At 50.8% G+C, this 141,395-nt stretch overlaps 5 protein-coding genes across 5 annotated transcripts; 1 reads left to right on the top strand and 4 right to left on the bottom strand.

Moving 5' to 3' along the window:
- Positions 1–47,318: 47,318 nt before the first annotated feature.
- On the bottom strand, positions 47,319–49,821 carry LOC131562083 (thrombopoietin receptor-like). The gene is given in 10 exon segments (XM_058811660.1): positions 47,319–47,521; positions 47,603–47,694; positions 47,813–47,900; positions 48,067–48,226; positions 48,369–48,511; positions 48,615–48,787; positions 49,045–49,174; positions 49,337–49,430; positions 49,433–49,498; positions 49,744–49,821. Coding segments are annotated over 10 exon segments (1,227 nt in total).
- Positions 49,822–59,295: 9,474 nt separating this feature from the next.
- LOC131562082 (uncharacterized) lies at positions 59,296–81,467 on the bottom strand. Its single transcript, XM_058811659.1, is given in 3 exon segments — positions 59,296–62,136; positions 62,139–62,575; positions 81,464–81,467. Coding segments are annotated over 3 exon segments (3,282 nt in total).
- Positions 81,468–82,737: 1,270 nt separating this feature from the next.
- Positions 82,738–93,740, bottom strand: LOC131562081 (uncharacterized). Its single transcript, XM_058811658.1, is given in 4 exon segments — positions 82,738–85,599; positions 85,601–86,016; positions 88,036–88,110; positions 93,737–93,740. Coding segments are annotated over 4 exon segments (3,357 nt in total).
- Positions 93,741–94,125: 385 nt separating this feature from the next.
- LOC131562080 (serine/threonine-protein kinase pim-1-like) lies at positions 94,126–97,821 on the top strand. The gene is made up of 6 exons (XM_058811657.1): positions 94,126–94,187; positions 95,967–96,201; positions 96,315–96,365; positions 96,570–96,936; positions 97,296–97,472; positions 97,715–97,821. Exons 1-6 carry the CDS (start codon positions 94,126–94,128, stop codon positions 97,819–97,821), a joined length of 999 nt encoding a protein of 332 aa, XP_058667640.1.
- Positions 97,822–117,428: 19,607 nt separating this feature from the next.
- On the bottom strand, positions 117,429–139,252 carry LOC131562079 (hydrocephalus-inducing protein-like). Its single transcript, XM_058811656.1, has 13 exons — positions 139,223–139,252; positions 137,297–137,431; positions 135,858–136,057; positions 133,093–133,217; positions 131,625–131,829; positions 130,254–130,443; positions 126,393–126,616; positions 124,435–124,502; positions 122,043–122,275; positions 120,036–120,136; positions 118,726–118,789; positions 118,042–118,104; positions 117,429–117,488 (listed from the first exon to the last, which is right to left on the bottom strand). The coding sequence occupies exons 1-13, from the start codon at positions 139,250–139,252 to the stop codon at positions 117,429–117,431; spliced, it is 1,698 nt and encodes a 565-aa protein (XP_058667639.1).
- Between the last annotated feature and the right edge of the window lie 2,143 nt (positions 139,253–141,395).

The following is a 141,395-nucleotide window of genomic DNA, read 5'->3' as shown; positions in this document are numbered from 1 at the left end:
AGGGGCTGTGTGACATCCCAGCAGGGCTGTGTCAGGTCACTGGGTTGGTCACTCTGCCCCAGCTCCCCCTCACAGTTTCTCCTAACAAGTCCAATGCTGTCCATGCCCAGCGTGGTCCCTGTCCCCCAGGATCCCCCCGGCCCACCTGGAGCCACAGCCTCCACCAAAGGATGTTCCACAGGATCCACCCCAGAGCCTGACAGGAGAAAAGGGGCCAGGGCTGTGTGACCAGGACATCAAGGACGGGGATTATCCAGGTCACTGTGGCCAGGTTTGGGTTCCCCAGGGCAGAAAAGATTTCTGGCAGCTGGAGCAGGGTCTGGGAAGGGCCTCCAAGGTGGGGCTGGAGCCCTTGGGCTGTGAGCAGAGGCTGAGTTGGGCTTGTCCAGCCTGGAGCAGGGAAGGCTGAGGGGCTCCTCATGCCAGCCTGGCAGTGCCAGCGAGGAGGGGATGGAGAACACAGAGCCAGGCTCTTCACCGGGGAGCCTGGTGGGAGACAAAAGCCAATGAGTGGGAGGGGAAAGAGGGGAGATCAGGCAGGGCATGAGGAGATGAAATGAGTCAGGTTGGTTTCAGCATTTCCTTAACACCAAGAGCAGCCTGACCTCCCCTCTCTATCCACCACTGACAGCTTTGCAAATCAGGAATTGTTTGAGCTGTTTTGCCCCCACTCCAGGATGGACATCCTGATACAAGAACTTAATTCTGTTTGTATCTATCACAGAACCATGTTTGTCTAAAATTAATTTTAGTATGGAAATCACCTGTGGATCATGCACTCATCAGACGCTGGTGGGACATTGCACATGGCTCAGGGAAGAGCATGATTGTTATTAAATTGTGTCCTGTTCAATTGTGGTCTGTTGGCCATGAAGAGAAACTTTCTGTGCCTCTGAGTCTCACCAGTTCCTGACCCCCAAACGACACAAACCTGATGAGGTGTGCTTCCCACTCCAGTGGTGGCACTTGGACCTCCCTCCATCCCCAGAGCAGAGCTCTCTTGTCCCAGAAAGTCCCTGGTAATGCAGGGACGAAGGAAACAGGACAGGCTGGGGGATCAGGGGCAGGGCACAGCCAGGGATTTGGGGTGGTTGTGAGCCCAGGGCAGGACCCAGCCCTTGGCCTTGGTGATCCTCATCCAGCTGTCCTGGGCCCATGGATGGCTCCAGCCTGGCCAGATCCCTCCCCAGGAGAGCTTCCCACCCTCCAGCACAGCCACACTCCCACCCAGCTTGGGCTCACCTGGGAACTGACTGAGGGTGCCCTTGATGGCCTTGTTCAGATCAGCAATAAAGAGATTGAACTGACCTGGCCAAAATCCTGAGCCCTGGGGACACCCCTGGATGTGACTCCATTCCTCAGCTGCTCTGAGTGCCAGGGGTTGGATGAGGGAAATGGTGGGGATGTGTTTCAGGAATGCCAAGGGCCAAGGCCTGAGCCCCAGCCCCTGGCCAGGCAGATCCTGTCCCTCCCTCCTTGCTCAGGGCTCTTCCCGGGATGGGCACTGGCATGTGGGCATGTGCAATGCCAAGGGCAGGAGCATGGGGCGGCCCCTGCCAGGCTGCTGAGCAGGGACGAGGAGGCAATGAGGCCCCAGGCCTGCAAGGGTCACTTGTCCCCTCGTGGCCTCAGGCCCAGGCCCAGCAGCCATGGCCAAAGTGCTGCCCATGTTGGCTCTGGCAGGGCTGTCTTGCAGCTGCTGCCCATCCCTGTGCCCTGTGCAGCCCAGGCTGTCCCACGGTGTCCCTGCCCTGCGCCTCTGTCCCTGCAGGCTGTCGGCATCCCCTGGCTGCCCCACCCGGCTGGGCCCTTCCTTTGCTGACAGCTCTGCCTCCTGCCTGCCCCTGCCTGCCCACACAGAGCCTGGGGCTGCTCCAGGCTCCTGCTGGGGGCCGTGCTGCACCACAGCCCTGCCCTGGGAGGGAAATTCCTTTCTCCTGGTACCAGTCTGGGCCTCCCCAGCTGCCCTTAGCATTAATACTTCCTCTCTCTGGCTGTTTTCCATTATATCAAAAGGATCCACCATCCCTGAAGCTGCTCTTTAAACACTCTCATGGCTCTGCTCCACTGTCCTCAGTCTCCAACCCACTGAGCACAGAGCTCCATTGTCCCTATACTGTGCTCATGTGCCCAAGGCCTCCAAACCCCTCCTTGGGACACCTCTGAGCCCTCTCCAAGGTTGTTGAAGTGAGGGGGAGAACGACCATCCTATAATGCATCGAACTCCAGCTTTATTGATCGATCCGTCACTTTAAATAACAGTGTTAATTAACTTCATGCATATTCCAAAATACAGCTTTATGATAGGCTAACAGAGAAAACTCTAACCACTCCTTTTGTTTTACAATACCGTTGATTGTTTACATCAAACAAAATCAGTGTTCTCACTGTGATACGAACGGTTCCCAAAACTTCCATAACTGTTCCCAGGGTGCCATCTTTTCCCAGAGAGGATGTTACCTTTGTTATGGGAAGACTGCCTGAGAACTTTATTGCTTATACAAGGATGCCTGAGAGAGACTAATTGTTTATAGAAGTCAGGCTGGAAACTGCTTTGAAACTGCTTCACAGCTACCTGTTACTTTTCTCTCAGCTGCATGGCTTCGTGGCCTTTTTCTTTAAGCCATACTTGAACTAAACTCCCGACATTTCCCCCGTCTTTTTCTTTAAAAGAAAGGAGGTTAGTTTGCCACATTTTCTCTATCATCCTACTAACCATTTTTTGGATACAGCTACAGAAACAAGGTAATATAAGTAAAAGCAATAAGAGTACTCCTAATATCCCTATAGCATATGTTATAAGGTTTCTTAGCCAGGGTCCCAATCCAAAACTTTTAAGCCACCCATCAATACCTAATCCTTCTTCTTCCTTAAGCTTATTAAGTCCTAGCCGTAGCTCTTTTATCTTAGCATGAATAGATACAGAATGATCAGATAAATTCATGCAACACATTCCTTCAAACTCTTCACACCCATGGCCTTGAGCTAATAATAAGAAATCTATAGCAGTTCTATTTTGTAGAACAGCGTGATTAACACTTTGTACATCTGAAGTTAACATATCTAATATCTGTGAAGTTTTATTTAGTTCACCCTTAGCCCAACACCCTATTTGTTTTGCTAGAGTCAATGCTTTGCTTGCAGCACCCCAGGGTAGGAAAGCTGAAACCATCACTTGTTTAAATTTACTCCAGAACCACGGATCTCCTATTTGACTACAGTCCAAGTCATGTAAGCTACGCTTTTGCCTGCTTACCTGATGACTTAATTGCATCAGCACAGATATGTTAGGGTGAAATAGTGATAACTTGCCTAAATAACAAGGTCCACCCTGAGGTTGAGCAGGTATACCATTCCAGGCTCTATCTCCGCAAATTAGAAATATTCCTGTAGGTAACTTCTTAGGTGTCATGATGCTAGAGCCTTTACAATGGCTGTAGAGTTGTTTAGACACTATGTTTGGCTTTAGGGCTGAATCCAAAGTTGCCCATGTTTGTTTATATGGATTCATCTTTTGAGGATTAAAATAATCAAAGTTAAACCATCCACCATCAGAAGTGCTGGTCATGCTAGCATTTGCACTTCCAAAAAGCTCTAACTCCTCAGGTGGAGAATGCAAAGGAATATTAAGTGATTGAATTAACAGACATTGTCGGTAGCCATCACTCTGACTGGCAGTATACCCTTTCTGTGCAGGCAATTTAATATTTACCATACTGTGCATACATAAGGCACGGTTATTAATAAAACTGCAGAATTCTTGAGGAGACCATACTGGGAGTCCTACCAAACAGGTTCGAAAGGGGTTGGTAACTCCTCCAATGCTGAGACAAAGCGAAGTCTGATTAATCTGCCTAGCAAGTGTTAGCCATACATTATTTCTAGGTTGACTAAAATGTGTTAACTTAAATTCTTCAGCTACCACTACACTAAATAATATAATAAAAGGAAACCTCATTTTTCTGGTTTTACTTTGACCTTCTTCTTCTTGTCAGTTTTTAACCTTTAACCCTTTTCAAAATACACTGTACCTCCCACCGATAATAAGCCAAGATTTTCTGCTCATGCGACTCATAAAGATCTAAAGCTGAGGCAGTGTTGAGTCCTGTTGCATTTCGTAGAGCCCACTCCCAATTATATTCCCAGTTATGTCTATGATTACAGGTATCACACCATAAACGAAAAAATGACAACTGATCCACCCAAAAGGTCTCATCACAACCTCCACAACACAGTACAACCCAAGCAGCACAATGTGGGCTGTGACATTCAAGGCAGTTCTCTTTTGCCGATCCTTTTATATGGAAAGATGATAATGATTCAATAATGTCAATCAGTTCCCCGGTCGTCCGGCAACAGTGTTTTATCCCAAAGGGTTAAAACCACCCTCAGCTGAGCCACAATGTCCGGCCTTATCAGGCATTGCACGGTAAGTGGTAATTGGACTAAGAAAAGAAAGCTGTTAGCTGTTTTCATTCATGTGAACCTGGAGAGGAGGTGAATGACAAGTCTGAAAACGATCCTTTCTGTCCTTGAGATTTTCACATCCACCTCTTCCCTGGGTTTCTCAAAAATGTTCAAAATCGGTTTTATAGTCTGTAATCCTTTAGTCATTTGGCTGAAATGGCATCAGCTGGGCGATTCTCAGTCCTTTGTTGATTTGGAGTGGTGAGAAAGTAGTATGCACTTGAAGCACTTAAAATACTTAACTTAGCAGACTTATTTTCAAATTAATAGAACTTAACTGGCTTCAAAATTCTATGGGCTAACTGTGCTACACTCTTTGCAACATAAGAATAGGCAATTCTAATAACTAAATAGTATTTTCAGCTAGCAAGGTTTCTCTGATGTTCACAACAACACTTTGAACACAAGTCATAAAACAAACACCTATCGTAAAAGCATAAATCTATCTAACATCACTTAAACTTAATAGCACTTATACTTAAAATACTTAAACTTAATAGAACTTAACATTACTTAAACTTATCTTTACTTAAACTTAATAGAATTTTAAATCAACAGAACTTACATGTAAAATCTCTTAATTCTAACAAAACTATAACAAAATCTAACTGGTTTTAGACTTATTTGTAAATAATGTAAGATCAAACTTAACAGAATCTAACTTATCTTAAACCTAATATGATTTAACCTTAACAGACCTCGAAACTTAACAGCAAATAAACTTAACAAACTTAACCTTAATAGTATTTAGCATTTAATTTAACTTAAACTACTTAATAACAGATAAAACTTACTATAGACATAAAATATAGCATTTACTATAACTTACTTACAGGCCTGATTCTAAAATAATAAGCTAAAATAACTTTGTTCACGTGTTTGCTATAGCATTTCTATATCAAAAAGCACACTCACAACATCTCACTCATACAATCAGTCTAACATATCTTAACATTTTTAAACTTTTCAAAATATAATTCTAGAGTCTGATGTTCCACTGACTGAGCCATCCGGGCTTCTGATGTTAAAGTCTCTGCCAATACAGGTGATTTCAAGACAGCATACCAATGCCGAGCCAAACCGGCCGAAATTTGACCCATGCATACAGTACGCTGATTCCTGTTTCACAGTCTCTGCCAGGAAAAACAAAAGTTCCTTTAACTTTCCTTGTTTACCATCACTGGTTTCTTAATTTCAACAGGGATCTTTTCCTTTTGTTGACAAAAGTTACATCCATTAGGCTGTTAGGTCTTAAACTGAAGCTTTTGCCGGCTGTGGGGGGAGGGAGAAACGCTCCCGCTGCAAAAAGCGCTCCAGTCCCGCGGTGCGTGTGTCGGAGCGGGCGAAACCCCCCCCCCCTGCGCTGGATTCTTTGTTTACTCGCCGGCAGGCTGACTCCGCTGCAGGCACCGCTGCACCCGTGGCTCCCCCCGCGGCGGCTTCGCTCTCTCCCCGCGGCGGCTTGGTGTGGTGTCGGGTTGGAGACAGAAGAAGGTGCCGATGCTGCAGCGATGACTTCTGTTGGTGCCTGGTCGTCCGAGCGGCATTTTTGGGCCCATATTATTTGATTTGCAAATGCAGCTGACGCTTGGTGAGGCGCAAGAGCAGCTAATACCTGACTCTGAGAGGACTTTGCCTGTTCTTGCAAGCCTATTCCTGACGTTGATTTCTGTTTGATCGCATCTACCACAAAAGCCTGCTGTCCCGTAGATATGAGGGCCATCTTCTCTAATGCCTCTTCTATAGTCCAATTAGTACCTAGGGTGTTAAGTACTCTCCTATTAGTAGAATTACAATTTCGGAGAGCACACTCCCTGAGCAATACTCCCCTAAGATATTTTGGCACCTCAGCTCTTTCAATTTCTGCAGCAACCTTGTCAATAAAAGAGCTAAATGATTCCTCTCTGCCTTGCTTGATTCCTATATATATAGGTCTCTCTTCTGGTTCCTTTACCCTTTCCATCGCGAGTCTGACTAACCTTATTGCCTCCCGGCACTTCTCTTGACCTATTAAGGCTTGTGCCTCAGGACGAAAGAAAGGTCCCAGACCCATAAGCTCACTAACAGTGACGCCATGGAGAGGGTCACCCTGCTGCCTTTGTACTGCCACGCACTCGCTAACGAGCGCTTGCCAATGAGCATTAAACAGCAATTGCTGATGTTGGGTAAAGATTAATTTAACTATGCCACGACAATCATTAATAAGAAGAATACTGGTGTCAAAAATATAGTCGAGCATTTGCTTGGCTAGTTCGCTTTTAAAGCCAAACTGACTAACAGTAGCTCGCAACTGAGATAACATCTTCCAATCTAAAGCACTAATTGTCGCTTGCATACCTCCGCCAGCCTGGGGGGTGAAAATAACCGGACAAGCCAGTTCGCTCGCTAAGCTTATCAACTCCTGGTCTCCCTTGTCCATTGCATCTTTGGCAAGAGCTGCCCACGCATCCCGTCTTTCCCGTGCAATCATCACCGCTCGATCGTTTTCCAACCCAGGGCTCTGATTACTTTTCGGGAACGGGACACACGTTTGTGGCCCTGGCTGCTGCGATGCAAGCAATACGGGAGACTCAGAAGTGCTATGCGTAGCCTGCGGCGAAGCGGGCAATAAAGCACCCTGCGGAGCACCCTGCGGAGCTTGGCTCGTCAGGGGGGGCTGGCTCGTTAAAGGAGGCGGTAGAAGCGGCGCAGAGGGTAGTAAAGCGCCCTGTGGAGCCTGGCTCGGCGCCTGGCTTGCCGAGGGAGGAGGCGAGGTCGGTAATGAAACCGTCCTCATTGCAGGGCCAGGAGGAGTCCCCGACTCTTTATCAAACTCCCTCTCTTGATCGTATTCTTTATTACGATCGTGAGCGGCAGTAGCCTGATAGGCAGCCCTCTTTTCCGCCTGAAACTGCAACAGTTCGTTATTAATAACCCGCCATAATTTACCCATTTTCCTAGCAGTTTTATCATCGTCTAACGTAGCCTGCCATAATATATCACCAAATTTACGCCACTCCGACAACTCGTGAACCGTGTGGGGATTCACAAAGACTCCCCTTTCCAGACCATAAGCCAAAAGACCTTGCAATTCTTTCTGTAAGTCTATACCCTTAATTTGCCTTTTTTGCAAAAATGTAATAAAAAGTTCATATGCGGCTTGTCTTTCCATACCTCTTTTTAAGTGCGCACTTTCACCTAGCAGCGTATTCCAAGACTTCTATGCCGCACGTATCAGCTGGCCCATCTAATTATGGTCGCCAGGGCACGGCGCGTATCGGCGGTTTTCTTTTTTCCTCCGCTTTAATTTCGCGCTTATTGCCGCTCCCGCTGCTTCGGAGCCTGAACCATTCCTCACTTATCCTTTGGTGTTCGCAATCCCCGTGATGGCCGCGATCGTCGTGGTGTCCGCTATCACGTCCGGGTGTCACCAATTTGTTGAAGTGAGGGGGAGAACGACCATCCTATAATGCATCGAACTCCAGCTTTATTGATCGATCCGTCACTTTAAATAACAGTGTTAATTAACTTCATGCATATTCCAAAATACAGCTTTATGATAGGCTAACAGAGAAAACTCTAACCACTCCTTTTGTTTTACAATACCGTTGATTGTTTACATCAAACAAAATCAGTGTTCTCACTGTGATACGAACGGTTCCCAAAACTTCCATAACTGTTCCCAGGGTGCCATCTTTTCCCAGAGAGGATGTTACCTTTGTTATGGGAAGACTGCCTGAGAACTTTATTGCTTATACAAGGATGCCTGAGAGAGACTAATTGTTTATAGAAGTCAGGCTGGAAACTGCTTTGAAACTGCTTCACAGCTACCTGTTACTTTTCTCTCAGCTGCATGGCTTCGTGGCCTTTTTCTTTAAGCCATACTTGAACTAAACTCCCGACACAAGGTGTTTCCAAATCAAAACATTCAGCTCATAGTCTAAGAAAATCACAAGAGACAGCCGGACCTGTCTGTCCTGGTTACTTTTGTCTGGGAGCAATCCTTGGATATACAGAATTTGGGAGGCCAAATTCTAATTTTGGCCATGGTCCCTGGACAAGAAGGCTGTTTCTTTTCCATAGGAATGAAGGAACAGAGCCCCTCTGTTTCAGGGGCAGATGAGAGATGACCACCAGAGGCCAAGGCCAGCCAGGGCTGGCAGGTTTTGTTTTGCAAGATACCCTTGCCTAGAGGAAATAGTTTAGGCAGAGTACCAATTTTGGCAATGGGCATCTGAAAAGTGAGATAGTTCTTTTCCATAGCAAGGAAAGCATGGAGCCTCAGTGCTCCAGGAGCTGATGAGAGGCAGCCCTTGACTTCCCAAGATCAGCCAGAGCTGTCAGGTGGCCCCTGGGAGGCCAAGCCAGCCAGAGCTGTTCCATGTTCCCTGGGTTCCATGGGGCCCCACAGTGTCCCAACAGTCCCTTGCTTCCAGGTGGCCCTTGGGGACGTGGTTTTGCAGTGATGATGGTGCTGCCAGGGTGCCGGTGGCACTGGGTGAGCGTCAGGGTCTCTTCCCACCTCGATGACTCTGGGATTTCCTGCTGAGCGCTCTGGCACCAATCGTGTCCCACGCGTGCTGTTTGGGGCTGGCCCCAGCAGTGACTGTGGGTGCTGGGGAGATGCTCCAGGCTGGCTGGGGCAGCTGAGGCTGCAGGGCCATGTCCAGGCCGAGGCCGCCCGTGCGGCTCCCTGGGGCCCCGCGCAGGGAGCAGCCACCATCGGCCGGCCCGGGCTGGGCAGGGCCATGGGCGCTGCTCCTGCAGCTGCCGCGCCAGGCAGGGCCAGCAGAGCAGCGCCCGCAGTGCCCGCAGCGCCCGCCTGAGGCGGCCGGGCCGTTTGCTCGGGGCAGCCGCTGCTGCCTGCGGGCCTGCGCTCCCAGCTGGCCAGCTAAAGCGCCGCCAGGGCTCTGCGGGGCAGGCCCTGGGCTCTGTGGCCCTGCCTCAGGCCCCTGCTGGCCCACGGAGCCACAGCCCCCCTGCACAGGGAGGGAAGCGAGGCACGCAGGGACTCTGCTGACTGCCCCTCAACCCAGACCTCCTGAGGGAAGGGTAGTGGCAGCCCATCTGCCGCAAGATCTGCCAGCCTTTGGACCCTGCCTTCCCCTTCAGACAGCTCGTGGATGCTGACTTCATTCAGTCACTGTCCTCCTCCTCCCACAGCAAGGGAGTGGGCGCGAAGCTGAAGATGCTGTTACCTTCACAGCAGTCCTGTGGCAGGTCTGTGCTGCTGCTGTCTTCCTCCATGGAATCATCTCAGAATTCTCTGAGCTCTGGTTCACTGCAGTCTTCCCAGCTGGAGAGGTCTTGGGAGCTGCTGAACTCTCCTTGGGACAGCTCTGGCTCTGCCTCACCTTGGCACTCTTGGCACAGCTCAGTCTGGGTGTAGGATTCCTAGTCTTCATCATTGCCAGCTGAGGTGCCCTCCTCACTCTCCTTCTCTGCCAGCACTGAGCCCTGCTCTGCCTCTTCCAGCTGCTCCCTGGGAGGTTGGGCTCCCAGTGGGCTGGGTGAGAGGCTGTCCAGGCAGCTGGGGCTGTCTGGAGCAGGCACTGGGCTCTGTGTCCCTGCTGATGGCACCTCCTCCCTGGGGGCAGGAGAATGTGCCTGCTTCTCCCGGCTGTTCACACTTCCTTCCCCTCGCTGGCTCAGCTTTGGCTCAGTCACCTCCTCTTCCATTGGGGGCAGCTCCTGGACTGTTGCCCTTTGCTGCCCCTGGTAGGGCTGTTGCTGTGCCCCATCTCCCCACAGCACCCTCACAGCCGCCTTCCACTGCTGCAACTCATGGGCACTCCTTGCTCTGCGTGGGGACACTTCCTTGGCTGCCATTGCTGGCATTGACTGGGAGAATTCACAGCTTGTCACCTCTTCCCTCAGGCCAAGCTCTCGGGCCCCAACATCTCCCCACTTGTTATCTCTGTCAAGTTTCTTCTCTTCCTCCTCCTCCTCAGTGTCTGACCGTGGCCAGGCTGAGGCATCCACTGCCCCCACCAAGTGCCTGCTGAGAGCCTGGTCTTGCCCCCAGCTGGGCAGGGGGCTGGGTGACTGGAAGGAGTTGAGCTTTGTCTTGCTCTCTTCCATCTTGGAGCTCCTGTAGCACGGACAGATCCCAGGAGCTGCTTCCTTCTACAAGAGTAGCTCTCATGGGACTGGGCACCCCAGGGCTCTGCGCCCCTTATATACACCCTCAGTCATGGTGGGGCTCTCTGATGTCACAATGGTCTCTGGGCACCACCATGTCCTGCATCATCAAGGGCCCTGTGTCACAAAGGGCCACACCCAGCAGCCCTTCAGCAGCTGAGCCCACTGGAAGCTGCATGGAGAAGCCCCTGGCCTTGAGCATTTGCAGCCCTTGCTGTGCCCAGGCCGTTCCCACAGTCCCACCGTGCACCCACTATGTCATGGTCCTACTTGACAGGCTGACCTGCACCCTCAGAGCCCTGCCTTGGCAGAGTGGGCTGCTGTGGACACGAGCCATTGGCCAGACGGACGCAGCCAGGCACTTGTGGGCAGTGGCTCCATGTGCAGCATCAGACTGGGCATGGGGGACTGTTGAGAGTTTTTTGCAGATTGAGGAGTTCTTGCTAGACAATGGCCATATTCAGCCGATGCACAATCCAGCCTGCTTGTACTAATGAACAATGGTCACGTTCACAAACAATGAATAATGGACATATTCAGAAATGGGCTTGGTATATTCTTGAAAGCGATAAAAGAAGAAGAGTTGTTAAGACTCAGGAGGTTTGTCAGCGAGCTTGGGAAAGTAAGAAAAAAGTGAGCCATGGGTGGGCCAGACAACCACAGCAAGACATGTGAAAAATTAGGTGATCCAATCAGCATTCTAATTTAGACGTGTGAACAGCTAGGATTAACCAATCATGTATTAGCTAGAGACATGTGGACAGTAGAGATTTTTTAAAAATATAGTCTTTTTAGGGATAATAAATTTGGCTTCACTGGATCATGTTGGTCATGGTGTGATATCCCTGAACCTCCGTGCCCCGCACACAGGCACTCCAGCTGGAGCTCATCTTCCTTCTCCCGAGCCTGTTTCCATGTGTCCCTTGGTGCACACAGCCCCAGGCCCCCTATAAACAAGAGCTGCCCGCTGTCTCTTCACGTGCCTGAGCTCCTGCTTTCTCTCATGGAAGCAAAACCAGGCTGTTCACAGGCAGGGAGCGGAGCCCTGTTCCCACAGGAGGCTCTCGTGAGCCCCTTCCCCACTGTGCAGGCAGCCCTTCTCCTACCTGCCCAGAATGCTCTAGGCACAGCAGAGCACAAGCTGGCTGACTCTGGGCTCAGCACAGCCCAAACAGAGGGGCAGGAAGACACAGCTGCGGCTGTTTGGCAGCCATGCCTCAGAGAGATGGGAAGGGTCCCCTGCCTCTGGTCTCGCTTGGTTGGGTTTCTGACTGGCTCTGAGGCAGGGGCTGTGGTTCCTTGCTTGTGGGAAGACCAGAGCTGCCAGAAGCACGCCCAGCGTGCAGGCACTGCCTGACGGCGCTCAGGCCGCTGGGATGGTGGCGCCCCTGAGTCCCAGCCACTGCGCTGCTGCTGCTGCTCCATTTGCTTTCAGGCACACCCAAAGCTCACTGCTAGGCCACGGTGGTCTCTGGTTCTGCCTTCTTCCTGTCCCTGTGTACGGATGGAGCATTGCTGTGCTTTCAGGAAGCTCTTTGTGAAACCTTCTGCCAATGCAAGCTCCTTTGCCCTCAGTGGATGCTTGCCATGGAATCCCGCACAGCTGGGTTCACAGCAAACTCAAGCTGGCTCTTCTAAAAGCCAGGCTCCTTATCGCCTTCAGCATGCTCAGCACAACCTTTAACTCCATGCTGCTGTGCAGCTGGAGCAGCAGGACAGGGACCTTTGCAGCCTGAGCTGCCCTTGTTCCTCTCTGTCCATGCCCAGAATGCAGCGCAGAGGAGAACGGCAGCAGGGCCGTGCATGTCTCTGGGCTCAGGTTTTGTGTTGCTTCAGCTGCACGGAGATGCGGGTAAAGTGAAAAACCCAAACAGTTTATTAAGGGAAAGCGAAGCAAAGGGGTGAGCTGGGAAGCAGAAAAGGGGATGGGCAGGGCCTGAGGGCTGCAGGGAGGGAATTGCCAACAGGGAGAGAGATGGCAGGAGCTCCTGGAGCTTCCCACAGGCTCAGCTGTGAGCAGCCAGAGCTGTGCCTGGAGCTCCAGCTGGTCCATCCTGCTCTGCAGGGGGGTCGCATCTTCAATGGGCACTGGAAATCACTGATGAACGCTGGTACATCTGATCCATCTTCTTTCAAAGATCATCTGAAGCAGTTTGCTCATGCACGATGGACTCTCATCTTCCTTCAGGGCTTGAAGAGCTGGAAGAGAGAAGAACAGTGCCAAGGTCAGAGGCCAGATTGAGGAAATCCAAGGAAAGCCTCCTGCCAGGGCCATGCCAGCCGGCTGCAGTGGCCCGGGCTCAGCTCCCGCAACAGATGGGGCAGCAGCCAGGCAGGGGGCAGGGAGAGGCGCCAGGCTCGGGGCTCACCCATGAACCTGGCGGCAGCCTCTCGCAGGGTCCTCTGTGGGCTCTCGTCCTGCAGCAGCTGCGGGGAGCACCGACACAGAAGGCTCGGCGTGGGCTCTGCCCCTCGGCCGGGCACTCCCTGAGCCCAGCACCTCCCGAGTCGGCCCGCACGGCCCAGGGCAGGGAGCAGCGTGGAGGGCGCAGGCTGGCGGGCCTGGCTGCGGCGCTGGGCAGGGCCACAGCCGCCAGGCCCCCGCACCGAGCACTGGGAGCAGGGCTCGGGCTCCCGGGCTGTCCTTACCAGGCTCTCAGCGAACTTAATCCGCCGCACCTTCGTCAACAACTCCTCGAGGTCCCTCCTCCTCAGGAAGCGTGCCGCACAAAGCAGGGCTTGGAAAGAGGCCTGGAGAGCGGCAGAGAGCTGCAGGTGACACCAGAGCCCAGGGCACGGGACCTGTGTCCCTGCACCACAGCCAGGGGAGCCCAGAGCCCGCCAGACGCCAGGGCAGGAGGCGGCTGAGCCCCCTGCCAGGGATGCGGCACCGTCACACAAAACCTCACCTCGGCCACCTGCAGGTTCTCATCGTGCCAGCGCAAGAACAGAGGGAGCAGGCTCTGGTTCACGATTGTTGTGAGAAGCTCTTCCCCCTCTTCCACTACCAGCTCCATCACCTTGCAAAAGAGCTGAATGGAGAGCAGCTGCACATGGCTGTTGTCCTGGAAGGAAAGGAAAAGTCCTAAGCAACAACTGCTTTGGGCCCATTGGGGCAAAGGCTCAGAACTGCACAGAGCACAAAGTTTCCAGGCAATGTCCAGTGCCTTTGGCTGGGGGCACAGAGCCTTACATTCTCAAAGTGTGGCAGGAGGGACTCAGCCAGCTTCAGGGCGGTGACGCTGAGTAGCAGGAGGTCTTTGTCCCGGAACATATGTGTGAGCACACAGAGGCTCATCCGGACCACCTCTGCATCTGGATCTGCCAGCTGCTGCACCAGGTGTTGATACAGGCCGCGTATTCCTCCTCCCTGTGTGCAAGACCAGGCTGTGCTGTGAAGCCGTGAATGGCTGCAGCACCAACAGCTGCTTGGGGCACTGGGGCACTGGGGCAGCTGAAGCAGGAGGCAGGAGAGCTGGGAGCAGCTGCCTCTGCTGCCAAAGCCCAGCCAAGCCCAGAGGTCTGCGTTGCCCAGCCCCACACTGCCAGCGTGGCTTCAGCCACTGCCCCGTTCTCACCAGCGAGGGCTCCTTGCTGAGCACCACGAGGCCTCTGAGTGCCAGGCGCAGCCTGTGCCTGCACTGGCTCGGCAGGAGCCTGGATACCACCAGCAGGGCACTGGGACCGTGTTTGCTCAGGTCCAGGCACTCCAGGAGCTGAAAGGCACAGGAGGGCAGTGACAGGGACCCGGCTGGCAGGAGCCTGGAGCTGCACAGGGCCGGGCCAAGGCAGCAGCACAGACGTGGGCAGCGTCCCAGGCGGCTGCAGCTACAAGAGGCCCAAGAGCTGGGAGGCAGCTCAGCCAGGCAGCGCTGGCCATCAGGCTCACCTCCACAAAGAAGGCCAGGGCAGGCAGATGCCAGCAGGGCTGCTTCCCCATGAGCAGGCTGAGCAGGTGCGAGGCCATGAAGGGACACAAGGGGCTCAAGCCACGGCGCATCTCCCTGCCAGGGGAAAAAGGCACCAAGGCCCTGAGCCCTCCCAGGGTGGGCAAACCTCTCCCAGCAATGACTCACATAGGTCTGATCTTTCCCCAGCACTCTGCAAGGGCACATGGACCCCTTGGGAGGTGGCTGCTGCTGGGCATCCTCCTCTCCCAGCCTTTTCCAGTCTGCTCGACCCTCCCTCGCTGACAAGGCCTTCTCACTTACAGCCCTGGGGACTGTGTGGGGCAATCTGGACACGGGGCACAAATGCTGGCGGTGGTGGCAGGAGTAAGGGATCTCACCTGGCCAGCAGAGCCGCTGCATAGTGCTGGGTGTCGGCACAGAGCAGCTTCTCCCAGACACGCTTGTGCTCCAGAGCCACCAGCTTATTGTCAAAGCCCAGGTGGGAGAGCAGAGCCTTCATGGTCTGCGCTGCAAACCTGTGTGCCAAGCCAAGGCCAGGTCACTCTGGGAGTGCTGGTCCTGGCCATGAGGGTGTGGGAAGGACAGGGCGACTGGCACCTGTGGGGGTGGCAGGGAAGGCCGTGCTCCTCCTGGCACGCTCTCCAGAATCTCCAGGTTTCAACATCCCCTGGCATCTGTTCTGTGGTGGTGACAATTTGCAAGAACAGAGCCACAAACAGTTGGGGACAATGAAACAGAATGGCACAGTGCCACTCGCACATGGGGGCAATCCTCCACAGCACCAGAGTTGCCTGCAAGAGACAAAGCAGCCTGAGGCAGCGCTCAGTGCCAGGGTGTCCATGAGGCAGGGCCCAAGGGGAGACGCAGGGGGAGCACGCGGCCTGCTCTCTCTGAGCCTGCCTCTACGCCAGCTTTCAGCCCAGGCAGGGAGCTGCAGGCGGGGGAGAGCAGGGAGAGCTGCTGGAGAAGCGACTAGGAGGACGAGCAAAGGCCAGCTCCAGAAACTCACAGCCAGGGCAAAGACAGCCTTGTCCCCGCAGGAGAAGCTGCCGTAGGGTGGCTGCTCCTCCATGGCAGAGAGCAGTGCTGGAAGCACCTCCTGGGCAGCCACTCCAGACGTGCCCATGGCTCTCCACATCAGCGCGGCGGCTCTGTGGGAGCAGAGCTGTGCGTCAGCACCGTGCCCCATGCAGCTGCATGGGGCCGGGGGACAGAGCCCCGGTGCCCTGAGGGGCAGGGAGGGAGCACGTCAGAGGCTCAGGAAACAGAGGGACCCGAGGCTCCCACAGCTCTCCGCCTGTCTGGCAGAGCCCGCTGGACAGGCTGTACAGGGTGAGGGACCCTACAGGCCAGTGAGCATCAAGCCCTCAAGGCAGTTGTGCTCCGTACCTGTCACACTTTGGGGCACAGCGCAGGAGGCTCATCACCACTTGAGCAGGGTGTTCCTCCATCAGGCTCAGAATCTCCATTTGCAGCCCGGTGTCCACGGTGACACAGGACGCCAGTCTGTGGAGAATATCCCTGACCATGGCTAGCACCTGGAGGAGGCAGCATTGGGGAAGACTTGGAGTGCTGTCCAAGGGAGTAACTTGCCCAGCTTCCCCCAAGAAGTGCTTGCCTTCCCACCCCACTGTGATGGCCTCAAAGGCTAAGGGGGCCCAGCGAACGTAGATTGAGGGGCTACGTGATCCTGGGAGGCCTTCAGCCCTGGCCCCAGGCTGCTTACCTGCTGTGGAGAAGCAGCACCCTTCTGGAAAACCTCCAGAGTGGGTGCAGGAGTCCTGGTCAGGGTGGGCATGGCCTGAGTGTATAGCCTGCCCTGAGCCTGGGTGTGGGTAGTGGCCGTGCCCTCAGTCAGGGCCATGTCAGCCTCCGCCCTGCCCTGGGCTGTGTCCTGCTCAGAGGCTGCTGCGAGCTCCGAGGACGCTGAACTGGCAGCAGGCTCTGCCCGCAGGTGGCCGGGCCTGGAGTCGGGCTGGGCTGTGCCCTTGGTGCCAGTGCCGCCGGTCTTTGTGCGGCCAAGGCGCAGGAGCCTCCACAGTGTATGCAGCAGAAGTAAGGGCTGGAAGAGAGGGACGTTCCATGGCCTGCTCCAAGCGCAGGGCTCGGCCAAGCAGTGCCAGCAGGCCCGGCCCAGGGGGGACGGCTGCAGTTACCTGCGCTGCTCGGTGGAAATGGCCACGAGTGGGCTCCTGCTCATGAGTCTGGTCCTTGGCTGCATCTGGCAAAGAGCGAGCGCAGCCAGAGCTGAGGGGCTGCGGGAGAGGCCGGAGAGCACAGCCCAGCCCTGCGCTCCCCAGGCAGGGACAGGCCCCCGGGAGCCCAGGGGGATGGAGCACGGCCATTGGGGGTCAGCCCCGGCCCCTGTGCCATCCTGTCCATAGGGACGTCCGCAGGGATGGGATGGGATGGGATGGGATGGGATGGGATGGGATGGGATGGGATGGGATGGGACGGGATGGGACGGGACGGGACGGGATGGGATGGGATGGGATGGGATGGGATGGGATGGGATGGGACGGGACGGGACGGGACGGGATGGGATGGGATGGGATGGGATGGGGCCAGACCGGCTGCAGGCACCTGCCCTGCGGCCCAGCTCCACCACTCACCGTCCTGCAGTGGCTGCAACTGCTGTGGCTCTGCAGGATGCTGCGCTGGGGCAGCTGCAGGGCCATTTTTTTTCTTCCCTCGAAGCCCCTTGAACAGGCTGGGCAGTCTGCCTGCCATCTCGCTGTCTGAACTCGAGGGCACCTTCGAGACAGATGCCTTGGCAAAGGCCCAAGTGAGCGAGCGCTGCAGTCGTGCCTTGCAGGCACCTGCAACAGGGAAGCCTCAGGAAGGCTACGGGATAGCAAGTCCTGCACTCTGTTCTCGAAGGGCTCCTGCCACAAGGACAGGAGACTCCTCGTGAACGACAGTGGTCACCAAGTCCCCGGGCCTGGCCACGAGGGCACTGGCCGCAGGGATGGAAGATGCCTCGGAAAAGCTCCGAGACACCGAATCCCGAGGTCTGGCCGTGAGGCCAGCCACAGGAGGAATGCCTTGGAAAAGCTCCGGGTCAGCAACCAACAAGCCGGCTGTGCGGGGACACCTCACAGCACCGCTCTGTCACCTCCTGTCCTGTTGCATGCCCAAAGCACAGTGGCATTGCCTCGTCACCACCAGCACCCATGTCACCACGTGTCACAAAGGGTCCTGTTCCATTCCATTCCATGGTAACCGTGCTGTGCCGTGTCAGCAAGGGCCCTTGCACACGCTGCCAAGTGCTCTGGGGCTACCCCCACCCCACCCATAGTGCCTCTGATTGGAAGAAATCCATTGCCCCAAGTGTCTAAGACAGCCCAGGACACCCCAAGCCCAGCCAAGTGCTCGGGGAAGGACTCTCCACGGTACCAGCCCAGGACAGACAAGCTCGGTGCTGGCTCTGGAGCAGAGCAGCCTCCAGCAAGCACGAGGCAAACGCATCTTGCCAAGAGTTAAAACACACCAGAGAGGGGAGGTGGCATGAATGTGTGCATCAAGGCCTTTGAATTCACAGCTCCCCAAGAGAGCTTTGGGGCACTCGGCTGGACAAACAGGATCTGTCTCAGACCTGTGCTCAAAGGTGGGCAACAAACCCTGCCGCAGGTGCCTGGCTTGGTCTCTACAGGCCCAGGCAGATGCCAAAGCTTGTCTTCACATCCTTGGCCTGCCCCTCTGCCAAGTCCAAGGGGCCTCAAGGACTGAAGGAAACACAGGGAGTCAAATGGAGACACCTGCATCTGTCTCACTGGGGGCTCCTGGAGAAGCAGTTTCCTTAGGAATCAAGCCCCTCTCTTCCAAGGGCACTTCCCCAAATGTGTACATTTCCTGGGCAACACCAACACACTCTTAAGTGTGGAGTGCGGAAGTTTATGGACATCACACCATGACCAATATGATCCAGTGAAGTTAAATTTATTATTCTTTAAATGACTCTATTTATAATAAATCTCTATTGTCCTTGCGTCTCTAGCTAATACATGATTGCTTAATCCAAGCTGTTCACGTGTCTAAAATAGAATGCTGATTGGATCACTTAATTTTTCACGTGTCTTACTGTGGTTGTCTGGCCCACCCATGGCTCACTTTCCCAAGCTTGCTGACAAACTTGCTGAGTCCTGATGACTCTTCTTCTTGTACCTTTTTCAAGGATATACCGAGCCCATTTCTGAATATGTCCATAATTCATTCTTTGTGAATGTGTTCATTGTCCATTATTACAAGCAGGCTGGCTTCAGTGCATTGGCTGAATATGGCCATTGTCTTACCAAAACTCCTCAACCTGTAAAATATCTTCAACAGTTCCCTGCTTTTGTTTTTGCACAAGCCAGACTGATTTAATAGTACGGTCAATTACTTTTTGCAGACAGCATAGTAAGCAAGGCACTATAAGCAGAATTGAAAAAAGAATACAAAGACAATAATACCTAGAATTATTTATTAATTACATAGCCAAGAATACATAATACAGGCAGTAATACATAATGGCAAAGCATACTAAGTCCTTGAGCCAGCCTGTTATTCCCCAGGATTTTAGCCACTCATCAAAAGAATTCTAAACAACTGTCAGCTTTTTCATATTCTCCTTAAGCAATGACAGTTTCTTGTCAATAGATTCAGAGTGGTCAAAAAGATTCATGCAACACATCCCTTCAAAATCTTCATACCCATCTCCTTGTGCTAGCAACAAAAAATCTATAGCAGCCCTATCCTGTAACACAGTGTGGTGTATGCTGCCTACATCAGTGGTGAGTTCCTTCAGTATTGCAGATGTAATGTTAATTTGTTTTCCTGTCCAACAAGCCAATCATTTGAATTATGTAAGGGCCTTTGATGAAGCTAATGTTGGTGTAAAAAGTGATGCCAATTTAACCGAAGGGCAATTCCACAATTCTACATTATCCTTGCAGTCTGAGCCTAATAGATGCACACTACGTTTTGGACGTTGGAATTTGTGCCTGATGTCAAGCATCTGATGAATGCTAGGGGCAAACAGTGTCAATTTCCCAAAATAGCACAGTCCCCCTAATGCTTTCTGAGGAATTGGAGGCCGAGCTTTATCTCCACAAAAGAGAAACAAAAGTAGAAAAAAGTTATTGCAGAAGGTAGTGTAGAAGGGACTTTTCTCTCCAATGATGTAGAAGCTTTTTCTGTAGTAACTAATGCTGCAAGTAGAGTTTGAGAACCTTTCAACTAGAAGATTTTAGAAAAGTTGAGAGCTGCAATTTCACAATTTGGTTGAAAATCCCAACTTGCACAGTCACTTCTGCAGTATATTTTTTCCATCTAACACATTTATTCCAGCTGATGTGCATACCCTAATAAGACTTAGAATGCCACCCCATCAGCAGGCGATGTTTCAAAAAATCTGCGAGGAAAAGTGTGATCAAGAAGCAGCAAGACCTAGAGTGCAGGGTGATCCTCTGTATGGTTTAACAGCACAACAGTTACTTGGCAAAGGGCCCTGGGCTGCTGCCACTGCCCAGGCTAGGAGCATTGATCAAGTCTTACAGATGAGCCAACCAGCATATAATGCTATCCTTGCACTTCCAGATAAGTTACACACCATGTCTTTTGCACAGATTCGTCAAAGAAAGAATGAAGACTTTGATAAATTTGTAGACAAATTGCATGAAGCTATCGATAATCATTCTGATTTAAATTCAGACACAAAGATACAATTGTATGTACTTTGGGATCATTACTCCATTCCAAATGGCTTTCCCTTCAGTCACAAGAGCCTTCCATCTCTTCCAAAAATTGCCTGCTGAAACTCTTCTGCTCCCTTGCAAAGCAGTTCACTACTCCAGCATAACCCTGTAAGCACGAACAGATGACTCTTCAACTAATTATAGTAGAAAAGAAGGGTATTTATTGCAGCCCTGGACACATGTGAACTAGTTTCCAAAGACATGTGCAAGGAGTTGCAGACTCCTGCTCTATTTCTACAGAAAAGGTTTCACATTAGGTTTCTAAGGGCCCATAATACATAATTATTACCTGCCGGCTTTGCATTTTTATCAACTGAATATCTATTACAGCTGCTCAATTGTATTCCCTTAACTGGGTGGGTGGGATTTTGATATGAGGGAGTGGTTGTATGGGAGGAATAAAGCCGTCTTCCTCATGGTGAACTCTTCTCCCGTGGCCAGCTGGCAAGACCTTTGGACCTGCTGCTCATGGTCCAAGCCTCTCCTAACTGTTCAATTATTCTTATTTCTATTGTCTCTGCTTCTTCACAATTGCTTCCTCTATCCCTGTCACTCCTAACTTTATGCTCCTAATATATTTGGTACTCTTTAACTAAGGGGCGTGATTTCTGCTAGCTGTATTACTAACTTAGCTTCTTACCTCATTTGAAAATCTTAACTAAAACATGCAGTCTTCTACTATCCCAATTCTATTCCCAGCTGGCCTCTCGACTCATGCTCACTTTTCAATTATCCTAATTCCATTATCAGCTAACCCCTTGACTCACCTCAGGCACATCCCCGACTGCCTCTCTCCCAGCAGCTCAGAGCTGTATTGCACAGTGCTTGCTGTGCACCACAGAGCACAAAGGAGGCCGGCCTGGTGGGCCTGAATTTCTGCCAAACACGCTGCATCTCACACCTTTGCTCTGGCTCAGTGCAGAACTGCAGGGTTGCAGGCGCTTCCTCCCAGAGCTGCGTGAGGCGCTGGCTCCTGCAGATGGGCCCTGCCAAGCTGTCCCTGCCTCACGCTGGCCTCGCTTCCCTGGCACAAGTGCCGGGCCTGAAGGAGCTGCCCTGTGCTCCAGCCTGCCGAGCAGCCCGGCTCCCTGCCCCGGTGCCCAGAGTGCTGCACACACTGCTGGCCTTTGCCAGGAGTTGCAGGGCAGCCGGCAGAAGAGGAGGAATCCTCAGCCAGCCCAGCGGCCCGCGGCTGCCCTTGGCCTTTCTCTGCTCCTGGGCACACTCCAGACGGCCATGGCCTCCAGGCCGGGCTGTGCCCAGCACGGCTGCGCTTCCCCTCGGCAGCAGCCAGCTGCCACCTGGGCCCTGAGAGCGGAGGATTCGCCCGCTCCCAGCAAGAGGCACCCAGGGCCCGGCTGCTGCCCCTTGCAGCTCCAAGGGCCTCCTTCCAGCCTGCCTCTGCCGGGGCTCAGGCTGCTCCGGCCTCTGCCGGGGCTCTGCTGGGGCTCCAGCCCGGGCAAGGCCGGGCCCGCTCTCACCTCACAGGCGCTGACAGCTCTGCACCACAGGAGACCTTCCCCAGCACCCTCTCTGATCTTTCTGCTGTCTCACTTGAGCAAGGCTCTCCTCCAGCCAAAGAGATTTTTGCATTTAGGGATACAAATCCAAGTGGCAGGAACCCCATTGCTCTCCAGTCACAGCTGAAGGCCTGCATCTGCACAAGATGTTTGGGCTGCCTCATTCTTCCTTTGGTGTTGCCTTCAAATGCCATTGCCCTGTCTGCCTCAACTAGAAATACCACAGCTGTGCCATAACCAGCCAGTGGGTCATATTCCAAAGGCAGTGTGCTCTGGAGAGGATGAATGAAGAAGAGCCCTCCTCGCTTATGAAACCATACAAAAAAAGCCATATGTGTGACTTAGCACCAATAAAAAACAATTGGTAATTCAGAAGGAAATGTTGAATTTTCTGAAGGGGTCAGAAGGAGGAGAATCTTCCAAGTGAGCTGATGTTTCAGAAACTTTATTAATTACAACTCTAATCTATAATTCTATGCTACAAATCTCTTTAGCAACCCTACTCTACAATCCTACTCTAAATTGGTAACAGAGATAACATCTTGACATGATTGCTATGTTCTCGTCTCCTAGGGTTAGGGTTAGGGTTAGGCTTAGGCTTAGGCTTAGGCTTAGGTTTAGGGTTAGGTTTAGGCTTAGACTTAGGTTCAGGTTTGGGTTTAGGTTTAGGCTTTGGCTTAGGCTTAGGGTTGGGGTTAGGGAAAGGGTAAGGGAAAGGGAAAGGGATAGAGATAGGGATAGGGTTAGGGTTTGGGTTAGCATTTAAGGTTAGGGTTAGGTTTTAGGTTTAGAGTTTAGGGTTAGGGTTATTCATCTTCTTCACTGAGTTGATGACTTGTGCCAGGATGAATGGTGGCTTGGCTGAAGTTACAAATGGATGCTGTCAACCGGAAAAAAAAAAATACAACAAAGAACAGTGAACCATTACTTTCCAAGCTCATTGCGTCAGGGACTCAATCAGGATACATCAAGTTGCTGGAAAGACCCAGCAAGAGGAGCAATGGGACCATCTGCTCCCCAGTCATCCCCAATGTGCAAGACCTTGCCATCACAGGCAAACCTGGCCCAGAATCCCACTCATCTGTTTATTGTGATGTCTTCATCATGCTGGGATTTTTGCCCTGCCAGTGCTCTAGAAATGGCGCTTTCTGTCCCTGGGTTTTCCTCCTTTCAGGAAACTCCAATGACTCACATAGGTCCCTGCCTTTGAAAGACAGGCACTGTGCTGATTCCCACAGGGACAGAAAGCAGTGTCTGCCTTTCCATGCCCTGCCCCTCGTGTGCTGGATGGCACCTTCCTTCCCAGCAGGGCCAGCCCAGTGGCACTGGGCCCTGCAGTTCCCTCTCTGCCACACAACCTGGCAGTAACCCTGGCACAGTTCCCGTCTGCTTGAGCGTGCCAGGCAGCAGATGGGGCTGGGACAAGTCCCTCCCAGCTGTCCCTGTTTGCGTGGCAGAAACCTCTGAGGGTGGGCTGGGGGGCACCAACCAGGGCCCCTCAGAGGCTCACAGTGAGCCCCCCACAGCCCCTCCTGCCCACAGCCAAATCTCTGACCCCTAGGCTGGGACTGGCTTCCTTGGGTTCCTCCACCACCATTTCATGTCTCTGTACCCTGCATTGCTCTACTTCAATTCTTTTGCCATTAGATAAAACTGAACACTCCACCAAATCACAAAAGAGGGCAACAGACACAGTCAGAGGACAGAGCACCTCTCCTCACAGGAAATGCAGAGGGAGCTGGAGTTATTCAGTTTTGTGAAGGACAGGCCCCAGGGAGACTTTATTGCCACTTTCCAAGACTTCACAGTGGCTTTGAAGAAAGTGCGGGACATCTTTTTTAACAGGACCAGTTACAATGGGATATGCACAAATATTTTTAAACACTAAGGGCACCTAATCAGAGTAGGTCTAAGGAAGAACTTGTTTACTCGGAGCATGGTGCCACCCTGGCACAGCTTGCCCCAAGAGCCTGTAGGAGCCCCATCCCTGCAACCATTCCGGCTCCGGTGGCAAAGGGCTCTGAGCAACCTGATCTCTTTAAAGATGTCCCTGCTCATTGCAGGACACTTGCACCAGAGGACATTTACAGGGCCCTGCCAGCCCAGCTCAGTCTAGGATTCCTCACCATTTTCATTTGAAGAGCAGCAAGAGTGGAGGTGAGGAGGAAGGGGGCTCATCTGCTGCCTTGGGCTTGAGTGGAGGAGGAGCCCATCCCTCAGAGCCTGTTTCACCTGCAGCCCCTTCACATTTTACCTGCAGGAGCTCCTTGGCAGACCAGCGCTGCTCCTCGTCTGTCTGCAGGCAGCAGCTCAGGAAGTCACGCAGCAAAGCCGAGAGGAGCTTGGGCTGCCGCAGCTGTGGAGTCCCTACTGTGGCTATCAGGTATGTAGCCTGGAGAGAAAGGAGACACCAGGCTCCACCTCCTGCTTTCACATCTCCAAGGCTCTCCCACATCCCTTTGTTTAACCTCTGTTCTTCAGTGGCAGTTTCTGCCCTGGCACAGACCCAGAGATGACTTTCCTTTACCAACCAAAAACCCAAACCCCGATGCAGCCACAGCTTTTCCACCATCCTGCAGATCTTGCCTTGGCAGCTGATTTCATTGCCTGACCTAGTTAGTGGGAACTACATCAGCAAAAGGACATTTGCTTCTCTGAGGATTCATGCCAGCTTGAGATGGTTTTTGGAAGAGGGACTTTGCTATACTAGCTAATTTGAAGGGTTAGTACATGAAAGGCATCTCTGCGGTGCTTGTTGGTCCTTTAAGAGCACGTGCCCTAGAACAAAACTCATCAAGCTTTTTGTGCTGTTCTTGAAAACAATGGGAATTGGAAGAAAAGAAAGGAAATCCATCAGTTAATACCCAGGTAGGGAAACAAACATTTACAATCTCCTCTTCAACACAGACACATTAAGATGCCTGCACAAATGTATTGGGATGAAAATGCCTGCTTGGGCACACAGGAGCCACTTGCAGCTCTGTCTCTCAGCAGTCTGAAAATTTCAGCTTCCCATTTTTGCAGCAAAAGAAAAATTGTCTAGGTCAGAAGGAGGAGAGGTTCCATCCCTATGGACACCCTCCAGTCATTTGGCTGCTCAAGTCAATGCATTAATGGTAGGCCCATGCCAGAAAGTGCCAGGAAACAAACAGGAGGTTGTGGCAGGTTCTCCACATCACCAGGCTCTGGCTTGGTGACGTGCAGAATGTTGCTTGGGCTAGGAGAGAAACACGGTCACTGAGTGTTTCAGCAGCACTGCACAAGAAGCAGAAGAGACTCTGTGCATTACACCCTCATGCCCATGTTTCCCAGTGAGAAGAAACTGCACACAGGGTTAGGTTCCTCTCTAAAGACCACGGTTTTAGAAACTTTGTTGGGTTTGGGTATCCTTCCTTCATTTCTGGAAAGATAACAACACTTTTAAGATGCTTTTTTCCTGTTATTAAGGCCATCTACACAGACAAAAGAACTGGAACCACTAACCCAAAGGAAAGTGTTGAGTGAGAATGGAGTTTGTTTGGAGTTTGTTTGCATGTGGTAAGGCTTGAGTTCCCCCACTGATGCAACCAAAAGTCCAGCAGATGCTGATGTGTTGCAGGGACATTTGTAGGAGGGGACCTTGGTGGAAGTAGTTCCAGCAGAAGGCAATGGGATTTTGTCCAGTGGCACACAGGACATGGGACAGGTGAGAAAGACAGTGGGATTAGTGAGTATTTGCTCCTTACCGTGCCAGAACTTTCGCCCAAGTAAGGAGGTTCTTGTTCTATCATTTCAATTCCCACAATTCCAAAAGACCATATGTCCACTTTGGGGCCATATGGTTGACCTGTCACCACTTCAGGCGCCATCCACCAAGGAGTCCCGGTTACCGAGCACCGTCTGCTCTGCTCAGGGGTGAGCTGAGTAGCGAGGCCAAAATCAGCTGAGGAGAAAGCAAAATACTGGTTTTATCTGAATTCTGTGCAGTTAGGAAAGCAAGCAAAAGAATTCTCCACCAGAAGTTTGAAATTGCTCTGTTGAATCTCCTGGCATTGGCGACTTTAAAACTCCCCCCATGTTTTACACTGCCTCTAGCAGTGGCTTTTGTCCTTTGGAAACTTTAGACTTGTAACTCCCTCCCTCTGGAAGGGACACACACAGAGCAAGGCCACTCTTGACTGCTTGTGGCTCCTTCTACCTCTGTGCACGTTGCAACTGTGCCCTCAGCTCGCAGCAGGGGTCCCTGCACTGCCACCAGCACCATTTTTGGGGAGCTGGCAGTCACGCCAAGCAGCCCCACACCCACATCCCTGGAACGCTGCACCTGACCAAGAATATACTGACCCAGTTTGACAGAACCGTCGGTTCTGAGAAGGATGTTGTCACTCTTCACGTCTCGATGGATCACATCGTTTGCATGAAGAAAATCCAGTCCTTGCAGGCACTGAGCAAGAAAACAGAAACAGAAGGGCAAAAATGAGTGATGTAATTTCATCACACAAGAAAGGAAACAAAGAATCTAAAAGATTCCCTCTCCAGGGGAATGGGGAGTAATGGCAGAACAGTAATGGCCGCTGAGAGGAAGAGCTTGCTGCTCCAACACTTGCAGAGCAGGACCTTTCTTAGGAAAGGCACGTCAGCTTTTGAAAGAGCAACAGCACCTGCTGTTGTAGGCTGTCCCCTGCCAACCAGCCAGGATGACTCCTGCTGCAGCGCATGTGCTCAGAAGCAAAGAGCATTCTGGCTGCACTCCTATCCTTTTTAGCTGAGCACTGAGAGAAACGAGTCTCTCTCTTCTTTCTTTGCTGTTTGTTTCAAATCCTGCCACCAGCACCTTTGCTTTTACAGGCAAGGAATGCAGTGAAGACAGACTCCAGGCAAACATTTAGAGAGGCAAGGTGGAGAACAGCAAATACAAATACAAGAGACAGAGCGAGAATACAACAGCAGGAGATAAGAGTACTGGCACTGAGTACAGGGAGTGCAGGGGCACTGGCAGGCCTTTCACTTGAGATGCTTTTACTTGCCCATAGCATACCAGCAACACAGAAACAAAGCTCGGCACAGGAAACCTCCCCTGTTCTGAGCCCCTGTTTCCCAGACAATCCTGCCCAAGCCCTTGGAAACAGAGCTGGGATTGCTGACCTCCCGACTGATGGCTGCTATCTCATCTTCAGACAGGCAGGTCTGGCTGACGATGTCGCTCAGGACACCTCCATCCATGTACTCTATAACCAGCAAGAGTTCCTCGCCCAGAAGGTAGCTGAAAGAAGGAAACAAGGGGGTAGAGATGAACATGCATGGCTATGTTGATTTTTTGCTTCCAGGTTTCTTATTTCCAGATGCCTTTGTGACAAGGACAGAATCAAAGGAATAGACATTCCCTCTTGGCTGTGTATTGTTTGCAATCTGAGCAGTCTCAAAGAGAAAGACACATCTGTGAAAAAGGAGATGTCTTAGATGGGCAGCAAATGAAAAGTGCAGTTTAGAAACAGCCCAGATAAAAAACATGTCAGGCATGGTGTTTCTGCAAATAAGCACCTAGTCTTCCTGGCATGCATAGCAATGGCAAAGAGGGGCAACAATCCAAGGGAAATCCACTGTAGGATGGTTCATCTGCACTTAAGAAACTTTAAAAAATCAATCCCAAATAAATGTGGAGGCAGTGAACTTTGAGGCTATTGAGTTGGGAAGATACAGCTGATCCAGGTTTTGAATAATTTTGTGAGTAATTATCAAATTAGGTGTGCCAGGGAAGACTCATGCAGACAGATGCACTCTCTTCTCATCCATTGGAGATGAGTAGAGAAATATGAATAAATAAAAATTAACAGCTTTACTTGCTGCCACTGACCAAAGTGGGTTTTGAACCTCTCATGTTTGCTTTATGTAAACACACATCCATGGGATAAGACCATGACCTCTCACCTGTCTAAATAATTCACAACATTGGGACTCCTATACCTCTTCATGATCATTATTTCATTAAAGGTTAGCTCCTTCCTCCTCACTCCTTGAAGATTTATTTTTTTTATTGCCACCTAAAATAACATTGAAAATCAGTAACTTGAGAGGTTTGTGGCACGAGACCACAAGGCACGTGGAGCGAGTGATTTTGCAATGACACAGCTGAGCTGTGCCAAACTGCCTTGTGATTAGGCACTGCAGTAATCAGGAACTGACATTCCAACAGCCCATTTCTCTGCTCCCTTGGGAGCCAGTTACAGGGCATGTGGGGCCACTGACATTTGGCCTTGACCACTTGGTAACAGCGGTGTCTCAGTTATCACCCACAAACCGCTGACCACACTCTCTGCTGCTTTGTTTGGGACTCAGAAGAAGGAATCCATGCCTTAATACTCTGTGGATACATCTTGTGATATGGGCAGGGCTTAGGGCTTTCAAGGACGCCTTGCAGATCTCTCCCTACGTGCAGTTCCCAAGTGCAGCACTGCAGGTGGCTAAGGAACTACCAGTAACTTTCAGATGGATTTGCTGGCAGCCAGGAATGAGAATTCAGGACTCTGAAGCTGCAGCCCCAAAGAGCAGTGAGGTGCTCGCAGGCACCACCTTTGTTTTAGCAATGGAGAGCGAGTGAGCGCGTCCTTCTCTGAAAGGAACCGCTGCCCTCCGTGCCTTCCTTCTGGCAGCTGAGGAGGACAAAGTCCCAAATGTGTTCTGTGGGCTGGCACCAGTCTGTGCTTCTTGTGCCTTTTCAGCACAGCTCTGCCCAAAGCTCCAGCCACAGCTCACACCAGAGGGGAAAGCCCTCGAGTGCAGCAGAGCCTGCAGGGGCTGTTGACATTTACCTCTCCTCCTGTGGCAGTGTCGAGTGCTCTGAAAACATCTCCAAAAGTCCTAGAAACAAAACAGAAGCAGAGAAAGGAGAAGCTGTTTAGATCTTGCAGTGAAAGCCAGCCCACACAGGAGATCTCTGCTGGAAGTGTCAAAACCTGCAGGATGCAGGAGGGCTCTGCCAGAAGGCAGATGATGCATTTTCCTCTCAAGTGCATGGGCACTGGGCCTGTTCCTGAAGCACTGGGGTTCAATTTCTAAAGGGAGGTTAGTCTTTCCTCTTGAGTTTCACTGTCTAAACAGTGTGGTTCCTATCCTGACCACAGAGTGTTTCCCTCTTCAAACCAGGGGAAAGAATTGTTCCTGGGAACTGTTATCTCACAGCTTTGATAGGGCATAGGTTGCTCTTTCAGGCAAGCAAGTTTCTTCTCTTTTCATTAGTGTGCCAGTATGATTTTGAGACATATACAAAATGCTAAAGAAATTAACACAGAGCTGTCCCACACTTGAGAGACAAGGAGACCTTCCAGGTCCTGTTGCTTGATGCAGGCAAGACCTCGGTAGCAAGGCATCTCTGACAATGCCTTCTGAGCCCACTCACAAATTCTGAGCAGCATTGAGAGATGGGACAATCTATCCCCACCGTGTGATCATCTTTGCAGCTGGCCTGACTTCACGCTGGATAGACATTCCACCCCAAAAACACCTGGCCCACGGCTGTGCAGGAGTAACTGCTGTTGGACTCACCCGCTGCCAATAAAATTCAGATGCGTGTATTTCATCAGGGGATTTTCAGTGGTGTTCACCATTCTCCCTGAGGGAAACAAAATGCAAGATGCTGACTTTAAAGCAGAGATCCCAGCTTCCAGGAGATACAAAAGGCAGCCCCAGCGCCTGGAGCTCTGAGCCCTTTGTGGTCGGCTGGGTAACAACAACCACAACCAGGCAGACAGCCCTGCAGCACAGGTGGCCAGCACAGAGACTGATTTGTACAGTCCTTTGAAGAGTTCTCTTGACAGGAAACAAAGCACAGGGACATACAATCCCAGGAGAGGAGGACATCTTCCCCACCTTCCAGCAGTTTGCCAAAGGAATGCCGTCCCATTTGTAAACCAGAGCAGCTCCAGCTGTAACCGATCCTGACGGGGCTTTCAGCATCAGGACCCTGACCTGTTTGTGAGCAGGCTGAGCTCAAAGCTGCCCCTCTCCCAGCTAAGGAAGGCTCCAGCCTCTGCAGTCCCTCCAGCCCTCAGGGACAGGGCACTGACCACAACAAGGCTGGCAAAGCCCAAGCATGAGCACTGACAGGCACTGATGGGAAGAAGCCAGAGTGAGCCTGAGCCCCGGACAAGCTGTTGCCCCCATTCAGGACACAACAGGATGGGCTTTGAGATCAGCCACACCCAGGCACAGATCAGTGCCCTTTTTGTCCCAACTGGTGATGGCAGACACAGAATCCACTGGGCTCTGGTCTCAGCCCCACCAGGTCTCTTATCTGAGAGCACAGCACTGGCAGCTGTTACGGGCAAGAAGCAGATTCATTGGGTTGTGCTGCAGAATCACAAAGGGCTTGATGTGTTTTCCTAGAGACTGATCTGAGCAGGGCCTGGGCCAATGGGTAGGATTCTAACAGTCATGGGAAAGAGTGGGAATCAGGTATGGAAAAGTGCCATGGATCTGAGGGATATACCATGGCTGGGCTGGAGGCTCTCTCCTGAGAAATGCCTGCAGTACAGTTTTATCTGATCACGCCACTTGGATCTGTCTCCTGGACACATCTTGATAAGCATAAAACTAGAAGATTAAATAAAGTTTGTTATCAAAGTCTCTGTTTTTTCTTTGGGGGCACATGGAAAATACCTTGTGCTCTCTATTTGTCCTGTAACCTGATGTTCTTTCAAAGTAGTTCTTATTGACAAAAAGATAGCATTCTCTTCTTGACAAAAATATAGCATTCTCATGAAAATAAACTGCAGATGTAGTAGTGGTAACAGGAACAGTCATAAAAATGACATCAGTAAAACGTGGGGTAGAAGGGCTCCTTCAGGATGGAGAAAAACACAACAAAAAACCCCCACCAAAAATGAACAACAGAAAAGCAATCCCACCCCACCTCCCTCCCAAAAAAAATCCCCAACTAAAAAGACAAAACTCCAAAGTCAGTCCATTTCTGTGAAGTTTTTTTGCTGTGATGACTGGTTGGAAGTCAGGAGTCTAAGGAGAATTTAGGAAGCTAAAAATTCTGTTCAGTTTGGCCACTAGCACACAGGACTTGCCTAGATCATTTGCTAGGTCACAGCCTTCTGCTGATCCAAGAACAATCCCTGCTTCAGCCTTTAGCAGAGAGGGAAGCTCAGGCAAACCCAAGCCAGTCCCAGGTGCCCTCAGAGGCAGCAGGAACACCCAGAGCTCTCTCGCTGCCCCGGAGCACAGCACTGCCTCTGGGGAGTCCTAAATGGCCCTGTGACACCGAGCTCAGGAGGAGCATTTGGTACAGCTCTGCTGACACCTGCACACAACACACTGTCCCTCAGATAAGAAACACCCCAGACGTACCCAGCAGCTCCAGGTACTCCTCCTCAGTCTCCTGTTCCCGGGATGTGCCCGAGCCTGAGTTCCCAGGTTTCACAGAAGGGCTTCCTCGAGGTGATGCTGCTGCAGCAGCAGGTTCAGAGCCCATGATGTGCTGGACCTGGAGCATTTCTGGTGGGCACTGCTCCTGTGCCTCACTCCTAACTTGGGGTTCTTCATTGCCACACATTCCCTGCAAGTCTTCGCAGGCTGCCCGGTGAGATGTCAACACTTGCACCTCAAGTCAAACAGAACAAAGCAGTCAGACACTACAGCTTGTCCCTGTCGGCCAGGAGTCATCGACTGTGAGGAAAGGCAAAGAACAGATTGACAGGGGATACAACAGCTTGTTTCAATCCTCCATCTGGGTCACCAAGTTCCACTGTAAAAACACCTCAAGAAAAAAGGAGAGCAGGAACAGGCCAGCAGGAATCAATTTGGATGACTGCTGGCCAAAAGGCCAAAGGACAAGTTTCACTGTCCAGGGCAGCAGTTGAGATTCAGCACACCAGGAAATGTCCTTCAGAGTGACTGTGATACACACACTACAGCAGCATGGCACTCAGAGGCATGGCCCCACTCCCTGCTGCTCTGCACTGGAAAGGCAAGAAGGGCAGAAACCACCAGATTGGTGACTGCAGTGGCTGCATCCCTCTTTCACTCACTTGGTTTTGCAGAGACTGACGGAAGTGATTAAGTTTCTCTCTGATGATTTTCATTTCTTCCTCCAGCCGCTTATGCCTTGCCTTGATCATACTGTGAGCTGTCTGAAGCTCTGCATCCAGCTGTTCCTTCATGTTCTCTAACAAACAAAAGAGAGGATATTTCATGAGCGAAGTGGCTGCCACTCTTTCACTCACCTGGTTTTGTTGATCGCCCCTCTGCTGATGGAGATTCTCCTCTTGAATTCTTCCCATGTCTTCCTTGTTCTTTCTCTTCACTGCCATGATGTCACCCTGAGCTTCGGGCAGCTCTGCTTGTGGCTCTGCCTTGATGTTCTGTACACACAAAAGCAGAGCAAGGGACTGAGAGCTGCCATCAGGCTCAGCTTTTTTCCTCTTGCAGCCTCCAAATCACATTTATTCAGCCCCTTCTTTCTGCTTCCCTCCCCACATCCGCCTCCCCTGCAAACCTCCTGTCCCAGGGCTGATCTCTGCAGATTGCAAGGCTCTGTGCCTCCATTGCCTGTGGGACTCCTGGCCTCCTCAGTCCCAAGAGCTCTGGTTTATGCCCCTCTCTCTGCCCTTCCCTCTGTGCCCTGGCCAGTCAGGCTTACCTGGCCATTCTCCTGTGGCTCTTCCACCTGCTGCCTGAGCTGCTCTTCCTGCCCTCGGGCAGGGAACAGCTCTCCCTGAGTCTGGCATGGCAGCTCAGATGAGGCAGTGTGCTCCTGCTCTTTCTCTAGAAGCACCTGCACAGAAAGCAAGAGAAGATGGGTTTCAACTTCCCATACGCCCTTTGTGGGCCAAGACTCACAGACTGCTGGGCTCACACGTTCCCAAAGCACTGTGCTGCTGCTCTCCTGGGTCGTTCTCTGCCCGAGGGGAGGCACAGATTCCAAAGTGGCCCTGGCCCTACAATCAGGGGCCATCTGGGACTGAAGCTCCAGCAGCCTCTCAGGCAGCTGACAGGGAAGGGGTGGCATTTCTCAAGGGTCTGGTGAGGGCCTCCCTCTGCTTCTGCCGTGTCCTGTTTGTCTTTCAGTAGTGACTGACTCCCTGCCCTGTCCCACAGCTCCATCCTGGCTCTGCAGGGGCTTCCTGGGTGAGCTCACTCCTTGTGAGAGACACTTCTGGAGTTCACGTTCTCTTCAGGCCCGCACCAGCATTCCTCCTTCCTGACATCCACACTCTTGTTAGAAAACCGGGTCATTCAGGAGATAAGGATGCATGCAAAGATCTCTGATGGAAGTCAGAGAACCTCTATGGCCACCTCAGTATATGGAGGAGGACCAAGGTGTTTCTTCTCCCTCTTTTGTCAACGGAGAATTCTGACCAGCAGTAACAGAGTTTCTCATAAGGCCCCATTAACGAATGCACTTACACAGCCCTGGGGATGCCAGTGAAGGAAACCATGTGTCATGTATGGCATGGCATGTATGACCAGAGTCACCAGACCCCAGCTACAGCATGGGATAGTTCCACTCCCTTAAGACATGCAAAAATTTAAAGGACAAATGAAGGCTTCAGGTCAGAAAAGGCTGGAGTAGGAAAACATGACGGGAAAAAGCAACCATCTCTGGAGGGGGAAACATCTCTGCCTGCTCAGGATCAGTCAATGGAACTTGTCTCTACTTCTCTCCTGAAGGGATGCCTTTAGGTGAGCTTTGCATCTTCCACTGCTTTGGAGCAGAGCCAGGAAGATTAAAATAGATAGATAGACAGATCTCACTTTTATCATCTCTCTTTACTGTGCTCTAGTATTTACATTCTTTGAATGGAGAGAGATATAATTCTCTCTCCTAGGTTTTTTTTAAGGGAAGGTAGTGAGAAACTCATAGAAGGAGAGAAAACAATTATTATCTCTCCTTGCTGTTCTTGTTTTTTAGTACATGAAGAATGTGTTATAGTGATTGTTTACTGAAAGTGATTTGTTAATTGGATTTTAGTGATAGTTGTTTAGACTGATTAGATAATTAGATAAAAGGCTGTGTGGAGACAGTCACAAGTTTTTCTTTCGTATGTTTTTAGTATAATATCTCTTTAGTATAGTTTTAATATAATACCAGTGTAATATAACATAGCTTAATAAAGCATTTGTTTAAACTTGTAAATCATAGAGTGAAAGCACATTTTTCGCCACGTGGGGGTCACCCTGAATCAATCCTGTCCTTTCTGTCGCTACACACATCAGCACTCGGCAGCAGTGCCCCAACCAGCAGCCATCCTGAACTTGCTCTCCTGTTGCTTCAGTAACCCACACTCTTGGGGAATCTGGAGCATGTAGGTCCTTATGGAATGCAGTCAGACCCAGAGCATTGCACTGGGAACGGCTCTCTTTGTGCATCTGTGCTTGGGCAAGTTCTTCGCTTGGACTCGGCCACACTGATGGTGCTGAAGTGGCTGGAATCAGAAATGCAGCCCAGCCCCTCCCAGCTCCTCTAATCTCTGAGCACCAGCTGGAATGCAAGGGCATTGATTTCCTACTCAGTTCCCAAACACAACACACATTGATTCCCTGGGCAGCCAAAAGACACGGGATCCGTTAACCTGAAAGTTTCTGCCATGGCTGGAAAAGGCCAGGAGAGATTCAGGAAAAGCTCCCCGGAGAAGGAGAAATTGCACAAGGCTTCTCCTTCTAGCAAACAAACAAATAAACAAACAAAATGTGAAAGTGTTACCCACACCAGTGTCTAAAGCACTTGGATGCAGTGAAGGGATGTTTGGCAGGGAAACAGCCCTCGTGCTGAGCATTGGCTCTATGGATCCAAGGCAGGGATCTATGGAAGTCTGCCTGAAGGTCCCTCATGAGCCCCCATTGTCCAGGCTAAAGCTCCCTCAGCCCCTCCTCCCTGGCCTTGTGCTGCACCCCCTGCCCAGCTCCGCTGTCCCTCTGTGCCCACGCTGCAGCCCCTCCATGACTTTCTGCTTCCCAGGGCCCACAGCTGCACACAGCACTCCAGCTGCGGCCGCAGCGCTGCCCAGCACAGGGCCACGCTCCCTGCCCTGCTCCTGCTGCCCCACTGCTGCTGGCACAGCCACCGTGCCCTTGGCCTTCTTGGCCCCCTGGCCCCACGCTGCCTCATCTCCAGCTGCTCACGGCCGCCAGCCCTGCGTCCTTTGGGCCCATGCAGCTCCCCAGCCACAAAGGTGCCCATTGCACTTCAGATACTGCAGGCACCATTGCAAGATGGCCTTCCTGTTCTACCACCTCATGTTCCAAGTAGATATCATAAAGTTTGATAGGAATAGGATTCTAAGTCCCTCTGTTTAAATTAAAATGATCTAATTCAACTGTACAGGAAATTGCTCTTAATTAAATTTTCCCTATCTGCTGTCTGCAAGCATCGTTCTCTTTTCAAAACTAGGTTTTTAGTTCTTCAAACTCTGAGAAGGAAATTTAAAAATATCTATCGCTGCCTTTGTTACTTTTGTTTCAGGCATGAATATGGTTTTTCTTTCGGCCTTCCTAGCTGGCCCTCTTCAGTCTACTGCTACTGGCCAAGCTCACATCTTCCTCTACAATTCTTAAACACCAGGAACATGAAATGTTCCTTTCTCACTCACCTCAGGATCTTCAGTGCTGCTGAATACGCGCTTCAGGTGACCTGTAGTGGGAAGGGAAAATGAACCAGATGCTGTCAGAAAACTGCCTGGGCTGCTGAATCCCACAGAACAAGTCAACCCAAACAGAGAAGATTTCCCATTTCACAACATCCCTCCAGGAGACACATCTCATTCACACAGCCAGCAAGAGATCAGGACAATATTCTTGGTTGTGCCTACACTGCAGGCAGTTTAGCCAGGAAATGAATACAAATATGATCAAGCAAATGCAAAGTGTTTCTAACATTCAATGCTCCTGTTCTACCAAACACATAAGACAGCTTCTGAAATCTTCTCCTTCAGGTCTTTTTTTTTTTCACTCAGTGTCATGCACTAATTCTGATTAACTTGCAGGAAATAGTTGCCCAGAAAAGCTTCCCCAAAATCCCCCAGAGGTGCCGCAGTTCTATTGTGGTTAAAGCACAGCAGCACTTCCTTTCAAAGGGAACAACTATTTTAGCACTCAGTAAAAGGTCAAGTTAGTCAAATTCTTTCATGACAAAATTTAAAAAGAAAGAAGCTTTCTCTGAATTCTGGCAACAACTTTCGAAAGCCTTAAAGAAGATCTGCCAGTCTACATTTTCAAAGGTGTCTTGCTTCTCCCAGCAACCTGAGGAAATGACAGACTCTGCTGCCACAGACTCTCACGTGCAGGGAACGGAAGCCCTGCAGGTTCCCCTGCAAATGCTGCCCCTGTGGCTACAGACACCCCCTTTTAGCTGAACCTCTTGACAGGAGCTTTACCAAAGCAGAGGCATCCTAATGCTCTTTCTGTTTCAAAATCAGAAACTCAGCCCCCAACAAAGAGCAGGAAGACATACAAAAGCCAGGTTAGGATACACCCTAACATAAGCAGAAGGGAAGCCTCTACTTACGTGCGAAATTCGTGAAATAATAAATGGAATAAGTAATGCCATATGCAGCAAAAGCTGCAGTGGCCAGATGGTTAATTATTGGCATTTCTGCAATTTTTCTAAACGCTAAAAAAACAAGCCTCTTGTCAGTGGGCAGCTGCCTACTGACAGATGCTTGGACCAGGAAAGTTCTCCTGATCTGAGCAAGGCCTAGGGCTGCTCTGACACTCAGGCCTTCCGTGCACCAATGCAACCTTCTGATGCCACTATGACGATGGGGCAACCATTCCCTGACATCACAAAGGGACAGCTCTGTGTTGGTCTGTGAGTTTATGCAAAGCAATAACCAACCTTCCCTACAGAAAACACAAAAGAGCCTGGGAAATTCTCATCTGTCACAAAGCAGCAAAAATTCCCCTCATGGGCCAAACCCTGTTGTTCAGAGGATCCAAGAGGAACTCCAGGATTGCCCCAAGCACCTACAGCCTGTACCCCAACTGAGCACTCAGATGGGACCCAAGCAAAGGAAACCAGACCAAGATAATGGCCCACAGCATTGCACGTGTGAGAAATGACTCTCACTTTAAAAATTTAAAGGTTTAGTAAACCTTAACAAAGGACTGAATAAGGAAAAGTCGCATCATTGGGAGTCTCTGTGATTAGCAGCCATGTGCTCATCTACAAAAAGGATGCTCTGCCTTTTATACCCTCAGCCCCTCCAAAAGTTTTGTCAGTCAACTCTTTCTCTGCTGTCCATTGGTGGAGATTACTTTCCTGCATCCCGACTGGAGGTCAGGTGTTGTTACACGCTGCCTGCTGGTCACAAGCCAGCCCTCCCCAAATGCCCTGACTACCCAGGCTGTTACAAGGGGGACGGGAAAGAGGACTATGGGAGGATATATTACAATATAATCACTACTCATTTGAACATCCACATAACATCTGCTTCTTAATTGTCAGACCCAACCATTGCATTACTCATCCAGAACACACAAAACCAGGAGAGAAGCCACTGTTGGCATCACAGCTGAAATGCTTCCTAACAAATCTCCCCACATATTTGCACCTTTATTGGACATGCCCAGGGCTCCGGTGCGGGTACATCTCTGCCTCTCTTCCCCTTTGGCAGCAGTCGAACTGGCAGCATCTGCCCGCCAGCAGCAGCTGCTCCCAGCTGGGAACGCCGCTGGCGGTGCTGATTTCCAGAGGCTTCTGTGTGCCAGGGGAAGCCAAGGCAGGAGCGGGTTGAACGGCGCTGGCGCTGCTGCTGCTCTGTGCCAGAGAGCCCCGGCTGGGCAGGGCACGGTGCCCACTGCGCTGCGGGCTCCTACTCCTGCCACAGCTGGGCACACCTGGCAGCAAGGCATGACAACCTGTGGGCAAGCCAAGGAGTTTCTGGGGCTGCACTGCTCTGCACACACCCAGCACACCTGCAGCACAGAATTTTAACCCTCAAACTGGTAAACCAAAGGGAAACAGCTGGAAAAGATTTCATTTTGACCATTCTTACCTGCTCAACAGAAGTCTTCAAAATGAACATTACCAAGCAGGGCCCAATTCCTGCTGCCAGCTCAGGGTTAGAAGAGAGGCAATCCTTGATCTCAGCACTGGGTGTGTGGGGAATCACTTCCCTAACACGTGCACACCCAGCAATCTCACTTACTAGTTTGTATCCATGGATCTAAGACATATTCAATACTTTGCTGAAACTCACAGGCTAAATATTCCCCCAAATTATTTGATTTACTGATTGATACTTATTGACTTCTTGATACTTAAATCACTTCTCCGAATTTACTGACAAGAGAATAGGAGTGTCCTGTAGGTCCCTACTGGTCATTGCCCCAGGTTCAGGAGGAGACCCATGCAGAAAATAACCCAGGACAAAACTGGGCTTGCAAAGCAAATTCATTCTATTTGTTGCAGTAGCAAATAATACATACCAAGCCCTGGATTCCTAAAAATCTGCTGAGTGGGAGAAGGAGGTGGAGCGTGGTGCTTGGCAGCAGAGGCAGGTGGGCAGTGCACTTTCAGGACATCCCCTGGAGCAAAACCACGTGCACCTCATCCTTCTCACCCTTCCAGCTCAGAACCAGGCCTGGGATCTCCTGCTCAGGAGTGGAATTTCCCAGTTACAGCATCGGCTCACACATGGCTGGTGTGTGAGATGAGGCCATGAATCCAGGATTTAAAAGAACTGGAAGAGTTAAAATTTTAGCAAGATTTAGTTAGGGGGAAAGAGTATAGCAAGAAGAGTAGAAATAATAAGGGATAGTTAATTTTTATCAGATAAGGTAGTTAAGGCTAGGGTAATATATCACTTGCCTGTCTTTACTATGTTTAAAGAAGTGGGATGGGATGCGGATTTCTTTGTGACAAAGAAGAGGACCGTAGCCTGCACCTGGGCCCCGAAACCACAACTATAGCCAAGGGGTGTGAAAGCCTGCCAACAGATCATAAGGAAAGAGGTCAAATTGAGGAAGACGTCTTGGCCTTCATCAGAAGGAGACCATTCCCCACTTTAAAACCCACCAACCCATTTGAAGTGAAAGACTGCAGAAATGCGAAGGAACTTTGGACTCAATTATAATACATTTTAATTCAAAGGAGGGTAGGCAGTGTTATCTAATGAATATGTGTCAGGTTTTTTGGGATTTATATGAATGTGTAAGATATTTTAGATGAGTAGAGATGAGAGAGAGAGCCAGTGATTCTTCACACATGTCTTTAGGAGACAACTCCTCCTGTGCCTGGCTGTAATAAACACACCACCTCCTACCTTTAACTGTGGGGAGTTCTATTCCACACCTCATTTGCTGACCGCGGCAGGAACGCTTCCCTGCTCCAGCGAGAACATCCGGGCTCTGGACGTCTCTGGGCGCTGCCAGGACATTCCTTTCCTGGAGGCACCTCTGCTCTCGGCTGCTCCTCGTGGGGGACAGACAAGACTGCTGGCACTGTGGAGAAAGGAACGTTTAACTCTGTATAAAGTAACCCTAAGGCGTATGCAGGGGAAGGGCTGTTCACAAGTCACACAGAGATGTCCTGTGCACAACGTACGCCTGTGCAGTTTGGGCTTGGGTCTGGCTGATGGCAGAAAGGATTTGCTGTGTCAATAAGGACCTGCTAGCAATTCTGGGGGTGAATTGAGCAAATCCTGTTTTACTGCTGCTGTTTTTCCTGTGTGTTGTAATTGTGGTTGTGTTTTCAGTGTGTGAATGTTTGAGGAAGATGATGTGGGTGGATGCCAATGTGGTGTATGGTGTGTGTCGTGTTGAGAAGAGTGAGCTCTCTGTCCCCTCATAAAGAGATATTCCCTTCCCGGTGAGCCTGTGTGTGTGGACTTTCTAGTTGCAGGGATTGGTGCTCCCTGTGACACCTGGTGCTTGGGTATACAGGGGGGTTGAATGATTTTTCTCACACATTGTGGTCATTTGGGACTGCACGGTTGTGTGTGGGGAGATTTCAGGATTTTGTTTGCAACAAGTGCAGCAATTTATGCAGAAGACTACAGTGTGGTGATTTATTATGCTGAACTATGGCAGTTCCTTTCTACTGCCCCCCTCTCCGAGCATTTACAGTCTCCTGCCACGAGGAGGACACTCTCTTGCCTCCCCTGGACATCCTCTTTCCTTTCCTGGACACTCCCTTTCTCTCCTGGAGCTGTTCTCCATTAAAGCTGTGGGACTTTGGTCCCGGGAAGAGAGAGCGCCTCTCGTCTTTTGCTTTTGTCCTTGTCAGTGTCACTGGGCCCAGAGCTCGCCAAACTGATCCCCCACAAGATGAAAACTGACAAATGGTCCCATATACACAGCTCAAAAATTGGCCACATTTTTGATGGACTGGGGTGTTCGCCACATTTTGGAATTCCCTATTCCTACACAGGTCAGGCAATTGTTGAAAGGACGCACCACACTCTAAAACCATTCTACATCAAGAAAACGGGGAGTGGCCCAAGCAACACCCCAGATGAGGTTGAGCAAAGCTTTATATGTCTTTTTGTTTTTAATAGCTCATTTGCAGGAACTAATCCTCCAATTTTTAGGCACTTTTCAAACAGCACACAGGAAAAATTGAAAGAAAATCCGGCAGTTTTGATCAGAAACCTTGAGTTAGGACAAACTGAAGGACCATTTTCACTAATCACTTGAGGCAAAGGGTATGCTTGTATTTGCACAGGTGCTGGACCTAAGTGGGTCCTGGTGAAGGATGTGAAACTGTCTCACACACAAGAGCACACCGACAATTCCACCAGCAGGGAAATGAGCACGCAGACGTGAGCCGCACGAGAAGCTACAGTGCATGCCAGGCGTTCCCCGTTCAACCTGTGAAAGCTACAATTCTGGAGTCTGATGTTGATTTTTGGACTGGGAAAATGGTTTGTATCATAGAGCTCTTTCAGCAAAAGCGTGGTGTCCATTGTGTTCCAGAGAATTCTAAGATATCCAAATTTGTAAAAATTGAAGGTTAGAGGGACAGTTTAGTGTCCTGTAGTTGGCCAGTCCCTAAACAAGCACTAAAAGATTTGCTTGAGAACTGAAATAGATGGGGAAGCTTTTGCCAAAAAACAGCTGAACAGGAACATGGAGCTTGATCAAATGATATACTGGCACTTGTTGGTTTTGCTTGCTTGCTTTTGCATGCATACGTGCCTGTAGATCAACCAAAAATGAATGTTTGCCTTGCTTTAGCCAAGTCAGCCGGCTCAGACACCGTGTGTTTGACCCATTTCAGCCCAGACAAATCCTTTGCAACCCGTCTGGTCGGTGTGCCTGTGCCAGCCAAGGAGCTGCCAATACCCAATCGTGACAAATATTGGTGTGAGGCTGCCAACGAGACCAATCCCATAACCAGCTGACATCACTGGGCCCCTGATCTTCTTAAAGAACCTTCTGAACCTCAAGAATTGGGATTCTTGGTTCATTGGTGATGGAATCTTGTGCTGAGTTTCAGTACCAGGGAGATCCACAGTTGAATGTTACTCCCCATCATCCTGAGGACAGATACTCCAGTTTGTGGTGCAATTGTACTACCCCAGTGCCCCCTAAGGGTGAAACTGCTGACGGGTAGATGACCTAGATGAGTCCCCACATCATTTAGCAGCAGAATATTGGCTCATTTGTGGAGATAGAGCCTGGCAGGACATTCCCTCAAAAATTAAAGGTGGCCCATGTAGCATCAGACAACTCACTGTGATAGCACCTATCGTTAAAAAAGCCATCAAGAGAAAACACAGAGAAAAAAGATTTGCCCATCATTATCAAGAAAACTGGAATAGCAATTTCAGACCCTAGGGCCCTGCAAAATGAGGTACATTGAATTTATTTCTACATCAACTTGCCTTGGGTGAGGCATTGAAACCACTACACTGATTGGGGTGTTGGCTGAAGAAAGGAGACAGTGCTACTTCCATTGCAATTAGTGACATGAGGACTGATGTTAGTGCTGTCAGACATGCAACCTCACAGAACAGAGCAGCAACTGATTTCCTTAGCAGCCATTCCATGTGTTCAGTGTCACCCCCATGTTCAACACTGTCACTGTCAGCTTTGACAGCTTTTGGACTGTGTTTGAGAAGTCAATTTTTTCTGACTGTTGAAGGGCTTTGGGGCCCAGAGTTCTTGTTAGGAACAAGGGATGAAGCGTGTGAGCCATGCAGTTGTTGGACCAGGTGTTTTGTGTAAGTGGTGGGAAGGGTTTCTTCCTTTCTGTTTCTCTTTCAAGGGGAATATTAATGTTGCCCCTGAGTCCTCAGGAGGGGAGCCTGTGGACAGAGCTGCAGCAGAGGGAGCTTTGCCTGGCACCGAGAGCCGTGGGAACAATCCCCAGGAGCCCGAGGAGCCTGGTAAGGACAGAGCCCCCACTGGTTTAGAGAGGGGTGAGATGGCTGCTCTGAGCCTGCCTCTGGCAGGGAGGGAGATGAGAAGGCTTGAGTTCCTGTCTGCAGCCTTGGTGCTTCCTGGTGCCTTGAGTTCAAATCCTGCACTGGCACAGCCTGCCTGAGCCCTGCCCTCCACGCTTCTCCAGAGGCTCTGACACTGAGTCCTCTGAGGGAATCCACAAAATTAGAGAGTTTTGGGAAAGCTGCAAAAGGCAGGTCTCAGATACAGCAGAACTGTGATTAGAGCCAAGCAGCAGCCGTGAGATAGGTCAGCAGAAAAATTATTTAAACTGCAGAAGAGCAAGGACAAATAGAACAATGGTCTGTGTATTAACGCTGGTCTAGAATAAATCTCCAAGCTACAGAAAAGTTTATCTAGCAAGATATTGGGAATGTTGAAGCTTAATAATGGAGCTCAGTGCATTGTGTTTTAAGGCTTACTAGTAGGTATTGTCTTCGAAATACACAAGCACTGTTTTAACCAAAGGTACCCGTGCTTATAGTGATTGGATAGAACTACTGTCAATATGCTTTTACTTTGTGTAATTGGTCAAAAAACTTTTAAAGTAAGTTTTAACATTAAGTTCTTTGTCTGCTGCCTGGGATGTGAGCTGCTGGCATCTTCCCATTGTCATAACCATGTAATGAGACTGATGCTGGAAAACAAACAGCTCGAGGCGCGTTCCTCAGCAGCCCCGGCCCGCTCGTGATTTCTACATAGCCCCTGCCAGCGTCAAATGGCATGGCTTGATTTGCAGGGCAGAGTCTTAAACATCTGCAATATCCTATCAGAGTCCTAGTTTGGCTTCATTCAAAGAAAGAGGAGAGTGCACCTAACACTGACCACTTGTTAGGCAATATCTTCCACCTTGCCCTTGTACCCCTACAGAGAGGCTGTCTGCAAAATGCCCAGAACACCCTCCAAATCTGCAGCAAGGACAGGAAAAGCAGGCAGAGAATCTTTCTGTTTTCAAGGTCCCCCTTCCTAGGCGACTTGACCCTTTCTACCTGATTCTCACTTGAGATCTACCCATGATAGAGCACTGCAGGAAAACACTTTAAAGGGTCATTAACCAGAGCCTGCTTGGAAAGCAAGGGTAGAAACTCTTTCCCTCCCTGATGGGATGCGGGCCGGCAACTGCTGCTCTGAAGATGTGCAGCTGCTCCTCTCTGGAGAGGCCATGGAAGGGCTGTGATGGTCTATGGGAACCAGAGGAATGATGAGCTCAGGTTGGCATTTGAGCTTCATGGGAACAAGCAGAATGAAGAGCTCACAGTGGAGATGAAATTTGCCTGTGCCTGGCTCCTCCGAGGAAACCCCAAGAAGTCCAGATGAAGCAAACACCTTCTCCCAAGAAGCTAGGAAACCTCAGAGTCCTGAGCACCTGCATTTAGCCTGGAAAGGCCGGGAGGCAGCTCTAAATCCTCAGGTGAGGCAGCACTGAGGTCCTGGTATGAGAGCGCTGTGTAGCAGTGTTGTCCAGAGCCACTGCCAGGAAGTTCTGGGAGCTCCAGTCTATGAGATTCAGTTCTACAATTTGAAAGAGCAATGCAGGTCACACCATGATGGCTAGAGAGCCCTGCCCTTCACCCGTGCTGCTGCAGCAGGTGTGGGTGCACATGTGCACACACACACGTACAGGTGAGGGGCAGCCTTCTGAGTGTCACTATGCCCAGCTGCTGGGGCCAGGTACCCTGCTCCAAGGCATCTACACTGTGCCCTAGACCAGTGTCCCGCTAAGGCCACACAGGGACACTCCAGAAGGGGTCTGTGCTAGCCTGGGTACACCAAATAATACAGACAGCCCAGTTACACTGTCCTAGGAACAGCAATCCAGTGCAGAATGTTCTGGATGCCCAGCACTCAACCCTGCAGCCTACTTACAGTAGTCGTTGAACATCTCTGGTGCATCCATGACCCGTTCTGGCTTTGAGGGAATATTTCTGCTATTCTTCCTGCTGGATCCAGGTGCCATTTTCTGACTGTAGAGCACTTTCAGGTTATTCTGACAGCCTGTGTGCAGGGGAACAGGTTTGTTAACCTGAGTTAGTTTCCTCCCACCTGAGTACTGCTCACCCAACTAGGAATCCCTTGGAGTGAAAATAAAGTCCTAAGAGAAACACTCACAAGCCTGCAGTGCGCTAAAATCACGGGCAGTATGAACTGCTGAACAGGGGTGAGCTACAATTTCCTCATTCATGGAAACAAATTTGACAAACACTTGGGTTTTTAAATCCCATTATATTTAGTTGCAGTTTAAGCTAGAAAGTGCACAGAAGAGGGTTTGATGCTCTTACAGACTTCAGGAAGGTTTGGAACCTGCAGTATAGGTGAAATGTCACCGACATCTTTTCATAAAAATCCTTTCTTTAGGATTTTTCCCCCTTCTGAGAAGCTGTGGCCTCAGCAACCAAAGGTAAACAATGGTTATCTGCTGCTGGGGAATGCAACAGGTGGATGTGTGATTGGTCTCGGGTGGATGTTTGGATTTACTGACCACTCAAGGCAGAGCTAGGTCTCGCTCTCTGCTGAGACACAGCCCTTTGTTTATTCATTCTTTTTCTATTCTTAGCTTAGCTAGCTTCTGGGAACTTTCCTTCTATTTCTTTTAGTATAGTAATAATGTAATATATATCATAAAATAATAAATCAAACCTTCTGAACATGAGGTCAAGATTCTCGTCTCTCTCTCCACCCTGAAGACCCTTGCAAGCCCTGTAACAGGTGACCAACTGGCAGTCATAGCAACTCTCCTAAATAAATTCACTGTAACTGTTATGCCCTCCCTCCACCTCAGGAACCTTAAGAAAGGAGACTCCAGCCTGCACAGCTCTCAGAAACCAGTTGATTTCTCCTGTGACCACACACAGAGCCTCTGTGTTGCTGTTCCCCTGACCTGATCTCTCCTGCTGATTCAGCTCACACAGAGCCTGTACCATACCTTCTGGAGCATTCTGTGGTTTTCCTCTGAGGTGGAGGATTTTTGCCTCTTCTACATCAAAACCATTCCGATTCACTGCCCAGGCTTTCTGTTGCTCCTACAGAGACAAATCACCCTCAGTGCAATGCATTTAAACAAGTCCCACACTGCAATTTAAACAGACACCTAAGTCCCCTTCTCTTAGAATCTGAAGATGTTTGCCTGTGCTGCAAGGGTCAGTCACACAGAGGCAGGTCAAAGCAGTTTTTCCTCACACTTTCATACATCGTCCTGCTCACATTTTCACACAATGGCAAATTCAGTGTCATTGCCAGTGCGAAAAGCCACAGCCACAAAGCGACCAAATGCTTCACAAACAGATTTCAGAAGACAGTGTAAAACATTCCAGAAGTGCTCCCTGTGCAGACATTGTCCTAGAATAGCTACCACCAGCAGTTTCACTTTGCATAGGCTCACAGCTTTGTGTTTGTGTTGCCTGCTACATTTTAAAGCCTCATTAGTCAAAAGCTAAATTTTGCTACCAGAAGCAGCATAGGCTTAGAGTGCATGGCAGTCTCTACAGCTTCAGTCTCATCCTAGGCTCCTGAAGCCCAGAGCTGCAAGTAGTGATGGCTGGGACTTGTCAGTCCCGTGTGCCCACTTGATAGAACCTATTGTTCACTGCTCTGTAAAGGGGCAGGAAGGAGAAGCGGGTTGTTGAAGTAATTGTAACTTAGCAACATGCTCACCTTCTTGGTAGGGGAATCCTCAGCAGGGTCATTCTCTTTGCTTAGGAGGAAATTTGCCATCTCCATCTGCATAATGCTGCGTTTGGGAATGTAGCGATCCCCCCTGGCCTTTGTGGGGTAGCTTTGAATTTTGGATCCAGATTTACCTGCATTCACATATGAAAATATTGTCTTACAGCTATTTAACAGCCTGTATTAGAGCTTTCACGGGAGCAAACCCAACACTCTTCCACATCACACCCACCAGACAAGTAGGACTCTGAGGTCTCATGCCACACAGTCACAACTAACTTATATTTTCCTCCCTGCCACCAAGTTGGTTAGGGACAGTGTGGTGCAACTCCTTGGGTCTAGTGCAACAATTCCAGAGTCCAGAGATAAGGGGAAGATACAAAAAGGCTCACAGGATGTAAAGCTGTCAGCTGACAGTCCTGCCCACACTCGTCCTAGCATACAGCTGTGCCAGCAAGGCTCAGCTGGGCGAACAGCAGCTGGCCAGCCCCAGTGCTCAGAGCTCTGCCCCTCATGCTGGCAAGGAGGTGGGTGGCTGTCAGGAGCACAGCCCACCTCCTCCTGCCTGAGCAGCAGCCGGTAGGGCAGCGTGGCAGGGAGCCCAGAGCCCCGTGGCTACGGACAAGCAGCCTGGGCCAGGCTCCTACACTCAACCTCGGCCGCCGGTGGCCGGCGCTCACCGGCTGTCGTGGACGGCGTCTTGCTGGAGCTGTGGGAGCGACTGGCCGGCTTCACGGGCGACACGCCGACAGGGCTGGGCCCGGGGCCGCTCTCCTTGGCCTTGCGCTGCCATCGCGCAGGCGGCGCGTTCGGGATCAGCGTGTCCAGCTTCAGCAGCCCGTGCAGGTCCGCCTCCAACAGGAACTGCGCCGTGGTCCTGCGGGCGGGCGGGGTTAGCCGTGCCCACCGGCCGGGCTGAGCCTACTCCGACAGCCCCGCCGGCCTCCCCCCACCGGACCGTGCAAGCGCTCCGGCCGCTCCTCCCCGCCAAAGCACACCCCCACTCTCCCCAGCTGCTCCTCGGGACACTCCGTCAGCCGATACGCCCTCCCTCCGCTCCTCGGGGCTCCTTGATCAGCCGGCACCTCTTCCAGCCGCTCTTTGGGGCTCCCTCCGATAAGCGACATTCTCCCTTCCCCTGCCCGCCTCACCACAGCCTCCCCTCTCGGGACTGCGCCTCCAGGCCGCCTCTCCGGCCCTGTGGCACGCTCACCTCAGCAGCGGCGCCGCCGCCGCTCGGCCGCCCCGCAGCATTTCAAACGGCGGGCGGACGGGGCCGCGCTTGGCCGCTTCACACCCACCGGCCGCGCACTGTCCGGCGACGGCCGCGCGCCGCAACGCGATTGGCTGAGCCGCGGGACGGGGCGGAGCGCTCCGCTCGTGAAGTGAGGGGGCGGGACCGGGGACGGGACCGGGGACGGGACCGGACGGGACCGGGCGGGACCAGGGCGGGGCGTTCTTGCTAAGGTGAGGCGATCCGGGCCGGGGGCGCGGCGGCGCAGGAGGAACCAGGCGGGGGCTCGGGGGAAAACAGGAGTTTATGGCGGGGTGGGGGCGGTCGTGGCTGCCCGCGGCTCCCAGCCGCTCATGAGCAGGTAGGACTGGTTAGCGATGTCAGTGCTGGACAGGAGGCCCCCAGCGTGCTCTGGCGGCGGGCCCGCCTCACGCCGCGGGCCGGGCAGCACCTCCAGCAGGCAGGGCAGGACGGTCTCCTCCGGCGGCTGCTTGTTGAAGGCATGGCCTGGGGCGACATGGAGTGGACGGGGTAGGGGCTGCCCTTCGAGCTGCCCCCGGGAGCAGCTGAGTCACCCTGCCCACCCACTGGCCTGGCCGTGCTTGCTGCTTTCCTGGAGGAAGCTGCCCAGAGCACGGTGCAGCTCAGGAACGGGCGGCCAGAGTTTCTGCTTCATGTTGCTGGCTACGCAGGAAGGGGCATCGAATTGACCCTCAGACTTGAGGTGCCCTAATGCCCCATGCAAGGTGCCCAGGCTTGGTGCTGGACCCCCCCGCCTGCCCCTGGCACAGCCCTTACCTGTAGAGGGAGGGGAAGGTGCAGCGCAGCCCCAGGAGCGCTGCTGAGAAGAGCAGCGGCACCACCGTAACACTGGGGATGAGCCAGCCTGCATCGGAGGAGGAATGCCGGAACTGTAGCCTTTCCCAGAGCCACCATCTCTGAGCCCCTCGCAGCCCCCTGCCCCGTGCCCCCCTCCCCATTTCCAGCACTGTCCGCCTCTTGCCGTCAGCCGTGTGGCTCCTGCGGCCGCGGCCTCCAGCCCTGCCCCTTACCCGCATCGGCCACGGCATCAACCACAACGGGTTTGGGCCCGGCGCTCCAGCTGCCCCGGTACCACGGCCCGCTGGGCTGGGCCCGCACCTGCGCGGGGTAGCGGGAGCCTGGCCGCAGCTCCAGGACCTCTTTCCTCGCTGCTCGCGGAACCTGCAGGACCTGCGGGGCAGAGCCGAGCTGGAGGCAGGGCTGCTGTGGGCTGGCACCAAGGGGCGGGTCCCGCTTGGCCCGACCCCGCGCCTGCCGTGTGTCAGCAGCGGAGGGGGGCAGCGCTGCTCGGGGTACCCTGGGCAGGCCTTGCCTTCCAGTCATGGCTGTTCTCCATGGCATAGCGGACCTGGTAGTCCAGCTGCTCTGCAGGCAGCTCCAGGGGCGGCAGCCACTGCAGGCTCAGCCGGCCCTGCGACGCTGTTGCCTGCACAAGCTGTGGGGCATCTGTGAGCACTGCTGGTGTTGGGGATAGGCATTTGTCGCTCCTGTGAAATGGGACAGGGGACACTGTGTCCCCTGTGAGCCAAGCAGGGGCTGCGGTGGCACTGGGACTCACCAGCCTGGTGCAGCCAAAAGGGCTCCTTGAAGTAGCTGAGTGTGGGCAGCATGTGGGTCCTGGTGACATTCACCAGGACAGAGATGGCACTGCCAGCCTTGGGCTGGAAGGTGCAGGCATAGGTGCCCTGTGCCCCCCTGCTTACCTCCTCGCACTGTTGCCATGCATCTTCCCTGTGGGAGGAGTGGGGAGCCAGAGTGTCTCACCAAAGCATACCCACAGCCAGCAGTCCTCCTGCTCTTCCCCAGGAAAGCTACTGCTGCTTGTAGTTGGAGGTGCAATGTGGTGAGGGGGTATGAGATTGGTGGTGGAAGGGCAGGACAGAGCAGGGCATGGGCAAGGGGCCCAGTGTGGGATATTGGGACGCAGCAGGACCAGTGGTCTCTGGGATGTGCCTGCATGGGTGCCACCTGCCTGCCATGCCCCTTACCTTGTGCCAGCCCCGCTCGGAGGTGGCCGGTAGAGGAGCTGGTGGGAGCTGTGGGGCTCTGCAGGGTCCCAGCCCCGCTCGCAGCGCACGTGCCGCAGGTCAGGGGTTCTGCAGCACAGCCCGATGTCTCCTGGGCAGGGAGAGCCAGGACAGGGAGGGGGCTGCTTCCCCTTGGCCCCCCAAAACTTGGGAGTCACACCTTGCTACAACAGGACCCCCAGCCCTGCAGCCCCAGGCGTGGGTGCCTCCCTGCTGCTGCTGCCAGCACCCTGCAGAGGGGATGGCTGCTCACCGGAGGAGTGGGGGGTCTCTGCAGCCAGAGCCTGCGACCAGGGCCCCCAGACGCCGTCCATGGAGGTACCGTCGGGCTTGCTGCACAGCTGGTACAGATGTGGTACCTCACCCCTGGCTCCAGGCCCCGGAGCACCACCCAAGTGTTGGCCTGGACCAGCCTCTGCAGGAGAGGGGCCAAGCTGAGGAGCAACTGCAGGCTCCAAACGCCCCTGCCCATCCCTGACACCTCTATGTACCTGTCCCAGTGCTGCTCATTTCAGAGGGTGCTGCCTTGGTGGAGAGAAAAATCAATCTTCTGCCTTTCAGGGAGCTGAACGAGAAGGGACTCTTCACCATCCAACACCTGGCTGGGTCCCATTCAGAGGTCCTGCTTTGAAGCCTCCGTGAGGTTTGCTTGGCAGTTACCAGCGAGGTGAGAACGTTGTTCTGAATTGTCCCCCATACTTCATACACGGTGTGTAGAGTAGGTATGTGCTTGTTCATCTCTATGTGTGCTCAGGGTCTGCCTTCATTTCTGGTTTTAGACCTGAGATTTCTAATTTCTGTCAGCTGTCTGTAGGATCTGTGGGCACATGCAGCTGTATTTACTGGCAGGTCGGGTATCTGACACTCATCTTTGAGTGCAAAGGCAGAAATTGAGACACTGATGATGTTATTTCCCAGAGTCCCAGTTTCTGCCCAAGCTGTAATTCAACAATGCAAATTATTCTGTAGAACTGAGCCTGTGTTTTCTGTTTCCTGGCTGAGTGCTTCAACTGCTGGTGTTGCTTTTTGGAACAGGAGCACCTGACTCTTTTATCTTTATGACGTGTGCCTTGATGATTTGAAAGCAGCCCTTGCTTTAATTTTCTAGTAAAAGGGCCTAAAATGAAAGCTGTGGACATTTTAGAAGTGTTAAGTAGAACACTGAATGAAATTTTTAGTTTAGGCCCACAGTGAGCAGGTCTGAGGCCAGAAATTGGTGCCAGAGTAAGTGCCTTTCTGTGCTTGTGCTCTCCAGCTGTTCCTGTCCTTGTATGTTCCCCTGGACACAGTGGGAAGTGTTGTCATTTCCTGGGACTTCTCCTGAAGGCAACTGGTTTTCTTTTCAAGGTGATTCTTATGTTTCCCCTCATGGCTTCCCCAGGTGACCAACCTCCGTTCCAAGGTGTCCTGCTCTGCCATTGTCACTCTGGGAGAGCTCTCTGTGACCTTGAAGAAGGACATGGACTCTGAGGTGGATGAGGTTGCTCGGGTCCTTCTCCAGATGGTGTCCAGCTCCCCAGAATTTGTTCAGAAAGCAGCCAGTCAGACCCTGGGGATCATGGTGCAGAATGTGACTCCTGCACGAGCAATGACTGCTCTCATGGACATGGGAGTCAAGTAGGTTCTTCTTCTTTTAGTGATATTCTTCACCTTTGTGTGTGTGGGAGGGAGAAGGGATGAGACAGAGAATGGGAATGGTTGGAGGGAAGGATCCTGTATCCTGCATCTTCTATGAACTCAGTGACTTGATTCTCCAACCAACCTCACTTCTGTCCTCTCGTCACCTATTTCTGCCCTCCTGCAGCCCATCAGTTCTCAGAATCACAGAAGTGTAGAATATGGGGAGCTGGAAGGGGCCCATCAGGACCATGGAGTCCAGCTCCTGGCCTTGCCCAGAGCAGCCCAAGGGTCACACCAAGTTCCTGAGATTGCTGTCCAAATGCTCCTTCAGCCCTGTCAGGCTTGGTGCTGTGACCACTGCCCTGGGGAGCCTGTTCCAGTGCCCAACCACCCTCTGGGTGAAAAACCCTTTTTCCTGATACCCAAACTAAAGCTCCTCTGACTCAGCTTCCTGCTGCTCCCTGGAGTTCTCCCAGTCTGTCAGATTTTCCTAGATGTGGTGACTGATGGGGAAGGGAAAGTGCCTGCAAAGGCCAAGGATAGAGCCTTGTGCTTTTGTGGGCAGAGGGGCAATTGCAATTGCAGCTGTGAGCAGTGTTTGGTATTTCACAGTGCTAACCACAGAGGCCCTGGGAAAACCACGTCTCCTCGTGATGCCATTAACTTGGGAAATGAGGAGGGTCCTTGCTGGGGCGTGGAGCACATGGGGGACAATCTGCTGGGTGTGGCACAGCCTGCACAGCAGGTGCAGCTCCTGCCAAAGGAGTCTTGTATGACTGTCCTGGCTTAGAGCTCTACTTTCTATGCAAACTGATGTTTCATGTTAGCCTTGAGAAGATGAATCACTTTACAGGCACCTCCACAGGCTGACAGCCATGGGACAGTTGGAGCAAATGCTGCCTTAAATGTTGGTGCTGGGCCTGATAGTTCCCAAGAGACACTCTCTAGAGCAGGACAGCCTGGCTAAACTGCCTGCCCCCCTTTCCTCAGCTTTGCAATAGGGTAAAACATTCAGATGGATCCATTGCCAAGCCCCACAGCAGAAACAGGCTGCATTGCTGGATATTCTGCAACTTCACAGCCCACCACGTGTTTTCCCTGCATTTGTTGTTTTCCAAAGGTCTGCAGATTTGGGGATAAATGGGTGGAAAGAGCCTCAGTCCTGCTGTAGCTCTGTGTACTGGGTGTCCTCTGATGGGTCAGCATCAATTGTCCTAATTTCTAAATTATTCATATGTCATCTATTTCTTTAATCTTTCTCCGAGTAAATACTGTGAAAGAAACTGAGTATCAGACAGTGCAGGGAGACTGAATTCCTCCCTCTTCCGTGCAGGCAGGCCTAGTGTGCAATGCTACCTTTGTGTTTAGCTGAGGACAGAGCCTTGTGCAGGTGTCTGAAGGCGCAGGGAGAGCCCGGGCTCCTTCCCCCAGCAAGGGCAGGGAGCAGCTCTGGCCAAGGCCGGCGCTGCCGCTGCTCCTTGTCCCTGTGCCCAGGGTTTGCTCTCTCCTCCCCAGCAGCCGCCCCGCCCCGGTGCGCGAGTGTGCGGCCCAACTCCTCCTGTCCCTGGTGGAGAGAATTGGAGTCACCCAGCTCGCAGGCACCCCCAGGGCTGAGAGGCTGCCACACGTGGCAGGGAAGCTTGCTCAGGACTGCCACAAGGACACAAGTAATGATCTTCATTTCACCTCCCAAAACAGGAAAACCGCTTTGTGTCTGGCTGTGAAGGTGAAACCACACAAGAGTGGAAACTAAAGGGAATATGAAGTTACCTCACGGTGTGAATAAGGGTCACAGAACCATGGAATATGCTGAGTTGGAAGGGCCCATCAGGGTCATCGAGCCCATCTCCTGGCCATGTGCAGTGACCCCAAGAGTCACTCCATGTGCTTGAGAGCATTGTCCAAACTCTTCTTGAGCTCTGTCAGCCTTGGCACTGTGACCACTGCTCTGGGCTGCCTGGGCAAATGGCTGTGCTGGGAGACCTGAGGTTGGCCAGCAAAAAGGAGCATTGCCACCTTTTTCCTGTGGCTTGAAGGATTCTTTACTGAGATCAAAGGAGCTCAGATCAGCCAGTCCAACACTTTTGTTTGGCCTTAGGTGCACAACACAAAGCCAAAGTGTTTGCTAATGTCCATCACTGAAGGATCCCAAACATCCATTTCCCATTAACTTCAGACTTTGCTAGAAATATTTCAGGGGTCTTTAGCCAACATATTCAGTCTTTCTAAACCTGTTCTGCAGATTTCTAGAATGCTGTTATCTGTGGCTTAGTGAGGTCCACATTTCTTCTTGAAGAAAACTGTGGTTTCCTACTGGCAAAATCAACCCAAACCACCAAAATCCCCTTCCTTTGGTGATGAAATTCCCATGAATAGCTGCCAAGAACACCAGAGCAACTAGCTGTCCCTGTGCATACACATAGTATAGAATAATCAAGAGGATGCATGAGGTGTTTATTCCTGGCTTCCCTGCCAGTTAAAGAAAGGCAAATTATTTTGCAATGGCGGCAAGACACTGCTAACAGGCTCTGACAACAAAGCAGATGTGTTTTGCTTGGTCTCTGGGATGCTTTGATGCCACAGAAGCACACCCCCAGTTTCAGAGTGAAATGGTATTTTTCTGTTGCCCCACATTCTCCTCTTGCCTCTTGTGTTCAGCTGACAGCACTGTGCAGTGTCAAGTGAGGTAAATCTCCCTCTTTGCTAAGTAGGCAATGCCTTCTTATGCAGGGATTGCACCTGATGAGTTTAAGGTATCAGCCTTTTCTTTTAACACTCTTCCTGTGTTTGTTCACTTTTCTTTCACTTCCTTCCTTCCTTCCTTCCTTCCTTCCTTCCTTCCTTCCTTCCTTCCTTCCTTCCTTCCTTCCTTCCTTCGGCATTATGGACAGGAGATGGTGAAGATGTTGCTCAATCATCAACAATTTACAACACTTTTGGAACAATCTCTTTCCCCCCGTGACCTGGAAGATATTCTGACAAGAATTAAGAAGAAAGTAAGTGCTGGGCAGGAGAAATGTCTCCTTTGTGCAAGTATTGCCTCTGCTAATATGAGATCAAACATACCCAATCTGTCTTTAGCTCATTCCTCTTCTGCTGAATCATTTTGCTCCTGGGAATGAGCTGTTAATCCTCAGCCTGTTCATCTGCAGACCACAAAGGAACTGATATTTTTAGGGAAAAGTGGGGTTTTGAATATTTTAAATATTGGTCACAAAGAGGAAAGGGAAAGAGGAGAAAATGGGTTTACATTTAAGAGTAACCCCCACCATGCTCTCCCTACTCTGCCCCCTGTAAAGCAATTAAGTGAGAATTGTGCTTCTGAAGATAACAGAGTCTTTGCAAAGGACACTGGAAGTAGTAGTGCCAAGAAAATTCCCAAATTTACAAAAGATGTCCAGGTCAATCCTAGTTACTACAATGACTGTCTGTCTTTTGGGAATACTGCCCTGCTGTCCAGCCATGTGGGGCTGGAAGAAGCTTGGTGAATTCAGCAGCATCCAGGGGAAAATCCTTTGTTTGTTTGGGGGGGAGGGATTTTATTTTTTCTATCGACATTATAGAAGGGAGCCTGCCTTTGTGCAGGCACAGGGAGAGTGAGTGTTGAACCAAAGCAACTTCCAACACACTGGGCCAACCCCCAAAGAGTCCAGTTTGTTCTGCTGCTTCCTTCACGAACACTCATTGCCTGCCAGTTTGCATTATTCCCATTTCTGCTCAAGACTAAGGAATTTGGGATTTTAGACTGCTATCAGTCTGGTAGCACCCATGACCTGCCTTGGGCTGTTGAAAACAAAGAGTTGGCATCACTGAATCTCTGGTCTGTTTCCATCTGTAAGTTAGGAAATGTTTCCCTAAGCCTTGGTAGCAGTGATCCTGGTTCTAACTTGTGTTTTAAACAGGGAATTTCCTGTTTTATATTCTAAAGATTGATGGGGTTTCTCTGTGTCTTTGTCGGGGATGGAAAACCAGAAGGCTGAAGGCCCATCTGTCAAGGAGCCGGTGAAGGAGAGGAACGATGGCTCAGAGGAGCCCCAGGCCACATTGTCTGCTGGCAAACGGTACTGAGCACTTTTGTCAGATGTGACAAAGCACATGACAAGCTTTACATGCCTCTTCCTCAGGAAAAACTGTCTGGCAGAGATGACCAATGCCACAGATTGTTTCCTTTCCCTACAAATGCTCTAGGATAAAAAATGTCTACTTGTGCATTGTGCTGAACACAACTTCTCTAGAGGGTTTTCCACAAAAATGGAGAGACAAACAGACACCCATTGGTGGCAGCTCAGACGATCCAGTGCAGTGGCAAGGGCAGTGTTGTGGAGGCTGGGAGAGAGCCAAGTTTCTGCTGCATGACTTGGGACAAGTAAATTCAAAAGGGGCTTTTCTTTCATCTGAGTGGAATCTTTTTCAGATGGGTGTTTTGATGAGAAATCTCAGTTTGGAAGCAAGATGCCATTCCACAAAGATGCAGTTCTCATCCATGTGCTTTGGTCTGGCTGAATCAGGGTTTTCTTACCCTCAAACAGTGCCAAGTTTGAGTAGTAAGGAGCAAAGCAATTCCTGAACAACTTCAGTCAACAGGTATCTGAATGTGGACTTTTTGCCTTGATATTCCTGTCCTCCATGTAATCTGCTTGATGGACAGCATGTTTGGTTTATTTCCCCCTGTGCTGCAATCAGCATTTAAGACAGGAATTTGCTCCTTGCTGTCTCTTCATGGCAGCTGCAGAGCTGCTTGTACCTGTTCTGCTCTGATAGCAGAGGGGATTTATTTAGCTCTGTCCTGCTCAGCAGTGGCAGGAAAGTGACCACATGCCTCAGTAGCACAGCTGGCATCTTCCTGTGGTCATGGAAGAGACAGGTTGATCAGGAGAATTGTTCCTGGTGGGGTTGTGAAGCTGTGCATCTGGTCTCTAGGGAAGCAAATGAAATGTGAGTGTAGTTCTGGGATGTCTGGCTTCTGTTTTTATCTCTGTTACTGATTTTCTGAATCTTTCAAATATGGCCCTGTTTATCTGTTCAGAATGCATCTGAGCTACTTTTCCAGATTGTCATACCTGGTTGCAGAGACAATTCTCCAGAGTGATGAGTTCCCTTATTCTAAGACACACACGTCCCATATGAGGAGGCATTTAAACTTGGCAGTAGTGTCTCTCTTTCTCCACAAAGCAAAGTGACCTGTGTGCTCTGGCAGCCATCTGAAGATAGATCAGATGCATCTCATCCTTGGCTTTCCTGAGTGAGCACTGGTGAGAATGTCACTTGCAGATTGTCTCCTGTAATGATTGTCATGAAGTCCATATTGCTCTTCAGACCATCATGAGTTTCCAGCTTGAAATGACATAATTAGGAAAGCTGCTCAAGATGTTCTGCTCACAATTAACTGCAGGTATTGTCTGTGGCTGCAGATCTCTCCACAGAGAGCAGCAGGCATAACTTTGCCAGGCATTTTTCTGGGGAAGGCTGTGAGAAGATCAGAGAAATGAATGAGAAACAATTCTTATCTTCACTTGCTGCACCTGTTGTTGTGAACACGTGGAATGTGTTATGGAGATTTCTTTACCAAAGGGTAATTTCTTAGTTGACCTCTGGTGATGGTGTTTTGGATTCAGTTGCCCAATCTGGTCTGTCTGTATTGATGCCGAATTTTGCCCCAAAAGGCGAGAATAACTGCTTAAGAGACTCAGCCTAAGTCAGATAAGCAGGAGGTATTTTATTACGACGGGTCGGAGAAATCACGAAGTGGATTTCTGAGTTCACATAGCAAAAGCAAGCCTTATATACAATTTTGGGTATAGGATTACATCAGATCAGATACATAATCATGCATATTCATATGGGGCGTGGTGTAGGCGGAGCGTAGGTGGAGACATCTCTTTTGGGGAATTTTCGGGTGGTCGTTCCTGTTGCCTTCATCATAGACGGGGTCTTTCCGATGACTCTTCCTCTTTAAACTTTTGAACCTCTTCCCTAATTTGGTCAATTCCCGGTGTACTTGGCTTGGTCTCTATGGCTTGGCAAAGTTCTTAGGGTCAGTTTGACATTGTTGGCTCTGAACATGCTTAGCCCATCAGTTCCCCCTATCCCTATCTCCTTCCTGTCATTGTGTTTCATGCTTTAGCTGATTAATTGCTCTATGTGTTTCCTAATACTATGCCTTCTTCAAATGCCTCACATTCTATGTTTTAACTCATTATTTCTTGGAGGCTATCTGCTTTGGGGCTTCATTCCCCCCTTTTCTTATAGCTTACGAATTCTTTCGTCAAGTTCTGGTCCCACAGGACGCTGATAGGCTCGTGCCATTGCCCAAATCATTTGGGTCCTCTTCATTATGCCCCTTAGTCTCCACCACAAACAAATGTTTGTAAGAGTTAGTAATAACAAAGCTATAATTACTACTAGCATTGGGTGCACCAGGTAATGGAAGACCTGTGTAGCTGTTGGGGAGTATCCTGTAAAGATGTCCCACCAGTGATGCTGGCCTACTTGTTCTACTTCGGTCAGGACGTTCTTTATCCTTTCTGAATTGTGTTCTATCTGCCATACCATTCGTTTAGTTGTTTGATTCACCTTTTGCACCAATTTCTTTACTTTAGGGTGTGCAAGCATTGCTTTGAGAATTTTGACGTCCATCCCTATTTGTAATTTCGGTATCTCTTGATATAGGTTGAAATTTGCGTTAATTAGCTGTTGGGTAGTTATTGGGACAGTGTAATGAAAATCACAACCTATGATCTTGGTAAAGTTGCATACACAAAAGTTAGTATTGTTAGTCTCTTCTAGGCAATTATCTATAGTGACGTTGTCACAAGCTGTCCTTACGCAAGCACACCCATTTCCTATATAGTAAACTTGTGATTGTGTTCTATCATGCGGAAGCATTTCTAAGGTACATACACTATTTTCAGCATCTAAGCATAAATCTTCGGCTTCTACCACAGCATTTTCGCAAACATAGCCTAATTGTCCTCTAGGGATGCATGCTTCTGTGCTAACCGATTGCCACTTATTTTTGGTGTAATCATAACTGGCCCAGACGTTATGGTTTATTGGCCTGACAATGACATCTTGATGTATTGTCCCTAAAGTGAGGATGGGAAAGATACCTCTTTCCTCTGCCGCACTAATGGTGAGGACATAAGCTTCAACGTGTTCTTGTTGAGGTTCGTAAGTGAAGTTTACTAATTGCCACCAAGCTTGATGGTCCCTTTCAAATCGTGTAGTATGATTGTCCTTTAATATTGTTTCCCTTATTTCTTGAGGTAATATACCTGCCGTTCCTTCTCTCATTATTCCTGCCGCTACTGACTGTACCCATTGTTGCGTCTGAGAGCATTGGATAGCGAGTGCAATGTCTTTGCCAAGCTCCCCTGTGTAGTTAGCGAGCTTCACAAAATCCTCTGCAGTGTGGTTCGCTACCATGGTTAGTAATTTCACCACTAGCGATTGTGTTTCAGCTAATGTAAGCATGGATGTACTGAGAGGCACCTTAAGCTTTCCTAAGCTCGATGTGACGGTACTTAGATCGTTTACTAATACCTCTTGATCTATTGTGTTTACTATGCCAAATCCGGTGCCAATCCACCCACTTAGATCTCTTTTTGTTTTTCTGTGATGAGACCTTGTCGCTAGCCATGCATTCCATCCCTTAAGGCTTTGCTGTATAAATGGTCGGCAATCCTTTTGCAAATAAGTAATATCGGTGTGAATTTGCACCTTTTTTCAGGGAATAAGTGGGGTCTAACAATAATTTTAGTTCGTTAGATTTTCTTATCACCTGAGGCCCTATAAAGGTTAGGTTGTGTACTGCTTTACACTCCACTGGTAGGGTGGTTTCTTGAGGCAAGTCTAGATCTGGATACAATGGGATCATGTCTTCTGGTAATTGTATCCTATAATCGACAGCACGCCCGAGAGCACGCCCGAGGGAGCTAATATCCTGTCCCAGTGTTTTCAACTCCCTTTCACATGTGAACGTCATTGACTGATCCAATCTAAATGCCATCTCACACAGTGCTTTTCCTCCCTCAGGACCACTAGATATTACAATTTCTCCCGGAGAATGGAGAAGGGGGTGAGGGTCATAGGTTATGTTTTGAGGGCGTAGCTCCCCAAGTGAATCTTCTCTATAAATCACCCCCTTTATCGGTTGTTGTGATCCAGGTGGATCCTCCCTGAAGTCGCTCCACTGACATGAAATTGGGCCTTTTTGCTGGATCCAGACTGTGGGCCTGCCCATTTTCACTGGACTAAAGGTAATTAGGTTATGTTTAAAGGCTGGCATCAAGGGTTTAATTGTTAATACTAGCCGCCTTGTTTTCCCTTCCTCTGGGTCAAGTTCTCGACACCCAATTTGGACTTGGTCTCCCTTGTATGCTACCATGGAGGGCTGATCCCACACTTCACTTGCATATGGCTGATTGTTACGTAAGGCATAAACCTCGAAATAGGGCCCTCTCGTTCCCAACTCTGGGTGGATACACTGGTGCGCATGAGACCATGGGTCTATTGGGGAAGAGTCTTGGGGAAGCACTATACTTATCATTAGTCCAATGATCAGGGTTGTGAAGATCTGAGGTGGAGTCAGGATCATGATGTCTGCTCCTCTTTTTTATTCTCCGGAGCTTTCTTGACTCGTGAGTAATGGATCCACGTGGGTCGCTCCTTGATCCGAACCGCAGTGAAGGTAGTCAGCAGTACTTGGAAAGGTCCCTCCCATTTCTCTTGTAGGGGTTTTCCTAAAAGATTCTTAACATACACCCAATCACCGGGATTAAACGGATGCAATTTGCAGTCGGGTTGTTTAGGTTGGTGCCCTATCACCACAGTAGCATTCTTATCAAACTGTTTCCCCACCGTAATTACATAATCATAAATATACTGATTACCGATTTGGTCTATAGCGTCCCCATTTACAACTTGCATAGCATAAGGTCTACCATACAAAATTTCAAATGGGCTTAACTTTTCTTTTGATCTTGGTTTGACTCTCAGCCTAAGCAGAGCAATAGGCAAAGCCTGATACCACTGCAAATTAGTCTCCTGGCATATTTTGGCAATTTGCTGTTTGATGAGATGATTCATCTTTTCCACTTGCCCACTGGCCTGTGGACGATAAGGTGTGTGTAGTTGCCATTTGATTTGTAATGCTTTGCTTATTGCTCTCACCACTTTTGCACAGAAGTGTGTACCTCTATCCGAAGAAATGCTCTTTGGTACCCCAAACCGTGGAATAATTTCATTCAACAGTACTTTAGTCACTTCTCTTTCCTTATTTGTCCTACAAGGGAATGCTTCAGGCCACCCAGAAAATGTATCAGTTAGTACCAACAAATACCGAAACCCCCCTTTTCTTGGGAGTTCAGAAAAATCAATTTGCCATACTTCACCTGGGAATTTACCTCGATTTATGGCTCCTTGATGTACTTTGGTTCCTGTGTTCGGGTTACTTTTCAGACACCGCTCGCACTGGGATGTGACGTGCTTTACAGTAGTAAATAATTTCGGTCCTGCTATCCTGGCTCGCAAATGTTGATAAAGCGGATCTAGACCCCAATGGGCCTTTTCATGCTCCGCCTTCACAATCTGCCACATTATGTTCCCTGGTATTATCAACTGTCCTGTTTCTAATTGTCCCCATCCACTGTCTAACAGTTTACCTTTATTCTTTTGAATCCATCTATGATCTGATTCTTGGTATTCTGGCTGGATATTGGTATCCAGCTCTCCTGGTATTAGGGCCACTATTTCCACTTCTCTTTTCCTTGTGGCAGCCAATTTAGCTTCTGTATCTGCCTTCCTGTTCCCTATTTCTGGAATAGTGTTACCTTTCAGATGTCCTTTACAATGCATTATGGCCACTTGTGCTGGGAGTTGGACCGCCTCTAGCAATCGCAGAATCTCTTCTGCATGTTTGACTGTTTTTCCTTGTGTAGTCAATAGTCCTCTTTCTTTCCAGATGGCCCCATGAGCATGTACAACAGAGAAGGCATATTTAGAGTCTGTCCATATATTAATTTGTATGTTTTCTGCCAATTCCAGGGCTCGGGTCAGAGCTATCAGCTCTGCCTTTTGGGCTGAGGTCCCTGCAGGCAAGGGGTTTGACTCAATTACCCTTTCTGTAGTGGTGACTGCATAGCCAGCCATTCTTACTCCTTGCTTCACGAAGCTGCTGCCATCTGAGAACCAGTTGTCCGCACCTTCGAGCGGCTCTTCTTTGAGATCTGGGCGACTGGAATAGACGGCTTCAATTGTTTCCAGGCAGTCGTGTTCGATGGGTTCTGCTGGGGCTCTCCCTTCTAGAAATGAAGCTGGGTTCACAATGTTAGTTACCTGAATGGTTACGTCATCTGATTCAGCCAAGATGGCCTGGTATTTTAGGAATCTGGAAGGGGACAACCAATGGTTGCCTTTCTGTTCCAGCACAGCCGACACAGTGTGAGATACTAACACAGTCATCTTTTGGCCCAGTGTGAGCTTTCTGGCCTCTTCTATGTTAATTATCACTGCGGCCACTGCCCTCAGACAGCCTGGCCATCCTTTACTTACTTCATCCAATCGCTTGGAGAAGTAGGCCACAGCTCTCTTGTGTGTTCCCAACTGCTGTGCCAGGACTCCTAGGGCCATCCCTTGTCGTTCATGGGAGAACAGCCAGAATGGTTTTGATACATCTGGGAGACCTAAAGCCGGTGCTCTCATTAGCTCCAGCTTCAACTTCTTGAAGGCCCCTTCTGCCTCGGGAGTCCAAACTAGAACATCCTTAGTTTCTTTCAACAAATCGTACAGTGGTTTAGCGAGTATCCCGTACTGGTAGATCCATAGCCGACACCAACCTGTCATCCCCAGAAAGGCGCGCAGATCTCTCACTGTCTCTGGTTTAGGCATTTGACAGATGGCCTCTTTCCTAGCTGCTCCCAGGGATCGCTGTCCTCTGGAGACTTCGTATCCCAGGTACACCACTTCTTTTTGCACCAGCTGTGCTTTCTGTTGAGAGACTCGGTATCCACTTAAACCCAGGAAATTTAACAAGGAAATAGTCCATTCAATGCATTCTTCCTCTGTCACTGTTGCTATTAAGAGGTCATCTACGTATTGCAGAAGGGTGCCATCTCCCAGCGGCCTTTCCCACTGTTCTAATTCTTTGGCTAACTGATTCCCAAAAATCGTAGGGGAGTTCGCCCATCCTTGGGGCAATACCGTCCAGGTAAGTTGGGTCTTTCTTCCTTTATCTACAGATTCCCATTCAAAGGCAAAAATCTTTTGACTCTCGGGAGCTAAGGGAAGGCAGAAGAATGCATCTTTCAAGTCTAATACAGTGAACCAGGCCAAATTATCCTTGAGTCTAGTTAAAAGCGTGTATGGATTAGCAACCAAAGGATGTAATATCTTGGTTATTTCGTTTACTGCTCTCAAGTCCTGAACTAGTCTATAAGCTCCATTAGGTTTTTTTTTTTTACTGGCAAGATTGGTGTATTAAAATCCGATTCACATTCTACCAATAACCCCAGTTCCAGAAACCTTTTGATTATGGGCTCAATCCCCTTCCTGTCTTCTATTCTCAAAGGGTATTGTTTTCTTACCACCGGTCTTGCCCCGTCTTTAAGTTCAACAACAATCGGTGCTGCTTGTTTTGATTTTCCAGGTATATCAGTAGCCCATACTAATGGGTATGCCTCGCTCAGGACTCGCTCAAAATTGTGATTCTCAGGTTTAGGTTTCACACAACTGATTGTTAGGCTTAGGGCTGTAATCAGTTGTTCTTCTTTTACTTGAAATTCAAATCTGTCCTTTTTGAACTTTATTATGGCTCCCAAGTTCTCTAGTAAGTCTCTCCCTAGTAGAGGTTTTGGCGAATTTGGCAAATACAAATCTGTATTTGATAGGTTTCAAAAAGTAAGCTTTTTCTGGTTGGCCTGTTGCTCCCACAACTTGTACAAATTCATCACTTTTAGGTACCAATTCTTGATTTAAAACCGAAAAAGTTGCTCCCGCATTAACCAAAAGTACTGTTTGAACTGTGCTTTAACCCACTGAGTTAATTGATCTACTATAATTAACAGATATTTCCACCGACCTACTTTAAGCAAGTCTACAGAATTAACCTGGATCTTTTGAAATAGCCGCTAGGCTGTTTTGCATCCTCCAGAGGGAGGGCTTTTAAACACCTTCTTATTTACCTTTTAACAGGTGAGACACCCCTGGGTAATTTGCCTTTTAATTTCAAATATCCCCATACACCAAAAAAATTTTAAAAGGTGATCACAAAAGGCTCTTGTTATCCCAGTATGTCCGTCTATACAAGTTATCTAAGATCTAATGTGCCACTGGTTTTGGCATCATAATTCTATCATCAAGAAAAACTCACTTTTCCTCCTTAAATGTTGCTCCTAATTTCCTTATAGCTACCAATTTTACTAGCAGGAGGGAAAGAGTCTCCTGCTGGATTTCTATTTTTATTTTTGTAAGGTCATGATTTTAGTATCTCCTTTTCTTGAGGTCGCTCTTCTGCTTTTTTTTTTTTTATCAGCCAAATTATTTTTCTGACTCTATTATCCTTAAGTCCCCTTTCCTTCCAAACTTCTTTAAAAGTATGTACTACACTAAAAGCATATTTGGAGTCTGTATAAATAGTCCCTTCTTGCCTTTTTAAAATCCACAGGCTTGCCCCGACCAGGAGGGACTAAAGGGACCAGACTCCTTCACTCTAAACCTTTTTCTACCTCACCTGGATGCCAACCCATGTCATTAATTTCTAGATTGTCTTCTTCAGGTAAAGAATGAATTTCAAGTTTTCCTTCACAGGGTTTTATCTGTAAATTTAGGGCTATTATTAGATCTCTGCCTAACATATCTTCCTCGGCCTCTGGTATCAACAATAAATCATTTACTCCAAATTTGTCATTCGTTTCAACTTTTACTCCTTTTATTACAGGAACAGGGAAAGCTTCTCCTGTAACTCCGATTACTGAGATTTGTTCACAACTGATCTCACATCCCTGGGGTAATTTCATCACTGTTGACCGAGAAACTCCTGTATTTACTAAAAATACAAATTCTTCACTCTGAGGACCTACTCTTAGTTTTATTATCAAGGGCTCTTCTAGGTGTAATTCGATCCTCTTCGTTAAACAAAACTCTTGCCCTTTCTGATTCTCCTGAGAAGTTTTCTCATCTTGCTGTTTCTTCTGTTTCTTTCTGCAATTTTTTTTGCAGGTGCCCCTTTTTATGACAATAAAAACAGGTAGGTCCCGCACCCTTCAAAGTGGGGCAAGAATTTTTAAAGTGTTTTTTTTTTTTTTTTTTTTTTTTTTTTTTTTTGCTGCGGGAAAAATGCACAGGTCTTGTGTTCCTAAGAATAGATCCTGGCATCCACTGTTTGTCTTTCCCTGCAAATTTTCTGTATTCAAAACTGTCTGCAATTCTTGAACTGCTGCCACCAAAATTCTGGCACCTGCTTTCTGCTTTTTCTCATTTCTACTACATGCATCACAGCAACGTTCTTTAGGCTTCGAACCTTTCTTATCCTTTTCCAGGGCGAGTACCAGGGGGTCCTGAGGTGCTACGTTTACCCCGCACTCTCTTTGCCACTCCTGTTTATTTCTTAGGGTAAAGAACATGTCAGCATACATCACTTCGTACTCTGTTGACCTCCCATAGTTATTCCCTGTGTTGGTTTAACACTTCACACACAATTTTCAGTCGCTTTGTCCTGGCTTCTCGCGTCGCAGCGATGCTGCGTCTCATTCACTCTCAGCCATACCCACACACCTTTATAAAATAGTTCCTACCTTATGGTCTATATCAGAACAGACTGTTTTACCAGGTTTGGTCACAAGAGGTCGCTTACAGACCATGAGACACCGGTTTGCCAGATTCATACAATCGCAGCCGTAGACAATATAACAATTGCAGGGGGTCACAATTTTCTTCCGGATATCTATCAACTTATTCTCTTCTAAAAATTATAGAGAGAGCAGCAAGATGTTTTCTGTAAAATTTTGCAACAAACACATAGAACAGACACAAAAGATCACCGGCTGACAGACCTCTTCAGATAGCAGTTTCAGTTCTTAACCCTTAATTCACAGTATTACAACATCAAACACAATGTTAAAACAGTTTCCCATACAGACCAAAAATACCAAGATGAACAAATACTTCTTTCAGCAGGACTTTATCCTTTTCTCTACAAAACAATGCCGGGAATCTAACCCTGGCCAATCAATGCTAGCAACCCAATGCTAGCAGCCCAATGCTAGCAACCCAATGCTAGCAACCCAATGCTAGCAGCCCAATGCTAGCAACCCAATGCTAGCAACCCAATGCTAGCAGCCCAATGCTAGCAACCCAATGCTGGGGTTTTAACCCAGCTGGGATTCGTTACCGGGGCGTCCCCCAGCTTTCCCTTCGGGCGGTCACGTCTGACCCCCGTTTCCCTACCAATAAAACCAATAAACAATTAAAATACCTCTTAATTGAAGCAGGAGATGCAGGGAACCCTCCGTCCACCAAGGCGCCGGTCCAGGGGGGTCTCTTCTGACAAAAAAATTCGTCAGGGGCGCCCAGAGAATCCCGACCCCGGACCCGGCCCGGGAGGACCTCAAGGCCCGGATCTCCTGTCTGGTCCCATCTGGGTCGCCAGAAAATGATGCCGAATTTTGCCCCAAAAGGCGAGAATAACTGCTTAAGAGACTCAGCCTAAGTCAGATAAGCAGGAGGTATTTTATTACGACGCGTCGGAGAAATCACGAAGTGGATTTCTGAGTTCACATAGCAAAAGCAAGCCTTATATACAATTTTGGGTATAGGATTACATCAGATCAGATACATAATCATGCATATTCATATGGGGCGTGGTGTAGGCGGAGCGTAGGTGGAGACATCTCTTTTGGGGAATTTTCGGGTGGTCGTTCCTGTTGCCTTCATCATAGACGGGGTCTTTCCGATGACTCTTCCTCTTTAAACTTTTGAACCTCTTCCCTAATTTGGTCAATTCCCGGTGTACTTGGCTTGGTCTCTATGGCTTGGCAAAGTTCTTAGGGTCAGTTTGACATTGTTGGCTCTGAACATGCTTAGCCCATCAGTTCCCCCTATCCCTATCTCCTTCCTGTCATTGTGTTTCATGCTTTAGCTGATTAATTGCTCTATGTGTTTCCTAATACTATGCCTTCTTCAAATGCCTCACATTCTATGTTTTAACTCATTATTTCTTGGAGGCTATCTGCTTTGGGGCTTCAGTATCAGACTGTCTGTGAGGGCGATGAGTTTCAGTATAGTATAGCATAGCATAGCATAGTATAGTATAGTATAGTATGGTATAGTATAGTATAGTATAGTATAGTATAGTGTAATAAAGTGATGGATCAGCCTTCTGGAATGATGGAGTCAATGCTAATTATTTCCACTATGGGGATGCCATGCTACGATAATTATCACCACCAGGTCCTCATTTGGTTTTATTTCCCAGGGTGAAATCTCCCTCTGATGGACACCTCCTACCCCGTGCAAAAGCCCAGGTCACGTCACCTCCAGCTGTGGAAGAAACGGAGCTGCTCCAGAAGCTTCACCATCTCCTGGAAGCCAAGAGGTTTCAGGCACGGATGGAAGGAGTGGAACTCCTCCTAGACCTGTGCAAAAACAGCCCCCAGCTCATCTCCACTAACATTGCCCAAGTATGTGGGGTATCTTCGCTGCTCCTTTCCTTTAGCTCCTTTCCTAAACCTGTAGCAGCAAAGTTAATTCAGTGTGTCTTGGCACTCTGTCCTGGCTTTTTGGGACACGCTGGTCCCTCTCACCCAGACAAATGTAATTCAGGTCCAGGCTTCAGGACAAGTTATTTCAGTCCAGCTGTATTTGTCTGGCAGGTGCCTATTGATGCTGTTCATCAGATGATGGCAGAATTTTCTGCTGGTGTAACTGCTGCTCTCTCCTACTCCCAGCTGGGTGAAGTGAAGGGAATCCATGAAAGCATGGCAATTGTTCTCTAGACCAAAAATGGGTTTGCATAGGGAAGAGAAGAATCAGGCTGGGTTGATTTAAACCCAGCTGTTTTTTTTCAAAGAATACTTCTATATACTCCATCTTGTCTTACACAGGCACAGCTCGTGCTACTCATTTCCATCCTTGTTCCTATTCCTCTTGGTAAAGACAGTGCTCACCCTTCTTGGGGTCTTTTTTTCTCTTTGGAAAAGGAGGAAAACAGCTAAGGACTCATCTCTGCCTTCTCCTCCCAGTAGCTGCTTTTTCCCTTTTTCCAGGAAAAGCTGCCTGATAATGTGGCTATCAAGGGACTGAACCTACTGTAATGAGAGCTGTACAGCACATTACATTTCAGAAGTCCACCTGTTACCTAGAGAAATGGTCTGGTGTCGCAGACATTTTTTCATAGAAATCCTTTCTTTGGGATTTGTTCATCTTCTGGGAAGCTGAGGCCCCAGAAGAAGAATGTAAACAATTGTTATTGGCTGGTGTGGAATGTAACAGGTGCAGCGGTGATTTGGCTTCTGTGTTTGGATTTGCTGACCACTTACAGGAGAGTTTGTCCTTCCTTTCTGCTGGACACAGAACTTTGTTATTCATTCTTTTCTATGCTATTCTTAGCTTAGCAGCCTCTGCAACGTCTCTCTTTATTCTTTTTAGTATAGGTATAATGTATTATATATTATATATCAATAAATCCAGCCTTCTGATCATCAAACAAGATTCTCGTCCACTTCTCTCACCCCTGAAGACCTTCATCAGGTCGCTGTAATAGTCTGGATCCTGGAAGAGATGATCAGAGCCCTGCTCTTCTCCTGGCACTGCCTCTGAGACAAACAAAAGAAAACTTAGATCTCCTCCAGCCATAGTTTTGGCAAAATCATAACTGCCCTCAGTACTTCAGGCAACTGTATAGAAAACCAGGAATTGTAAACATCTGCTTCCATTCAAAGCAAAGGCACTCTTTAGCATTAATAAATGGAATGGATTTAATGATTTATAGATGGAGAAAAATACCATAGGAACTATTCAGTCCCCAGCCAAACCTCTTAGAAACAGAAGAAAATCTTTCAACCAGCATGAGGTTGCACCACCATTCCAGTGAGCGGCCCACGGGAAAACAGTGAAATTGTGAAAGGGAGTGCTGACCTGACAGAAAGGATCACTTTCATCTTTGACATTGCTGACTGCTACATCCACTCTTCAAACAAGGACATTTGAATCCAGCCTTCACGTTGCTTGTTCTCTTCACAGATTTTTGAATATTTTGTCCTGAGAATATCTGACAGCCACAAGAAAGTGAAGCAGAGGGCACTGGACGTGCTGGCTGAAATCACAGGGGCCCTGAAAGATGCCCTGAACCCGGTGATCATTGGTTTGGTGGAGGGAATAACAAAGAACCTGAACTCAAAGGATCCCAGGGTTCGTGGGGCAGCTGTGAAAGCACTGGGAGAATCCATTGCTCATTTGGGTAAGGCTGAGCCCTGGCAGGGACTCTCCTCAGCTTCGTCTCTGTCTCTCCTGCACAAGAGAGCGCTGAGTGCCTCGACAGCTGCTCTTGTCTGAGGAACACTGCAGCTGACACCCACCAGAGGCTGTGCAGGTGCAGTCCTTATGCACCATCCCCAACAGGCTGGAATGGGATCAGCATTTCCCAACAGTCCCAGGAGCCCTTGGCTCTGTGCTGCTTGTCTGAAGAGCAAGTCCTGGGCTGCAGCTCTGCTACAGTTCAGAGGCAAAGGGAGTTTGGAGTTTGCTTGGGCCCCGTCTGACTTCCCAAATGAACAGCTTTGGTGTTGGCATGAAGGGACACTGACCCATCAGAGCTTCTGCAGGGCAGCCACCTGGGAGGCTCTACATTAGAGGCATTAGCTGCCTATTTTCCACTTTTCTTCTTTGTCTTCTATGTTCAAAGGGGAACTTGTGATTCCCCAAGTTCATTTCTTTATATCAAACAGGTATAAACCCAGCTGTCAAGGATGCCTTGTTCCACGTGTTGTTTTGCATGGGGCAAGATGGCCACAGCAATTAACTACATAGGCAAGGGCTGCTCTAAACTCCTTTGCCGCACAGATTTATGTCAGCTCTGAGAATGCTGCACTGGGGAAATATGCCTGAAAAAAGGAGTGTTGAAGAGGCAGGTCTTCAAGGGGAGCTTCCACTTTCTCCTCCCCAGCTGCTCTCTGAACTCAGGAACTGTCTTGACTCAGTGCCTTTCTGTGACCCAAGTATGGGGCTCTTCCTTTGTGCTCTGGGATGCAAACCCTTTTCACTGCTTCCATGTGACTGAACTCCTGAGGTCCCTGATGTGAAATGTTTTAACACAGCTCCAGCTACAGCAGACAACTTTGGATTTACAAATGTAAGAGGAGAGCTTTTCTTTTGGAATTTAAAACCCTGCCAAGTAGGCTTGAAGGAAAGAAGAAAAGGATTCAAAACACAGCAGAAATGTACTTTATTTTATAAAATGGGGTTGGCACTGCCCTTTCCCTCCCCACTGTTCTTTCTCCTATGACCTGAGAAAAGTGAGCAGGAACGTGTGTTTCCCTTGTAGATAAAGTGTCCCTGCTGAAAGAGTTCAGCTACCAATGGAATCACCTGAGTGGCCAAGCCCTGCTGGATGTCACCGAGCGTATCACAGGCTTGGCCTCCCCTTCTGAGCCCAGAGCTCTTCCCAGGGAGCATTTACAGGGAATGCCTGTGAGCAGACAGCAGAGCAGCTCCTCCAAACCAGGAGGTGCTGAGCGTGTCCCTGCTGCCCCATAGCCAAGGCAGGTGGGTTTGGCAGGTTTTCCCTGGCTGCTGCAGAGCTGGGCAGCACCTGAGATGGGGGCGGCGCTCGGCCTGGGGCTGAGCTCTCACTGGGGCATCTCAGAACCACCTCCAGCAAAGGGAGGGCTAAAAATGCCCCAGCTGGCTCCTCTCTGGGGAGCTCAGGGACATCTGTGATCTTTGAGGGGAAATGGTGGCCAATGCTGTTTCAGGGCATCAGTTTGTTTTGTCCTCACAGAATTCTTGTTTTTCTCTTGGAAAGTTTTGAGGCTGAACCGTGCAGGGCCTGGGGGTCACAGCTTAGGCCAGAACTCAACAGAGGTACCAGAGGCACGGGTTTAGTGCAAGGCAGCCTCTGGGGCACAGGGACAGAAGCAGAGTGCTGAGGCTCCTGCCTGTGCTGTCAGAGGGGCCTTGGACTGAGCCTTTCAGGGTGTGCAAACAGTGTCTGCCTGGGTCAGCGCTGCCCAAAATGCTACAAATGCAGCTGATAATTGATTCCTCAGAGGAGCTTGCTGTGTCAGCCAGAGCCAAGGAATGGAAAAAGGATAATCTCAATATATAGCAGAGAAGATGATTGATAGCCTTGCTTTAACTGGGGCTAAATCCACTGCTAATTATGCCAACATCTTTGAATGCAAGGTTTAATACACTTTGTGTCTTCATTAGGAATCTCAAAAAGGCATGTTCAGTGATTGGGAATGTCAAAGGCCTTTTAAAGTGCATTTGAATAAAGTAGATCTCCAGCAATAGGGAATTTAGTTTAGCAGTTCTTTTGATCTCTTTTTCAAATAAAGGAATTAACAATAAATTAGGACTACTTTAGAAAAAGCAGATGTTCCCTCTGAGATTTAGTAGGAACAGACAGCTGTTCCTCATGTTCAGTAGTCACCGATGTCTTTAATTACATTTAAACTCAAATGAATTCCCAGTTTAAAATGGGCACCATAACCCTTTCCTGCTTAGCAGAATTGGTTTTGCGTACTTGCAGGAGCTGTTTCAATTTTGATGACTGCTGACGGATTAACAGCATAGAGAAAATGAAGTCTCTTCCACCACAGAATATTAAATGGCTGCTAGATAACATTTTGTCTGATCAGAAAACAAGAATGGTCTCCAGAGCATTTCAGTTTTTTGTTCTCTCAGCCAAATCTGCCATGCAAGAAGCCTGTTGGTAGTAAATATTTGTCTGTGTTTGATATAGTTCAGTTCAGAAAATGGGCAGAGAGATTTCAGAGACAATATGAGAAAACACTCATGTTTTGGTTACATTTCAGTCCCCTGTGTAGCATTTTTCTTTCTCTGTGCCCCTATTTGAGTGGATATTATAAGAAAAATGCCATTAACATTGGGAGGGGAAGTGGCATTAAAATGTGAAAATGCCCAAATGCCAAGGCAATGGGGTCTGGGTAATTATCTAAGACACCCTGAGGTTTGAACCAGGTCTTTGCTGGAAGCCCCAAAAGCATTCTGCCAAAGACCCCAGCTGGCCACTGATGTTTCTCATCCAGCTGTCAGGCAGCAGCCATCTCTGGTGGGCTGGAGTTTTGAGGTGTGTTCTAACCCTGCCCTTTGCTGTGTGCCACTGAGCACAGGGAAGAGCCAGATTAGACATTTGACACTTGACATCAAAGTTACAAAAATGGAATAATTCCTTTTATTAGAAATCTCTCAATTTCCTCTTTATGGTGTATTTCCAAATATTCAGTGTGGGTTTAGACAACTTCTTAATGGAAATAAAAGGCAATTGGACATTTCATTCATTGCTCATGCAGAGATTGTGAAATAATTTAGTAAAGGTAGGAAGTCTGCCGCAGGGACAAGGCTCTGGTGAGAGCAGTTAGTGCTGAGGGGTGGGTGGTTCTGTTTCCAGGATGCTCAGCTGCTTTGCCCGTTTCTGGACCAAGGGGCTCTGGGTGCTGTTTTGCTGCTCTTGGCCAGAGAGGCTGGCAAGAAGCAGAAGCAGAGGCAGATCCTTGTTGCAGGGAGGCTGGTGGGTAAGGAGCTGTGTCTCTGTCCCGGCAGTGCTTGTGCAGGGGGTTCATGCCAGGAGCCCTGGAGTCGCCCAGCGCGACGCCCTGCCCGTGCTCTGGTCCTGCCTGGAGAACAAGGCGCTGCCTGTGCGGAGCGCCAGCGTCCGCACCGTGGCCACCAAGCTGGCCTCTGCCCTCTGCAAGGTGATGGGCACCCAGCTGAAGGAATGTGCTGCCAGCAAGCCTCCACATGTGCGAGAAAACCTCTCCAGAATGCTGGGCTGGTGAAGGCGAGATGTTCTCCAGAAAGCTGAGGAAGCGCTGAGTTGGACACCTCTGGATTTGCCTTTTTAGCTGTGCCAAAAATGACAAAATCCTAAGGAAGGGTGTGCATCTGCCCCTGCTCTCTCCATTGCCCTTCCTAGTCATGGCATGGGGGGCCTGAAGCAACTCCAGATGGAGGATAAGGTGAAGGCAATCATGGCTCAGCCTCACGCAGAGGTGAGGGGGGAGCTGGGCCAATCTCTGCTGGCAGGAAGGGTCTTGTGGCAGCCCAGAGAGGCTGTGCACATTGCCAGGGAACAGCTGTGCCCTGCATGTGCCCCTGCAATGAGCTGTGCTGCTGCCAGTGCCCCTGGAGCTGTGGGGCTGCTGAGCTGTGGGGCAGGCAGAGGAGCAGGAGGGTGCATGTGCAGCTGAGCCATTCCTGGGGAGCACAGGGCTCTGGGCTCCCTGCTGTCCCAGGGCAGCCCAGAGGCCAGGCTGGGCCTGTGCCAGCTCTGGGCAAGTGGCTCAGGGTTTGCCCTGGCCTGCCTCAGTGTCTGCCAGCAGGAGCATGTTTCCCTGTGCAGCTGTTTGGACATTTCCAGGAAATGTGTCCCATGAAATATGGAGCTTCAGATGCTTCAGGTTTGCATTGTGGCCTCTGTTAAACTTTGTGTCTCCGCTTTGCAGATCTGGCTGGTTACAGTCTTACCGAGAAGTTTTCTCTGGACACTTCTGACGTTCCCTCACCCACAAAGTCCTCGCCTCCCGTCCAGAAGAGCTCCCTGTCCTCCAAAGTCAGGAAGAAGCTGCCGCCTGTATGAAGAGTGTTTGCAGATTAGGATTGATGCATTAGGCTTCATAGTTACAGCTGTACATATGTTCTGATCTTTAGATGTAGTTTTGAATTAATGTGGTTTGATTCTGTCTTTAAGTTTTGATGACGTATTTTTAATTCTATATATTTTATTTTGATGATGAAAAAAAGTAAATAAATAAACAAAATTGAAAAAAACAGAAGGAGAATGTGAGACCAGGGCCTGCTAGCCTAGAGATTATGGGAGTGCAGCTCACTCGATGTGCCAGTGTCTCACCACATCCTTTCCTCATTGGGCCTCTCCTCTTCCTCTTTGGCCATGTTTTCTTTGTGTTATTTGTGCTGCTCTTTGTTTCTTGCCATTACAGCAGAGTCACCTGTTGACCTGTGTGGGGGACAATGGATCCAAAAGATCCTGTCTAGTCAAAGGTTTTCTACCTAGGTGTGTTCTGTGCTCACCAAAGGCCTGAGCAAAGAAACCAAGGGAAGTGTGCCCAAATCCCAAAGCTTTTCTCCTTTGCAATCTCCCACTGATCTGGCTCACAGGTGTCTTCAATCACAATTCCATAGGTAAGAAGAGGTCATGTATTTCACTGGGAAATGATGCACTGCTTTGGCAAAGTCACCTGTATGTATATTTACCCGGAACAGCACTCCAGCTGTGTTGTTTGCACCTTGTTTGCAGAAGGATGAGTGCCCTGGGAGGCCAATAACAAGTGACAAGGGCTCCTCAAATCTGCACTGCAGCCTGGCTGCCATTCAGCCCAGAGCTAGGGGATCATTTGTTCCCATGGACCAGTGCTTGCCAGCGGAATGAATTCCTGCCCAGCTGGAAGAAGCAATTCTGGATTCAGCTCCAGCTGTTGGTGGGCTGCATGGTCATTGACAATGCTGCCCTTCCAGAAATTATTCTGAAGTTTCCTTTCATAGTAATATGAAGCTTTTAAACTTCACATTTCAATTTGCTTTGCCCTAAGGAAAAACACTACTGGGCCCAGTGCAAACTGTAACCTTTTGACAGGAAAGTCCTCATGGTTGCCAGCTTCTGATGTTACACAATGTCACCTGGCTGCCTGTGTTTGCTTAGCTCTGGGTCTAGTCCCGGCCTAGTAAAGCCCAGGCAGGGTGGAACGTTGCAGGGAAAACTGGTCCATGAGCTTATGGGGTTGCCATCAGCAGCAGAGTCAATGTGCCCTTTGGGGATTTCTCTGGAGATAAATTTAGGGACCTGCTCCATGCCACAATATTCTCTTAGATCTTTCTGAAATATCCTAGAAAAAGCTATGAAACTTCACATCTCCTTGCACACCCACTGTCTGAAGAGGGGCATTTTTGTCCCTCCTCAAAGTCATTGCTCTTGCACACCAGAAACATGAACATCCACCAACAGGAATGATGCATGGTCCTGCTGCTGCTGCTCCAGAGCACTGGGCAGTGCAGACCTGGGTGTTACCAATATGAGCACTTAATTAGCATTTCATGCTCCTTCAAGCTGTCCAGATCTCAGGGCTTTTTGTTTCAAGGCAGCCACTGCACCATCTCTAGGGAAGAACAGGAAATGGGAAACAGAGACTGCCAGCCTTGCAGGGGTGTGAGAGAAAACCTGAAGTGTCTGCATCAAAAGATGAATGGGAAGAGTCTAAGTGCCAAAGCAAACGCTTCGTTGGGATAGCAGGAGCAGTTCTTTACTGCATGCTTGCATGAAGATCATTTGGGACACTGAGAGGTGCTTTAAAAACTTTTATTCCATTTTCAGTCTCACGAGAAGGGTAAGACAATACACATAATTCACGCCATCACAATCAGAAGCCAACTATTTCCTAATTACAATATTCTTGGTCTATCAGCCTTTTGCCTTGCCATGTTGTGAATGCCTTAAAACCAATTATTTAAAACTACCCCTTGTGGGTCCTACTACAATGCATCTTTCATAGCTCTATTTTTCCAAAGTCTTATTTGCAAGGCCATCTTTTGAAACATTTTTCTAGCTCCATTTCTCTCTCAACAATATCTGTCCTATTCCATGGCATTTTAAAGTTACCATTTCTTGTCCCAAGATTTATATAGAAATTCATACTGTGTGGGCCTTCTATTAGGCTCTAAAACCTTTCTACAAATCCATTTCCACATCAGTGCACTTGGCTCCTTCTCTCCTCATTGTGCCTGGCAAGCACAGGAGCCCAGAGCTCCTGCAGAACCCATCCCAGCACTCAGTGGGAGCAAACTTGTGTCCAGTCCTCACCCGGAGCTGCGGTGCCCAGCATTCCACCACTCTGGAATGAGGAACCGTTCCTGCTCTTTCAGAAGGAGCTAAGGAGCTTTGGCCTTCAGATCAATTGTCTGCAGGCTCCTGCAGTGCCTGGTGCTGTTCCCTTGCCAGAGGCACCCCAGGCCAGGGGGGCACATCTGGGCTGCTGTGTCTGGCTCTGGGGCTCCCTGTTCTGGGCAGTGAGGAGGGGCTGCAGAGGCTCTGCAGGACTGACAGGATGGGCTTTGGGGCTGGCAGGAGAAGCTGAGGGACCTGGGCTGCTGGAGCTGCTGAAGAGGAGGCCCAGGGCTCATCGTGCAACTGCTCCAAGGGTGGTTTCAGAGAATCTCAGAATCAGCAAGGGTGGAACAGGCCATGGAGATCATCAAGTCCACCCTGTGCCCTGACACTGCCTTGTCTCCCCTGAGCCTCCTCTCCTCCAGGATAAACAACCCCAGCAGCTCCCTCAGCTGCTCCTCACAGGACTTGTGCTCCAGACCCCTCCCCAGCCTTGTTGCCCTTCTCTGGACACGCTCCAGCCCCTCCATGTCCTTCCAAAATTGGGGGGCCCAGAACTGCAAACAGCACTCGAGGTGCTGCCCAAGCAGTGCTGAGCACAGGGGAAGAATCCCTGCCCTGCTCCTGCTGGCCACACCATTCCTGAGCCAGGCCAGGAGCCATTGGCCTCCTTGGCCACCTGGGCACACTGCTGGCTCATGTCCAGCCTGCTGTCCATCAGTGCCCCCAGGTCCCTTTCTGTCTGGCTGCTGTCCAGCCCCTCTGGCACCTTGTGGAGGGAGGGAGGCAGGGAGGGAACGGGTCCAGATCCAATCCTTCCTGAAATGTGGTGTTTGCTGGCACTGCCAGTTTCCACATCTTGTTATTTCCATATTCTGGCACAGCTCAAGTGCAGCAACTTGCTGGCAAAGAAAGTCAAAACCAAGCAAAGATCTGGTACCTACAGCAACCCGATCTCGGGTTTGCTGACACCACCAGTACCCAGATCAGGAATGTTTCAGATGCCTGCACAGCACAATTCCAGCAATTTGCTGGCACAGAAAATTACCATCAGGAAATTTCTCAGTGCCAGCTCATCCCTCACCCAGATCTGGTGTGCGCTGGCGCTGTCAGTGCCCACATCTGGAAATTTCTCTCTTCTAGCACCACCCATGTCCAGCAATTTGCTGGCAAAGAAAGCTAAAACCTGGCAATTTCCCCTTGCCAGCACTGCCCAATCGGGAGTTTGCTGGCCGCAGGACCCCAGGAAAGAAGGAAGGAAAGAAGGAAAGAAAAGAGGAAGGCATCCAGATCCAGTCCTTCCTGGAGCCTGAAATGGGCTGTTTGCTGGCACTGCCAGTGCCCAGATCTGGAAATTTCCCTATTCTGGCACAGCCCAAGTGCAGCAATTTGCTGGCACAGAAATCCAAAACCTGTGGCAGCTTCCTCTTACTGGCTCTGGCACCACCCCCACATCTTGTGTGTCATGTAACCAGAACCCAGATTTGGAAATTTCCCGGTGCCAGCAGAGCCCAAATCTGGCAGATTTCTGTCGCTGGCAATGACGCCACCCACATCTGGTGTTGGCTGGCAGCGCCAGCGCCCAGATCTGAAAACTTCCTGGTGCTGGCACAGCCCAAGTGCAGCGATTTGCTGGCACAGAAAGCCAAAGTTTGGAAATTTGCAGGTTCTGGCACCAGCACCATCCAGCTCTGGTGTTTGCTGGGACCGCCAGTGCCCAGATTTGGAAATTTCCCGGAGCCTTCACAGCCCAGGTCTAGCAATTTGGTTTTAGCTAGCTTAGGAAGAGAAGTTCCTCTTTCTGTGGAGGAACTGTGACTTTCCTTTTTCTTGGAACTGTTTACACCTGCTCTGGACTGAAAACCCAGACAAACACCGGCAGCAGCAGCTCACACCTGTGGCCCCCCGAGCTCGGGGACGCTGCATTCCAGCACCAGAGGGACTTAGAAGAGACCGAGGGAGCCAACTACAACCCACAAAAAGGACTTCCTGAATTTGCCATCTCTTCAGCACTGTCCGAGGCTTTATTTAATATTATTCATTTTTCATGCTTGTGAATACTTCACTTGTGAAATAAACTGGGGTTTTTTTTCACTTTTCTCAAGGGAAGTCTTTTCCTGAACTAGTAGGGGGAGGGGCTGCTTGAATTCGCTTTCTAGGCGGACCCCTTTTGGAGGTTTCCTCCCAAAATTAGCCCTAAGCAAGCACAAACAGTCACCATGAAAACTTCACCAGTGGCATCATTTCCTGGTGGCAAATCTTGCGACAGAAGCTTGACCTTGTTCTCCATGAGAGATTCTTGGGAAGAGCAGACAGGAGAAGATTCCTGGAAAACAGAAACAGCTTTCCAGAAGTGAAATGAAAACGAAAGAAACAATCCAAGATGTTTTCCTCTATTTATTTCTGCGCTCCCCTTTTCCATGTTGGGGCAGGCGCAGGGGCCGTCCCGGGGGCGCGTGGGGCTCGGACGTGGGGCTTGTGGGGCCGGCGGGGAACGGGCGCAGGCACCGACGGCCGAAATATCGGGAACTTGGGGGTAAAGATTGGGAAAAGCAACTCGGGACCCCCACAATGGCCCAATTCCCCCCCAAGATTCACCTGCCGGCCCCCAAATCCCCCACATTCACCCCAAAATCCCTCCCATCTCCCCAAATCCCATCCAGGACGCCCACGACCCCTCACGGACCCCCCCAAAACCTCACCCGGGAGCCCCAAACCCCCCCCCCAGTTCCCCCCAAAAAGCCTCAACTACCCCCAAAATCGCCTCAGGACCCCTCCAGCCTCGGCTACCATCCCCAAATCCCCCCCAATTCCCCCCAAATCCCCCCCCGGACGCCTCCACCCTGGCCCGGCTGCTCCCGCTGCTGCGCCCCCCCTCCCCCGCCGCCTCTGCCGCGCTTGGCTCGGCGCCGCTTATGAGAGCCCAGAACCCACCCAAATCCCCCCCAGAACCGGCCTCGGAGCCCCAAAATCCCCCCAATTGTCCCAGAGTCCCCGCAAATCCCCCCAAAATCCCCCCCGGACACCTCCGCCCCGCCCCGGCCGCTCCCGCCGCCGCTGCCCCCCCGCCCCCTTCCCGCCGCCGCCTATGCCGCGCTCGGTTCGGCCGCGCTCGATGGGAGTCCAGAAACGGCCCCGATTCACCCCAAAACCGGCCTGGCAGCCCCCCGATCCCCCCAGCAGCCCCAGAATCCCCCCGATTCCCCCCAAACCCCCCGCGGACACCCCCAACCTGAGCCGGGCCGATCCCGCCGCCACCATTGCCGCGCCCGCAAGCCCTGAGCATTTTGGCGGGAAACATCCGGGGCATTTCGGCGGGAAATTCCCGGAACTCCGGCCCGAAAAGTCGGGGCTTTTGGGCTTCAATCCCCCCCGTTCTGGGCATGCATTTGGGTGGGGATTTTGGGGGTGAAAACCTGGGAATGTTTGGCTTGAAAATCGCGACTCTGGGGGTTCCAGACCGGGACCTTTGGGCCCTGGAAGGCGAAACAAATTGGGGAAGATTTGGGGTTCAAAATCGGATTGTTTGGGGTTCAAGCCCGGCATTTCTGGGCTTCAAAACCCGAATCTTTCAGCGATGGATCTCCGGATTTTTGGGGTAAAATCCTGCATTTGTAGGGCCTGAGAAAGGGGGGGAAATGGGAATTTTGGGTCCTTGCAGGGAGAAAATCTGGAAGTGTTTAGGGCTCCAACCGGCATTTTTGGGGTTAAAAATTAGGAATTTCTTTCTGCCTGGCTTTCAGGCTTTCTGTTTTACCTTTTCTTTCCTTGCTGAGCTGCAACGGCCACAAGTTCAGCTCAGCATCCCTCCGGGACTGTCCAAATGCCTCCAAGTGCCCCGAAAACCCACTCGGGAGCCCCAAAATGCCCCCAGGTGATCCCAGCATTCATCTCGGAGCCCCCAAAATGCCCCCGTTTCCCCCAAAACCAGCTCAGCTGCCCCCAAATCCCCTGCGGACTCCTCCGACCGGGCCCGGCTCCTCTGTCGACGGGAGCCCCGAACCGGCCCCAGCTGACCCCAAACCCCACCCGGGAGGGAGCCCAAGGTGCCACCCGCACGCCCCAAATCCCAGCTGTGCACCCCAAACCCCACCGAGACCCCGCACGGTTGGATTGGGTTTTGTTCCATTTTACTGGATTTTCTCTCTCCCGCACCCGCCCGGGGCCAGCAAGGGAGAGCCCCAGGGCCGGCCCGGGCACGGGGACGGGTGAGGGCCGTGAACGGCCGGGCGGGATCGGGGCAAAGAACCGGGCACGGCCGGGCGGGATCGGGGAAAAGAACCAGGCACGGCCGGGCGGGATCGGGGTAAAGAACCGGGCACGGCCCGGCGGGATCGGGGCAAAGAACCGGGCACGGCTGGGCGGGATCGGGGTAAAGAACCGGGCACGGCCGGGCGGGATCGGGGTAAAGAACCGGGCACAGCCGGGCGGGATCGGGGAAAAGAACGGGGCACGGCCGGGCGGGATCGGGGTAAAGAACCGGGCACAGCCGGGCGGGATCGTGGAAAAGAACCGGGCACGGCCGGGCGGGATCGGGGAAAAGAACCGGGCACAGCCGGGCGGGATCGGGGAAAAGAACCGGGCACAGCCAGGCGGGATCGGGGTAAAGAACCGGGCACGGCTGGGCGGGATCGGGGCAAAGAACCGGGCACAGCCAGGCGGGATCGGGGAAAAGAACGGGGCACGGCCGGGCACGACTGGGGTAAAGAACTGGACACGGCCGGGCGGGATCGGGGAAAAGAACCGGGCACGGCCGGGTGGGATCGGGGAAAAGAACCGGGCATGGCCGGGTGGGATCGGGGTAAAGAACCGGGCACGGCCGGGCGGGATCGGGGTAAAGAAATGGACACGGCCGGGGATCCCCGGAAGGAATATCGGGGGGGAATCCGAGACACGGTGGGGAAACATTGGGGGAAAAATGGGGAAAATTAGGAAAACACGACCCCAGTTAGGGTTAGGGTTGGGGTTGTTGTTGGGGTTGGGGTTAGGGTTCTTTTTGAATTAATGTCTTGATGCCGAATTTTGCCCCAAAAGGCGAGAATAACTGCTTAAGAGACTCAGCCTAAGTCAGATAAGCAGGAGGTATTTTATTACGACGCGTCGGAGAAATCACGAAGTGGATTTCTGAGTTCACATAGCAAAAGCAAGCCTTATATACAATTTTGGGTATAGGATTACATCAGATCAGATACATAATCATGCATATTCATATGGGGCGTGGTGTAGGCGGAGCGTAGGTGGAGACATCTCTTTGGGGAATTTTCAGGTGGTCGTTCCTGTTGCCTTCATCATAGATGGGGTCTTTCCGATGAGTCTTCCTCTTTAAACTTTTGAACCTCTTCCCTAATTTGGTTAATTCCCGGTGTACTTGGCTTGGTCTCTATAGCTTGGCAGAGTTCTTAGGGTCAGTTTGACATTGTTGGCTCTGAACATGCTTAGCCCATCAGTTCCCCCTATTCCTATCTCCTTCCTGTCCTTGTGTTCCATGCTTTAGCTGATTAATTGCTCTATGTGTTTCCTAATATTATGCCTTCTTCAAATGCCTCACATTCTATGTTTTAACTCATTATTTCTTGGAGGCTATCTGCTTTGGGGCTTCATTCCCCCCTTTTCTTATAACTTACGAATTCTTTCGTCAAGTTCTGGTCTCACAGGACACCGATAGGCTTGTGCCATTGCCCAAATCATTTGGGTCCTCTTCATTATGCCCCTTAGTCTCCACCACAAGCAAATGTTTGTAAGAGTTAGTAATAACAAAGCTATAATTACTACTAGCATTGGGTGCACCAGGTAATGGAAGACCTGTGTAGCTGTTGGGGAGTATCCTGTAAAGATGTCCCACCAGTGATGCTGGCCTACTTGTTCTACTTCGGTCAGGACGTTCTTTATCCTTTCTGAATTGTGTTCTATCTGCCATACCATTCGTTTAGTTGTTTGATTCACCTTTTGCACCAATTTCTTTACTTCAGGGTGTGCTAGCATTGCTTTGAGAATTTTGACGTCCATCCCTATTTGTAATTTCGGTATCTCTTGATATAGGTTGAAATTTGCGTTAATTAGCTGTTGGGTAGTTATTGGGACAGTGTAATGAAAATCACAACCTATGATCTTGGTAAAGTTGCATACACAAAAGTTAGTATTGTTAGTCTCTTCTAGGCAATTATCTATAGTGACGTTGTCACAAGCTGTCCTTACGCAAGCACACCCATTTCCTATATAGTAAACTTGTGATTGTGTTCTATCATGCGGAAGCATTTCTAAGGTACATACACTATTTTCAGCATCTAAGCATAAATCTTCGGCTTCTACCACAGCATTTTCGCAAACATAGCCTAATTGTCCTCTAGGGATGCATGCTTCTGTGCTAACCGATTGCCACTTATTTTTGGTGTAATCATAACTGGCCCAGACGTTATGGTTTATTGGCCTGACAATGACATCTTGATGTATTGTCCCTAAAGTGAGGATGGGAAAGATACCTCTTTCCTCTGCCGCACTAATGGTGAGGACATAAGCTTCAACGTGTTCTTGTTGAGGTTCGTAAGTGAAGTTTACTAATTGCCACCAAGCTTGATGGTCCCTTTCAAATCGTGTAGTATGATTGTCCTTTAATATTGCTTCCCTTATTTCTTGAGGTAATATACCTGCCGTTCCTTCTCTCATTATTCCTGCCGCTACTGACTGTACCCATTGTTGCGTCTGAGAGCATTGGATAGCGAGTGCAATGTCTTTGCCAAGCTCCCCTGTGTAGTTAGCGAGCTTCACAAAATCCTCTGCAGTGTGGTTCGCTACCATGGTTAGTAATTTCACAACTAGCGATTGTGTTTCAGCTAATGTAAGCATGGATGTACTGAGAGGCACCTTAAGCTTTCCTAAGCTCGATGTGACGGTACTTAGATCGTTTACTAATACCTCTTGATCTATTGTGTTTACTATGCCAAATCCGGTGCCAATCCACCCACTTAGATCTCTTTTTGTTTTTCTGTGATGAGACCTTGTCGCTAGCCATGCATTCCATCCCTTAAGGCTTTGCTGTATAAATGGTCGGCAATCCTTTTGCAAATAAGTAATATCAGTGTGAATTTGCACCTTTTTCAGGGAATAAGTGGGGTCTAACAATAATTTTAGTTCGTTAGATTTTCTTATCACCTGAGGCCCTATAAAGGTTAGGTTGTGTACTGCTTTACACTCCACTGGTAGGGTGGTTTCTTGAGGCAAATCTAGATCTGGATACAATGGGATCACGTCTTCTGGTAATTGTATCCTATAATCGACAGCACGCCCGAGAGCACGCCCGAGGGAGCTAATATCCTGTCCCAGTGTTTTCAACTCCCTTTCACATGTGAACGTCATTGACTGATCCAATCTAAATGCCATCTCACACAGTGCTTTTCCTCCCTCAGGACCACTAGATATTACAATTTCTCCCGGAGAATGGAGAAGGGGGTGAGGGTCATAGGTTATGTTTTGAGGGCGTAGCTCCCCAAGTGAATCTTCTCTATAAATCACCCCCTTTATCGGTTGTTGTGATCCAGGTGGATCCTCCCTGAAGTCGCTCCACTGACATGAAATTGGGCCCTTTTGCTGGATCCAGACTGTGGGCCTGCCCATTTTCACTGGACTAAAGGTAATTAGGTTATGTTTAAAGGCTGGCATCAAGGGTTTAATTGTTAATACTAGCCGCCTTGTTTTCCCTTCCTCTGGGTCAAGTTCTCGACACCCAATTTGGACTTGGTCTCCCTTGTATGCTACCATGGAGGGCTGATCCCACACTTCACTTGCATATGGCTGATTGTTACGTAAGACATAAACCTCGAAATAGGGCCCTCTCGTTCCCAACTCTGGGTGGATACACTGGTGCGCATGAGACCATGGGTCTATTGGGGAAGAGTCTTGGGGAAGCACTATACTTATCATTAGTCCAATGATCAGGGTTGTGAAGATCTGAGGTGGAGTCAGGATCATGATGTCTGCTCCTCTTTTTTATTCTCCGGAGCTTTCTTGACTCGTGAGTAATGGATCCACGTGGGTCGCTCCTTGATCCGAACCGCAGTGAAGGTAGTCAGCAGTACTTGAAAAGGTCCCTCCCACTTCTCTTGTAGGGGTTTTCCTAAAAGATTCTTAACATACACCCAATCACCGGGATTAAACGGATGCAATTTGCAGTCGGGTTGTTTAGGTTGGTGCCCTATCACCACAGTAGCATTCTTATCAAACTGTTTCCCCACCGTAATTACATAATCATAAATATACTGATTACCGATTTGGTCTATAGCGTCCCCATTTACAACTTGCATAGCATAAGGTCTACCATACAAAATTTCAAATGGGCTTAACTTTTCTTTTGATCTTGGTTTGACTCTCAGCCTAAGCAGAGCAATAGGCAAAGCCTGATACCACTGCAAATTAGTCTCCTGGCATATTTTGGCAATTTGCTGTTTGATGAGATGATTCATCTTTTCCACTTGCCCACTGGCCTGTGGACGATAAGGTGTGTGTAGTTGCCATTTGATTTGTAATGCTTTGCTTATTGCTCTCACCACTTTTGCACAGAAGTGTGTACCTCTATCCGAAGAAATGCTCTTTGGTACCCCAAACCGTGGAATAATTTCATTCAACAGTACTTTAGTCACTTCTCTTTCCTTATTTGTCCTACAAGGGAATGCTTCAGGCCACCCAGAAAATGTATCAGTTAGTACCAACAAATACCGAAACCCCCCTTTTCTTGGGAGTTCAGAAAAATCAATTTGCCATACTTCACCTGGGAATTTACCTCGATTTATGGCTCCTTGATGTACTTTGGTTCCTGTGTTCGGGTTACTTTTCAGACACCGCTCGCACTGGGATGTGACGTGCTTTACAGTAGTAAATAATTTCGGTCCTGCTATCCTGGCTCGCAAATGTTGATAAAGCGGATCTAGACCCCAATGGGCCTTTTCATGCTCCGCCTTCACAATCTGCCACATTATGTTCCCTGGTATTATCAACTGTCCTGTTTCTAATTGTCCCCATCCACTGTCTAACAGTTTACCTTTATTCTTTTGAATCCATCTATGATCTGATTCTTGGTATTCTGGCTGGATATTGGTATCCAGCTCTCCTGGTATTAGGGCCACTATTTCCACTTCTCTTTTCCTTGTGGCAGCCAATTTAGCTTCTGTATCTGCCTTCCTGTTCCCTATTTCTGGAATAGTGTTACCTTTCAGATGTCCTTTACAATGCATTATGGCCACTTGTGCTGGGAGTTGGACCGCCTCTAGCAATCGCAGAATCTCTTCTGCATGTTTGACTGTTTTTCCTTGTGTAGTCAATAGTCCTCTTTCTTTCCAGATGGCCCCATGAGCATGTACAACAGAGAAGGCATATTTAGAGTCTGTCCATATATTAATTTGTATGTTTTCTGCCAATTCCAGGGCTCGGGTCAGAGCTATCAGCTCTGCCTTTTGGGCTGAGGTCCCTGCAGGCAAGGGGTTTGACTCAATTACCCTTTCTGTAGTGGTGACTGCATAGCCAGCCATTCTTACTCCTTGCTTCACGAAGCTGCTGCCATCTGAGAACCAGTTGTCCGCACCTTCGAGCGGCTCTTCTTTGAGATCTGGGCGACTGGAATAGACGGCTTCAATTGTTTCCAGGCAGTCGTGTTCGATGGGTTCTGCTGGGGCTCTCCCTTCTAGAAATGAAGCTGGGTTCACAATGTTAGTTACCTGAATGGTTACGTCATCTGATTCAGCCAAGATGGCCTGGTATTTTAGGAATCTGGAAGGGGACAACCAATGGTTGCCTTTCTGTTCCAGCACAGCCGACACAGTGTGAGATACTAACACAGTCATCTTTTGGCCCAGTGTGAGCTTTCTGGCCTCTTCTATGTTAATTATCACTGCAGCCACTGCCCTCAGACAGCCTGGCCATCCTTTACTTACTTCATCCAATCGCTTGGAGAAGTAGGCCACAGCTCTCTTGTGTGTTCCCAACTGCTGTGCCAGGACTCCTAGGGCCATCCCTTGTCGTTCATGGGAGAACAGCCAGAATGGTTTTGATACATCTGGGAGACCTAAAGCCGGTGCTCTCATTAGCTCCAGCTTCAACTTCTTGAAGGCCCCTTCTGCCTCGGGAGTCCAAACTAGAACATCCTTAGTTTCTTTCAACAAATCGTACAGTGGTTTAGCGAGTATCCCGTACTGGTAGATCCATAGCCGACACCAACCTGTCATCCCCAGAAAGGCGCGCAGATCTCTCACTGTCTCTGGTTTAGGCATTTGACAGATGGCCTCTTTCCTAGCTGCTCCCAGGGATCGCTGTCCTCTGGAGACTTCGTATCCCAGGTACACCACTTCTTTTTGCACCAGCTGTGCTTTCTGTTGAGAGACTCGGTATCCACTTAAACCCAGGAAATTTAACAAGGAAATAGTCCATTCAATGCATTCTTCCTCTGTCACTGTTGCTATTAAGAGGTCATCTACGTATTGCAGAAGGGTGCCATCTCCCAGCGGCCTTTCCCACTGTTCTAATTCTTTGGCTAACTGATTCCCAAAAATCGTAGGGGAGTTCGCCCATCCTTGGGGCAATACCGTCCAGGTAAGTTGGGTCTTTCTTCCTTTATCTACAGATTCCCATTCAAAGGCAAAAATCTTTTGACTCTCGGGAGCTAAGGGAAGGCAGAAGAATGCATCTTTCAAGTCTAATACAGTGAACCAGGCCAAATTATCCTTGAGTCTAGTTAAAAGCGTGTATGGATTAGCAACCAAAGGATGTAATATCTTGGTTATTTCGTTTACTGCTCTCAAGTCCTGAACTAGTCTATAAGCTCCATTAGGTTTTTTTTTTTACTGGCAAGATTGGTGTATTAAAATCCGATTCACATTCTACCAATAACCCCAGTTCCAGAAACCTTTTGATTATGGGCTCAATCCCCTTCCTGTCTTCTATTCTCAAAGGGTATTGTTTTCTTACCACCGGTCTTGCCCCGTCTTTAAGTTCAACAACAATCGGTGCTGCTTGTTTTGATTTTCCAGGTATATCAGTAGCCCATACTAATGGGTATGCCTCGCTCAGGACTCGCTCAAAATTGTGATTCTCAGGTTTAGGTTTCACACAACTGATTGTTAGGCTTAGGGCTGTAATCAGTTGTTCTTCTTTTACTTGAAATTCAAATCTGTCCTTTTTGAACTTTATTATGGCTCCCAAGTTCTCTAGTAAGTCTCTCCCTAGTAGAGGTTTTGGCGAATTTGGCAAATACAAATCTGTATTTGATAGGTTTCAAAAAGTAAGCTTTTTCTGGTTGGCCTGTTGCTCCCACAACTTGTACAAATTCATCACTTTTAGGTACCAATTCTTGATTTAAAACCGAAAAAGTTGCTCCCGCATTAACCAAAAGTACTGTTTGAACTGTGCTTTAACCCACTGAGTTAATTGATCTACTATAATTAACAGATATTTCCACCGACCTACTTTAAGCAAGTCTACAGAATTAACCTGGATCTTTTGAAATAGCCGCTAGGCTGTTTTGCATCCTCCAGAGGGAGGGCTTTTAAACACCTTCTTATTTACCTTTTAACAGGTGAGACACCCCTGGGTAATTTGCCTTTTAATTTCAAATATCCCCATACACCAAAAAATTTTAAAAGGTGATCACAAAAGGCTCTTGTTATCCCAGTATGTCCGTCTATACAAGTTATCTAAGATCTAATGTGCCACTGGTTTTGGCATCATAATTCTATCATCAAGAAAAACTCACTTTTCCTCCTTAAATGTTGCTCCTAATTTCCTTATAGCTACCAATTTTACTAGCAGGAGGGAAAGAGTCTCCTGCTGGATTTCTATTTTTATTTTTGTAAGGTCATGATTTTAGTATCTCCTTTTCTTGAGGTCGCTCTTCTGCTTTTTTTTTTTTTATCAGCCAAATTATTTTTCTGACTCTATTATCCTTAAGTCCCCTTTCCTTCCAAACTTCTTTAAAAGTATGTACTACACTAAAAGCATATTTGGAGTCTGTATAAATAGTCCCTTCTTGCCTTTTTAAAATCCACAGGCTTGCCCCGACCAGGAGGGACTAAAGGGACCAGACTCCTTCACTCTAAACCTTTTTCTACCTCACCTGGATGCCAACCCATGTCATTAATTTCTAGATTGTCTTCTTCAGGTAAAGAATGAATTTCAAGTTTTCCTTCACAGGGTTTTATCTGTAAATTTAGGGCTATTATTAGATCTCTGCCTAACATATCTTCCTCGGCCTCTGGTATCAACAATAAATCATTTACTCCAAATTTGTCATTCGTTTCAATTTTTACTCCTTTTATTACAGGAACAGGGAAAGCTTCTCCTGTAACTCCGATTACTGAGATTTGTTCACAACTGATCTCACATCCCTGGGGTAATTTCATCACTGTTGACCGAGAAACTCCTGTATTTACTAAAAATACAAATTCTTCACTCTGAGGACCTACTCTTAGTTTTATTATCAAGGGCTCTTCTAGGTGTAATTCGATCCTCTTCGTTAAACAAAACTCTTGCCCTTTCTGATTCTCCTGAGAAGTTTTCTCATCTTGCTGTTTCTTCTGTTTCTTTCTGCAATTTTTTTTGCAGGTGCCCCTTTTTATGACAATAAAAACAGGTAGGTCCCGCACCCTGTGTTTGTTTTTTGTTTTTTTTTTTTTTTTTTTTTTTTTTTTTTTTTTTTTTTTTTTTTTTTTTTTTTTTTGCTGCGGGAAAAATGCACAGGTCTTGTGTTCCTAAGAATAGATCCTGGCATCCACTGTTTGTCTTTCCCTGCAAATTTTCTGTATTCAAAACTGTCTGCAATTCTTGAACTGCTGCCACCAAAATTCTGGCACCTGCTTTCTGCTTTTTCTCATTTCTACTACATGCATCACAGCAACGTTCTTTAGGCTTCGAACCTTTCTTATCCTTTTCCAGGGCGAGTACCAGGGGGTCCTGAGGTGCTACGTTTACCCCGCACTCTCTTTGCCACTCCTGTTTATTTCTTAGGGTAAAGAACATGTCAGCATACATCACTTCGTACTCTGTTGACCTCCCATAGTTATTCCCTGTGTTGGTTTAACACTTCACACACAATTTTCAGTCGCTTTGTCCTGGCTTCTCGCGTCGCAGCGATGCTGCGTCTCATTCACTCTCAGCCATACCCACACACCTTTATAAAATAGTTCCTACCTTATGGTCTATATCAGAACAGACTGTTTTACCAGGTTTGGTCACAAGAGGTCGCTTACAGACCATGAGACACCGGTTTGCCAGATTCATACAATCGCAGCCGTAGACAATATAACAATTGCAGGGGGTCACAATTTTCTTCCGGATGTCTATCAACTGATTCTCTTCTAAAAGATTACAAAGAGAGTGACAAGGCGTTTCCTGTAAAATTTTGCAACAGACACATAGAACAGACACAAGAAGATCACCGGCCGACAAACCTCTCAGATAGCAGTCTCAGTTCTTAACCCTTAATTCGCAGTATTATAACATCAAACACAATGTTGAGACAGTTTCCCATACAGTATAAACGAACCAAAGATACCAAGATAAACAAATACTCCTTTCAGCAGGACTTTAACCTGCGTTCTCCCTCTTCTTTGTTTTTTTTTTTTGTTTTGTTTTTTTTTTTTTTTTTTGTTTTTTTTTGTTTTTTTTTTTTTTTTTTTGTTTTTTTTTTTGTTTGTTTTTTGTTTTTTTTTTTGTTGTTGTTTTTTTTTTTTTACCCCTGTGTTTCTATTACCGGGACTCTAACCCAGTGTGGCAGGACTTTAACCTGCGTTTCTATTACCGGGACTCTCACCCAGTAGCAGGACTTTATCCTTTTCTCTACAAAAACAATGCCGGGAATCTAACCCTGGCAACCCAATGCTAGCAACCCAATGCTAGCAACCCAATGCTAGCAACCCAATGCTAGCAACCCAATGCTAGCAACCCAATGCTGGGGTTTTAACCCAGCTGGGATTCGTTACCGGGGCGTCCCCCAGCTTTCCCTTCGGGCGGTCACGTCTGACCCCCGTTTCCCTACCAATAAGACCAATAAACAATTAAAATACCTCTTAACTGAAGCAGGAGATGCAGGGAACCCTCCGTCCACCAAGGCGCCGGTCCAGGGGGGTCTCTTCTGACAAAAAAATTCGTCAGGGGCGCCCAGAGAATCCCGACCCCGGACCCGGCCCGGGAGGACCTCAGGGCCCGGATCTCCTGTCTGGTCCCATCTGGGTCGCCAGAAAATGATGCCGAATTTTGCCCCAAAAGGCGAGAATAACTGCTTAAGAGACTCAGCCTAAGTCAGATAAGCAGGAGGTATTTTATTACGACGCGTCGGAGAAATCACGAAGTGGATTTCTGAGTTCACATAGCAAAAGCAAGCCTTATATACAATTTTGGGTATAGGATTACATCAGATCAGATACATAATCATGCATATTCATATGGGGCGTGGTGTAGGCGGAGCGTAGGTGGAGACATCTCTTTTGGGGAATTTTCAGGTGGTCGTTCCTGTTGCCTTCATCATAGATGGGGTCTTTCCGATGAGTCTTCCTCTTTAAACTTTTGAACCTCTTCCCTAATTTGGTCAATTCCCGGTGTACTTGGCTTGGTCTCTATAGCTTGGCAGAGTTCTTAGGGTCAGTTTGACATTGTTGGCTCTGAACATGCTTAGCCCATCAGTTCCCCCTATTCCTATCTCCTTCCTGTCCTTGTGTTCCATGCTTTAGCTGATTAATTGCTCTATGTGTTTCCTAATACTATGCCTTCTTCAAATGCCTCACATTCTATGTTTTAACTCATTATTTCTTGGAGGCTATCTGCTTTGGGGCTTCAGTCTTTTGATTCTGTCTTTAAGTTTTTATGAGGTTTTTTTTTTTAATTCTAGCTATTTTATTTTGATGATGAAAAATAGTAAATAAATAAACACAATTGAAAAAACCAAAAGGAGAAAGTGAGACCAGGACCTGCTAGCCTAGAGATTATGGGAGTGCAGCCAGTGTCAATGTGCCAGTGTCTCACCACATCCTTTCCTCATTGGGCCTCTCCTATTCCTCTTTGGCCATGTTTTCTTTGTGTCATCTGTGCTGCTCTTTGTTACTTGGCATTACAACGGGGCCACACATTGACACGTTTGGGGGACAATGGATCCAAAAGATCCTGTCTAGTCAAAGGTTTTCTACCTAGGTGTGTTCTGTGCTCACCAAAGGCCTGAGCAAAGAAACCAAGAGAAGTGTGCCCAAATCCCAAAGCTTTGCTCCTTTGCAATCTCCCACTGATCTGGCTCACAGGTGTCTTCAATCACAATTCCATAGCTAAGAAAAGGTCATGTATTTCACTGGGAAATGATGCACTGCTTTGGCAAAGTTCACCTGTATGTATATTTACCCGGGACAGCAGTGCAGCTGTGTTGTTTGCACCTTGTTTGCAGAAGATCATTTGGGATCTCCTTTTTGTGTCTCATGCAGAAAGGGAGCTCTTAATTATACCACGCTACCTAAACCACATTGGGACGCAGCTCTGTAGTGGTTCACAGTGAAGCAGACGGCCTGCTGTGTCACTGCCAGCCCTGCTGAGCCTGCGAGGGACTGTAGTGTATCCCATGCCTGTTTTGCCTCCAAGCAGAGCTTGGTTTTCCTTATTAGTGTGGAGTAAATACAAGAGTAATAAAATGGGCAATTAAACTGGCCACTTTGGAGGATATGCTCATGCTTTGGCATGTCAGTCCTGTACCTCATGCACCCAAGGCTTGTTACTCATCATGAAATATTTTAACAAAAAACCTCCGCTCTCATGTTACATCTGAATAAAACTGCATCAGATCATCAAGAATTCTGCTGTCAGGAACAAGACAAGAGCCTTCCGACACTCACTTGCAGCTGTCCCGGATTGCTGCAGCCCTTTGTGCAAAGCTGCTGCAGACAGAGTGTTTGGAGTTGGTTTGGGCCTTTATGAAAGATCTGTGGAGCAGTGTGCAGGGCTCTCCTGGCAGGAAACTGTTTGTCCAAGCCCAGGGACACGGTGCCGGCAGGAGCGGAGCGGCCCCGCTCCCAGCCCGAGAGTCTGTGGGCTGAGCCACGCCGGGGAGACAAGGCAGCGAGGGGCTCCAGCCCAGCTGCTTCACTGCCCTGCCCGCCCCATGGAGCTCTGCCGTGGGAGAAAGCCGACACCGGATGAGTCCCCGAGCTTCCATCAGCTGCTGGAACTGCTCCGTGACAGCTCCTGTTCTTCCGAGAGAGACCCCGGCGCCTTCTTGGAACGCGTGTCATGGGGGATTCTGTTTGATAATAAACTGTTGGGGGTTTTCCACTTTCATCTATCAGTAATAATTTCCCATTGCTGGAAAGGGATTGCAGGAACACTTTAGAGGAGACGACTTCTTGCACAATATCCTGTTTGAAGTTGTCTGAAACTGTGTGAGACAGATGGCTTCACACAGGAGCATCCCCAAGGCTGCTGAGGGGAAGGCACAGAGGAAGACAAACCCAGTATTTCTAAGGGAACTCCTTGACACCAAACCAACCTGAGTTGTCAAACAGCAGACCTGATGTTTCGAGACATGGGCCACAGGGGAAACCTTTCAGTGTGTTTGGTCCAGGCTGGGCTATGCTTAAGGCAAAGGTGTGTCAGTGTGTTGGATAATACTCTTTTCTTGACCTAGAGATGGGGCAACTGAGAGGTGTTTTAAAAACTTTTATTCCATTTTCAGTGTCATGAGAAGGGTGAGACAATACAGATGTTATAATTCACGCCATCACAATCAGAAGCCAACTACTTCCTAAATATTTTACATTATAAGTGTTTCTTGGTCTTTCAGCCTTTTGCCATGCCATGTTGTAGATGCGTTAAAGCCAATTATTTAAAAATACCCCTTGTGGGTCCCACTACAATGCATCTTTCATAGCTCTGTTTTTCCAAAGTCTTATTTGCAAGGCCATCTTTAGAAATATTTTTCTAGCTCCATTACTCTATCAACAATATCTGTCCTATTCCATGGAAAATTTTAAGTTAGCATTCCTTGTCTCAAGATTTATATACAGATTCATATTTTGTGGGCCTTCTATTAGGCTCTAAAAACTTTCTACAAACCCATTTCCCACATCAGTGGACTTGGCTCCTTCTCTCCTCATTGTGCCTGGCAAGCACAGGAGCCCAGAGCTCCTGCAGAACCCATCCCAGCACTCAGTGGGAGCAAACTTGTGTCCAGTCCTCACCCGGAGCTGCGGTGCCCAGCATTCCACCACTCTGGAATGAGGAACTGTTCCTGCTCTTTCAGAAGGAGCTAAGGAGCTTTGGCCTTCAGATCAATTGTCTGCAGGCTCCTGCAGTGCCTGGTGCTGTTCCCTTGCCAGAGGCACCCCAGGCCAGGGGGGCACATCTGGGCTGCTGTGTCTGGCTCTGGGGCTCCCTGTTCTGGGCAGTGAGGAGGAGCTGCAGAGGCTCTGCAGGACTGACAGGACGGGCTTTGGGGCTGGCAGGAGAAGCTGAGGGACCTGGGCTGCTGGAGCTTCTGAACAGGAGGCCCAGGGCTCCTCCTGCAACTGCTCCAAGGGTGGTTTCAGAGAATCTCAGAATCAGCAAGGGTGGAACAGGCCATGGAGATCATCAAGTCCAACCTGTGCCCTGACACTGCCTTGTCTCCTCTGGGCCTCCTCTCCTCCAGGATAAACAACCCCAGCAGCTCCCTCAGCCGCTCCTCACAGCTCTTGTGCTCCAGATCCCCCCCCCACCCCCCCGCCTTGTTGCCCTTCTCTGGACACGCTCCAGCCCCTCCATGTCCTTCCAAAATTGGGGGGTCCAGAAATGCAAACAGCACTCGAGGCGCTGCCCAAGCAGTGCTGAGCACAGGGGAAGAATCCCAGCCCTGCTCCTGCTGGCCACACCATTCCTGATCCAGGCCAGGAGCCACTGGCCTTCTTGGCCACCTGGGCACACTGCTGGCTCCTGTGCAGCCTGCTGTCCATCAGTGCCCCCAGGTCCCTTTCTGCCTGGCTGCTCTCCAGCCCTTCTGGCGCCTTGTTGAGGGAGGGAGGCAGGGAGGGAACGGATCCAGATCCAATCCTTCCTGAAATGTGGTGTTTGCTGGCACTGCCAGTTCCCAGATTTTGATATTTCTCTATTCTGACAGAGCCCAAGTCCAGCAATTTGCTGGCAAAGAAAGTCAAAACCAAGCAAAGACCTGGTACCTACAGCAACCCGATCTTGGGTTTGCTGACACCCCCAGTACCCAGATCGGGAATGTTTCAGATGCCTGCACAGCACAATTCCAGCAGTTTGCTGGCACAGAAAATTAGCATCTGGGAATTTCTCAGTGCCAGCAAAACCTAAATGCAGCAATTTTCTGGCAAAGAAAGCCAGAACCCAGCAGCTTCCCAGTGCTGCCACCAGCACCACCCAGGTCTGGTGTTTGCTGTGCAAGTGCCCAGATCTGGAAATTTCCCTGTCCTGGCACAGCCCAAGTCCAGCAATTTGCTGGCACAGAAAGCCAAAATCCGGCAATCTCCTGATGCCAATACAGGCACCCAGACCTGGTGTTTGCTGCCACTGCCAGTGCTCAGATCTGGATATTTCCCTGTTCTGGCAGAGCCAAGTCCAGCAATTTTCTGGTAAAGAAAGCCACAATCTGGCAATTCCCTGCTACCGTCATTGGCAATGCCAAGATCTGGTGGTTGCTGGCACCACCAGTGCCCAGATGCGGGAATTTCCCAGTGCCAACACAGCCCAAGTCTTGTAATTTTCTGGCAAAGAAAGCCAAAACCAAGCAAATACCTGGTACCTACAGCAACTCAATCTTGTGTTTGCTGACACCACAAGTGCCCAGATCCAGAATTTTTCAGGTTCCTGCACAGCATAATTCCAGCAATATGCTGGCACTGAAAGTTCACATTTCACAATTTCCTGGTGCTGGCACATTCCCCACCCAGATCTGGTGTGTGCTGGCACTGCCAGTGCCCACATCTGGCAATTTCCCGGTGCTGGCACTACCCATGTCCAGAATTCGCTGGCAAAGAAAGCTAAAACCTGTCAATTTCCCCTTGCCAGCACTGCCCAATCTGGAGTTTGCTGGCCGCAGGATCCCAGGAAAGAAGGAAGGAAAGAAAAGAGGAAGGCATCCAGATCCAGTCCTTCCTGGAGCCTGGAGCCTGAAATGGGCTGTTTGCTGGCACTGCCAGTGCCCAGATCTGGAAATTTCCCAATTCTGGCACAGCCCAAGTGCAGCAATTTGCTGGCACAGAAATCCAAAACCTGTGGCAGCTTCCTCTTACTGGCTCTGGCACCGCCCCCACATCTTGTGTGTCATGTAACCAGAACGCAGATTTGGAAATTTCTCAGGGCCAGCAGAGCCCAAATCTGGCAGATTTCTGTCGCTGGCAATGACGCCACCCACATCTGGTGTTGGCTGGCAGCGCCAGCGCCCAGATCTGAAAACTTCCTGGTGCTGGCACAGCCCAAGTCCATGGATTAGCTGGCACAGAAGGCCAAAATTTGTAACTCTGCAGGTTCTGGCTCCAGCACCATCCAGCTCTGGTGTTTGCTGGGACCGCCAGTGCCCAGATTTGGAAATTTCCTGATACCTTCACAGCCCAGGTCTAGCTAGCAATTTGGTTTTAGCTAGCTTAGGAAGAGAAGTTCCTCTTTCTGTGGAGGAACTGTGACTTTCCTTTTTCTTGGAACTGTTTACACCTGCTCTGGACTGAAAACCCAGACAAACACCGGCAGCAGCAGCTCACACCTGTGGCCCCCCGAGCTCTGGGATGCTGCATTCCAGCACCAGAGGGACTTAGAAGAGACCAAGGCAGCCAACTACAACCCACAAAAAGGACTTCCTGAATTTGCCATCTCTTCACTACTGTGAGAAGTTTGATTTAATATTATTCATTTTTCATGCTTGTGAATACTTCACTTGTGAAATAAACTTGGGTTTTTTCACTTTTCTCAAGGGAAGTCTTTTCCTGAACTATTAGGAGTAGGGGCTGCTCGAACTTGCTTTCTAGACAGACCCATTTTGGAGCTTTCCTCCCAAAATTTGCCCCAAACCAGCACAAACAGTCACAATGAAAATTTCACCAGTGGCATCATTTCCTGGTGGCAAATCTTGTGACAGAAGCTTGACCTTGTTCTCCATGAGAGATTCTTGGGAAGAGCAGACAGGAGAAGATTCCTGGAAAACAGAAACAGCTTTCCAGAAGTGAAATGAAAATGAAAGAAACAATCCAAGGTGTTTTCCTCTATTTATTTCTATGCTCCCCTTTTCCATGTTGCACTGCTTCTCCATCCCAGTAATTCCAGATGCACCTCACCTCTAAGATTGGTGACTTAGTGATTTTTAGACACTCTAAAATACCATGAGCCACACAGAGTTTTCCTTCCCCTGTTTTTACTGGAAAGCAACACTAGATATGTAAGTGCAGTGCTGGGCTCAGGTAGGAATCCTACCCCAAGGGAAGTGTCCCGACAGTGTTTGATCCTCAGCAAGGACAATGCCCAGCAGCGAGCGAGGGGATCGCTGTGCCAGCGTGCAGGAGTCAGGGCTCTGCATTTGGGCTCAAGGCTGCAAAGTTCCCGTGTTTGGGCAGACGGAGGGGCTGTCCCCGGGGCGCGCGGGGCTCGAACGTGGGGCTCGTGGGGCGAGCGGGGAACGGACACGGGGACGAACGGCCCCGGTGCTTCAGTTGCAGCGGCGGCAGCGGCGGCAGCGGCGGCAGCAGCAGCGGCAGCAGCAGCGGCGAGAGCACCAAAACAGATACTTCTGAACAGTCTTTCTCCTTTACTTTCTCTTTGTCTCTTTATTTCTCTTTCTCTCCCTTTCCCGCTGTCGGGCACCCTTCTCTCAGTGTCCGTTTCCCAGCGTCCCTCTCCTCTCCCCGCCTCCCTCTCCCCTGCAGGGCTGGGCCATGCCCCCGGCCCGCCCCCGGCCCGCCCCCGGCCCGCCCCGTGCCCGGCCCCGGCCGTCCCGCCGCGGTCTCGCCTCCGCCCGGCTCTGGCCCTACTGGCGGTGGCGCTGCTGGGCGGGCATCAGTGCCTGGTGCGGGGGCGGCATCGCCGCCCTTCGGCTCCGCCTGGCCCGAGCCCGGACCCGGACCCAACGCAGGGTCCGGTCCCGACCCCGGTCCCGGCCCCGGCTTCTCCCGGGGCCCGCGGAGCACACACGCGGCGCGGCCGCTCCCTCCGCCTCCGCTGCGGCTTCCCCGGCCCGAGCTCCGCCGCTCGGCAGCGCGGCCGCCGGCCCCAAGCCACCAGGGCCTGGGGCGGGTGGGGATGCCGGGCCCGGGGCGGGTGAGGGGCGCTCGGGGGCCGTTGCTGGACCCGGGCCGAGCTCTGAAAGCCGCGTCCCGCCCGCAGGGACGGCGCAGGAGGCCCTGCAGGAGCGGTACCGGCTGGGATCGCTGCTGGGGCGCGGCGGCTTCGGCAGCGTCTTTGCGGCCACGCGGCTCTCGGACGGCGCCCCGGTGAGCGGCTGGGCCGGCGGCGGGCGCAGGCAGAGGGGAGGGAGGAGGAGGAGGAGGATGCGTCTGGGCATGACGGGCGGCGAGCTCAGCCCGCTGCTCTCCCTCGCTCGCAGGTGGCCATCAAACGCGTGCCGAGGGATCGCATCCGGCACTGGGGCGAGCTGGTGAGTGAGCGGAGCCAGCGGCAGCAGCCGGGCCGTGCCGGGCGAGGAGGAGCCGGGGCCCGGCGCGGTGGGAGCCGCCGTGAGCCCTGCGGGGAGAGCGGGCGTGGGTTGAGCGGGGCATGCAGAGCATCCCGGGCTGGCTGAGGGCTCCCAGAGCCCCGGCACGGCCTCGGCCCCACTGACGGCGTCGTGCTCCTCCCGCAGCCCGACGGCACCAGCGCACCCCTGGAGATCGTGCTGCTGGCCAAGGTGTCCGGTCGCTGTGGCGGTGTCATTCAGCTCCTGGAGTGGCTTGAGCTCCCCGACAGCTTCCTGCTGGTGCTGGAGCGTCCGGAGCGGTGCCAGGAGCTCTCGGGTTTCCTGGCGGAGCGGGGGTTCCTGCCGGAGGAGGAGGCGCGGGAGCTGTTCCGCCAGGTGCTGGAGGCCGTGCGGCACTGCACCAGCTGCGGGGTCCTGCACCGGGACATCAAGCCCGAGAATGTCCTGCTCGACCTGGCCAGCGGGCAGCTGAAACTGATCGACTTTGGCTGTGGCGCCTTCCTCCAAGACACAGCCTACACGCAGTTTGCAGGTGAGCCCTCGCAGGGTGTGCTCCTGGGCATCTCGTGGCCCAGCCTGGGTGCAGCACTGGGATGGGATTGATGCTAAGGCCGAGTTGTTCTGGGTGGGAGGGAGAGTGGGTTTTCTCCACTACTGGGTGGGTTTTTCCTTTGTGTGTCATGGTTGGGCCTTCCTTGTGTTTCTTCTGCCCTCTTCCAAGACCAGTGGCTTCTTTTCCATCCCCAAGTTTGTGCACAAGTCCCAAGTGCTGGTGAGAGGGCAGCGCTCACCCCGTGTGCCTCTGGGGCGGCCCCCACAGGCCCAGGGATGCTGGGGCTGGGCTCTGGGAGCAGCAGCAGCCCCCTGCTGAGCTGTGTCTGTGTTCCACAGGAACCCTGTCCTACAGCCCACCAGAGTGGATCCAGCACCAACGCTACCATGGCGAGGCAGCCACGATCTGGTCCCTGGGCCTCCTGCTGTGCCACCTGGTCATGGGGAAGCACCCATTCAGGAGGGGCCAGGAGATCATCCGGGGGCGAATCTTGTTCCCACGATGGCTCTCTCAAGGTGGATCCTCATCTCTGGGCACGGGGGGAATACCAGTGCTGGGAGACAGCAGCGGGCTCATGGGCAAACCACTCTGGCAGCTGCTGAGGAGGTTGCACATGTCCTGCTCTCCTGCTGTCCTCCAAACAGAGCATCCACGGGGAAGTTTAGGCCCAGCTCTGGGCACACCCAGCATGACCTGGGCATGGGAACAGGAGGGCAACTTCTCCAACTGACTGGTGATTTCTGGTTTCTCTCCCCAGCGTGCCAAGATGTCATTAAGAGGTGTTTGTCCATGCAACCCTCGGACAGGCCATCCTTAGAAGATCTTTTCTGTCATCCTTGGGTGAAGGGTGTTCCTCTGCCCTAGAAGACTGAAGAGATCCACGTGCACAGTTGGATCCAGGGGCCTGGCAGGTACCAGCTCCACACATCTCTTGGCAATCAGTGGCAAAGCAAACCAGGCTGGTTTTGTCCTGCCTGTAGCTCTGAGCAGGGGTCAGCAGAAGGGAACATGCAGCTCTTGGGCTGGAGCTGAGCTGGAGACCCGGTGTGACAAGCACTGGTGGCCACCATCCCCCTGGTTTTGTTTGTATGGTTCATGGATGGCTGGGGCCCTGGGCAGAGCCCTGACAGCCTGGTCTGACCCCAGGGAAGGAGAAGGAGCCCCTGGAGAAGCTGTTCCAAATGGGGCTGGTGCTGGAGACACCAAGGACAACCTCAAAGATGACAATCTCTTCCTTGGCCTGGCCAGCTGAAGATGATGGACTTGGATTCTGGCACCTTCTTCAAAGCCAGGCTCCAGGTCCAATTTGCAGGTGAGTCTATAGGCAGGGGGTTGCTCCCAGATCTGGGCATGACACAGCTGGGCACCAAAGGTTCCCCCTTTGCTGGGGCAGATAAAATGAATTCTTCAGTCAGCTGCCCAGCTGCTTTTTGGCTCTGGACAGCTGCTGAGGGCTGGATGTGCCCTGGCTGGCTGCAGGCTGGGCACATGTGCTGCCCTCCTGCTCTGCTGCCAAAGGCAGCAGGGATGGGCAGCTCTGGGCACTGCCAGCATGGCCTGGGCACCGCAGGCCTTGGCACAAGGGCACAGGAGCCCTCAGCTGACGGGCGGTTTCTGCTTTCTCTCCTTGCAGCCGGGCTCTGCGGGTGCTGAGGCTGCTCTGGGCTCTGCCAGGGCTCAGCTGGGCTCAGCCCTGGGCCCAGCTGGGCTGGCTCTGCCCTCACATTGCTCTGACAGCTCTGCATCAGACGAGCCCGTTGCGAGCACAGCGCCTGAGCTTTCTGCTTTGGCAGGTGAGTGAGACTCTGCTGCAGGCCCAGAGATTGCAGCTGGGGACACACATCCAACTGGCAAGGACCCAAACTCTCCACAGTAGCAGCTGAACACCTGGATCTGCACAGGGTGTTTTGTCTGTCCCATTCTTCCTTCTTTATTGGCTGGAACTGTGCAATTGCACTTTCTTCCTCCTCTGGCAGTGCCACGAGTGGGCCAAAGCTGGCGAGTGGGCCGTGCTCCAGAGGCAGTGCAGTCTGGAGCTGGTGGATGGAGAATTGCCCTTCTGCACTTCCACACCAGAGCAAAAAGCTGTCAGAGGGACTTTGTGACTCTAAGAAATCCCTGAAAGTTTCAATGGGAATGTTCCGCTCATTCCCAGGCTGAGAAGGAAGGTCGTCTTGTAAAGGATTTGGGCTTTGAAAGAGTTTCCATTCCCAGTCCTGCTTGGAGCTGGAAGGGCACAAAGCAACTTCCTCTTGCCTCGACCACAATTTAAAATAACAATATTGGAAACAATCCCCAAAAACTTTTTAAAAAGACTGCTGAGGTCAGTAAGATGGATCCATGCCATCAGCACATTTACAAAGTAAATAACTTTTCTTTTCAAAAGATCAGTTGCCTCTTAATTCAAAGTTAGAGATGACTTTTCACTGCACACTTGGGGTTTTTTCACACTTTCACATTTTATATAGTTTTTGATTACTTTTTCCTTTTTTTTTCCTTTCAATAGAAAACATGTCCTATAAAAGGAATGTCCTTTGCTCTTGGTTCCCATGTGGAGCAGCTCCCTTCCTGCTGGCTGAGCTGCTCAGGCAGAGCCCAGCAGCTCCTGGCCCTGCAGGGCTGAGGCTTTTCCCCGTTGCTGGGCACAGACTGATGGAGCAGCACTGCTGAACACGGGCACACAGAGGCACCAGCAGCAGCTGCCTTTGGCCACCTGGGGCTCCAAGGCCCAAACTCTGAGCAGCCAGGGCTGGAAGAGACTGGCAGCATCTGATCCCTGACTCTGGGCAGACAGGGCTGCACAAATGACCCCACAGCAGCAGCAGCAGCAGCAGCAGCAGCAGCAGCACATGGAGCTGACTTTGAGCACAGCCCCTGCCCCTCTTCCCTCCCGTGTGCAGCGGTGTCACAGCAGCCTGAGGCACCTGGGAGCCCCCAGGGCCAGCAGGGACTGGAGATGGCAGCCCTGGGCTCCTGGAGGCTGTGCAAGGAACGGAGCTGGGCACTCCCTGTCCATGGGGAGCTTCCAGATGGAAAAGGCTGCTGTGCCCAGGCAGCTGCAAGGGCACAGAAAGGAGGCTCTGGAGCACTGGATCTGTGCCAGTGCCACAGTCCTGGGCAGCAGCCAGCGAGCCCTGGGGGAACAGAGGGCACAGCAAGAGGGACAGAAGCAGGCAAGGGCAGAGACTGGAGAGAGCCAGGCCTGGGAGCAGGAACAGCTGCTCCATTGCACTCTTGGAGAAAGCTCTTGGCTGGTTCAAAGCGCTGAAAAGTGTGAAGGGCAGAGGAGGAGGCCACAGCAAACAAGCTCCTGTTTGCACAGCCTCCCCTCTCCGTGTCCCAGAAGGAATTGCATGGACTGTGTTCTTCTCTCCGAGCCGTCTTGTTCAGCATGAGCAGCTCAGCACCAGGAGCTGAAGGAGCTGAAGCCTCAGGCCACAGGAGCTGGGCAAAAGGGAACTTTTGGAGCAAAGGAATGCTGCTAAAATAGCCCCAGCTGAATGCAGCGGATATAATCATGGAATCACAGAATCCTTTCTGTTGGAAAAGCCCTCTGAGCTCACCCAGTACAGCCGGTCACCCAGCAGTGCCAAGCCCAGCACTAAACCACGTCCCTGAAGTGCCAAGGCCTGGACACCAGCCCTGAGTGAGGCCTGGACAGCAGGCCCTGAGCCAAAGGTGGCCTCTGGATGAACCTTCCAAGCAAAGGTTATCTTTGTATCTGCTCCCTGATGAAATATGCATGGTCATTAACACTGTGATAGATGTAGCCACTCCTTAGTGAAACATGTATTGACCTTTGTGTATTTAGAAGCCAGACAAGGCCATGAAATCTGACATCTGGCCTTGTTTGGGGCTGTATGGTCAAAGTCAGCTCCCTTGGTTCCTCCTTGAGCCCTGGCCAGGCTTTGGGAGGGACCCAAGAGGAGGATGAAAGCAGATGTTGCCACACTAGCAGTGCTGTCAGTTTGTTCATTCAGCACTGTCAGAGCTGGGCCCTCTCGCAGCGGGGTTGGAGCCTCACCTGGGGCTGGAGGCACCTGCAGGAATTCCCAGTGCCCAGGAGTGGCTCTGCAGCCCTTGGCTGTGACAGCTTCCCCAGCTGCTGTGTGGGTCTGGGGGATGGTAAAGGCTGAGGGTAAATGCTGCTGGATCTTTGTTAATCACTGCAGGCAATCTTTGGTGGGGATGGTTGGGTGCATTGCTGAGCTGCTCCTTTTGTGATTCTTTGCTGCTCTGAGCTGCAGGAAATGACACTGATTCCTTCAGCTGGAGTCTGTGTCTCTGGTGCTGACCCTGCCCACTGGTAAAACAAAACTGGCACAGTCTGGCCAGATGCCAACAAAATGTCATTTGTTCAATGTAAATGTGAGGAATCAGTCCCATCAGAAATTGCCATCTGGGAAGCCCTTCCCTGGAGTTCCCTGGCTCTGGAGTGGGCTGAGGTCGGAGCCCCTTGTGAGCAGTGGGGCAGTCGGGTAAAAGAAGCTGCACCCCTGGATGGCTTCAAGTGCATCCAAAAATTGCAAATGGAAAAGGAAAACACCTTGTGGGTTTGGGCAGACAAAGATGAATTTGTTGAGAGTACATAGGAAACAGCACTTTCAGAAGGAACAATGATTATTGGAATGCTCCCACATGGAGCAACAGAAGGTTTTAATCTTGAGCTAATATGCATTTGTACAAGTGAAATATTGATATAATAAATATCTATATACATATTTATAGTATATAAAGACATATATATATATATATTAATATATTCACATATATATGTGGGTATATATGTGTATACACATATGTGTAAAAAATATGTATATATTTTTTATATTGTTTAACACATCCTGCCAGACCAGATCTCCCTGTTTGCTCTAAGGGCCCCTGTGGAAAATGCTCTGATCCACGGGGCTCCGTGCGAAGGCTGCTGTGACACTGAGGGACTTGCACAGCAATTCCATCCAGGAGCCTGGGTGCCCCTCAGGGACTGGGACCCGGCCCCTTCCAGCCAGAGGGGAAAGGGCCCCCCAAGCCTTGTTAGCCACAGACAGCATGGTAAAGCTGAACAGCAAAGGGCCTGGGGGCATTATTCTGGAATTAAAAAGGTGCCAGCTCCATGGACAACAGAATTCTTGTTCCTAACTCGAATGAGATTGAGAAAAAATAATGAAGAACGGTGTCACTAAAGTACTGCTGATGTCTGTAAGGTGTACCTTGATAGTCAGCCAGAATCTTTGTCTGCCACAAATACCTCTGGTGTTTCACCAAGGGATTGGTCATCAAAATATAATGATGGGTTATGATGGATTGCTGAGCTTCTTTTGTAATTCTTTGCTAATGATGATGTGCTTTGCTGAGCTTATCCTTTTGTAAATCTCTGCAGCTGTGCATGATATAAATGACACAATTCCTTAACTTGGTGTCTGTGTCTTTGGTAGTGACCCTGCCCACTGGTGAAACAGGGCCCCCTTTTGCCTAAGTGTTACCTGGGAAGGCAAAAGCCCTCCCTCCAAAATTCCCCCCTTCCTCCCTGTTCCCCCCTTCATACCCTGAGCATGATGTGCTCTGGTCTGGGGTATGCCCGGGCTCAGTTTGGGTCCCCTGTCCTGGCTGTGTCCCCTGCCCAGCTCCCCCGCAGCCCCAGCCCCTCCCCAGCGTGGCTGGACGAGGGGCAGGACAGGCCTTGGCTGTGCTGCAGCTCAGCAAGAACAAAACCATCTCTGCGTGCTCAGCGCTGTGCTCAGCACCCGGCCCAGCAGTGTCTCAGTGCCAGGGGCTGTGCCCTCAGTCCCTGCCGGGGGTTTCCATGGCAACTGCCAGGCCAGGTGACCCAGGTGTCCCCCCAGTGCCGGTTGCCATGGAAACAGTGCCCAGCCCTGCCCCTTTCTGTCTGGCTGACCTGGCCTTTGGCCCTGGCAGTGCCGGTGGCTGCTGGTTCCTGGTGCCAGAGCGGCCAGCGCGGCACAGGGCAGGTGGCCATGGCACAGCCCCCAGCAAGGGATCCCCTCTGGCTCTGGGCACTGACACCAGCCCTGAGCAAGGGCCCAGGGCAGCTTTCCATGGCCACCAACCATCACAACGGGTCCGGGCATTGGTTGCCATTGCACCAAACCAAGGAACGGGTCCCCGTGGCCGTTGCCATGGCACCTGGTGGCACCAACGAGTGTCACTGCAATTGTACCTGGAACAGCCCTGGCACTGCTTTGTCCCAGGGTTGCCATGGCAGCCAAGGGCAGCAACAGCTCTGCAGGCAAGTGGCCATGGAACCTGGCTGCAGAAATGGCTCCTTGGGCTGGTTTCCAAGGAAACCTGAACTGATGGGGGTTGCCATGGCACCCAAACCCAGCAGTGGGGTCCTTGCAGTGTCCATGGCAACAGTCCCTTGCAATGGCACCACTGCATGTTGGGATGATGATGCACCCTCACAGCTGGCCCAGGGCAGGTCTGGAGTGCTTCTGGTGGCAGCTTGGGCTTGGCACACAGTTGAGGAGGATGTCTGTTTGCAGTGGGGAAACTCAGGAGTTTTAGATTGCTTCAAAAACAAATGAAGGAAAATCCCTCTTTGGCTGTGTGCAGCCACTTCTCCAAGCAAAGCAGGTTCCAGGTGAGTGAGGAGAGAGACCATGGGCTTGGGGAATATGAAGCAAGGTTGTCCACACTGGCTCAGAGCTCAAGGCACCACTTCTCTGAGCAGGCCAGGGCTCCTTAGGAGAGTCCCTGGATCAATATCAGTCACTGAATGCTGCAATCACCTCTTGTGTAATAAGAACAGCAATAAAAAGACACCCTTTAAAATAGGACTACATATTTCCTGGAAGCTCTTTGAACTATTTCTCCATAACTGTCAAAGGAAAACCTCCTAATGAACTACACTGGAGCAGAGGGAAATCAAGGCAGAGCCAGGGTTTGTCAGGACTTGCTTGATCCTCATGAGCCTCACTGTGCATTTGGAGTGAGCCCTTGAACCTCAGGGCCTGGGAGGAGATTGCACAAACCTTGCCAGGAGTCAAAGGCAGAGGAAACACCCCAAGTGTCTCCAGGCATTCATGGCTCCCTCTGAGGTCCCTCTCCAACACAGGCTCCTCATGGACTCCTTGGAGGAGAGAATTTGTGGCCAGGATGGCACAAAAACCTCTCAGACAGTGTGGAAAAGAAAATCTAAAGTACCTTCAACACCTTGAGTGTCTCAAAGCATTAATGAGCCCCATTTCGTGTCAGTACAAAGCTCTCCAGGGACTAATTAACGCAGATAATTGGGGCCATGATTGGACAAATATCTCCCAGAGTCTATCCCAAGGGAAACACCAAATACCTTAAAAGAACTGAAGTACCTTGAAGCATTTATGAGGCCCACTGAGTGGTGTTACTGACAAAGCCTCTCTAAGGACTAATTGCAACACATAATTAGAGGCCATGATTGCACAAAGCTCTCAGAGACTCCAAGGCAAAAGCAAAACCCAAAGTCCTTTGAAAAACCTGCAGTCCCTGGAAGCATGAAGGAGCCCCCAGGACCATTCCTGAGCAAGGCTCCGCAGGGACTCCTTCCAGCAGATCCTTGAGGCCATGGGATGTGGGCTAGGGGAGGATGCTGAGGGCAGGACAAGGGGCTGACAGTGCCCAGCCTGGCTGGGGCTGTGCCAGGAGGCCCCCGTGCCTCAGGACAAGGTGTCTCCTCACAGCCCTTGGTGGCACAGACCCTGCTGTGCCCCAGGGCACCAAGACTTGGCTTCTCTTTGTCCCCACCTGTCATCACTGCCTCCAGTTCTCTGCTCTGCCTGGGGCCTGGGGACACTTTCCCTGTGGTGTCCCTGACAGGGATCTCTTCAAAATACAAGAAACTTCAGTGTTTCAATAGAACTGAGTTCTTAAGGGTTCTTGAGGGTTGTGTGACATCACAAAGCTGGCTTTGACATCACAGAGCTTGCTGTGACATCACAGAGCAGGGTGTGAGGCTATAGAGCAGTGTCTGCTCTCATAGAGGGTGGCTCTGAGGCATCAGAGAGTAGGTTGTGACCTCACCTGGTGGCTGTGTAACATCATAGAGGAGGCTGTGACATCACAGACCAGATTGTGACATCACAGGGTGACTTTGTGACATCAGTCTTCTGCGATGTCACAGCACTGCTGTATGAAATCACAGGATGACACAGAGTTGGCTCTGTAACATCACAGGGTCAGTGTGACATCACAGGGGCTGTGTGACATCACAGGGGCTGTGTGACATCATGGGGGCAGCATGACATCACAGGGGCAATGTGACATCACGGGGGCTGTGTGAGGGCACTGGGGAGGTCACTCTGCCCCGGCCCCCCTCACAGTTCCCCCCAGAGCAGTCCAACCCTGCTCGTGCACAGCGGGGTCCCCTGTCCCCCCGGGTCCCCCAGCCCCGCAGCCTCCCCCAGAGGATGTTCCATGGGATCGACCCCAGAGCCTGACACGGGGACGGGGGGACGGGGCCCTGGGGGTGGCACAGGGGGACAGGGACTTCCCGGCAGCGTCCCCGTGTCCCCCAGGGCCAGAGCCTGGGCCAGGGCTCCTTCACCCTGTTACAAACGAGGCCTTGAGAGCGCTGAAAAACCCCCGGCAAGGGATCAGCCAAAACCAGATTTAATATTAAGGGACAGCAGCACAAAGTTCCTTGGCAAGAGTCACTCTGCTCCTGACTGGACACTTCAGGCACACCAAGGAAACAAAGCAACTACAAAACCAAACAGAATCCAGGCAATAAAACCAGAAATTAACCTGGAACTGTCCCTGTGTGTGCATGTGTGAGTGACACAAGGACAGCAAGGGCAAGGATAAAAGGAACATGGCCTGAAAGCTTAACAGAGCTCAAACTTAACAGGACTTTACTTATACATTAACCTTAACTGATACTTTCAACCTCACAGTTTAGCAAAAGAGCAGAGTATAACAGCATGTAACCTAACTTAAACCTATGACTTCGCAATTTAACAGAGGAATAACACTTAACAATATTGAACTTAACATAAAACTTATACTAAAGGTAACTGCTTAGCAAAAGAAAACCTCTCAGCAGCATTTAACTTCACTTAGGCCTTGTGATTTAACCTTCCCTACAGGCCTGACTGACTCAGCTATCCAAGGCACTCAAGCCCCTCAGAGTGCAGCATTTCTGCCACATTTCTCCAGCACAGGCACTCCTGTGTGCACACAGACACAAAGAGTCAGTGCAAGGCACCTGTGAGCAATTCCCCTGAGGGCAGGAAATGCTCACTGTGGGTCCTTTGGCATCTCCCCAGCGGGTGAAGGGTTGACCCTGGAGGAGTGGGGGGATCGGCCCAGGCTCCGTCGTTGTTCAGGATCCCCAAGTGCAGCAAACGGGAGAGTTCCCGGCTGGGAGAGGCCCCACTCAGAGGGAGTGGCTGGCCCAGGAGAGCTCCAAGGGCTCCTTTTGGAGCGCTGTTTGCAGGGCCCCAAGAGAGGGCCTTCAGTCCCAGCAATGGTTCATCCTGGCCGCACTTGGCATCAGCAGCTTTCTTTGGCAGTGTGAGAACAGGGATGTTGTGCCGCTCAGGGAACACAAACAGGTCCCAGGACTGCTCCTATAGGAACCAGGAGCTGGTTGGGCAGCAGCAGTGCCTGGAGCAGACAGTGTTTGTGATGAGCTGCAGAGGAGCTGAGCCTGGGGCTGTTGGCCAAGGCTGAGGCCCAGGGAGCATTTCTCAGCTGGCAGGGCGGCCTGAGAAGGGGAGGGGGGAATGCAGCAGCACAGGCCCATGGAACCAAGGGACCATTGTGACCCTGTGGGGCCCTGTGAGACCAAGAGACCATTGTGACACTGTGGGGCCCTGTGAGACCAAGAGACCATTGTGACACTGTGGGACCCTGTGACAACAAGGGACCATTGTGACACTGTGGGGCCTCATGGAATCATGGAGAGCACTGTGACGTTGCTGGGCCTCATGGATCCATGGGGACTGTACTGACGCTGTGTGGCTCCATGGAATGTAGGGATCATTGTGACACTGAGAGGCCTCATCAAAACAAGGGGCCATTGTGACAGCGTGGGTCTGCATGGAACCATGGAGACCATTCGGACACTTTGGGGTGTTATGGAACCAAGGGGCCATGGTGACACTGAGGGGCACCATGGAAACACAGAGACCATTGTGACACTCAAGGGACTCATGGAAACGCAGAGACCATTGTGACGCTGTGAGGCCTCATGGAATCAGTGAGACCATTGTGATCCTGGGAGGACCATTGTGATATTGTGGGGCCTCGTGAAACCAAGAGGCCGTTGTGACACTGCAGGTCTTCTTGTAATCAAGGGGCCATTGTGACACTGCTGGAACCCATGGAATCAAGTCACCATTCTGACACTGCGGGGCCCCATGGATCCAAGGAACCATTGTGACAATATGGAGCCCCACAAAACCAAGGGAACACAAAACAAGTCTGGCTGCTTTGGCCTCCCATAGACTGCCTGACTGGTCCAACTGACCTTTGCATGTTGAGTGTCACTTCTCATCTGCTGCTGAAACACTGAGGCTCTGTGCTTTCCTTCCCAATGGAAAAGAACTGTCCTCCTGCTCTAGGCACCCATGGCCAGAATTGGGATTTCACCTCCAAAGGTCCTTATATCCAGGGATTCTTCCAATAGGAATATTGCCAGGACAAGTCTGTCTGGCAGTGGTTTCACAAGGGTCACCTCTCATCCGTCCCCAAAACATTGGGAAAGGCTCCATGCTCTCCTTCCTAAGGAAAGAACTGTCTGCTTCTCCAGGTGCCCATGGCTGAGATTGGGTTTCCACCTCCAAAATTCCCTAAATCCAAACTCTGCAATTACTGACAATCTAGCTGGCCGTGGCCTGCTGAGGCTCTCACTTGCCTTCCAAACCTTGAGGCTCTGTGCTTTCCTTCCCATGGAAAAGAACTGTCCTTCTCAGCCAGGTGCCCATGGCCACAATTGGGATTTCACCTCCAACACTGCCTGTTTTGACAGACTGGAGGAGATTGTTGGCTCTAAACATTTTGTGTGTGGGGGAGGAAGGGGCAGGTCCAGCCTTGCCCTGCCCTGTAAGCCCAGCCCTGCCCTGCCCTGTGACCCCAATCCCCTCAGGGGCCTTCAGTGGGTTTACGGTTTCTACCTGAAGGGCGGCACCCTGAACCCCCAGCACCGCCGTTCCACCCTGGGCACTGGGGCCCTCTTGGCTCTACTCAGTGCTGCCGCTGTACTCGGGGCACCCTAAACCCCGCTAGGGACCCGTGTCCTCCTACTGCAGGGATTGTGCGCGACTCACACTGCCCCGATCCTCCACGCACCCGGAGCTCCATTCAGGGCTTGCGTGCCAACTCACCAATTCATCTGCCACCTTTACTCAAATTTGGTGCACAGGAAAAACACCAGCCAGATATTTGTAAGAGGTCAAAATGACACAAAATTCTACTGGCAAAGTGCAAAAAATCAAGAACTTTGGAATAGGATTTAACGCAACATCAAATTACACATAAAACACTAATCATAGCAGTAACTTCATTAACTTAGCCCATTTATCCTGGAAACATTAAAACACGTAAGCTGTTAGGGTATCCAAAAATGTTCCATATAAAGAGCATTAGAACAAGAAGAAAGAGAGAGAGACAGAAAGACAGAAGCTCTATAGAAAGACACATATATGACTAACAGCTCCTAGGGTTCCAGTGTGGGTGAGACACAAACCCCAGGAGAGGGCAGAGTCCATACCAGGGGCTCACCTTGTGCTCTATATTTTAAGCCCCCGGGCCCTTGTGAGCCTCCCCCAGGTGGGATTTCTGATCACACAGGCAATCAGGGCTGGGTTAGCACTGTACCCACTGTGTGACTGATTGACAGCTCATCCCACAGTGTCTCAGGACATTGATCTCATCCAGCCTCTGACAGTGACCATGGTGACACAGGGGAACCTCATGGAACCGTGGGTCAGTTGTGACAATGTGGGTCCAAGGACACACCGGGGGATGTCATAGGTAGAATAATGATAGAAGAAAAGTATTACCGCGCCTGAGTGGGCGCTGCTGGTGATAGAGAGACGGTGAATCTTGTTTCTTGAATCAGAAGGCTTGATTTATTAAGATATTATATATAATACATTATGACTATACTAATAAGAATATAGAGAGAGGTTTGCAGAGCAGCTAGGCTAGATAGGAAGAGATAGAAAAGAATCCCAACAAAGCTGTGGCCAAGGACTCAGTCCTCTGGCTTATACTTTGTGATTGGCCCTTAATTATAAACATGGGAACATGAACCAATCACCAATCAAAATAGGTGCCCCTGTTGCATTCACCAGCAGCTGATAATAATTGTTTATGTTCTCCTCTGAGGCTTCAGCCTTCAAGAAGACACAGAAATCTGAAATAAAGGATTTCTGTGAAAAAATGTCTGCGACATCTCACCTTTCTAAATTGTATAAAATAAAAAAAAATGCTGATGTGGAATGAACAGGAAATTTCTTTACCTGTAGAATATACAATAACTAACAAATCACTAGAACAATGCTACAATATAAGAAAAATGCAAAATACAATGCAAAGAGAATTTGAGTCCATGCAGCTGAGTTTCAGGAACAGTCCAAGAGCCAAAGTTGTTTCCCTTGGAATATCTGAGAGTCCTTTTTGGTCCTGAAAACAACTTGCTGCAAAAGGAATCCCATCAATAGTTATCAAAAAACCATTGACAGTCATAACACAATTTTTAAACAGTTTGTGGAATGTCCTTTCTGGCCCTTCAATGCTTCAGAGCTGCTGCCCGCTGTTTTCAATCTTTTTTATTTAATTTTAATTTTTTTTTTTTTATTGAAAAACAAAAGAGCAGCACCCGAGCAGAGCAGTGCCAGACAAGGAAAGGCCCTGGGGGCTCTGTCCCATACTGGACCAGGAACCCCAAAACTGGCTCACAAAGGGGGACCAGGACCGGTAGGAGAAACCAGAGTCCCCAAAAACATAAGGAGGCCACGCAGTGGGACCAGCCCAGGAATTTTTTGAGCCCAACGGCCCAGGCCAAACCCATGAGGAAGGCTCTGCATTCCTGCAGGCCTGAACCTTGTTGCCAGCACAATGGCAGCACGGGTAGTGAGACGCTTCCTTTCCCCTAAACCACTGAGGCATGCCAGCAGCAGGGAAATAGAAGCTGCCCCGAGAATCTTCATCTTGGGTCTGGGAATGTTTGTTTCCCACAGCAACATGTCACCACCCCCACCGGGCTGGGGACCAGAGGCAGAAATTTCGGGAGCCCCCTCCCCCTCGCCGCTAGGGCACAAGATGGGCGGCAGAGATGGCAGCCTCCATGGGACAGCAACCGAAACACCACCCCCCAAACCGCCGAGCTTGAAAGCCGGCAGCTGGACTGCCGCAAGAGTCAGCTGGCGGGCAGCCCCCGCTCCACTGAAGGAGAGACCAGCCTCCGGGGCCGCTTCCTGGAGCGGGCCCGGGGCTGGCGGGCCGGCCATGGGGGGCGCTGGGCCAGGGTGGGGGCCCACGGGGCTGTGGATGACGCTGGGGCTGGCCTGGAACGCGGCAGTGACTCTGGCCACGGAGGAGCCGGCCGAGGAGGGAATCACGCTGATCGTGGGATCAGCCGCGGGCTGCTCCGAGAGTCCCGCAGGTTCAGCGCCGTTTTCTGCCGCTGACTCTGGGACTGTCTCGGCTTGAAGCGGCGGGGATGCGCGAGAACCCACCTCCGCCGCGTCCCCCAGCCCTGAAAGCAGCGGCAGGCACGACACGGGGCCGGCGCCGTGCCCCGCCGCTGACTCCGGGGTCTGCTGCAGAGGCGCAGTCGCAGTCTCCTTCGGAGCGCAAACAGGCAGCAGCGGAGCCGGGAGAAGCGGCGGGGCATCGCTGTTGCTTAGCAACAGGTCAATCGCCGAAAGTGCTGTTCTCTTCTGCCTTCTCCGACACAGGCTCTGGCGGGGGCGGGGAGGCCGGTGAAACCGCGGGCGGGACCTCCTGGAGTGACGGCTCTAGCAGGGGCGTGGAGGAAGCCTCGGAGACCGGTGCCGCTCCGATGTGTGAAGGAGGCGGAGTCTGAGAGGCCGGCGCTGGCTTGAGCGGCCACTCCCATCCCCCCGGAAAGAGAGAAGGGGGGGGAGGACAACACTCCATCTGAGCATGCTCCGGAGCAAGAGTAAAAAAAACTTCTTCGCGCCGCGAAGTTTCAGCCCCCCGCGCCGCGAAGCGGGGGGGGCGAAAAGCCCAAAGTCATCACCCATGGGGTCTTCTGCCAAGGGCGGTGGAAACGGAGGTTGTCCATAACAGTTAGAGATCCATTGAAAACAAGCTGCTCTGCGCTTCAGGACTGGGAAAAGCTTTAAAAATGCTGGGTAGATAGAAGGCAACACGCGTCCCTGACTGTAGACGCACTGGATAATTGAGTCCATGCACTCCCAGACGAAAACATCTAAAGCGTACAGGACATCAGTAAAAAACCCAAAAAGCTTTGCCCATCGAAAGAACCCATAGATATCTGTTTCTGACAAAAAGCAACCATCTTCTCTGCACCAATATTTCCAGAGGGCAATAAGCTTTTCCTCTGAAGCGGAGAACTGAATGTCTTCTGGCAAGGCATGTGTCTGCCAAACGAACAGCCACAAGCTATGAAGGGCTGGTTCATCAGGGATAGAAAAGCCCACAGTACCTTCTAAAAGAGTCCAGCTTGCTCTGGCCAGCTCCACAGGTCTGCTGCCCTTTTCCATCATCTTTCCTGATGGTTTTCCAGAAGAAGGTTCTGTTGTGGTCAGCCTTGGCTGTGAACTCTGTCCAAATCAGGATCTTCAGTTCTTCAGCTCCTGGCTTGAATCCACTTTCTTTGGTCACTTCAAAGCAACCATCAAATGCCACACATACAGGATTTTACCCAGTGCAGCAATTTTGCTCCTCTGGTCTTATTAAATTAATTTTTGCTCTGACACGTCGGGTCACCAGATATTACCGCGCCTGAGTGGGCGCTGCTGGTGATAGAGAGACGGTGAATCTTGTTTCTTGAATCAGAAAGCTGAATTTATTAATATAAGATATAATACATTATAGTTATACTAGAAAGAATAAGGAGAGAGGTTTGCAGAGCAGCTAGGCTAGCTAGGAAGAGATAGAAAAGAATCCCAACAAAGCTGTGGCCAAGGACTCAGTCCCCTGGCTTACACTTTGTGATTGGCCCTTAATTATAAACATGGGAACATGAACCAATCACCAATCAAAATAGGTGCCCCTGTTGCATTCCCCAGAAGCTGATAATAATTGTTTATGTTCTCCTCTGAGGCCTCAGCCTTCCAGAAGACACAGAAAACTGAAAGAAAGGATTTCTGTGAAAAAATGTCTGCGACAGAAAAGCCTTTTGAAATGAAGCCTTGTTCAGCCACATCAATAGCTGGCCTATCATCTCTTCTGTGTGCAACTAAGCAGTTACAAGTTCCCATGTGAAGCTATTTTGAGAATGAGACTTTGTGACCATTCTATTCTGAGGGTGAAAAACAAATGCACCTGCAATAACAAGTAATTTGTCCCATGAGAATCAGTGAAGAGGTAAACAATAGAGAGATTTGATGCACAAGTAAAATCTATTTTATTAACCAATAATCGACTAACTGATAAGAAACCTTTGAATGAACTAAAGGTGCACACAAGGTCTGTTAAACTGTGTAAAATGAGTTGTATGAATAAAGAATAAAGAGTTCTTCTCCATCTTAGCTTAGTCCTATGGGATTTCAGTTCCCCCCTTCTTGATGGCTTTGGGTTCTCCCTTCTTTGGAGCTTTGGGTTCCGCCTTCTTTGGGTCTTTGTCTTCCTTCTTCTCTGGGATCTTGGTTTCCTTCCTCTCTGATGCTTTGGTGTCCTTCTTCTCTGATGCTTTGATTTTCTTCCCTTCTGATGCTTTGCTTTCCTTCCTCTCTGGGATTTTGGTTTCTTTTTTTGGAATTTTGGTTTCCTTATTCTCTCGGGTCTTGGTTTTCCCCTTTGCTGGTATTGGAGGTTGCTTGCCAACAGAGACACTCTTCTTTCCCTTCTTCTGCCTCTCTTCCTCCTTCCTCCTCTCTTCCTCCTCTAAGGCTTTTGCCTCCTCCTCGACCTTTTGAGCTGGCTCCTTCAGCTCCCTTCTGCAGACAAAACAGAAAATATGGCTGAGAGTCCCACCAGAACCTTGGGCTCCCTCGTCCTGGCTGGCCCTGCACTTCATTCCTTGACCCTGAGGCCATTTCCGTGAATTCTCCTCAACCCACAGAGGTTGGGAACATCCCAAGTGAGGGCATGGGTGGAAGGGGACCTCCAGGACCGGCCAAACCTGAGCTTTGCCATCATAAGGTCTTGACTGTGCAAGCTCCCTCTGAAGGCACAGCCAGACCCCTCCAGCCCCTGCCAAAGGCTGATCCAGCAGCTCTCTGCACTGGTGCCTGGAAACGCCCTTTGTCTCTTGGCTTCCCAGTTTAAAGCAGAGCACAGATTGCTGACATCTGCTTAGCTCTCCTACAGTTCTTACTCAGCTCATTCAGCCCCCTTCTCCCTGGGCATAGCTGAAGCATGATTTTAAAGAGTTCAGATTTCAGCTGAGGGTTAGAAGCAATTCCCATTGATCAGGATGTAGGTTAGATAGGCAGACCATAGGTTAATGATTATGAGATGCTTAAGCTGGAGCAGATTGTTCTATTGTTTACCATTAGGAGAGGGAAGTGGAGGAAGTGAACTGTTATAAGAACATCTTGAAACCAGTAGAACAATGGTTAGCACCTGGGCTTGATGTCAATCAATCACTAAGCAGGGGACCTTGGATGGTGCCAGAGGGTCACAGAGACCTGATGAAGACATTCCTGACTTCATCCCCTAAGACCACTGACCCAATTCGAGACACCAACCCAATTCAAGGGAAGAATTGCACAGGAGTGAAGGACCAATGACCTCATTTGAATACAGAGCAGGGATGGGAGGTGCTGGGGTTGTGCAGATGTATTGTGTGTAAGATCTTGGGAAATAAAGAGAGGGCAAAGAACCTTGGACAGCGCGGTCACGCCTTTTAGGGACGGCTCTGGTGCCGCCCGCCAGTGTTAATAAACATCCCACTGTCTAACTTTAATTAGTTAGAGAGTCTCTGCCCGTGATCTTCGGTTTTAACGACTCCTAGCCTGCTCCTTCATGAGAACAATCCTATCAGTCAGAAAGCAAAGGCTGCAGGAACTCCTCTCCTGCAAGACAGGCTCTTGTCGGGCAGATTTCCTGCTGGAACCCAGCTGGGACCAAGCAAACCAGTGCTGGCTGCCATGGAAACCACTGGAAGCAGCCTCGTCCGTCTCCTCCCCATGAAACCAACTTCAGCCTGGCCTGAAGAAGTCCTGATGCACAGGCTTGCTTTAAGCACCTCCACTCCCAGCTCCACACTTGGCCTGTGTGTCCTGAGCTGGGCTGCCTTGCTGGAGCTGAGCTTCTCCTGTGCTTGCCTACGGCTGCAGCTGCAGGGGAGCCTAAAGCACAGGAGTTTTTCTGGCTGCTATGCCACCATAAGGAGAACCCTGGCAGATCAGCAGTGCAAGGACTTCATCTGTGGCAGGAGCAGGACCCAAAGCAAGATTTGCTCTGTGCCCCACGCCTGCCCATACCACAATCCCACTGTTCTGGTGAAGAAGGCAGATGATGAAGAAGATGCCACTCAACACCATGGACTTCAAGACACCTCTAAATGCGGTGCCAAGGCAGGCCCAGAGCCCAGCTCCCCGCAGAGAGCAGCTAAGCCAGGAGGGCTCAGCACTCAAATAGAGAAGATGATGTTCTGTCTCAACAGAAGAAGGTCCTTCCTCTCTTGGCAGCCAGGGAGCTCAGAGTGGCCATCCCTATGTTGCTGCTGGCCTTTGCTCTGCAGCTCCTCTGAGCTCAGAGGCCTTGGAGCAGGGAAGCCCTGCAGGGACAATAACCCGTGGCAGAGCAGGAACCCATGGAAGGCTGACTCACCTGTCCCTGAGAGAGGCCTGAGAGCCACAGTTGATCTCCTGGGGGCTCAGGGAGGAGCTGACACGTGAGGCCGCCCTGGGCACCAGCACCTCAGAGGTGGAGCCTCCCTCCATGTGGCACAGCTCCGGGACATTGCAGGTGGTGTTGAGGTGGCCAGAGAAGGTGGAGGTGACCTGCTGGCTCTCTCCTGGCTGCAGCACACCTGGCAGTGGCAGGATATTGAAAGACTGGATGGAAGACAAGTGAGATTGAGGTGTTGAGCATGGAAATGGATGCAGAAGAGCATCTTGGAGCTGTAGCCAGAGGGGCCTATTCCCCAAACACTGCCAGAATCACCCTCACCTCATCCTGCATCCATGCCATTGACCAGTGCAGGGACCATGGGGAAAATCTTCTCCCATACTCACAGCACAATGCATTAATTAGTACATTACATGAAAGTGAACTAGGATGTCTCCTGGCAGTAGAAATTCTCTCTGATGCACAATTTGCCATTACAAAGTTTCAAAACCTCCTGCTTTTAGAAAAGGAGGAGACTCAGAGTGAGAGCTCTTGGAGCTGAGGGAAGGAGTCCAGTCCAGCTCATCTGACTCCTGAGGCTCTTCCCCTCTCTCTCTGATTTAAATGCTTCTTTCTCAAGGTGCTACAGCAAAAGCTCCTGCAACAATTTCCTGTGGAGCACTTGAGGAGTTCCAGGGGGAGCAGTGCCCTCCACAGGTGCCGCACAGCATCCTTGGGCAGCCCTGCAACGTGTCCTGCACGGCCTCTCCAACAAGCAGCTGCTCCAGCAGCACTTTGCGATGGCCTGCAGGGATGGGAGGCCCCTCTGTGGCCAATGCTGAGGGCCCCCAGTGGCACTGGCAGCTCCAGCCCTGCTTGCCATACTGACAATGGGCAAGGGAGTCAGATTCCCTCTTGCCTTCTCTGCTCCCAGGGCAGTGTGCGCCACGTCCAGGGAGCACCTGAATCCCTCCAAGCCTCGAGGCAGGTGAGGGTGCTCAGGACTTGGTGCTGGCACCCAAAAAACAAGCCATTTTCTGTGCTGGGAGGAAGAGACAGCCCCTCTGCAAAGTCTGCCTTTGTCAGACAGCTCCAGGGCCAGCAGTGCAATAGCAGCTCTGGGTGAAAGCAGAGCCCTGCAAACAGGGAGTCTGGCTGCCTTGGGAAGAGGGTCCATGGAGATCAGCATAATCCCAGCTTGCTCTGTGAGGGAAGCTGGAGGTGTTACCATGATGATGCAGAGAAAAGCCTCATCTTACACTGGGAAGGAAACAAGGCAAAAAAATCCCACACTCAGCACAGGCCTGTAGGATCTGAGCCAGCTTCTCCAAGGAAAACTCTCCTATTTCTCCCTCCCCCTCAGCCCATGTCCAGCCACGTGCCCTGCTGCCCAGCCCACTGTCAGGGCACAGCACAGCAGGGCAGCAAAAAGGGAGCTCAGCATGAGCAGGACTTGGTGCTGGCAGGCTGGGGAGGCAAAGCAAGCAGTCGGTGTACAAGAAAATCTACCTCTGCTCCTGAAGAGTGGGTAAAATCCTGCACTTCTTTCAGGGCTCTGGCTGCCTCCTCCTGTCCAGTCCTGAAGTGCCTCCATCGAGTTGCCGCACAATCCAGACTGGTTCTCCTCTCCTTCGGTGGCTGGGGTTTGAATTTAGGTGGGTGGAGCTCATCTCTGGAAAATAAATAACTATGAACAGGGACCTGCAGTGGGAGAGAGGGAGGGAGGGACACCTGCACGAGCAGCTCCTGGCCAGGATGCAGCCCCTGGCTGGGTGCTGGCTCGTTGGACTGAGAAATGGTTTGATCCAGCCCTTCCCAATCCAGGCTGGGGCAGGTCTGTTCTAAAGGCAGCCCAGGGATGGCACTGAGGTGCTGCAGCAGCTGCAACTGCTCGCATTGAGCAATTACAGAGGACAGGCATTTACACCTGGTGGGGATGCAAAAAGCACAGTGGGAGAGGAAAAGACAGAGAAGGCAGCAAAAAGGTGAGATTTGAGACACCGAGGGGCAGACCCAGCCAGTGCCCAGCCAGCACAGCCCACCCAGTGCCCAAGGCCAGAAACTCTGCAGCTCCACCAGGGATTTATCAGGAATGTTCCCCTGACACCGCTGGGGGGTTGGTTGACATTTTACAACACTCCCAGGTGACTCAGGTCGCATTCCCCATCCATCCTTCCTTCCATCCATACATACACAGGCTGTGGTGCTGGGATCCTGCCAAGCTCTGCCAGCCTTGGGCTTGGGGAGATTTCTGCCAGCCGTCCTGAGCTCCGTAATTGTGCTCTCTGTTCCAGGAAGCAAGCAAGAAAGATTTTAAAAAACCCAAAATAAACCACAACAGAGAAACCTAAAAAACCTTCAACAGCTCAACCCTGCTCAAGTCATTTCTTTAGGGACAGCTACCACTCTCCAGCTGAAATGCTGGGCTTTTGGGGAAAAAGAAAATTACATGTTCACCTCCAAATTGAAAAGGATTAAGCTAAGAGAACCTTTCAAACTAAAAGTTACTGTCCGAAAGGTTTTATCTTTGCAAGAAATCTCTAGGTAAGACCAGCCTGACGGTTAAACAACTGGTTCTTCTGGTGGGGAGAAACCCTCCTCTTTAAGGGAAGCAGCCTGATAGTTAAAAGCACCTGTTTGCTCAAACTTCAGGCTCCCTGGCACAGCCTGCATTGCCTTTCCTTCCTGTTCACTGATTTACAGGCAGTGCCACGACGGCCCGGGTTCAGATGTTTGGTGCCATCCGGGGAATTTGGCATTGCCATTTCCATATGTTTTAATCGAAGTTTCAGTCCTTGCAACCACTCTTCAAATGCCAGCTTTCCTTTCTTTTACAGAAAGCTCAAGGTTCCCACAAGTCTTCTGACATCCTCTCTTGCGCTCAGAGAGATGACATTTTCAAACAGATGTTTCCAAAGTTACCAGCATTTGAAAGAATAATGACCTCAAATGCCCCCTGGATTCCAGCTGAGCCCAACTCCATTCTGTGTCAGACACTGAGATTCCCACCTCTAAGGCAGGAGCTGTTTGTGCCCCCGTCCCTCCTGTCCTTCTCCCCAGCAGCCTGTGCCTGTTTTCCCCGGCAGAATCCCTGTCCCTGTGCACCCTGCCAGGAGCAGCTGCACACAGGCTCACATCTCCCCTTGCCCTCACCAGGGGGTTTCTCTCATCCCCGAACACGCCGATGAGAACGTTGGTGCGATGAGTGCCCAGGGCCTGCACTGCCACCACAACTGGGATCTCTGCTGTGCTCTGGGGCTGCACAATCCCACAGGGCTTGGGGCTGGAGTAGAGCACAGCAGAGTCCTCCTTGCGCTTCTGGAAGGGACACAATGAAACGCAGATTCAGAGGGACCTCTCAAGAAACTGTAGGCTCCTTAACATCCACCACAACAGAAACTTACACACACCTTTAAAGCTCCCCAGGACAAAGGTCAAAGGCACAAACAAGATGCAAGAATTGTAGGGTTAGCACTCCCAGGGGATCCTGCAAGGAGGCTGCCAGCACAGGCACTGGTGTCTGTGGGTGCAGCAGCTTTTCACAACCCTCTAAGATCTCCCACAGGAAAACACCCTGAGGACTAGAGCATCAACTGTTTCCTCAGGAGCTTAAACTGCCTCCTAAAGTTTACAGTTTGGTAGGATCCTGCTCTCAGCAGATCTTTAAGACTGAATAGAAAGCAGCAAGGTCTTATCCAAACCCTTTGTTCCCCTAATAATCTCCTCAGGAATATTTGACAGGAGGAGGTGGATGTGATGCCAAACCTGGGGAATAAGCCCGTAGCAGCCAGGAAGGTGGCTGGGATTCCTAATGAGGATCTTTCTCTCGTAGGGCACCTTCAGGTGGCACTCATCACACAGCACCACTGGGGAGGACACTTGGAGCTCAGGAACGAGACATCTGGGCAAAGAGATGACCCCAGGACAATCAGAGATACTGAGAGAATGGAGAATGCCTACCCCCAAAGACTGTGAAATGGAGCAGAACCCATTGGTCACTGTCAAATGCACATTGAAGAGCCCTACAGGGATAAATTGCCTTCTACCTCTTCCCACTCCCACATGTCTTGTCAAGGAGGGGCAAACCCTGAGAGGCAGCACCCAGAGGCTGCCAAGTGCCCCAGGCAGAGCACTTTGCCCCACAGCTGCCTCAGCCCCTCCTTTACCCAAGAAGGCTTGCAAGGACTCCTGCAACAGTGCCAGTGACCCACGAGCTCTGGGGAAGCCTTCCCAACAAGGATCAGTGCTCCCTAAGGCTCAAGGAACACACAGCTCCAGGGTCTCAGTAAAACTGACTCCCTTCTCTGCCATTGTGCTGTTGCCCTGCCTGAGAACTCAGCTCTTTGCCCCAGCCCTGGAGGGCACGAGACAGCAGCTGCCCCACAGAGGGGCTGATCAGCCCCTGCCAGGCCCTGCAGCTCCCTGGCTCCTTCACTGCACAGCTCCAGGCACTGCCTGGCCCCAGCTCCACCTGCTGTACACAGTGGCAGCCCAGGCACTGCCTGGATGGCTCTGCCTGGCACAGGGAACAGCACCAGGGAGCTGCATCCCTCTGGGCATCACACTGACACCCACAGCAGCACAGCAGCATGGAATTCTGCTGCAGCAACAACGACTTTTGCTCTCAACTCTGACAACATTAAAGCTCAAAACGGGAAGCAGAGGGAAGGACAAAAACTGGAGCTGACCTGCCACATCAAGGGCTGCTTTCCCCTTGTCACACCTTGCCCTCCCCACTCTTGCTGGGAGCCACTTCTCCCCTGCCATGTGCCCTCATGGACAGAGGCAGAGCCTGACTCTCAGCAGCTGCTTGGTGTGGCCCAAACCAGTGCACCGTGCTCACAGCCAGCACAACTCCACCTCTTGCAGCCTGAAGGAGAGGAGGCCCTCAGGAAATTTGTTCCACCTCAAGCACCAAAAACAAGGCCAATCAATGATATCATTCCTGGTGCCTTTAGAAGAGGGCCCAGGACCATGCTGGGCTGTGAGCAAACGTGCTTTTCACCACGGGCTGCTGCCCAAGCACTGCTGTTCTCGTGTCCAGCTGGCACAACATGAGGACATTCAGCAGCACTTCTCCTTGGCAGCTGCAGCCAGCACAGCCTGGGCAAGGCAGTGCCTGGGGGAGGCCAGGCAAGGGCTGGTACCTGGCTGTGATGATCAGGGATGCCACTCCCTTGCCAATACCCTCCAGGTCCACCAGCAATCTCCGGTAGAACTCCATCACCGTGTTGGAGCACAGGGTCACCTGGTGGAAGAGAAGAACAGTTAATGCTTCCTTACAAAAGCTCATTACCCACGGGTGATAACCTCCAGTTCCTGAGGGAGGATTTGCCCTTCATTCTTCTGCTGCTCCATGTGTAGAGCACAGTCTCAGAGTAACAAAAGCCTTCTGGCAATACCACATTTGTTAAACACACCTTGCTATAAGGGCACAGGTCAGTGTTGGGAAATTTAGGAGACTAGAGAATGGAAAAGTACAAGACTGTGGCTAATTCCAAGTCCTGCACCTGTGAGATAGCGTGTCCTTGGGCCTAGCTGTAGTAGGATAACAAATAGTGAGAGAGACATGAGAAAAGAGAGATGTAACCCCTAAGGAATGAGGAAGAGTTAATGGTATAGTTTAACCAATAGATTGCTTGGCTTACAGAATATTCATAAGCTTATTATTTGCTGTATAAGTGTTTGAAGCTTTCTTCAATAAACTGGACCTGTGATGAACCACCTGGTGTCCTGGTCCCCTTCCTATGTCAGGTCAGCTACGTTAAAACATTAGACTACAGCTCCATGCAACACTGCATTCAAATTAAGGGGCCAATTTCTCATCTGACTACAAAGACATCCATGCCGAGGAAATCTGACTCGACCACAACGAGTTCAGCTTTACAGCAGGAGGCTGAGGGCAAAGTGTGGCCCAGCAGGTGCTGGGCAGTTCATGGCTGCCCTTGGACCCTGACCCCAGGCTGGCTCTGAGAACTCCGGCCCCACGCCAGGAGTGGGGAACTGCCCCGGGCTGGGCATTGACCAGAGGCAGAACCCTCAGAACTGCCCCAGGGTGAGCACTGACCAGAGGCAGAACCCTCAGAACTGCCCCAGGCTGGGCATTGACCACAGGCAGAACCGTCAGAACTGCCCCAGGCTGGGCATTGACCACAGGCAGAACCCTCAGAGCCTCTTGCTCTACGCCGCAAGAGACAAGCCACCAACGGGACCAGGCAGAGGAGAAAGGAGGAGGATCTCTGTCTTGAAGTTCCACAAGGAAGGGTTTATTCCAAGCAAAAGGGTCAAAGCCAAAAGAGCCCTGGACACTCCCGTGCAAGGGCTTTTGTACAGATACAAATCAGAGGGTGAATACAAACAGCAAGCCAAAAGGGAATCCTCAGGGGAGCACTGAGGGGATTACATCAAGTGTCTGGGGCCACTTTGGGTAGGAGGGTGGGGAGGATGGCTCACTTGGGCCAATGGGGCCTCCAGGAATAGGGGAATTCCAAAGGGGCATTGCAGACAGGGATTGGCTCCAGGTTAAATTGGCAAAGAAGGTTGGGGAACAAAAGGGGCTGGGTTTGACAGGCAGGGAAAGAGCTGGAACAAGGGGCAGGGAATGGCATGAGGGACAGCTTTGAGGGAGGCTAAAACCCAGGGGTAAACCAACTCAGGGAGAACACGGGGTACCACAGAACAAACCACTTAACAAGGAATCAATACAATAAATTTGAACCGCTACACATGGCTGCAGAGTTTTTTGTCTCCACTGGAGCTTCCTGCAGTGAACACAAATCATTCTGCTGCCCAGGAGGGGGGAAATGACACCACAAAGAAAAGCTCACTGCTTGATACAATGACATCTCTGTAACAGCCACCTTCTGCCCTCATCCTTGCTCTGCCCCATTGCAATCAAATCAATCGCTCTCAAAAACACAAGAATGGCTTCAGGCCTTGACCATAAGGTCTGTGAACTCAGGCATATGATTTTGGAAAGCAAACAGTGCTCTTTGAGGAACATCCCGAGTAAGCCAGCCAGCAGAGGCGTCCCAGCAGTGCAGATCTCTCCGTGCCAGCATGCTCCAAGCTGGCACCAGAGCTAAAGCCCTCCCACCCTGCAGTGCAGCTCCAGCCCTGGTGCTGCAGCGGCTGTGGCTGGGCTCTTGCCGTACCTCGATGTCCCGGTGTCCCTGGGGGAGGATGGTGCCTCCGCTGGGATTGATGGTGAACTCCCTGGGCTCCACATGGAAATGGATTCCCTTGCTCCAGGCCGGGTCGGTGTCCCTGCGGATCTGATCCACGCTGTCCACAGCCGGCTGCGTGCCATCGTCCGACATGCGGAGCTGGAACGTCAGGGGCACCGCGGAGCTGTTGGTGAGGCGGCAGCGCTGCGTGTAGGGAAAGCCTGGGCAAGGACACAAATATCCATTCAGGCACCCAGCAGGCCATGATCCTGGGGGCAAGATCCTGGCAGGATCAAAGTGGCATTGGAGTGGAGCTCTCTATGATCTGAACTACAGCTCACCCAGAAGCTGCGTGAGGAATTAATCGTCACTTAGCTCCCTTTGACACAGATTCCAGACTGCAGCCTTGAAAATGTCCACTCCTAGCCCTGCTGAACACTGCAAGCTTCTCTCTTTGTGATGGGGCCAAGCTCCCTCACCTGCCCCAAACCAGCACCAGTTCTCTCTCAGTGATGAGTGTGCACCCAGACCCAGCATTTACTCTGAGAATTCAAGCTGTCCAATTCCCTGCTCAGCCTGCCAACACTCCCACCTTTTTCAAGACATATAAAGAGTGAGTTGTCAGTGAGAAGAAGCTACAGCAAAAGAAAGTGAGGATGGAATCCGCAACTAGAACGTGAGGCAAAGAACCCTAATGCAGCTTCTCTCTGCAGGATCCTTAAGGCATCTCTTGCTTTGGGCCAAACAGACTGAGCACGTGACAGCTCAGAGCCCGCTCAGCTGGGGGCACAGCCGAGCCTTGCGTTGAGATTAGCAATCAGGAACCAGGTCCCACCTCAGCCCACAAACAGGGACATCACAGCCGTGCTGCTCACTGAGAGTGCTGCCTGCAAGGGTTTACCCCACTTTGGCTCTGAGATTTGCTTTCCATCCTGCAAAGCCAGAGATACAGCCACTCATGGTGGGGATGTCCTGCAGAGCGCGCAGAGCAGCCACAGCCTGCTCTGCACTGCACATCTGGCTGGGCTGGCCAGCTCTGTGGGGAGGAGACTTCTCCCCAGGCCTGCTCACCAAGAGTCAATGGGACACAGATGGGGAGGAAAAACAACTGCAGCTGCAGCCCAGAGCTTCTCTGTGCCCATCCAAGTGACCACTGCCAGCTCCAGCAGGGACTCCAGCAGGGAGGCAAGAGAGGCACAAAAAGGACAAACCCAGATGTCAAAACCTCCAAGGAGACTGAGGCCAGCACATGCAGACAACAGTCAAGAGTTACAAAGAAGCAAAAATACAACAGCTGCCTTCAGCCGAAGAGCCCTTAGGAATGAAAATTGATTCAGCAGGATCAATCTCCTGCTTCAGAACCATATTTCCATCTCTTTCCTTTCGTGTTTCATTCCTTCCAAAGGCAACTTGACAAGCGCCTCCGTGGTGATGCAGGCTGGGGAAGAAGCAGCTCGAGAAAGGCAATGAGTTTCCTTCAGAAGTTCATGAACTTCATTGTTCTGGCTTTAGGCTTGGCAGTGAACGTTGCCCTGGGTCTGGGAAGGGGGACAGGGGTTCTGGGGGGTTTTGGGGGGTTTTGGCCCTGGGCTGGGCTTTTCCCTGGGGGGTTCTTGGGAGTTGTGGCGTGATGCCGTGGGCGGCTGTGCAGTGGGAGCTGAGGCTGGGCAGGGAGCGGAGCTTCCCTTCCTCCCGCTCGGGGGTCGCAGCTCGGCCGCTGCTGCTGCGGGAGGTTTGTGCTTGGCCCGGGGCTGCCCTGGCTGCAGCTCAGCGCTGGCACCGACCCTGCCTGCCTGCCCCGCTGCTGCTGCTGCTGCTGCTGGGCACTGCCCGCATCCCCCTGCCCTCTGGGGCTCTGCAAAAGGAGCATTTCCTCCTTCCCTTCCCTTCCCGCACCGGCTGGGGGGGATCCCTGGCCTGCCAGAGCCCACAGCTCCTCCTGCTGTCACCAGAACTCCACCAAAGGGGAAAAACAGGACTGGGAAATGTCTGTTCTTGCCTTCTTGTCTGTGCTCTCCTGAGACAGTCTAGCAAAGAACTGTTATTCCTTTTCCCACACTTTTGCCTGGGAGCCCTGTCATTTCAAAGGGATAATCATTTGGAGGGAGGGGCTCATCTTTCCATTGCAGCAAGATTCCCACCTTCCTTGGCAGACATCTGTCTTTTAAAGCAGCACAGAGACACCAGAAAATTCTGCCTTTCTATTCCTTGCTTCCACTGGATCTCACAATGGCAAAATGCCCCCTGAGGCAGCAGCAGCAGCAGCAGCTCTGCAGTTCACAGCCTGAAGAGGCTGCTGGGGCAGAGCAGGAGTGAGGGATGCTTTTCTGTTGGAAGGCACACATCCCTGAGGCTGTGTCCCAGCCCAGGGAACACTCACCAAAGGAGATGTCCCCGAAGTCGAGCTCAGCGAGGTCGAAGTGTAAACTCGGTGCAGTGACGCTGCCCCTGCAGGCCGAGGACAGAGCAGGCAATGGCTCGGTTAAAGGCATTGCAAAGCTCCGGCTGTCGTGGCTCGGGGGCACAAAACCCGGGCTCAGGGCACCCGGGGTTTCCAACCAACACAGCCCCGTGTGCTCAGCACAGGGCCCTGGGCACAGGAGGCAGCTCCAGCCAAGGGGCAGCAGCCAACAGCCCCTGATGGGCTCTGGGCACAGGGCAGGCAGGAGAAGCCCCCGGGTTGCTGGGGGTCCCATGAAGGACCCTGAACACACACCCAGACATGGCTCCGTGCCTCAGTTTCCCCATCTGCAATGGCATGGACATCAAGGTGTCCCCACTAACTTCTGTAAGCAGCCCTTCCAACCACAGCTTCCCTGCTTTGCTCCTTCTGAGCTGCAACTGCTGTTCCCATGGAGGAGCTTTCTCAAGAGAGTTTGACCCACACAATCATTACAGACACTTTCTGAGATATAAATCCAGGGCATTCCCAAACATCCTCTGAAAAGAGCAGCAACAGTTCTACCCAGGGCACAGATGAATCCTAGAGGAAAGGACCAGCTTGTCAGCAGTGCACCAGCTGGCACAGCCAAGAGCAAGAGCTTCAACAACCAAACTTGGCTGTCCTGAATCTAGCACAGAACCTCACCTTCCCTTGAACTCAGCAGGCACACTCCAAAAGCCACCAACATCCACTGAAATCAGCACTTGAAGCTGCACAACATTCACCAGTTGATTTCATGGTTGATGCCAATCAGTGCCCACTCTGCCTTTTGGTTCAAAATCAAGAACCAGTCAGCTGTGTCCTCTATTGTACTCACAGGACTGCCCCTGGCTCTGCTCTGCACATCTCAACAAGAGACACCTGCCCCTGCTCAAGGAGAAAGCTGCTTATGCACAAACACCCCATGGCCATTTTGGGGGAGGGACAGAGGAGAATCAATTATTTGATGGTGAAAGGTTCCCTCTTGATTTCCAAATGAAAAAAGCAGCACTTTTCCTCCAAAAACAAAGGCAGCAGATTTGTTTCTGCACTATGGGCAGACCTGCTCACCACTTTTCTCTTGCTAAGGAATAACTTCCTTGTTCTTCTTTACCCATCTCCCTTATCTCATTGGTACCATCAGGTGCAGATTGCTTTCATTTCTTCACTGCCTTGAGCCAGTGCTGCCCAAGAGCAGCAGCCCAGCTCCAAAGCTGCAGAGCAGCCAGCATCAGCTCTCCTGCTTCCACTCCATTATCCTGCAGCACATGGCTCAGGCTGGCAGGGACAAGGCCTCACGCTGCTGTGGTGCTGAGCACTGAGCTCTGCCTCCCCTATGATCCGCCCTTCTCCCTGTGGCTGGGCCAGGATTGTCTCTTGCCATGGCACCAGCCCACAGTTCCTGACTCCCACATCAGCGCTTTGCTGGCTGTGCAAAGGAGGCACCAGAGCCCTCTGGGCACAGGAGCTGGGGGCACAGCTTGTGCCCCACAGCATGGCCATGAGAGGTGAGCTGAGGCTGCTGCTGCCCATCTGGCATGGATTATTCACACAAGGTTTTACAAACACTGCTGCTGCTGCTGCAGAATCAGCCAGGCTGGCCCATCTGCAAAGCCCTGGGGGCCTTGCTGGGTGTTCAGGTGGGACATCCCAGAGCAGCTGCTGCCCAAAGCTGATCCATCCCACTGCCTGCCATGGCCCAAGGCACAGGGAGATCCCTGCAGGGACGAGTCATTCCAGCTCCCAGCCACCACACAGGGCAGGAGGCAGCCTGACACCAAAGCAATGCCAGCGGCAGAGCAGAGATTCAGACCTCAGGAAACACCTTTCTCCTCTGCTCCACCCCAAAAGGAGGCAGGTGGGGGATGTCCCAGAGACAGCTACAGATGTGCCCACCCAGCTCCCAGGGTCCTTACTTGATGGTCAGGATGGCAGGCGTAGGAGATCCAGCCACACTGAACTGGAACTCCTCCTCAAAGCTCCCCAGCACGGTGGCACTGAAGGAGATCTGCACAGCCTGGCTCCCACCTGCTGCAATGATGCCCTCCTCGGGGGCAAACTTGAAACACAAGCCCAGGTTGGTGGCTGAAGGGAGACAGGTGAAGGGAGCATCAATAGCTCCTTGGTTCATCAGTTTCACCTGCAGCAGCAAGAGAGCAAAATGGAAATACGTGTGGAATCTCCCCTTCTTGTGAGTTATTGTCTAATGATGCAATGAACACCCAGAAAAGGCAGAAGATGCTTTGTGCTGCTGAATGGCAGAAGTCCAAAGATTCAACAGGACAACTTCTGCCTTTGGGTTTTCATGCAGAGCAGTGGCAACTCCACAGAACTGCAGTCACCCTGGGCTTATCCCATGGACACAGAGCAGTGCCCCTCTGCCCAGCAGCACCAAGCGCATTGAGAGCTGGCGCTGAGAGCAACGTGGGCTGATTGCAGCTGCCTAGGGAATCACCCCAGAGCTGCTGCTGCCCCAGTGAGCACAGCTCCAACAGCACCATCTGCTCATTCACCTTTTCCCAGACCATGAAAACAATACATTGAGAATGAGGCATCAGCGTCAAAACGTACAGAGAGCACCATCGTTTGTAACAAATCTCAGCGTGTCTTTCCCATCCACAGCCAAGATTTTGAAAGTGTCTGCCATGATGCAGTGCCTCATGAAGTTTTTGCAAGCTTGACTCTACTGGGGGGGAGACAAATAGGTAGAAAAACCCTTTGCTTTATTCCCAGGAACACTTTTCTCTTTCTAGAGCCAGAGATGCACCAAGGTTGAAGTGCTGTGAGGGACTGGTCAGCAAGGGAGAGAACTCCCAAGGATTTCCTGTGATTGCAGCAATAAGCAGAAGACACTTGGCTGGCAGCTGTTGGCAGTGGGCTGAAGCTCAAAGGCAGCCACTTTGGTGCAGCTGCTTCTGCAGAGCCCAGTCCAAAGGTGCCTTGTGTCTGGCACTGCCACAAAAGCCTCTGAACATGCAGCTTTTTGACCCAGGCTTGGTTTCATGGGCCAAGGAGTTGTTTTGTAGGAAGCCTCCCAGCTGATCCCTAAGGAAGGCTGCCCAAAGGCAGGGACTGGGGCTTCAGGAACAACTGACACACCTTTGTGTCCCCCCAGATTTGAGCAGTCCATCAAATATTCCCTGCTCACAGCTTCCCAGGTTGGCAGCAAGTCCACAGCTGCACCAGGCTTGCTGCTGCCTCAGGAGCCATCAGGATCCATCCCAAGCCCTGCTGCTCACCTCATAGACATGGGGGGTGTTGACGAAAACGTTCCCAAGGTTCAGAGTATGAGAGCTGAGTTCAACCAAGGGTCCTTGGCCTTCCCCTCTGAGCTGCAGGGGCAGCCTGCTCTCACAGCCTGGGGAGAGATGTCCATTGCAGTACAATCATTCCCTCTGCTCCACTGGATTTTCCAGGCTGCCTCAGTGCTAGTCCCCAACTCTGAGCTGGATGCAACCAGCTCCTGATGCTGCAGGAGAAGATATGGACCCTTCTCTTCCCTCAGGACATATCCCCTGAGGCTGACTTGCAATTTCTAACCCATTCCCTGGGCTGCTTTCCAATTTGAGCCACCAGTTTGCTGAGTTTAAAACATCTCTGGTTCCTGTAGTGACAGGCCATGGAGGTATGGGTAGAAATGGAGAGAAAGGAGATTTAGGTGAGATATTTGGGAAGAAATTTTCCCTGTGAGGGTGGTGAGGCACTGGAGCAGGTTCCCCAGGGATGTTGTGGAGGTTCCAGCCCTGCAAGTGTTCCAACCCAGGCTGGATGGGGCTTGGAGCTCCCTGCTCTATGGGGAGGTGTTCCTGCCCATGGTAGGGGCCTTGGGACTAGATGATCTCTAAGGTCCATTCCATCCTTACCATACTGTGATTCTGTGGTTTCCTTCCCCTGCACCTATAGGAGCTTTGAAATCCATTCAGTGCAGGCACAAAGCTCCAACAGGGTTTGGCAATTGCCAAACTCCCTGGCCCAGGAGCACAGGACTTTGTTGCCCAGGTGCTCCCCTTGTGACACTCAGCACTGTGTTCTATTGCCACAGACTGAGAGCTGCAAGGTGACAACTGCCACACAGGGAGAGAAGCAGCTGCTGGCCAAGGCTGCTCCCTCTACCAACAGCCCGGGCTCAGTGGGGCTCAGCCCCCTCTGCTCTGCTGCTGTCTGGGCACTGGGAGGTGGTCCAGGCTCAGGGAGCCCATTTCTAACTCAGCTCCTGCTCCCTGATGATGGATCCATGGCAAATGGAGCCATCCTGGAGGCCAGGGTCCTGCAGGGGCTGAGTCCTTGTTCACTGAAGCTGTTCTGCTCTGGAGCTCTCTGGCCTTTGAGGGAATGCTGGCAAAGCCACGGCATGAAAACCTCTCCCTGCACTGCCTGGGCTGTTCTGGGATCAGTCAGGCACACACAGCATTCTGAGCCCTGGCCTGGCACGGGAGACTCCCTGGGAGCTGCAGGGCCAGGGGGGATGTGCCAGCACTGCCCTGCTGACCAGGGACCCTTCCCAGCACTTCCATGGGAGCCCAGTGGGCTCAGGCTGGCACCATGGCTTCACTGAGGGGGAGAGAGGCAGGGCAAAGGAGCTGCACCTGAGATGCTGCAGTAAGCCACACTTCCATACTCCAGTGCTTCCAGGGGTTTGAAGGTCACCTTGATTTCAGCTGAACAATTCGGCCTGATTTCTCCCTCCTACACCAGAAAGGGACAGCAAAAGATTGGTCTGCAAACTTCACATTCTTGTTTTCACCACCCTCCTGTAAGCCTTTGTTTAGAGCATCAGTGATGAGTGAACAACACAAGGGGCCAAGGAAACACTCCAAACCCAGCCCAACACAGCTCTCAATGCTCAGCTGGTCAGCTCCCACTCTCCACAATATTCCTGCTGCTCTGACACAAGCTCTTGGGCACATCATGCTGCTGTCAGCTACAGTGGGATGCAACTGCCACTGTGCCCTGCTGGCTCTTGGCCTTAGATGGGCCATAGCTGTAACCAAGAAGAGAACATGATCCCCTTCCTTGGAAATAAAAATATTAGTTTAACCTCTACTGAAAGAAAGCAGAGGTTGGGATTATTCTAGGGTTTACTCCAAGATGAGAAGGGTGTTCCACTGTGCACACACCAGGCATTCATCATCTCTCACAATGCCAGTACTCAGAATCAAGGCTCTGGTTGATGGGAGCATGTGGCAGTTTGCTTGCACCACCAGAAAAGGAAAAGGTTTTCTGTCCCTGTGTGCAGGACAACTCCAAAGGCCCATTTTAACCTTCCACCCTGGTGTCCAGGCTCACAGATGACGCTGGAAGGGACACTCAGAAATAGTGCAAGGCATGGTTACAGGAGGGGATTGGCATTTCTGTCATTAACCTTGGGCTGAATTTGGCCTCCTTTTGCTAGGGAACAATTGCAAGCTTCAGGTCAGTGTGTGAGCTGGCAGTGCTCCAACAGCCTCTGCTGAGCCCCACGTGTCAGGGGAGCCCCTGCCTACAAGAACTGCTCCCTGGGACACTGCAAGGACACGCAGGCAGTGCCCTGAGCTCGAGCCTGGCAGCAGAGCTGGGCTTTGTCAGGCTCCCAGCCCTGCCTGGAGCCTGCAGGGCACAAATGCTTTCAGCAGCGAGCCCTGCAGCCTCACCAGAAACTCCATGTCCTCCCTGCCAGCACATGGAGCCAGCTGAGGATCTGCCCAGTGACCGCAGCCAGGGAAGGGGTGGGTGTAGGGAGTAGGGTGGGTGGGAGGAGGAGGAGGAGGAGGAAGAGAATGTTCTCAGCTATCACTTACCATTGGCTCAAGGAAAAAAATGTCATCAGAGAACAGCATGGGGTCTTCTTGCACCTTTACCATCTTCTCCTTGTCCATGCTGCTCAGGAGGGCACTGTGATCTCCACAAAAGCTCTTCACCTTCTCTGTTTCTTTCTCCTCTGGGAAGTTTTCCTGGGACACCTCTTTGGGCGGCCGCAGCAAGCACTGCCTGCAGCCCCAGGGAGAGACAAGGCCAGCAGATGGTTTCATGAGCCACAGATTTGCAGAAAGAAGTGTGAGCACAGGAGAGCAAAGCACTTGAGGAGCAGCAGCAGCAGCTCCCCAGCAAAGGCTGAGCCCAAGCCACGAGGGTCCCACAGGGATCAGAGGACAACTTGCTGTTCCCTGGCCCAGCAGGGAGTTTCACTCCATCCTTGCAAGCTCAGCAGAGGTTTGCAAAGCCAGCATCCCTCCAGAGAGCCTCCTGCCTCAAAGCCTCTGCCACAGCTGAGGGAGAATCAACCAGCCATTTCAAGTGGCTTTTCCTCCCACTGAGCTGCTCGGGGGGGCACAGAAAGATCACAGAGCACCCACTGCAGCATTTCCCTGGCAAGGGGAGACAAAGCTGGCTTGCAGCTACGTGTTACCAGCATCACTCTTTGTTTCTTCCAGTTTGGACCTGCCCCGTTCCCTACTCTGCCTTTCACAAGAGCATCCCAGAGCACTTCCACAGGAAATTGATGAATTCAGGCACCGAATCCCTTCAGGGACATTCAAGTTTTCATATGCAATATGCATGAAAACAGAGGCTCTGAGAGGGGAAGGAACTTTGTTGTGCGGGAGGGAGACAGCAAACTCCTGGAGAGACCTTTCCATGAGCCAGAGCTTTTTGGATCCCATCCCAGTGCATGGCACTAGAATGTCCTGAGAGGGAAAGGATCCTGCACTATCTTCTCTCACAAAAAATCCTCTCTGCTCTGAGAGCACAAAACCTCTCTGACAGCAGCACAGGGACACACTACCAGCCCGCATGGGCAAGGAGATTTTGAAGGAACTAAAGGGAAAAAAGAGGCTGTATCACCTTTGGAAAGAGGGACTGGCAACTCAGGAAATGCTTAAGGATGTTGCCAGGTCATGTAGAAAGAAGAGAAGAGAGACAAGAGCCCAATTAGAACCTGAGGAAATCCAGTCATCCCAATCAACCTTTCCTTCCCAAAATGCCATCCCTGGTTGGAGTATAAATGACCTGGAATGCTGAGTGCTGAGCTCCTGAAGCCCAGGGACACACACCCCAGTGCCGGGCATGGTTCACTTGGCCTAAACCATTCAAAAGCACCAACATCCCCTGAGGCCACACGTTAGTTTCAGTCTTGGGCCTGTATCTCACTGAAATGCATCTTTCAAACCAACCTCCTCTTCGCTTCATTCTCTTCTTCCTCAGTAGCAAAAGCCTTCCACTGGAAGTGGGCTGTGATGTTACTCCTGTTTTCAATGAACAGGGTTCTGTGGCTTGACATGCTGGTGAAAGTCTTGTCAAGCTCCACGGAATCTGTGCTCAGCCCAACGTTGACATCTACAGCTTCTCCCTGGAGCTTTGTGTGGATTCTTTCTTCACCTGGAACAAAGCAAAGGGGAGTCTTTGCTCAGCTCACTGGCTGATGGAAGCACAAGGGACAGAGCAAAGCACAGGGCACAGAAGAAAGTGTCCCAGTTTTGCGCTGAAGGAGCACTTCTGTGGACCACCCCATTGATCACATCCTTCAGCTCTGTGTGTACAGCGTGAGGATGTCCTGGGCACCTCCTAAAACACCTTATTTCTGAGGGTGTTTGTAGAGATTTGGCCCCAAGGGGACAGGATGGACAGGGAGATTGGTCCATGTGCTCCGGTGACCCACTCAGATCACCAGGATTTCTGCATCCAAGTCCTTCAGGTGACAGGGCTGAGGAGCCCTGCTCAGTCCTGCCTTGCCCAGGCTCTCCCCGGGCATCCCAGGAGACTCCTGATCCCTTGGATCCCTTCTTGCTGACCAGCAAATATGCCTGGGGGCAGCTGGGCAGCAAAAGGAGGCCCAGAGGAACAAGTGAAGTGACAGCCCACAGCAGGAGGGGACACAGGTGAGGAAACACAACCAGCCTGGCTCTGCAATGTGACAAACCACTACAGAATGAGCACCGTGAAAATCATCTCCTTGTCCAAACCCACAGCCACATCAGTCTTTAAATATTTTATACTGTTCTGATCTGAAAAACCAAGCTGGAGCATTGCAAATCAAAGAAGAAAGGGACAAAGGAAAGATCAGTGAGTACAGAGCAGTTTCTACATTAAGACTGAATGGGATCCCTCAGTCTAGAAATCAAATGGGAGATAGATGTGAGAGGTTTGCAACAGCTTCAACAGCCTGGGAAATGGGGACAGGGAAAAAATTGTTTTGATTTGTCACAAAAAAGGAACTTAAAGGCCTGAAAATGTTGTTAGACAGAAACTACATCTATGTGTAAGGGCCACACAGAAAAAGGGCCTGTGACAAGCCAATGGAGAAGCAGCATATGGGACAGAGGTGTGCAAGAAATCCATTGCATTGGAGACAGTCTGATGGAGACCTCACCTACAGCACTGCCCAGGAATCAAATAAAACTTCACCCAGGCATAGCCACATGGTAGTGGAGAATCAGAGTTCCTCCTTCCTCCACTCAGCAAGTCCCAGCAAAACAGCAGTCAAAAATCTTTGCCTTTCTCAAGCCCCTAAACACCAAGGAGTTCTCAGTTTGCTTTGGGGTAAGGCTGAACAGGGGAGGCACCTCTGGAGGCAATGCAGGGGATGGACAGCAGGGAGCCATGTGCAGAACTGTCCTGTGCCCTGCAGGGCCCAGCACTCACCTGAGCTGCAGCACACGGCCAGGGAGCCGCAATGGGCACCGCTGGCCAGCGGGTGAAATGCCACTGTCACCTGCACGGTGTCACCAGCGCCCAGAGCTCCTGTGGCCGGCACCACGGAGAAAGGACTGCAACACAGAGAGAGGGGTCAGGCCTGGGGACGCCTGGCCATGAGATTCCTGCTGCACTGCAGCTCCCTGCAGCTCCCTTGGCCAAGCAGGGAGCAAACCAAGCACAGGCAGCACAAGAGACAGAACAGACAGGATCACAAACAGCCACTGAGCCACTGCTGACAAGATCCAGCCCTCACAAGACCCTGGGGGTAACAGGGCCTCAGCTCCCCATACTCTGCATCCAGCTCTCTGCAATGAGCCTCAAGGCTCCCACTGCCAGCAATCCCATCAGAGAATGGTTTGTGAAAAGCACAGAGAGGGTTCAGAGCTATTTGCATGCACAACTTGACACTGACTGCCTCAGGAATTTCTCTTTTCCTGCTGCCTACAAATCCCATCTCAAGAGATGCAAATGGTAGGGCACTCCCTGTCCTGGGAGATTACAGCCTAGGAATCAGACAGGGAGAAGGAACTTTTCCCTGAAGACCAAGGAATAGTTCCTGTTGAATTTGCAGTGTGCTTCTTTGGTTTATTTTACCTTGAAATCATCGTGATTTAGCCTAAAAAGGGCAACTTTTAAAGGCATTTCAATGAAAGCTGCTCTAAGAAGAGGAGTAATCAAAACTCTGAAAGAGTGCAAATGCAGACTAGAGCAATACAGTGACATGGAAACCCAAAAGGACGATGCCATTTATAGTCTGAAGGGTCCAATCCCAGCTAAATGAAGCACCATGAGCAGGAGCACATCAAGGAAGCAGAACCGGAGGTTTCTGTGTGTTTGCCAGCAATGCAGTCTGGGACTCTGGGCTGTCATGCAGGCTGGTAACTGTTTGCTTGGCCCAGCAGAGAAACTCTGTGCAATGTGTTGGAAATAATGATGCAGATGCATTGGTGCACTTTGGATTTAACAGGAGCAATCAGGATTTAGTCACCAGGTAAACAGCTCTTGCCTGACAAACACAAGACTCTGTGCTTTGATGCTCAGGGACAGCTCAGGGGAAATGTGCTTCTGCCCAGCAGCTGCTGGGCTTTGTGCCCTTCTACAGCCCCAGTGAGGAAACAAAAGTTCCTGGCCTTGGTGCTTTGTTGCTGGTCAATCTGTCACTTCAAATGTGTTCTGGGGACTTTGCTGATGAATGCATCACACACAAAAACAAAGAGAACATTTGGCAAGCTGAACTTTGTTCATGTCAGTAGTAACAGCTGATGAACTCGCTTCAGGTTCTGCTCATTCAGGACCTCTTGCTGTAATTATGGGCTGACCTGTTCCCATTGCCACTGGTGAGAACATCACTGCTGGATGATGGAGAAGCCTTGGGCCAGCAATGTTCATGTGCTGGACGTGAGACTTTGGAGGGAGTGGAGGAAAGACAAGGCCCCAGCAGCCCCAGAGCCAGATCAGTGCTCGTGCTCCTGCATCTGCCCCGGGGCTGATGCCAGCACTGCTGCAGCTCTGCTGGGGCTGGGGAGATCAGGGCCTGCTGGGGGCAAGGCACAGCATTCTGTTCTTAGTCTTTGGCCAGAAATTTCACCGCAATAGAGAAGCTGCCAGTTAGGGGAATCCCTGGCCAGGCTTCAGCACTGCCTTCCATTCCATTCCCTTCCCACTCCTGCCCCATCTTACATGCTCCTGCCTTCAGGTGGCAGGATGGGAATAACATTCCAGGGATGACTTCAGGGCTTGCCTGAGAAAGAAGGTGTCTTCTTCTTTTCAAATTATCAGGAGAAGAGGATCCAGCCAAGTTCAGGACTCAGCTGTCAGGACTGAAAAACTGAGTGCAAATCAGCCCCCGCATCGCCTCCATCCCTGGGCTCTACCCACCAGACTCCTCTGTCCCTGCTCTAGCAGTCATCTCTCACACACACCTGGCTCCCCAAGACCCAAAGACACAAGCTCCACAGCTAAACTTAACTCCTCTGAATTTCGGCCAACACCACTAAACTGTTCCCTGAGCCCACAGCTAGAAGAGCTGTGAAGGAGACATCCCTGACACTGTAAGAACCAAATTAAAATCGCTGTCAAGAGATGGGCCTGGAAAGCTAAATTTTGGGCTTTTCTCTGTTAATTGTCAGCTGCTCCTTAAGACACTTCTCATCCTGTTAGATCCATCCTCTCAATGAATCACTACTGCACCTGACAGGCAGAAAAGATAAGGTATGGAGGGGGTTTTAAAAGGTTGTTTTCTTCTGCTTTTATAACTAGGTCCATTGACATGTTTGTTTTCTTGTAAGGCATCTAAAGACAGGTCCATGTCTCCCAATGGCACCTTGCAACCCCCAGACACTGCTCTTGCTTTGAGCAGTGTCTTTGCTCAGATGATTTCCAGAGGTCCCCTCCAGGATCACTGCAAAGCCACGTGCCTGTGGCCTCCCAGAGAATGGCTCTCTTTGGCTGACAGTGCTGAGGAAGCATTTCTGAAGCTGCTTGTGCTCAGCAGGGTGCAAGCCAGCTCCCAACATGTTCCAGCAGCCTCCAGGAAATCTGGGACACAGAAAGCTCCAAGGCCACTGAAAGCAAGGGCAGATGCCTTCCATCCTGCTCACTTCCAGCCAGGCTGCAGGGCAGCAGATCCGATGCTTGGTTCCTTCTGTAGCTCTTTCCCAACTCCGCTCTCACCCAAAGGTGTTTGCACAGGGCCAGATGAGCTGCCTCACCTCTGGGTGCTCAGCTGGTACCGAGCTGCCCGGGCACCGACATTGCGCACCAGCAGAGTCTGCTGGGTGCTGACCTTGACTGGACACTTGGAGAAGTCCAGCTGGGCAGGGAAGTCCAGCACAGCTCGGGCACCAATGGCCCGAATTGGCACAACGATCCTTTCCCTTGCAGTGAGGCACACCAGCTCGTGGCAATAATCCTGCAGGAAAAGAAACTGGCTCAGCACAGGACATTTAGTGCCATCCCCATGGCAGAAGAAAAACCATTTCCTATACCCCTTCAAGGGCATCCATTTACCTATTGCACCCTCACATGAACACTAAGTTCTACTGCTATGTCACGTTTTAAAGGCACCTGCGCACTTTGCAAAATCCGTCTCAGTGGCATTCAGCTCTTGTGTCACTTGGGTCATACAGATAACAGCCCTAGGCCACCATCATTTTTACTCTAAACTTTAATGATGTTAAAGAATTCCTAAGCCCCTTTCTAAGCAACATGGAGCTGGGGAACACAGGACATTGCTCTTTACAGTTCTATGTTCCCACTGTCTGAGAATAGGACAAAGTGTTCAACTGACTCTGAGCAGCAAAAGGAAGAGGAGAAAACAGCTGCACCCAAAGACATCCTGCACCTCTGGCCTGCACCCAGCACTGAGATCAGACTTGCCAGGGCCTCAGCACTGCTGTTCAAAGCTCCCCGCAAAAGCACCTTTGGCACGGAATGGGTGCCAGCTGACAGAGCAAGCACAGGGACAGGCATGAAGACAGAGCCCCAGCAGTGTCACTGCCACGGGCTCTGGGCTCACAGCTCTGCCTGCAGCTTGTACCTGCCCTACACCAGCTCCTTCAGGCAGGTGTCCAAGTGCCCTGCAGCTCAGCAACCTCCTGCTGACCAAGGGCACCCAGGGCCCAGTGTGCCTGTGCCAGGCCGGGCTCACGGGCACAGCACATCCTCTGCCCTGGCCCTGCAGCTGTGCCATGCTCACTTGTGCTCTGGGACAGCACAGCTGACAGGCTGCACAACAGAGGGGGTGAAAAAGCACCGGCTGTGCTCCAGCCCAGGGGCAGGCAGGGAAGCTGTTGGCAGTCCAGGAAGGAGGAAAGCTCTCTGACCTCTTTGTTCCTCTGGTGTTTTCCATCAGAATGAAACCCCTTCCACTGGACCTAGAGATGGCCCAACATCTATCAACAGCCCTCTGTCATTTTCATCCTGTTTCCCGTGCATCTTCCCTTGGCAATGCTCAGCAGTGTGCAGGGAGGGCAAGCAGAGCCTGTCAGGCCTGGCTGCAGTGCCTGCCAGCAGTGCCAAGGTGTGACTGGCTGCAGGCTGCCTGCCCACGCCTGGAGCCCAGCTCACAGCATGCAATGGGCTGGAGCCAGAGTGCAGGGAAAACAATGGCTGTGGAGATCATTGTGTGCTTTGGCTCCTCCAGCCTCACCTTGTTCTTGCTGGGGGTGAAGCGGATGCGCACAGGGGCAGAGGCGCCCGGCGGCACGGCACGGTACGCATCGCTGGAGCTCACCAGCTGGAAGTAAGGTGAGCTCTCCATGGAGACCTTCACCACGTGAAGAAACTGCAGCAAAGACATGAAATTATGATTTTGCCACTTGTGGAAACAGGACGAGGGGAGACCTGTCCATGCCCTGCTAACATCCCTCCCCTGCCCCTTTTCCAAAGCATTTCCAGCTGAGCAGACACAGGCACATCATTCACAAGGCTGAACTTGAATCCCTTCTCTCTGGCTCCAGCATTTTGGCCAGGGCCAGTAGGGCAGCGCCTGCTGGGAAGGAAGGGCCGAGCAGGTCAGCACCAGCAGGATGGAGACACAGCACCTGAACCAAGTCACCTGCATGTTCAACAAGGCCAAAAAACCTGCTGGCTTCTGCCTGCACACAGCCATGAAGTGGTCATGTTCCAGAGGGGGAATGTGCTACCTAAAAGCAAACCAGCCCATTTCTGTGGGGGAAGGAAGAAATTCCCTTCCAGCAGATCAGGTTTGGGTAGGGAACTTCTGGGGATACAGTCAGGCAGGCAGAGCAGCAAGACAGGAGACCAAACACTGTGGTCTTACTGGGAATAAAAGCAAACCTGAAAAGCAAAAGAAGGAATGAACACAGCAAGACAATCCCTAAAACAAGGAGATGGCAAAGAGAATTTAAATGGGCAGCAAAGCAGCAAGCAAGAATCATAAAACCATGAGAGCAACCAGCTTGCCAAAAGTGACAGAAACACAGACAGGCGGTGTCTATTGACCATGGGGCTTCAGAGGCATTTTCTGCCTGGAGAAACAGGGCCAGCACTGTCTGACAGTGTGGTTCCAGTATGAAAAGCCAATCTTGGCTCTCCAGGGCTTCCTGCTGCCTGTGCAGGCAAGCTGGGCTGCTGGGCATTCCTGCCTGCAGCCAGCAGGCCAGGTTCGGCCCTCTGGGGTACACATGCACAGCACACATGCATTTTCTAGCACAAAGATATCATCAACCCCTGAGCACCAAAATGCTCTCCAAAAGTCTAAACCAGATGATTTGGACTCCCTCCTGTCTCCTCCCACCAGCCCACTCTTGGCACAAGCCTCACTTGAGAAAATGTTTCCCTGACTGAAATTCAAATGGTCTCAAGTTTTCCTCTTTACAGTGGAACACAATTGACATTTTTCAACTTTTTCCCTCTCAGCTCTCTTGGGAAACTGCAAAACAATGCCAATTTCTTCAGGTGAAGGTGGAAACCTCCAGGAGCACATGGCTTTGGATGTGCTGTGCTTCTGCAAAGGGAAAGCAGAGCACCGTGTTGCTTCTGGAAAAGTTGAGCAGAGCTGGATGAAGCTGAGCAGGAGCCTCAAGTGGAACCTGAAGGCCTCTCACTGCTTCTGCTCCATCACTCTGATTGCAGGGCTCTTGCAGAACACGGTTCCTGCAGGGCCAATGCCATTAATGAGAAGTGATTCCAGCATAAAGTGCAGAAGGCTCAGCCCCGGAGCTTTGCCTGTGAGCTGCACAAAGGGAGCCAAACTGGCTGAGAGAGGCAGAGATTCCTACCAGGAGCCAAGATTAACCAAGGACACACAGGATGTGCTATAGACCCAAGGCAAAGCATGAGAGCAGGTAAGAACTGTACAGCCCTCAACATTCCTGTCAATCCAGAGCTTTCAAGAGAAGGAAACTCCTTTGGGATAGACACCATCAACGCCTGGCCAAAATCTGGGGACAATTCCCAGCACAGGAAGATTTCCACCATCTTGCAGAAGAAGGTGCTGAGACATTTTCTTCTGCATGTGCTGCAGCAGATAACTTGCTTTGCTGTACACTGAGGGAATGAGAGCACTCTCCTCTTCCAGCACAGCGTTAAAGCTCTGCGTGCCAGCACTTACCTTGTCCTTATTCATGAGAGACAGCACCATTTCCGACACCTGCCGAGCGACGAAGTTCTGAAATACCAGCTCTGGTGGGGAAACCCCAAACCAGCTCTGTTTCGGGGCAGCTGACGGCAGCTGGAGAGGAGAGAGAGCAGGGAGAGCTTCAGCTGCTGTGAGGAAGGTTCATGCAGGAGAATCTTCCACTGATCCCCAGTGAAGTACAGACTCCGAGGGAGCACGTCTGCCCAGCCCACACTGGGCAAACAGTGGCTCACCCACCTCTGCTCTGAGCTCATCCACAGCTGCTGGGCCACACAGAGCAGGCTCAAGCCAAGCTGCTCTTTTGGCATGGATTTCTCCAGGTTTCTTTCTCCAGAATGCCAGGCAGCACGTTCCTAAAACACAGCCCTGTGCCCATGCGGTCACAGAGCTCTGGGGCACTGACTGAGCACTCATGGAGTAAGTAAAACCCATGAATTTACAGGAGACTCCATGGGAAAGGATTTGGGATGTCTTTTACTCTGAGACAGGGAAACCGAGGCCCACACAACTGCAAATATCTTTTTTGCTCTAGAACTTAGACTTCAGTAAGAAGAGCACAGGACCAGAGCAGGTGTGAGAGATGAGGTGACATTTGGCTGAAGCCAAAAGGTTATTAAGCAAAAGAATGGAATTTGTTGGCTCTGTGTGTTATTTGTGGTTTGCATTTGTTCAGGTTGGTTTGTTGAGTGTCACAAATAGAGGGACAGGGTTGAAGACCTGACCAAAAGGAAGGAGGACGAGCAGGGAGCGGACAGAAAAGTTGGTGCTCAGTAGAGAATGGAAGCTCCTGAGTACCCATCCAATGGCAAAGGGCACAGGGACCGCCCCAGCCGGGTACAAAGGGGATACAAAGATTGCCATTTTCTCAGAGGGTGTGTGTGTGCCCTTGGCTCTCAGGGAGGGAGACATCCCCAGCTCAGCTGAATCCTTACTAAGAAACACTTTTCTTTTGCTTTGATCATTTTGTTCCTTTTCATTGTATTTAAAAGTTAGTGTGTTCCAAAGAGAGGAAAAGGCAAAAATAAAAAGACAAATGAGCTGAAAATAAAAAGACAAGTAAGGTGGATGCTGAATGAGGATAAGTTTCAGTTATTTTCTCAGCAACTTGGGTAAAAGTAGAGTTGGTATCTCCTTTTTCAATGGCCTTTAAATGGGTGCTTTCCTGTCATTACTGCAACCTTATTTCATGCCATTGTAGAGGCACGTCTGGAATGACACAACAACAGCAAATGCTTCTGGAGCAGAGACATTGCTTGGAGAAAACTCTGCCCTGCTTTGTCTGCCTTCTCCAGCCACACTGCTGTCACCGCAGAGACACAAGCAGGTCTCCTCTGTGACTTCACAGCAGACACATTCCGCTGAAGGGAGTGGCTGCAGCACACTGTCCCTTAGCTGTGCCCTTTCCTGAGGTGTTCCCAAGGCCCCTCTCCAGGACAATCCTTAACCTGGATTGTGTTCCGTGTCTCTTGCTGCCAATTTCCTGCTCAACAGCCCACCTCAGTCACCTACCCGTTTGGACTGTGCTTTATACCGAGCTAGTCCTGCCAGAAAAGCAGCTTTAAACACACCTCTGAGTAGGCACTGATCCAGACAAAGCACATCCACTCCCCTCTGCCTAGGGCCAGTCCCCTGTACATCTGGCAGCCTGCAAAATCTAACACCCCGTCAGGCTCCAACACATTGTTCCAGCCCAAAGCAGTAATGCAATTTGTTGTGTTCCATCTGAAGGAATTCCTGCAGATCCTTGGCCTTCAAAGGCCAACGCTGCCACTCTGCAGGGAATTCTGTGACCCCGAGCATTTGATGGTGACCACACCAAAGCAAGAGGTGGCTCCTTCAGCAGGAGAATGGCAAAGGGCAATTTTGGGCCTCTGTGTCCCCAGCCTTCCTCCCATTGTTTTAGCAATGGCAGCTGCACTCCAGCACACCCCAGCAGCTTCAGCAGAGGGTATTTGTGTTGGCTTAGTGCAGATCAGGACTCCCAGTCCACCACTCCCAGCACCTTGCAATGACAGCAGGACCTGGACACTGAGGCATTTTGCTGGAGGCAAGCCTGTCACAAGCACACACCCTCTTCAAACTTCATGTGAAACAGAAAGGAAAAGAGCAGGAAAAGGCTACCTTTGGGCGAGTCTCACTCCTGTCT

This window comes from Ammospiza caudacuta, chromosome 10 (assembly GCF_027887145.1).
Source record: "Ammospiza caudacuta isolate bAmmCau1 chromosome 10, bAmmCau1.pri, whole genome shotgun sequence".
Classification (NCBI taxonomy): Eukaryota; Metazoa; Chordata; class Aves; order Passeriformes; family Passerellidae; genus Ammospiza; species Ammospiza caudacuta.
This window is presented reverse-complemented; position numbering and strand designations above follow the sequence as displayed.

Bases quoted from the DNA above. Each gene is read 5' to 3' on its own strand.
- LOC131562079 (XM_058811656.1), bottom strand. From the start codon at position 139,252: ATGGTGCTGTCTCTCATGAATAAGGACAAG. The intron at 124,503-126,392 runs GTAAGGACCCTG...CTCGGCCTGCAG, and splicing joins CCTGCCATCCTGACCATCAA to GGGCAGCGTCACTGCACCGA. The intron at 118,790-120,035 runs GTACCAGCCCTT...CTCTTTGCCCAG, and splicing joins TCCCTGATCATCACAGCCAG to ATGTCTCGTTCCTGAGCTCC.
- LOC131562080 (XM_058811657.1), top strand. From the start codon at position 94,126: ATGACGCCACCCACATCTGGTGTTGGCTGGCAGCGCCAGCGCCCAGAT. The intron at 96,937-97,295 runs GTGAGCCCTCGC...TGTGTTCCACAG, and splicing joins AGCCTACACGCAGTTTGCAG to GAACCCTGTCCTACAGCCCA. The intron at 97,473-97,714 runs GTGGATCCTCAT...TTCTCTCCCCAG, and splicing joins CCCACGATGGCTCTCTCAAG to CGTGCCAAGATGTCATTAAG.